Here is a 121,896-nt window from a genome sequence, read left to right on the forward strand (position 1 = left end):
CAGCTGTAGAACTTTTTGAGGATCTGGGGACCCATGCTAAATCTTTTCAGGGGGGAAATGTTTTGTCATGCCCTCTTCACGACTGTCTTGGTATGTTTGGACCATGATAGTTCGTTCGGTGATGTGGACACCAAGGAACTTGAAACTCTCGACCCGCTCCACTAAAGCCCCGTCGATGTAAATGGGCCCCGTCGATGTAAATGGGGGCCTGTTCGACCCACCTTTTCCTGTAGTCCACAATATGCTCCTTTGACTTGCTGCCTGTACTGTACTGTACTGACGACAGTAATAGCTTTCCTTATATTTCTCATGCAACAGATATGCTCTTACCATATGAGCAACCAATTAAATTGAAAAACAAACTATGGGCCAGTAATGTACCCATCCTCTGCCTGTGGTTCAATGTTGAGTAGTACTGAAGCAGGACTTTGATTCCATAATAGCAGTTTGTTACATGTCAATCGCATTTCCTTCATGCAATTTCTTGGGGATTAATGATTAACCAATGGAATCAATTGTTCTGAACTAATATTTAAACTTATATATAAGTAGCGAGGCTACATACAGACACCGTATAGTCAGGATGATTGAGGTTGCATGTACCTGTAGATATGGTTAAAGTGACTATGCATATATGATGAACAGAGAGTATCAGTAGCGTAAAAGAGGGGTTGGCGGGTGTTGGGTGGGACACAATGCAGATATCCCGGTTAGCCAATGTGTGGGAGCAGTGGTTGGTCGGCTCAATTGAGGTAGTATGAACATGAGGGTATAGTTATAGTGACTATGCATATATGAAAAACAGAGAGTAGCAGCAGCGTAAAAAAGAAGGGGGGGGGCGCCCATAATGCAAATAGTCCGGGTAGCCATTTGATTACCTGTTCAGGAGTCTTATGGCTTGGGGGCAAAAACTTTTGAGAAGCCTTTTTGTCCTAGACTTGGCACTCCGGTACCGCTTGCCATACGGTAGTAGAGAGAACAGTCTATGACTGGGGTTGCTGGGGTCTTTGACCATTTTTAGGGCCTTCCTCTCACACCTCCTGGTGTAGAGGTCCTGGATGGCAGGCAGCTTAGTCCCAGTGATGTACAGGGCCGTACGCACTACCCTTTAGTGCCTTGCGGTCAGAGGCCGAGCAATTGCCGTACCAGGCAGTGATGCAACCAGTGTTGCAGCTGTAGAACCTGTAGAACCTTTTGAGGATATATATATATATATATATATACCTTTATTTATTTATTTATTTATTTATTCTCTTTTTTTCCGGCTAAATCGGTGTCCAAAAATACCGATTTCCGATTGTTATGAAAACTTGAAATCGGCCCTAATTAAATCGGCCAATCCGATTAATCGGTCGACCTCTAATCTGCAGCTTGATGCTTCTCAAACAGTGGGCAACATCAATTTGACCATCTAACCGGCTCTATCTCTGTTCTGATTGTCTGTGCCTTTTTCACTCTCTGCTCATTCCATCCTCAATTTTCTTAACAACTCTCTCTGAGTGACTCTGGGCCTCCTTCAAAACGGCCTTCACTAGTTTCTGCACAGACTTGCTTGGGTTATTAAACGGCAGTTCAGCTTGTGCATGTTCACTGTCACAAGGAACAGTGTGAGAAGTAGTAGGGTGTTCTGTTTCTGACTCATAGAGCAGTCTAAGGCTTACACCTACCTGGTAGGTACTATAGTATAATATAATACTAGCTAGATTCTGGAAGGCTTTAGAGCAGGTCAAATTGATGGAGAGGCATAGTGTCCTAGGCCAGGTTTAGGTAGGATTAGTAAAAGCTCTGCTGAGTGAGGGAGTTGACTGGAAACCTGAACTCAGTTGATGCTCCTCTACAAGGCAGTGTTCAAAACACAGGATCTCTTTGACATGGATGGGGAACTGCCTGGTAGGAGAAAAACAAAATGGTAGGACCTTAATTCAACCTGTTCTTGCCTTAGCTCCACAGAGTTCTCTCATACTAGGCAGTCTGTCCTTCCCACAGCATGTCAAGCAGATCATATGATCCTTTTTTAAACAAGACCTCCCTGTCCTCTCCCCTCCTCTGTCTCCAGAACATCCCAGTGAGATTTCATCCCTAATTCAATCAACAGAGCCTTCCACTAATGTAGTCATGGAGACTATTTACCAAATGAGAGAGCTGACCTTCGAGGCATGTGTTTAGGGAGATGGAATCACGGCAGTTGACAAGCTGCAGCTTATTATTCAAAATAAAACTTAAGACACTGTGTGTCAGGTTAAACTAGTGGGATCTCATTTGAAAGTATGATTGTGTCAAAGATGGCGCGATATTCATGCATGATTTATCTATGTTAGTTAACTTAAATATAAGTTAATTAGATACAGGGATTCATTTAAGCATTCACCCAACTGACAAATTTAGCCTGCATTAAACAAAATCCCAACAATGAAAAACATATGAGAGACCAGTCACTGCATCAAGCTATTAGGTAAAGTGAAGAAGAAAAAATCCCTTAAACGTACTGCAATTCATATCACTTGAGAGCCCCTAAAACTACTGAGGCTGTGGTTTCACCAGGTTCCGGGGATAAACCTTACTGAACACACCAGATAGAGACCCCGCTGTACAGTAGACCTCCTAACTGTTGACCTAAACTATCTGGAATGTTTTGTTAATGGGTCTGAAATGGGAGCCATCAAGACCCATCTCTCCCCAAGCCTCTCCTATGAAACCCATCTCCTCCTAATGAACTAATGGACTGGATTTATTAGGCAATCACAGTCCTAACGACACCAAATTAACTTATGATTCATGCCCACAGACTTGCATGATCCACACACAGACAGTATCAATATCTGGGAGGGGGGGGGGGGGGGTTAAAATAAAAATATACAAAACTATAATACAAAAACAAAGAAGTTACTGCAAACAAACAGTTTTTCCCCCTGGGACATCATTGTGTGCGTGATAGAAGAGCACATGGGCATGGTTGTTCATGTGGTGGTTACAACGTATAGCTGATAATGCGTTCTCTTAAAAGGAGCAAATGAGATAGGTACAGGGATACGCATCCCTTTTACATGAAAATCTGATTGGATACAGTGTTAGATTATTGAAATATAATCCTCAATTTAGTTGATTTTTTCTCATTTTTGGGGACAACTCTGGCCGGGGACAGGCCACCAAAATCTGGGACTCTTTCCGGAAATTGGGGACGTCTGGTCACCCTAGACCATTCAGTTATTGTACTATGTGCTGCTAGGTCAGATCAAACTGGAAGTGTAAAGAACAATCTAGTAGAACCACTTAACTAACAGAACTGCAATAAAGTTACTATAGTGACTGACTTTACCCTGCACCACCAGGGTGAGGACCACCAATCTATAAAGTTACTATAGTGGCTGACTTTACCCTGCACCACCAGGGTGAGGACCACCAATCTATAAAGTTATTATAGTGGCTGACTTTACCCTGCACCACCAGGGTGAGGACCACCAATCTATAAAGTTACTATAGTGGCTGACTTTACCCTGCACCACCAGGGTGAGGACCACCAATCTATAAAGTTACTATAGTGGCTGACTTTACCCTGCACCACCAGGGTGAGGACCACCAATCTATAAAGTTATTATAGTGGCTGATTTTACCCTGCACCACCAGGGTGAGGACCACCAATCTATAAAGTTACTATAGTGGCTGACTTTACCCTGCACCACCAGGGTGAGGACCACCAATCTATAAAGTTATTATAGTGGCTGACTTTACCCTGCACCACCAGGGTGAGGACCACCAATCTATAAAGTTATTATAGTGGCTGACTTTACCCTGCACCACCAGGGTGAGGACCACCAATCTATAAAGTTATTATAGTGGCTGACTTTACCCTGCACCACCAGGGTGAGGACCACCAATCTATAAAGTTATTATAGTGGCTGACTTTACCCTGCACCACCAGGGTGAGGACCACCAATCTATAAAGTTATTATAGTGGCTGACTTTACCCTGCACCACCAGGGTGAGGACCACCAATCTATAAAGTTATTATAGTGGCTGACTCTACCCTGCACCACATCAGAGGAGTCTCATCTTATCTGCCTTGTTCATAGACTGAACTCTCCACCGCCACAACCCCACCATCTACAGTATAATGCAGCTTCTTCTATATTAGAGCTCAGGCTTTATCTGTCTTAACCCCCATGTACAGAAAAAAAATTATACAGGCCAGCCAGATACAGTATCTACACTAATCGATGACTGTGGTTCTATAGGGAAGAAATTTCTTGGATCAATCTCCCAAAAAATATTTATATTACCCTTAAACCATGCAATGCTGTTTACAAATCAGCATGCTGTATAATATAGTAACTCCTTGCCATCCGTGTCCAGTTTTCTTCCTCTAAGCAGCCTCTATATGCCACATGTGCAGACTGTAGAGGGAGAGTTGGAAGTGCAGACTGTAGAGGGAGAGTTGGAAGTGCAGTTCAAGTGGTGGGGGTGCCCTGACAAACATCCTTTCATGTGTCATGAGCAGCGTGTGCTGTTGGTAGTGTGTGACAGGTCTTAGATCCCGACTGACAGTAGAGGCCGGAGACATGTGGGCCTGAAAGTCTATCACTCAGGACCCAGCACCAGTAGCCTCAGACATGCGGGAAGAAAACAGGAAAAAATCTAAGTAGGAAATGTGTCTATTCAATCAGATAAACTATTAACCCGTGTTAGCGGACATCCACATAGCAGATGTTTTGGCGGTACAATAGGTGAGCAACTGCTCTTGCGTGTCACAAACCACTCCCTTATTATCCCTAAAGGGTTAGAAGTTCAAATGGCAACAGAAAATGTCAGCTAATGCATGTTTTATGTTAATTTGGATGGGGGAATTTATCGCAAGTCTAATCAAGGTATCATGGGATTAAATCATGGGATTTACCTGATTATAAAGTCGGGTGATTTCGCTGCATCCACTGGCAGTGTCCGTACTAAGCTAACGCAAGAAGCCACTTGTGGATTTGACAGCTCTAATGTAATTCCAACTCTGACAACCAAAACAACCACTATGCAGGTGTCAGCTAGTGCAGATCTGATAAAATCTAGCCCCTTGCTAAATGAAGGAGAAGGAAATTAAAGTAGAGAAGTGAGGCCAGAAAACGACACTATATGACCAAAACTATGTAGACACCTGCTCGTCGAACATCTCATTCCAAAATCATGGGTACTAATATGGAGTTGGTCCCCCCTTTCCCGCTACAACAGTCTCCACTCTTCTGGGAAGGCTTTCCACTAGATGTTGGAACACTGCTGCAGGGACTTGCTTCCATTCAGCCACAAGAGCATTAGTGAGGTCGGGCACTGATGTTGGGTGATTAGGCCTGTCTCGCAGTCAGCGTTCCAATCCATCCCAAAGGTGTTGGATGGGGTTGAGGTCAGGGCTCTGTGCAGGCCAGTCAAATTCTTCCACAACGATCCCACACCAACAAATAATTTCTGTATGGATCTTGCTTTGTGCACAGGGGCATTGTCATGGAGAAACAGGAAAGGGCCTTCCCGAAACTGTTGCCACAAAGTTGGAAGCACAGAATAGTCTAGAATGTCATTGTATGCTGTAGCGTTAAGATTTCCCTTCACTTGAATGAAGGAGCCTAGCCAGAACCATGAAAAAAAACAGCCCCAGACCATTATTTCTCTTCCACCAAACCTCACAGTTGGCACTATGCATTGGGGCAGGTAGCATTCTCCTTCCACCATATGGTGATGCGTGATTCATCACTCCAGAGAATGTTTTCACTGCTCCAGAGTCCAATGACGGCGAGCTTTACACCACTCCTGCCAATGCCTGGCATTGCGCATGTTGATCTTAGGCTTGTGTTGCTTGTGTGGCTGCTCGGCCATGAAAACCCAAGGACAAATTATTTTTATGCGCTACGTGCTTCAGCACTCGGTGGTCCCATTCTATGAGCTTATGTGGCCTACCACTTTGCGGCTGAGCCATTGCTGCTTCTAGACGTTTCCACTTCACAATAGCAGCACTTACAGTTGAGACGGGGCAGCTCTAGCAGGGCTAGAAATGTGAAATTTGACAAACTGACTTATTGGAATCCTATGACGGTGCTATGTTGAACGTCACTGAGCTGTTCAGTAAGGCCATTCTACTGCCAATGTCTGTCTATGGAGATTGCATGGCTGTGTGCTTGATTTTATAAACGTGCCAGCAACGGGTGTGGCTGAAATAGCTGAATCCACTAATTTGAAGGGGAGTCCACATACTTTTGGTGATGTAATGTATTAGTCAGACATGGAACAGAGCAGAGGCAGAAATTTTCTGATTGACAGATACCCCCTATAACCAGACTCCCATCTTTACCCCTGGCTCCCCTGTTCTGGTTGGCTGCCCAGAGCATGGCTGGCTGGCACTGCATGCTTTCAGGTTGTTTGTGGTAGTGTTAGTCTAGAGGAGGCAGTGGCTAATGACTCTCTAGCTCTAGGCTGCCTGTCACTAAACCCAACAGATGTGTTTAAAACCAGGATGCAGTTAGACTTTCTGTTTAATAACCTTCCCCAATGCCTTCATGCAGATGTCCATTTAACAGCCGGAACCATGCATTATTCATGGTCTCTGTCTCCAATGTCTCCCTACTCTACTCTACAGCTGTAAGAACAGACCTAGGACCAGTACTGGTATACCCAGCTGGAGAGCCTTTAACTCCCAGTGGCTGAAACAGGGATCACTGTAGCGAAGCCAACCATCAGATGCCCCCCCCCCCCCCACCCACAATAACCAGCACAGTCGCCACCAGGGCTTTGGCTGTCAGTTCTTCAAACGGTGGCTGTCCTTCAAAATGTCTTTCAACCATCTCATTAGACCATTAAATAGAGTGAGGAGGGATGGAAGAAGGGAGGGAAGGAAATAAAAACCATTGCTTTGCAGAGATTTGGATGAGAGGATGTTCTCTGGTTCTCAGCCTGCTATGAAACTGTCCATAGTGGCCTAGTTTCAGTGTTTCATATCTCTAGACTCGCTAGAGTGATATTGTATTTTTTGGGAATGCTAGTTGCACTTCCCATTAGGCCTAATACCATTTGCAATGATACCATACAATTACATGGTTGTACACAGTACAAATGACTAATTTGAATTTGGTCTTTCAGACAAGGTGGAGTGAAATGTATCTCAAACTGACAGCCAGGTTACAGTATGTTTTTTCTTCATGCTGGTCTTATTTCCCAACAGAGAGTGAGTGGTAGCCTGGGTATGTGGTGCATCTATCATAGAGTAAAGAGACCAATGCACCCAAGTGATAACTCCCTGTGGTTTTAAATTATATACATATGAAGTGGGTAAAACAGTATGTAAACATTATTGAAGTGACCAGTATTCAATGAATATGCACAGTTGAAGTCGGAAGTTTACATACAACTTAGCCAAATACATTTAAACTCAGTTTTTCACAATTCCTGACATTTAATTCTTGTAAGAATTCCCTGTCTTAGGTCAGTTAGGATCACCACCTTACATTAAGAATGTGAAATGTCAGAATAATAGTAGAGAATGATTTATTTCAGCTTTATTTCTTTCATCACATTCCCAGTGGTTCAGAAGTTTACATACACTCATATTAGTATTTGGTAGCATTGCCTTTAAATTGTTTAACTTGGGTCAAATGTTTCGAGTAGCATTCCACAAGCTTCCCACAATAAGTTGGGTGAATTGTGGCCCATTCCTCCTGACAGAGCTGGTGTAACTGAGTCAGGTTTGTAGGCCTCCTTGCTCGCACACACTTTTTCAGTCCTGCCCACAAATGTTCTATATGATTGAGGTCAGGGCTTTGTGATGGCCACTCCAATACCTTGACTTTGTTGTCCTTAAGCCATTTTGTCACATCTTTGGAAGTATGCTTGGGGTCATTATCCATTTGGAAGACCCATTCGCTACCAAGCTTTAACTTCCTGACTGATGTCTTGAGATGTTGCTTCAATACATCCACATAATTTTCCTGCCTCGTGATGCCATCTATTTTGTGAAGTGCACCAGTCCCTCCTGCAGCAAAGTTGGGATGGTGTTCTTCGGCTTGCAAGCCTCCCCCCTTTTCCTCCAAACATAACGATGGTCATTATGGCCAATCAGTTCTATTTTTGTTTCATCAGATCAGAGGACATTTCTCCAAAAAGTACAATCTTTATCCCCATGTGCAGTTGCAAACCGTAGTCTGGCTTTTTTATGGCGGTTTTGGAGCAGTGGCTTCTTCCTTGCTGAGTGGCCTTTCAGGTTATGTCGATATAGGACTCGTTTTACTGTGGATATAGTTTGAAGGTAGGCCTTGAAATACATCCACAGGTACACCTCCAATTGACTCAAATGATGTCAATTAGCCTATCAGAAGCTTCTAAAGCCATAACATAATTTTCTGGAATTTTCCAAACTATTTAAAAGGCACAGTCAACTTAGTGTATGTAAACTTCTGACCCACTGGAATTGTGATACAGTGAATTATAAGTGAAATAATCTGTCTGTAAACAATTGTTGGAAAAATGACTTGTGTCATGCACAAAGTAGATGTCCCAACCAACTTTCCAAAACTATAGTTTGTTAACAAGACATTTGTGGAGTGGTTTAAAAACGAGTTTTAATGACTCCAACCTAAGTGTACGTAAACTTCCGACTTCAACTGTACATAGGGCAGCAGTCTCTAACGTGGAGGGTAGAGTACCAGAGGTAGCTGGTAGTGGTGCATGGGTCAGCTGTTTGTTCCCCCACACCCGACCGCAATTGCTAATAAGCCATCTGCAACCACCTGACTATATGTGATAAAGTGAAAATCTGAGGCCTGCACCCAATGCTAACCTGCTAATATAGAAAATGCACTGTAAACTACAGTCAGAGATAGTGGAAAGATTTTAATACATATCTGCTTATAATTTCCAACATTTTGGTAAGCTATTTGTTAGTTAGCTTGTCTGTAATTCGGTACATTAAGCTTTTCTTCTGTCAAATGTTTCCCTAGAAGACTAAATAAACCCTTTCTCACCAGAATGATGTCATAAATGATTGAATGAATGCTTCAATCTAATTGACAAAGTTCTCTGTCATCTCTGCTTCTTTCGCGGAGCAAAGACATCCCTTTGACCGGTTCTAAGGAAATAGAAAGCTGTGATAAGGACCCAAAATGTTTCTGATAAGATTTCAGTTCAGCTTGGATGCATATTTTGTGTGTTTGAAATACTATCAGCTTTTATGATGCTGATAAAGATAGCACCTCTACAGACCGTATCTAACTGCGCATTCGCATTATCTCAAGATGAAAGAAAGAAATCCTATTTCCTGAGTAAAAATCTAGCCTACTTTTGGTGTATAATTTTACTGCAAGAAATGCTCAAATTGTGCAGAAGTTCATAATCTATTAGGCTCAGTGAGATTATAGACATAGTCAGTGTCCAGATTTCAGTTTACATTTAACCCATCTGAGCAGTTAGGTTCCCTTGATGTGCCATAGACCTATTTGAAGTCATATGTCCCGCGCTACAGTTAGAACCTAAAACTTAGGCTAAGCACTAATGCCAGAAAGCTTAAAATAATGAAAGAAAAACCTAAATGTAGCCTATATAAATATATATATAAATTGCATGAGAATGATACATTTATGAATTTTTTAAGATATTGTTTTCTCTGTATTCAACCTGCCCACCACACACCCGCCCTTCATCAACACAATATTACATGAACATAAACCGCCCGCCCTGCGGTCAACCCGCGCATCACTAGTAGCCGGCTAGTACTGGGTGGAGGTCGGCAAATAGTGACTATTTAACAGTCTGATGGCCTGGAGAAAGAAGCTGTTTTTCAGTCTCTTGGTCCCAGCTTTGATGCACCTGTACTGTCTCCACCTTCTAAATGGTAGCAGGATGAAAAGGCGATGTTCAGGTGGCTGAGGTTCTTGATGATCTTTTTGGCCTGTGACACTAGGTGGCCTTCCTGTAACCACAAGAATATATTAATGACTTTAACCGCAACTGAAAACAGCAGTGTAATCAAAGTAGCTGCTCTGAAAAGAGCTGTTTTAAATTGTCCTAGTTATTTTTCAGAACCAATTTCTTAATACTACCACCATACACTGAGTGTACAAAACATTACGAACTCTTTCCATGACAGACTGACCAGGTGAATCCAGGTAAAAGCTATGATCCCTTATTGACGTCACTTGCTAAATCCACTTCAAATCAGTGTAGATGAAGGGGAGGAGACGTGTAAAGAAGGATTTTTAAGCCTTGAGACAATTGAGACATGGATTGTGTATGTGTTCCATTCAGATGGTGAATGGGCAAGACAGAAAATGCAAGTGCCTTTGAATCGGGTATAGTAGTAGGTGCCAGGCACGCAGGTTTGAGTGTGTCAAGAACTGCAACGTTGCTGGGGTTTTCATGCTCAATAGTTTCCTGTATGTATCAAAAATGATCCACCACCCAAAGGACACCCGAACAACTTGACAACTGTGAGAAGCATTGGAGTCAACATCGGCAGTCATCCATGTGGAATGCTTTCGACACCCTTGTAGAGTCCATGCCCTGATAAATTGAGGCTGTTCCTAATGTTTTGTACACTCTGTGTGTTTGTTCGAGACCAGTACCAGCTGTTTGCCAATATGCCCAGAAATGACTGTGACCCCTCCAAATTTGAGACTATGATTAGTTGATTATTTGAGTCAGGTGTGTTAGTGCTAGGTTGGTACAAATGCCTGCACCCTTGCGGCCCTCCAGGATTCGATTGCCCATCCCCAGTAACACCTACAGGCCCTGTCTGTCTGTGAGGACAACTCTAGAGGGTACCTTTACAACTTTATTGTCCATAGTTACAGCGAACAAACAAAATGATTTGATCAACTGCCCACACAGACAAGAGGAGCACAGGGTCAAACTGCAGTGAATGGAGAGCACATTGTAGGGTTAAGGGCCTTGCTCAAGGGCCCAACAGTAGGAGATTGTTGTTAGGATATGAACATAGCAGCCCTCCAGTTGTCAAATCAATTTCCACCTTTTCCTGAAGCGCCCGGCCTGGGAAACAAACAGGCGACCTTTTGGCTACAGGTTTAACTCCTTAGCTGCTGTGCTACGTATTGTCCCTGCTAGGCTGCCTATCACCCCAAGAGAGAACATTAGTGGCATCAAAGTAGATCCTTCAAGGAAATATTTTTCATACGTGTCCAATAAAAAGTGATATTGGCATTAACATTGTATCGACCTGGCAATGGATTATGACTGGCTGTCAAGGGGATATGGATTTTTTTTGTTCTCCCGTCAGATTTGTGGTTCTTTTCCATCCACTTCAATGGAGTCACATGACTTAGTGGTAAAATTCCCTTCCTTTACACATCAGTAGCACTAGAGTATAGAGTAGAGCTGGGACAATAAACTGAAAATTATCGACACCGACCATAACAATCACTTATTGCAGGCATTTTGCTGATATCATTCATTACGATAAATAGCTTATAATAGAAAAATGTGGCATTTTTGCTAATATGGGTGATTGTTAATGAGCCAATTGATGGCTACAAACATCAAACTAGTAGTAGTAGCTTAAAGGATAGAAACTGGGGCACACATTAATGTAATTAACCTTGAGCTTGATTTTGGGGATGAACCTTTAAGCAGGTACAGCTTCCTCTGCCACTCACTCACTTGCCAGCTCCATTTCTCTGTCAGTAGCTTCTCAATGTTAATGCTCACACTTCAAGGCACTGTTGCATTCAACAGGCTCCGTCTGATAAAATCTACAAATTCAGCCTCACAGAATAAGTCTATACTGTATGTCCTGTCGACCCAACAAGGCATCTTCTCTCTCATCACACCTACCCATTGTCATAGTAAGTTAATGGCACCATTCTTAAAGATATCAGTGTTTTATGACAGTACAAGGACATGTACAGCTAACTGCCAAAATAAAGGAAACACCAACATAAAGTGTCTTAATATGGTGTTGGGGCACCACGAGCCGCAATAAAAGTGTCAATATACCTTGGAATTGATTGTACAAGTGTCTAGAACTCTATTGGAGGGATGCAACACCATTCTTTCACGTAAATGTCCATCATTTGGTGTTTTGTTGATGGTGGTGGAAAACGTTATCTCGGCTACCACTCCAGAATCTCCCATAAGTGTTCAATTGGGTTGAGATATGGTGACTGACACACACAAACACACACCCTTTAAACCCCCTATGCTCCTTTGAGACCCCTCTTACAAAGACACTGGCCGTGTCCGAATACCCATACTTGCATCCTAAATAGTAGGCCATCTGAGTATGCAAAAAAAGAAAGTTTTATAGTATGCGACATTTAAAAAAATCTAAATTCCTGGATGTCATAATCATTTTGTCTTTGACAACAGCTGATTGATTAGATATGGGGATGCGCTACAGAAATCAACGAATAGCAGTAAACAACACAATAGCACATGACGGATACTCAGTATGCAAAAATAAATAGAACGTTTCATAGCATGTGCATTTTCAAAAATCGAGTATGCTTTAAATGCCAGGATGTTAAACTCAATTCGGCTTTTCATTTAGTAGAATGAGCTTTTCAGGAATTTCACAGCCACAATGCATTGGAAGAGGGTTGCTGGGAGTTTGATAGCAAAATCTCCTCAAGTAAACAACATAACAACTTGGAAGATGGCAAACAGCAAAGTTTCTGAAGTGGTGCTCAAATGTATGTCATTTTTGTTATCATTAAAATTATCACGACCATTTTATTGTAACGTTGCATCTTTGAAAACAGATCTGCAAGCCTGCTGCTTGCCGTGCCTTTAGTAGGACTAGAAGTTAACTGTTCGAACAGTAACTTTAGCTACAGGGTTATTTGCTTGCTGAGCGACAACTTCATATTCAACATTAGCCTAGTAAGTTGTTGTAAAGTTGTTGTAAATACCAGGGCTTGTGTTCAACTGTTGTAGGGTCTGTTGGCAATACCAAGCATTTAATTCAGTGGTGAACACAGCAGGAGAAATGCCCCCCAAAAATAATTCTGAGCAAGTCATGTGGCTATAGTTAGCTCTCTTGCCACTGCAAAATGCACTGCCACTAACTATAGCTAATGTTAGTAATGTGGGAGCCTACATTCCTATTTTCCACAGCGGTGCTGGTTCCAACTCTTTTAGTTCTCCTGATTTGTCACGTCGGTTTATCTGTGTTGTTGATTTTAATCTTCATGCTATGCTAAATTTGTTTCTACCTTAACGTCTCCAGCCTGAATGAGTCTAGCAAGTTTCATGGCACATAACCTGTTATGGTGAAAGTAACGGTAAGCTGCAATCGTTACTGTTGATAAAGTATATGGCAGTCTAGCTATCTACAGAAAGTTTAGCAACTGTACTTGCTAATGTTTTAGTTAATGTTGTACTTCTTCTAATGCCTTTTCACAATCTACGTGAAGGAGTGTGAGCTGGAGGGGCAGCGGTCACCTGCATGGGTGAAAAAGAAGTGAAACCAGAAGCAAAAATACACTCTACGCTAATTTATGTTATCTTGTAATTCATTGCTGTGCTGTACTTTGCTAATAAAGTTCCCCTTTTCTCTGAGAGCAACAACACTTTTCCATTTATTTCCTACCCACTTGGCACAAACTGGTTGAATAAGTGTTGTTTCAATGCAATTTGTCAACATATTGTGACATTGAATCAATGATTGAAACACATTTGGATTTGCAAAAAGTCAACCAGTACTGTTTCCATATACATTTCAACCAGCGTTGCAAACATTGAAATGATGGTAAAACTTCAACTTAAATACAATGACTTCTATTTTTTTGTCAGGTTATGTTTGAATCAATGTCATTGTTTCATTGTCATGCCATCAACCTAAATAATGAGACACCTATAATGAAATAAAATCTTAAAACCACAGTCTAACAACTCCTGCCTGAACAGTGACTCCTACTGGTTTATGAGCAGTAATGTACTTCAGTGAGGATGAGTCTACCATCCAGATGCCTAATTCCATGTACCCTGCTTAGTTCTGCTCATTTCTGCTGAGCGATCATGTCAATACATACAGCTACTGATCAGCTTCCATACTCATTTGCGTAGCTATGCTCTGCCTTAATAACATTGAAGAGTTGAAAGTAACTCCTCTAACTTGTTTGTCACAAGCTATGTGAAAGTACATTCAGAGTGAGGTTGGGTTTTCGGAGTGAAATTGGGTATTACCATAACACAGCACTCACTCAAAGGCGGATGAGTTTTTAATGAATTATGAATTTGTCACATTGACATCTGATTTGCCCAACTGACACCATCATTTCAACATGTCGCTAGGTATGCTACCATTCATTTATGATTGATCTTTAGAAGTAGTTGCCATTAGGCCTATAAATAGGATGACAAATTCATGATAATAAAAATAATACCTTTGGATATTGTCTTTTATAAATATGTTATTCATAACATTTATGGCTAAGACAATATCCAAATGTAAATGTTTATTATATTAATATAATGAATTTGGCATTCTATTTATAGTGCTAAGTTGATATGATGTTAGGTGATTCACATTGTGTTGCCACACAAGTAAAAAAGGTGTCTCAACCGGTTTGCGACGTCATCTGACAGCTGCACCCGATTGCCTTATTAGTATGGGTAGCCTACAATAATTAACACAGAGCAAAACCAATTTCAAGCTAATCAAGCTCTGTGGAGAAATACATTTTGTAACCTATAAATGCAAACGGGATTTAGTTTGATTGTTTATTAGACTACACCGGTTGTGAAAATTCCATGCGGATGTTATAGCTCTGGCAGAGTCGAGTCGATAATGGAACAGCTGACATTTCTACTGAAACTAATGTAGATGGTAAATTCAGTGACACCTCCTCCAGTGTTAAAACAAGTGATCGCACTGAAAGGATGTTTGATAGTGATGAGATTGAGAGGTTGTCTGATATATGCTGCTTCACACACTTCTCAAACTACAACAAAGGGTGTTATTTGTGTAAAGCTGGCATCTTGGGCTAATGAAAACAACCTCACCAGGGGTGCAGTCAGTGGTTTATTGGTCATTCTCAGAGGGGCTTAATGTTCCAAAAGATTAGTACAACAATATTGAGATTTGTGAAGGTAACTATGCATATTTTTGTGTTGAGCGGGGTATAGTGAAGAATCAGGTTGACCGTCCAGATTTCATTCAGGATTCAATAGATTTGAAAATAAACGTTGGTGTTCCTCTTCAAATCCTCAAGCTGCCAACTTTGGCAAAATGGACTCTTAGGTAGGAGTAAATATAAATCCGGGACACTCTTAGTATATGTTATGTATTCATTTGTGGATGTACATCAATTTTGTATGTTACGAATTGCAATTTGTTGTGGCTAACGTTAGCTAGGCGGCTAACGTTAGCTATCCTTTCTAGGGCAGGTGTTCCGCTAGCGGAACCCCTCGACAACATTCCCCTGAAAAGGCAGTGTGCGAAATTCAAAAATATTTGTTTTAAATGTGTAACTTTCACACATTAACATGTCCAATACAGCAAATGAAAGATAAACATGTTGTTAATCTACCCATCGTGTCCGATTTAAAAAATGCTTTACAGCGAAAGCACAACATATGATTATGTTAGGTCATAGCCAAGACAAAAAAAACTGCCATTTTTCCAACCAAAGATAGGAGTCACAAAAAGCAGAAATATAGATCAAATTAATCACTAACCTTTGATGATCTTCATCAAATGACACTCATATAACATCATGTTACACAATACATGTATGTTTTGTTCGATAATGTGCATATTTATATCCAAAAATCTCAGTTTACATTGGCGCGTTACGTGCAGTAATGTTCTGATTCCAAAACATCCGGTGATTTTGCAGCAATACTCATAATAAACATTGATAAAAGATACAAGTGTTATTCACAGAATTAAAGATAGATTTCTCCTTAATGCAACCACTGTGTCAGATTACAAAACATTTTTACGGAAAAAGCATAATCTGAGAACGGCGCTCAGAGCCCAATCCAGCTAGAGAAATAACCGCCATGTTGGAGTCAACAGAAGTTAAAAATAACACTATAAATATTCACTTACCTTTCATGATCTTCATCAGAAGGCACTCCCAGGAATTCCAGTTCGACAATAAATGACTGACTTGTTCCATAAAGTTCCAAAAAGTCCATCATTTATGTCCAAATAGCCACTTGTTGTTAGCGTGTTCAGCCCAGTAATTCATCTTCACGAGGCGTGAGTACTTCGTCCAGACAAACTCAAAAAGTTCCGTTACAGGACGTAGAAACAAGTAAAACGATGTATGGAATCAATCTTTAGGATGTTTTTAACATAAATCATCAATAAGCTTCCAACCGGAGAATTCCTATGTCTGAAGAAAAGCACTGGAACGAGAGCTAACTCTGTCGGGAGGGCGCGTCACAAGCCTGAGACACTGCCAGACCACTGACTCAAACAGGTCTCATGAGCCCCTCCTTTATAGTAGAATCCTCAAACCAGTTTCTAAAAGACGGTTGACATCTAGTGGAAGCCGTAGAAAGTGCAACTTGACTCCATAGACACTGTGTATTCGGTAGGCCAAGCTTTGAAAAACTACAAACCTCAGATTTCCCACTTCCTGGTTGGATTTTTCTCAGGTTTTCGCCTGCCATATGAGTTCTGTTATACTCACAGACATCATTCAAACAGTTTTAGAAACTTCAGTGTTTTCTATCCAATACTAATAATAATATGCATATATTAGCATCTGGGACAGAGTAGGAGGCAGTTCACTCTGGGCACGCTATACATCCAAAAGTGAAAATGCTGCCCCCTATCCCAAAAAGGCTAGGCGGCTAACGTTAGCTAGGCGGCTAGGGGGTAAGGTTAGGAGTTAGGTTAAAGGGTTGGGGTTCGCTAAGTAGTTGCTAAAGTTGTCCGTGATGAGATTTCAACACGCAACCTTTGGGTTACAAGACCTTTGCCCATCCACCCTGACCAATCACCCTACTTTTGTTTTTGCCTTAAGGAACCTTCTGTCTTATGTAACCATACCAAATGTAACATACCATACTAATTTTAGCGTCTTGGATTTACACTTACTATTTTATGTCTAGTTTGAGACGAGGCTGACTTTGGCCTATTTTATGCAGCTTTTTAAAATTTTATTTCCATCTATTTGTTGTTGCCTTATTCGCTGGAGAGGTTAAGCCAGTGCCTGTGCTGGACCGCATTGCAGATGGAATTAGGGAATCCAGATATTAAAACAGAATTCAACAATATTACAAAATATATTGAATTTAGTAGAAAATCAACTAAATCTATTGAACTTCATTTGCCCAAGTGAATCATAAGACATGACCAAAATGCATCAGTGGTTCATATTTTCCTGCAACTTTCTTAAAAACTGCACAGGAATGCCTGTGTGTACAAGCGTACAGTGGAGCAAAAAAGTATTTAGTCAGCCACCAATTGTGCAAGTTCTCCCACTTAAAAAGATGAGGCCTGTAATTTTCATCATAGGTACACTTCAACTATGACAGACAAAATTAGAAGAAAAATCCAGAAAATCACATTGTAGGATTTTTTATGAATTTACTTGCAAATTATGGTGGAAAATAAGTATTTGGTCAATAACAAAAGTTTAATCTCAATACTTTGTTATATACCCTTTGTTGGCAATGACAGAGGTCAAACGTTTTCTGTAAGTCTTCACAAGGTTTTCACACACTGTTGCTGGTATTTTGGCCCATTCCTTCATGCAGATCTCCTCAGTGAGCAGTGATGTTTTGGGGCTGTTGCTGGGCAACACAGACTTTCAACTCCCTCCAAAGATTTTCTATGGGGTTGAGATCTGGAGACTGGCTAGGCCACTCCAGGACCTTGAAATGCTTCTTACGAAGCCACTCCTTCGTTGCCCGGGCGGTGTGTTTGGGATCATTGTCATGCTGAATGACACCGCCACGTTTCATCTTCAATGCCCTTGCTGAAGGAAGGAGGTTTTCACTCAAAATCTCACGATACATGGCCCCATTCATTCTTTCCTTTACACGGATCAGTCGTCCTGGTCCCTTTGCAGAAAAACAGCCCCAAAGCATGATGTTTCCACCCCCATGCTTCACAGTAGGTACGGTGTTCTTTGGATGCAACTCAGCATTCTTTGTCCTCCAAACACGACGAGTTGAGTTTTTACCAAAAAGTTGTATTTTGGTTTCATCTGACCATATGACATTCTCCCAATCTTCTTCTGGATCATTCAAATGCTCTCTAGCAAACTTCAGACAGGCCTGGACATGTACTGGCTTAACCTTCCGGTTACTAGTCCAATGCTCTAACCACTAGGCTACCCTGCCGCCCCGGCTACCCTGCCGCCCCAGTTGAACCTATGATGAAAATTACAGGCCTCATCTTTTTAAGTGGGAGAACTTGCACAATTGGTGGCTGACTAAATACTTTTTTGCCCCACTGTATGTCTACACTTTGTGTAGCCGTTAGCGATGATGCTAATGATAACCTTCTGGTAGCAATGGAAAGGCTTTCCAAAAAACCTTCTCAATTAAATGTTAACTCCAAAGTTGTCTATGCCAACTTGGCAGAATGATATCATGATTATTTGCATCACTTCAGTGGCCATTTGATTTGCATACTCTGCAATCACATGAGCGGTTATAGAAACATTGTTAAACTAAACAACTGTCTCTTCCTGTTGTGCACTTGCATTGAAGGGTATTTGTTATATTTTTCTCAAACCTCAAATGTTCTCCTGACGGGGTTAACATTTTTTGGGAAAATTGGGAAAAACAAAAACAGATTTTATAGGGCCCCTTTCCTCCAGGAAAAATATGCATTTGTCAAAGAAATAAGAGATGATGGAAACCTCGTCATTCACCATCATCAAACTGACAACTTCTTAATTCTTCCATGTGCCTCAAGGGTTCAACTTCGCTATTCTCAAATATCCGCAAATGCAAAAGAGAAAGGATTTCTCCCCGATAACCTCATCAGCAAGGCTGTCTGCCCTTTCAGAGGAAATACATAGTGATCCCTCTGTTGCACAGTTTTGCCAAGTAAGGTCAGATGTATTAGAATAGTTTGGTTTGCAATTATGGCTTATAGTCTGTCTATTTCCCCAGGTGGGCCAGAGCAGTGTGGATGGAAAATGAGAAGGAAGTAGCTGTTATTCCAGAGCACTGGATCAAACATCAAACTGTGATGGCCCCCAAATCAATATGACAAGGCAATAAAGGATTGGTCTACACCCTCTCTGAGGGATATTATTCTGAGGATAAAACTGAAATCAGGTAAATAGCAGATACATTATACTAAATGCAATAAGTAAAAACTGCTGGTTCTTAAAAATGACTTAAATTGTTTGAACCTTCACCATACAATTCAGAATCAAAACCGCAATGTGAAGTGGAGATCTCCAAGAGAAAACGAAAGAACAACATTAAAAAAATGTATCACTGGTATATTTAAAAACACATTCACAGTTTGTACATTCAATTTACTTGGCATGGTTTATTCTGTATTGTTTTAGAATCACATTAATGTAATCTCCCATCTCCAGCCACTACTGCCTCCAAGTTATGGAAGTATGGTAGCCTGCAATACAGATTAGTAATCAACCAATTGTCCCTAAACCCTAGCCACTGAACCACCTCGTCTTTTGATACTGGGAAGACATTTTACCGTATAACTGATCCTTTCAAAATCTACAAGCGTGTGTCTAAGGTAGGGGCAAGGGAGGTTAAATTTGGCATGTTGTAGATTTTTGGTTTAAAGTTTCATAATGTGTTAAGGTTGACTAAGTCATCTTCCACTTCAATAAAATTTAAACGAATGACAAATGTGTGTAGAAAAATGCTGCATGTTATTTTCACACTTTCATGTTTATTTTCAAGCACCCAAGCCCCAATGCACCAGCACCTGTGCCACTGCTACCAAAAAGTAAAAGGCTGAAACGCTGCACATGCCACCAAGTAATGACTGCTGCTGCTGCTGCCAACACACTGACACAACTCCAGCCACTTTAATAATGGGAATTGATGGGAAATGATGTAAATATATCACTAGCCACTTTAAACAATGCTACCTTATATAATGTTACTTACCCTACATTATTCATCTAATTTGCATACGTATATACTGTACTCTATATCATCGACTGTATCCTTATGTAATACATGTATCACTAGCCACTTTAACTATGCCACTTTGTTTACATACTCATCTCATATGTATATACTGTACTCTATATCATCGACTGTATCCTTATGTAATACATGTATCACTAGCCACTTTAACTATGCCACTTTGTTTACATACTCACCTCATGTATATACTGTACTCGATACCATCTACTGTATCTTGCCTATGCTGCTCTGTACCATCACTCATTCATATATCCTTATGTACATATTCTTTATCCCCTTACACTGTGTATAAGACAGTAGTTTTGGAATTGTTAGTTAGATTACTTGTTGGTTATTACTGCATTGTCGGAACTAGAAGCACAAGCATTTTGCTACACTCGCATTAACATCTGCTAACCATGTGTATGTGACAAATAAAATTTGATTTGATTTGATTTGACTGAAGTTGATCCTTCACAATGTAGGTAACTCATTTTTGATTGTATCTAAGAAAGGTATTCTAAGTGTAAAAACATTTGGCATGTTGTCAATCTTTTATCGCAGAGAATCATCTTGGGCCTAGAGCCTATGGTTCTAACTATGAACTTAGCCTTAACCCTGGAGCATGAGGGCTTGACGTCTCCTGCCTTAATTGTGATATACCCTCACCAAATCGCTGCAAAGGATCAGTCCCTTTTCCTGTGACAATCTCCATTTAGAATTTTGGTTTAAAGTTTGGTAGAAATTATAGTCTTTAGGTTGCCTTACAAATGTGTGTAGAAAAATGCTGGATGTTATTTTACACTTACATGTTATTTTAAGCCGACCCAGGCAAGCCACTAAAATCCACTCCAAAGCGCCAGAAAGTCAATGCCACTAAGCAAAAGGCTAAAATGCCCCGCATGTCACAAAGTATTGGTGGTGAGGTGAAATGGAAAAATAAAACGAGGCGCAAGCCACCAAGAGACCCTTATTTTCATTCTTGACCAATGTATTTGGGCAAAGGAATTCTAATTGCACCAAAAATTGCCATGATATTATTTGTATTAATATTTTACTGCAGAGAATCTTGAACCTTCATGTTCCAGGGATAAGTGATGAGGAAGAGAGTTCTCTTTCTGCCTCTTCAAATAAGGGAGCCAAGCCTATGGGTTCGTAGCTTCAACCCCGCAGCACACACACACACACCAATTGATGAATGGAGTGCTGAAAGTATATATTTGTTTTATCTTGCTGTGTTAGCTCTTTTCCACATTATGTCTATCTCTGATAAGTTACCCAGGAAAGGGCTGAAAATAGCCCATATTAACACATGTAGCCTTACACATAAGCTTCATGCGGTCAATAACTAGCTAAGATTTATATATTAGCCACTTCTGAGACTCACTTAGATAATTCATTTGATGATACAGAAGTAGCAATACAAGGATATAATATTTATAGAAGAGACAAATGCTTATGGGGGAGTTGTTGCTGTATATATATATATATATATATATATATATATATATATATATATTCAGAGCCATATTCCTGTAATGCTTAGAGAAGATCATATGTCAAGTGTTATTGAAGTGTTGTAATTGCAGGTTCACTTGGCACATCTAAAGCCTTTTCTTTTGGGGTGTTGCTATAGGCCACCAAGTGCTAACAGTTAGTATCTAAATAATGTGTGAAATGCTTGCTAGTGTATGTGATGTAAACAGAGGTTTACTTTCTTGGGGACCTGAATATTGACTGGTTTTCATCAAGCTGTCTGCTCAAGAGGAAGCTTCTCACCAGTGCCTGTAATCTGGTTTAGGTTATTAATCAATTTACCAGGGAGTTTACAAACACTACAGGAACAAGATCAACCACATGAGTTGACCGCATTTTTACTAATATTGTAGAACTTTGTTCTAAAGCTGTATCCGTACCAATTGGATGAAGTGATCACAATATAGAGGCTATATCTGGGAAAGCCAAAGTTCCAAAAGCTTGACCTAAAATAGTATATAAGAGATCATACAATAGATGTATAGATAAATGAGTTATGTGGATGATGTTAAAAATATTTGTTGGTTTGATGTGATTAATAAGGAGCATCCAGACACTGCACTTGATGAATTTATGAAAGTGCTTCTTCCGATTATTTAAAACGTGCACCTGTTAAGGCTCCATGGATTGATGTGGAATTGAAAAACTGTATGGTTGAAAGAGATGGGGCAAAAGGAGTGGCTAATAAGTCTAGCTGCACATCTGACTGGCTGACTTACTACAAATTCATCGAATCAGATAGCTTATTCTTACAAAACCATTTGATGTTGGCAATTATTTTAATGATTACTTCATTGGCAAAATGGGTAAACTTAGGCAGGAAATGCCAACAACAAACAGTGAGCCATCGTATTCATGCATTAAAAAAGTAATGAAAGAAAAGGGCTCCCGAGTGGGGCAGCGGTCTAAGGCACTGCATCTCATTGCAAGAGGTGTCACTACAGTCCCTGGTTCCAATCTAGGCTGTATCACATCTGGCTGTGATTGGGAGTGTCATAGGGCGGTGCACAATGGGCCCAGCATCGCCGGGGTAGGCCGTCATTGTAAATAAGAATTTGTTCTTAACCTCTAGCGACGAGCAATCCCGTATCCGGGAGCGAAATCATAGCCTCAAGTGCATTACCATAACGCAACGTTTCCTATTCATGAAAATCACAAATTAAATGAAATAAATATATTCAAACACAAGCTTAGCCTTTTGTTAACAACACTGTCATCTCAGATTTTCAAAATATGCTTTTCAACCAAAGCTACACAAGCATTTGTGTAAGAGTATTGATAGCCTAGCATAGCATTAAGCCTAGCATTCAGCAGGCAACATTTTCACAAAAACAAGAAAAGCATTCAAATAAAATAATTTACCTTTGAAGAACTTCGGATGATTTCAATGATGAGACTCTCAGTTAGATAGCAAATGTTCATTTTTTCAAAAAGATGATTTGTGTTGGCGAAATAGCTCCGTTTTGTTCATCACGTTTGGCTAAGAAAAAGACCGGAAAATGCAGTCCCTACAACGCCGAACTTTTTTCCATATTAGCTCCATAATATCGACAGAAACATGGCAAACGTTGTTTAGAATCAATCCTCAAGGTGTTTTTCACATATCTATTCGATAATATATCAGTCCTGACAGTTGGCTTCTCATCAGAAGCGAACGGAAAAATACTGCAGCTGGAGATTACGCAATAATTGCAACGGAGGACACCAAGCGACCACCTGGTAGATGTAGTCTCTTATGGTCAATCTTCCAATGATATGCCTACAAATATGTCACAATGCTGTCGACACCTTGGGGAAGCGACAGAAAGCCTAAGCTCATTCGTGGCCCATTCACAGCCATATAAGGAGTCATTGGCATGAGGCGGTTTCAAAAAATGCGGCACTTCCTGATTGGATTTTTATCTGGGTTTCGCCTGTAACATCAGTTCTGTGGCACTCACAGACAATATCTTTGCAGTTTTGGAAACAAGTGTTTTCTTTCCAAAGCTGTCAATTATATGCATAGTCAAGCATCTTTTCGTGACAAAATATCTTGTTTAAAACGGGAACGTTTTTCATCCAAAAATTAAAATAGCGCCCCCTATATCCAAGAAGTTAACTCACTAGCCTGGTTAAAAATTAAAAATAAAAAGCATTGAAAGTTCGAATTTTGTAAAGTTAGTTTGGGAGAGGTGGAAAAATTACTGTAATCGATCAATAATGACAAACCTCCTGGTATGGACAACTTAGATGGAAAGTTACTGAGGATGGTTCCCACTCCTATCGGTCATATCTTAAATCTGAGCCTAGAGGAAAGTCTTTGTCCTCAGGCATGGAGGGAAGCCAAAGTAATTACGCTACTCAAGAGTGGTAAAGCAGCCTTTACTGGTTCTAACAGCAGACCTGTCAGCTTGCTGCCAGCTATTAACAAACAGTTGGAAAAAATTGTGTTTGACCAAATACAATGCTATTTCTCCGTAAACGAATTAACAGACATTCAGCATGCTTATAGAGAAGGGTACTCAACATGACACAAATGACTGATGATTGGGTGAAACAAATTGATAAGATTGGAGCTGTACGGTTTTCTTTTCAATGGAGCTTCTCTGATGTCAAACATGTAAGTATGGTGTACCACAAGGCAGCTCTCTAGGCCCTCTACTCTTTTCAATTTTTACCAATGACCTGACTCTGGCATTAAACAAAGCATGCGTGTTCATGTATGCTGATGATTCAACCATACAGGCATCAGCAACTACAACTAATGAAGTCACTGAAACCCTTAACAAAGAGTTGCAGTCTGTTTCGGAATGGGTGGCCAGTAATAAACTGGCCTGAACATCTCTAAAACTAAGAGCATTGTATTTGGTACAGATCATTCCTTCAGTTCTAGACCCCAGCTGAATCTGGTAATGAATGGTGTGGCTGTTGAACAAGTTGAGGAGACTAAATTACTTGGCGTTACCTTAAGTTGTAAACTGTCATGGTCAAAACATTCAATGGTTGTAAAGATGAGGAGAGGTCTGTCCGTAATGAAGAGATCCTCTGCTTTTTTGACACCACACTCTAAAAAGCAAGTCCTGCAGGCTCTAGTTTTGTCTTGATTATTATCCAATCGTGTTGTCGACTGCTGCAAGGAAAGACCGAGTTAAGCCTGCAGCTGGCCCAGAACAGAGAGGCACGTCTGGCTATTCATTGTAATCAGAGGGCTGATATAAATACTAGGCATGCCAGTCTCTCTTGGCTAAGAGTTCAGAGACTGACTGCATTACTTCTTTTTACAAGAAACATTGTGTTAAATCCCAAATTGTTTGCATAGTCAACTTACACACACACTTACCCCACCAGACATGACACCTGGGGTCTTTTCACAGTCCACAAATCCAGAACAAATTCAAGAAAGCGTACAGTATTTTATATAGCTATTGTTGCATGGAACTCCATTCCATCTAATATTCCTCAAATGAACAGCAAACCTGGTTTTAAAAAAACAAAGCAACACCTCACGCCACAACGCCTATCCCCTATTTTACCGAAATAGTTTGTATGTATATATTGATATGTAGGCTACATGTGCTTTTTTAAATTTATGTAGTTCTGTCCTGGAACTTTTCTCGTCTATTAATGTTCTGTATTATGTCATGTTTTGCGTGGACCCTAGGAAGGGGAGCTGCTGCTTTTGCAACAGCTAATGGGGATCTTAATAAAATTCCAAAAAGCCCCCTCACCAAAGCGCTGCAAAAGCTCCGACCATTTTCCTATGCCCGAAGCAAGAATGACATTTCTTTTTAAACCATTTTTATTATATTGAAATTAAGCTGTTTATATTTGGAAGTAATTAAACTACTTTTGTTTCATTTTTATTATTATATATTTTTTCATAAGTTTCCCATTTAAATTAGGTCACGGTGTGTTGCTTGTAAAGTACATAGTATTCGATACAGTCAACAATTTAATATGAATGGAAAACAAAAGAAATGAGGCCTTTGAGGACTCCAACCTTTGCAGCCTCATTATAGGAACAGTGGAGTCCAAATCAAGAAATTGTACACATTTGTATACCTTCTCTAGCGAATATTTGTTTTCCCCCTTTACAGCAGCTGTGAGTATTGACGACTGAAAGGCTACAATGGCAGAAATACTACAGGCAATGTCAACCTACCTGAAATATGCACCCGTCCACAAGGGGGGTATTGCAAGGGCAAATGAGTAAGGGGATGAAAGTTCTTAAGTTAAAGCAGCAAAGCCTGTTCCAACAGTGCATTTTTTTGGTTTATTGTAAGTCTTTGTTTCCAGAAGCCTATGCCAGAAAAGCATTTGTTTTTATTGTTCCACAGAAAGACAATAGCCAACGGTAGTTTAGACCCTAAATCTGGAAGATGCAATTATACTCATGGTGCAAAATGTTTTATACATATCAGGGTCAAGAGTGTGCAGCATCAGAAAAGTTCTCGGTGATGGTTTGTTTTCCTAATCTTAGCTCAGGCGCTTATCCTTATTTTAATGTAAAGAAGCATACATCACAATGGCAACTGTGCTAACTAACCTCCAAACAAGCTTCAATGCCATACAACACTCCTTCCGTGGCCTCCAACTGCTTTTAAACGCTAGAAAAACCAAATGCATGCTTTTCAACCGTTCGCTGCCCGCACCCGCCCACCCAACTAGCATCACCACCCTGGACGGTTCCGACCTAGAATATGTGGACAACTATAAATACCTAGGCGTCTGGCTAGACTGTAAACTCTCCTTCCAGACTCATATTAAACATCTCCAATCCAAAATCAAATCTAGAATCGGCTTTCTATTTCGCAACAAAGCCTCCTTCACGCACGCCGCCAAACTTACCCTAGTAAAACTGACTATCCTACCGATCCTAGACTTCGGCGAGGTCATCTACAAAATAGCTTCAACACTCTACTCAGCAAACTGGATGCAGTCTATCACAGTGCCATCCGTGTTGTTACCAAATCACCTTATACCACACACCACTGCGACCTGTATGCTCTAGTCGGCTGGCCCTCGCTACATATTCGTCGCCAGACCCACTGGCTCCAGGTCGTCTATAAGTCTATGCTAGGTAAAGCTCCGCCTTATCTCAGTTCACTGGTCACGATAACAACACCCACCCGTAGCACACGTTCCAGCAGGTATATCTCACTGATCATCCCCAAATCCAACACCTCATTTGGCCGCCTTTCCTTCCAGTTCTCTGCTGCCAGTAACAGGAACGAATTGCAAAAATCGAAGTTGGAGACTTATTTCCCTCACCAACTTTTAACATCAACTATCTGAGCAGTTAACCGATCACTGCAGCTGTACATAGTCCATCTGTAAATAGCCCACCCAATCTACCTACCTCATCCCCATACTGTTTTTATTTTATTTACTTTTCTGCACACCAGTAACTCAACTTGCACATCATCATCTGCTCATTTATCACTCGTGTTAATCTGCTAAATTGTAATTATTCGCTCCAATGGCCTATTTATTGCCTACCTCCTCATGCCTTTTGCACACACTGTATATTGACTTTCTTTTTTCTAGTGTGTCATTGATTTGTTTATTGTGTTATTGGCTTGTTTATTGTTTACTCCATGTGTAACTGTGTTGTCTGTTCACACTGCTATGCTTTATCTTGGCCAGGTCGCAGTTGTAAATGAGAACTTGTTCTCAACTAGCCTACCTGGTTAAATAAAGGTTAAATAAAAAATAAACTACTTCTAAAACATCTAATAACACTTCATGGATTACCCATTGGGCAAAAAGTGGTTGAATCAATGTTTCCATGCAATTTGAACAATGACTTTGAATCAACGTGGAAAACTGACTGGATTTTCAAAAAGGTATCAACATAAGGGCATTTAGACTTTTTATTTTTTCTCTCCTCAATTTAACCTATATCCAATGATGTGGTGAAATGTCTTGAATTAATGTTGACAACTCCACCAAATGGAACTCAAAACTAGATGTTGAACTGATGTGTATTTTGGTAAAATAAGTCAATGTGTGTCAACCTCACTTCAATAGTTATTTAAAATCCAGTGGATTATTAGTATAGTTTTCAAACTCTATAGTACCAAAATTAAATAACTGTTGGCTGTCTTTAAGTGGGTGAAAAGGTTCATTTCATTGATCAACTTCTCAACCAAATATTACCCAAATATCCACATTGAAATGACGTGTGCCCAGTGGGTATGCTTCATGTAAGTGTGAAGATATACATGTTAGAAAGGTGCAAGTTTTCCCAGAGAAATGTACTGCAAATAGCATTTTTGATGCGAAAAGCTATCCTTTTCCAGTCAGCACAGAGGGAGGGGTGGCCACATCCACATCCTGAAAGTGGAATGCAGTGCTGTAGGCTCCTTTCCCTTCCAAATGTGGATGCTGGAAAAGGTGACTGCCAGATAGGCACGCTTTATGGCCATTTTAAAAGGCCATGATTAAGAAGTACTATTGTGCATTTTATTTATAGCATTATTTATTTTGTACTGTTTTTGGTGAGGTCCTTTTTTGAACCCAAAGTGGATTTCTGTTCTCATTGGAAAGTGTTTCTTGTTAGTAAATACAAATAAAATAAAAAATAAAACAAAATATTTCGGCATATTGGTACATCTACTGTTGGTGTGTTTTACTTTCAACATGCACATCTGAGTTATCTTGTTGCAGTTGCATGCTAACAATTAGATAACTTAAAAGAAAAGAGTATAACTTTTTATTGAAGTTTACATGTCGGTCTCTTGGCCTTTGTCAGAGCATTTTGCTCTACTAAACAAACCATATTTGGTATAATAATAATAATAATAATAATAATTGAAAATGTCATAATCTCAAAGTGCATCAAAAGCATGAGTAGCCGAGCTATAGTTGGCTAGGTCAACCAATAGAGGCCAAGTCTTTGAGTGCATGCGTCCTCCAAAGATGAGACAGTTCATTGCTTGATCAGAGGAAGATGGTCAGGGAGATGTTGATGGAGTCTGGTGATGATCTTGTAGAGAGCTAGCTACTCTGGGAACCAGCCTGAGTCGTGTAGCCACTGGACTTCTCCTTCACAATGTATGGCACCCACTTGGGTGATGCCTCAGCAGCTCTGGATGCCAGAAAGATCACCACACAAAGTTCAGAGTAGTAGAACAGTCGTCCTCATTACGAGCCCTTTGCCTGGACTCCCTCTGTGTGCAATAGTGTTTAACATGATTTTTGAATGACTACCTCATCTCTGTACCCCACACATAAATCTTTAATGTTGCTCAGTCGAGTAGTAAACTTCAAACAAAGATTCAACCACAAAGACCTGGGAGGTTTTCCAATGACTCGCAAAGGGTGCCCATTGATAAAAAAAATAAATAAAAAAGCAGATATTGAATATCCCTTTGAGCATGGTGAAGTTATGAATTACATTTTGGAAGGTGTATCAATACACCCAGTCATTATAAAGATACAGGCGTCCTTCCCAACTCAGTCACAGGAGAGGAAGGAAACCGCTCAGGAATTTCACTATGAGGCCAATTAAGACTAACTTTTTAACGAGTTTAATGGCTGTGATAGGAGAAAACTGAGGATGGATCAACAACATTGTAGTTACTCCACAATACTAACATTTTCACAGAGTGAAAAGAAGGAAGCCTAGAACATGCATCATGTTTACAATAAGGCACTAAAGTAAAACTGCAAAAAATGTGGCAAAGAAATGTACTTTATGTCCTGAATTAAAAGCATTATGTTTGGGGCAAATCCAATACATCACTGAGTACCACTTCATATTTTCAAACATGTTCATGGCTGCATCATGTTATGGGTATGCTTGTCATCTGCAAGGACTAGGGAGTTTTTTTCAGATAAAAATAAACAGAATAGAGCAAAGAACAGGCAAAAATCAGAGGAAAAACACAAGGCCAAATATACACTGGAGCTGCTTACCAAGATGACACTGAAATGTTCCAGAATGGTCTAGTTACCGTTTTGACTTAAATCATCTTGAAAGTCTATGGCAAGACTGATCAACAAGCAACTTGACAGAGCTTAACATTTTTTTGAAAGAATCATGTGCAAATATTGTACTATCCAGGTGTGCAAAGCTCTTAAGAGACTTACCCAGAAAGACTCACAGCTGTAATCACCGACAAAGGTGTATTGACTTAGGGGTGTGATTACTTATGTAAATAAGATTTCTGTATTTCAATTTCAATACATTTGCACAATTGTTTAATAACATGTTTTCACCTTGTCATTATGGGGCCTTTTGTGAAGATGGGTGAGATATTAGGCTGTAACAACAAAATGTGGAACAAGTCAAGGGGTATGAATACTTTCTGAAGGCACTATTCATGCTTACCCTACTGTTAACTCAAGTTTACTCCAAAGCTAGCTACTTAACTAACATTAACCCAAAACAACAACACTCCCGCTGTAGTGAAAGGTCACTGACTGGGGCTACAGACGATCCTTTCTGATTAATCTGCGACGCCGTAACTGATGGTGCATTCAAGACAACAAGGAGCATGATCTGACTGGGAAAAATATTTTTGAACGATCATCCAACTCGGAATTACAAGTCGTAAACTCAGGCATCATCCTAGGGCTCTGACTTTTGGTGACGTCATGATTTTTCCCCAGTCGGAGCTCATTTTGTTTCCGAGTTCCCAGTTGTCTTGAACGCACCAAAAGTAGTATGTTGGCATACTGCATACATTTAGCTAAATAGTACGTAGTACGATTAGTACACAGTATACAGTTAAGTAAGTAAGTAGTAGGCAAGCCAGATTTCGGACACTGCAACAGCAGAATTGGGAAAATTCTGTCATGTCATTCCACTTGTGGAGCCTGCCGGTCACCAAGACACAATGTTCACTTGTGTCCAATGGGATGCGGAAAAGGCTGAAATACTTCTTCCTTTATTAAACCTTTTTAGGTTAAATTCAATATAAAATGTGACTTGTCTGCAGTCACACAAAGTAGTCTTCATTAGGGCCCATCTTGTCTCTGTGGCTCAGCCCTCATCCCCAGCTTTTAAAGCATGTGGTCTAACCGTTTAGCTGTATCATTAGATCCCTGGTGAACAGGCTGGCCATCACCACTGGGCATGAGGCTATCAACAGTCACACTCACAGCATTAATGCTTACAGTATTACATGGGCACAGCACTGTGGGATTACGCTACAAGGAGAACAGATATAGCAATATAGATCAATCGAATCAAAAGTTGGTAATGCATCCAATGTTATGTCTGTCTCACAATGTCTGCATATTTGATGAGTGCATAGAGCTATGGATGTGGGGCGCATATCAATGAATGTATGAATCTGCATTGCTTTGTCTTAGTTTCAGGATCACTGCAAATCTCTTTGCATAACCTCAGAGCTGCCTCCCATTGCAATTGCTTAATTTTGCCATCATAACTGTTTTGACATCTCGTCTTTTAGGCAACAATGATAAGAATCTCTGTACCACTCATGAGTAATTTCCCTCATACAGGAAATTGGATGGCTGACTCTCCTAATATAATGCAATTTGCCATTTGTATTTATTTTATTTCACCTTTATTTAACCAGGTAGGCAAATTGAGTTCTCGTTTACAATTGCGACCTGGCCAAGATAGAGCAAAGCAGTTCGACACATACAACAGAGTTACACATGGAGTAAAACAAACATACAGTCAATAATACAGTAGAAAAATAAGTCTATATACGATGTGAGCAAATGAGGTGTGATAATGGAGGTAAAGGCAAAAAAAAGGCCATGGTGGTGAAGTAAATACAATATAGCAAGTAAAACACTGGAACCTTAATACCAAAAAGCACATTTTTGTTTTCATACATGTTTACAATATTGCCAAAGTTGACTTTGTGCCTGTGGGAACTAGTGGAAAACCCTCATAAGGATTTTTTTTTGCCTCAGGTACCCATAAAGTCCAACATTTAGAATTTTGTGAAAAACACTTCAAGTTAGTTCTCTGGCACATGACCAATCTGCACGAAACATGATATGTGGCATCTATGGACAAAGGTACTAGTCTAGAAAGTATTGCGTAGAGAGACCTAAAACAACATGACCAATATACATTCACGTGGGCATGGTTTGGCACATAAATTTGGCGAACACTTAAGACTCAACATATACAAGAACATTCATAACGACCACACGGTGGCACTATAAGAGTCACGTTTATATCTCTTGATCTGTTTGACTCGGAGTGATACAATTTGGCACATGTGCTCAGGGATATGAGTTTAGCTAACCTACACAATATCTGACACCACCGGATGATTTTGACAAAACTTGGGTGAATGACACGTCCTGCCATAGAGATCTATGGCACTGATTGGCCCAAGGGGGCACTGCATTATTCATGGCGGATGACATGTTTACTGTTGCCTTATTTCAAACCTGCTTTTCACAGCCTTGTAGGTGGTTTTGCTCAGACCACACTTCTGGATAGTGGTTTCGGTTGAATGAGGGACTATAGTATCACTTGATAGTCTAAATGATTTTATCTAATGACCTTTAATAGTGAGCTGGGCCCGGTTTCCCGATAGCGACGGAACATAGACTTACGTGTATTTTAACGATGCAACTTTCCTACAACGGCCAAAGATGCTTTTCCAAAAACACCACTCAGAGAGAACGGTCGCAAAGTGCATCATTGGATCATGTGTCAATACTGATAGTATCGAAACCGTTCTCCATCAGCTTTCTCCATCCAAATCTTAACTTAACAGTATAATTATTTAGCAATACTGACAGATCAGCTCCTAGAGAGACAGTACCACTTAAAGTTGCAAATATTGAGGCAGCTTATTTGTAATGCTTACTAGGGTTGCATATTTTCCTGGTATTTTAGAAATCTTTTACTAATTCTCCCGGGTAACCCGGCATTTCCTGCCAAAACCGTAAGGGTCATTCAAAAGCATACAAATAGGCCTGTCTAAATTTAAAAGACATTTAATGAGCCCGAGCCCAAAAGCTTGTGCCATTACCCAGTAGGCTACATATACAGTGCATTCGGAAAAGTATTCAGAACCCTTGACTTTTTCCACATTGATTTAGAATAAGGCTGTAAAGTAACAATCTACACACAATACCCCATAATAACAAAGCAGAAAAATTAAAAATAAATAAGTATTCAGACCCTTTACTCAGTACTTTGTCGAAGCAGCTTTGGCAGCAATTACAGCCTTGAGTCTTGTGTATGAAGCTATAAGCTTGGCAGACCTGTATTTGGGTCTGAATACATTCCAAATGCACTGTATGATATAGGCTACTGCACATTATGTACGACAGAAAAACATAAAATCCCATAGATGATGCTAGCTACAGTATATGTTATCTTGGGAAAATAAATGAAACTAGCTCCAGTAGGCAAATATTTGAGTGTGAACTGTATTACTGTACTGTATTATACGGACTGGATTTAAACACATCGTTCAAACAATGACAAAGCAGGGAGAGAAAATGTGATTCTGGTGCAGCACGTGGCCAAGAAAGTCTAGGTTAGCAAATTCGATTATAAATTTTGAAATCTAAATTGGTGTTATTTGTATAATTAGTAGGCTGACGTGTATATAGGCCTACCTTTCATAATATTTCCCGAAATGTTATTAGCCTACCTCTTTCTCTCTCTATTGTTCCTTCATTCCTCGATTGCTGTCAACAGTTAAATGTTATTTCATTTAACTAGGCAAGTCAGTTAAGAACAAATTCTTATTTACAATGACGGCCTACCAAAAGGCCTTCTGCAGGGACGGGGCTGGGATAAAGATTATATATATATATACACATACATACACACACACAGTTGAAGTCGGAAGTTTACATCCACTTAGGTTGGAGTCATTAAAACTTGTTTTTCAACCACTCCACAAATTTCTTGTTAACAAACCAGTTTTGGCAAGTCGGTTAGGACATCTACTTTGTGCATGACAAGTAATTTTTCCAACAATTGTTTACAGACAGATTATTTCACTTATAATTCACTGCATCACAATTCCAGTGGGTCAGAAGTTTACATAGTCAACTTAATGTGCCTTTAAACAGCTTGGAAAATTCCAGAAAATGATGTCATGGCTTTAGAATCTTCTGATAAGCTAATTGACATCATTTGAGTCAATTGGAGATGTACCTGTGGATGTATTTTGACATCATGGGAAAATCAAAAGAAATCAGCCAAGATCTCAGAAAAAAATTGTAGACCACAAGTCTGGTTCATCCTTGGGAGCAATTTCCAAATGCCTGAAGGTACCACGTTCATCTGAACAAACAATAGTACGCAAGTATAAACACCATGGGACCACACAGCCGTCATACCGCTACGGAAGGAGACGCATTCTGTCTCCTAGAGATTAACGTATTTTGGTGCGAAAAGTGCAAATCAATCCCAGAACAACAGCAAAGGACCTTGTGAAAATGCTGGAGGAAACAGGTACAAAAGTATCTATATCCACAGTAAAACGAGTCCTATATCGACATAACCTGAAAGGCCGCTCAGCAAGGAAGAAGCCACTGCTTCAAAACCGCCATAAAAAAGCCAGACTACGCTTTGCAACTGTACATGGGGACAAAGATCGTACTTTTTGGAGAAATGTCCTCTGGTCTGATGAAACAAAAATAGAACTGTTTGGTCATAATGACCATCGTTATGTTTAGAGGAAAAAGGGGGAGGCTTGCAAGCCACAGAACACCGTTCCAACCATGAAGAATGGCGGTGGCAGCATCATGTTGTGGGGGTGCTTTGCTGCAGGAGGGACTGGTGCACTTCACACAATAGATGGCATCATGAGGTAGGAAATTTATGTGGATGTATTGAACATCTAAGACATCAGTCAGGAAGTTAAAGCTTGGTCGCAAATGGGTCTTCCAAATGGACAATGACCCCAAGCATACTTCCAAAGTTGTGGCAAAATGGCTTAAGGACAACAAAGTCAAGGAATTGGAGTGGCCATCACAAAGCCCTGACCTCAAATCTATAGAACATGTGTGGGCAGGACTGAAAAAGTGTGTGCGAGCAAGGAGGCCTACAAACCTGACTCAGTAACACCATCTCTGTCAGTAGGAATGGGCCAAAATTCACCCAACTTATTGTGGGAAGCTTGTGGAAGGCTACTCGAAACATTTGACCCAAGTTAAACAATTTAAAAGGCAATGCTATCAAATACTAATTGAGTCTATTTAAACTCCTGACCCACTTGGAATGTGAAGAAAGAAATAAGCTGAAATAAATAATTCTCTACTATTATTCTGACATTTCACATTCTTAAAATAAAGTGGTGATCCTAACTGACCAAAGACAGGGAATTTTACTAGGATTAAATGTCAGGAATAGTGAAAAACTGAGTTTAAATGTATTTGGCTAAGGTGTATGTAAACTTCCGACTTCAACTGTATGTACCTTTCCAAATCATGTCCAATCAATTGGATGTACCACAGGTGGACTCCAATCAGGTTGTAGAAACATCTCAAGGATGATCAATGGAAACAGGATGCACCTGAGCTCAATTTCGAGTCTCATAGCAAAGGGTCTGAATAATCATGTAAATAAGCTATTTCAGTTTTTTTATTTTTAACAAATTTGCAAACATTTCTAAAAAACAGTTGTTGCTTTCTCATTAGTGTGTAATCCTATTTAGAATAAAGCTGTAATGTAACAAAGTGTGGAAAAAGGGAAGGGGTCTAGGGCTATATGTCAAACTAGAACCGGATAATCTCATTTCAATGGAGTTGATGTCACGCCTGCTCCCGCTCCCCCTCCCTGGAGCTCGAAGGAGACAGGCTCCCCAACATTACGCTCTCCTGCCACCATCAGTACGCACACCTGTCTTCCCCCGTCATGCGCATCAGCGATTATTGGAATAGCGGTCTGTTCCCAAGCTCTGTTCCCTGCTTCAGGATTAATGTTTGTTTGTTTTTGCATACCCGGTTCTATTGCTGTCCCTGTCCTGTTTGATGTCTGTTCCATATTAGATGTTCGACTCCCCATTCCTGCTTTCTTCTACACCGTCGGTACTTACAGTTGATGGAGAGAGAGAGAGAGAAAGACTGCTTGCGCATGCACTCGTTTAAAGCAACGATTTTCGAGTGATAGGCTGTTTTAAAACTCTCCAGCTGCAATATGTAACGATGTACGCTGAAAGTCGGGAAGCAAGTTCAGGGAGTGAATACATTTAATTAATTAACAAAACAAGAAACACAAAACAGCAACAATGACGACTGGGGAAGAAACCAAAGGGAGTGACATATAAAGGGCAGGTAATAAAGGAGGTGATGGAGTCCAGGTGTGTCATTATGCGTGTAACGCTGGTGACAGGTGTGCACCCTAACGAGCAGCCTGGTGTCCTAGAGGCCAGAAGGAGCACAAATGACACAAAATAAAAATTACAATTATAAAATGTGACCCCGAAAGCCAGATGGAGATGGGTAAATTAGACGGGCATTCTGTCTTTATATTACTGTAGCATAGACTATGCTGTAGCAAATGCAGGCCTAGCTATCACAAGAAAAAAAGTTACGATGATGAGATGACAGTATAGGTCTACATACATTGTGAACTGTGCTCAATACTGAGATGGGCTGTCTGTACCCACCCTGAGCATTGAAGATTCTTCACGCAGAGGCCATAGAGAAGTCAGATTTAAACATGCATATAATTTAACAGTTCCATTTCACACCATGCTGTTCATATAAGTAATTTATTATAATTTACCAGTTTCTCTCAGTTATTTATCCTTGGAAAATAGAGTGGTTTTGGGTGGTAAATCCCAGTAAAACTCAGTAACCAGGTTAAACTCTAATGCTTACCAAATAAAAATGTACTAAATTGCCCAGTCGGGCACATCATTGCACACAAGTTAAGCTATGAAATACACTGAGTCTACAAAACATTAAGAACACCTGCTCTTTCCATGACAGACTGACCAGGTGAATGCCATGATAGACTTGTTGATGTTACTTGTTAAATCCACTTCAATCAGTGTAGATGAAGGGGAGGGGATAGGTTAAAATATAAGCCTTGAGACAATTGAGACATGAATTGTGTATGTGTGCCATTCAGAGGGTAAATGGTTAAGACAAAATATTTAAGTGTCTTTGAACGGGGTATGGTAGTAGGTCCCAGGTGCACCGGTTTGTGTCAATAACTGCAACACTGCTGTTTTTCTTTTTTTTTTTACACCCGTGTGTATCAAGAATGGTCCACCACACAAAGACATCCAGTCAACTTGACAACTGTGGGAAGCATTGGAGTCAACATGGGCCAGCATCCCTGTGGAACGCTTTCAACACCTTGTGGAGTCCATGCCCTGACGAAGTGAGGCGGTTCTGAGGGCAAAAGGGGGTTGGGGGGTGCAACTTAATATTAGGAAGGTGTTTTTAATGTTTTGTATGCTCAGTGTATATTCAACAAATTAGAAGTAGAAAAATAGAACTCAAATGATTAAACATGAAATGACTTCAATATGATTGCAAAAGGCCTATAGCCTACTGTTTATTTTAATGCGGTCATCTCTGTTTTCATTTGAAGCATCTTTTTATATGTTGCTTGTATCAATTGCAAAGACATTGGCAACTTTGTATTTCTAGTCAACTTTGGTCTGAAGTTATCGGCAGTCACAGGGAAACAGATAGACCATGTGAATCTATGTTCAACAGAGATCTGTGTATAAAGTGACACAGGAGGGCAAAAAAGGAACTAACGATGCACTTAGCTGTTCTACGATTGGCCTGAGGCATCTTTATATTACGAGCATTTTCAAGTGCAACGTTAATAACGATGATTTTGGGAAACAGCTTGGAGATATTAATGATGCTCTTACGAAGGTTCTACTGTTGAACTTAGCCTTAAGATGCTTTTGGGAAATGGGCCCTGGACAGTATTGCCCCATAGATTATCTGTCATGAGTAAAACAATGCAATACTACACATCTTTCTGCCCAAAATCTTTCTTCACCACCCCTGAAATATTAAAAAATATAATTATACCTTCTATAAAGAACTTAAGTCTCCCTCTGTCCCAAGTATGATTTCTTCAGATTGTAAACAATCTCATAAACAGTAATCATGCTTTTCTTTCTGTCTAGACTCTGAATACCAGGTCTGGATACATGTTACAGTCCATTCCAAGCACAGCTCGGTCAATATTCTCCATGGCCCTGAGGTGAGATGGCAGTCATAACTGAAGAGAATATTAGTCCAAGGACAGATATTATGGAAGCTCCAGAACTTCCGACAGGAAACGGAGGTGACCTAATATTAGATGTCTTTCTCTCTTTACTTTGCAGCTAAAGTAGATAATTAGAGAACAAGAATCCCCAGGACTCGGTCTGAATATGGAGCAGCCTTCTGGGCTCCACCACCACCTAAAATGCATCTACAGTCAACTCCTGGTATATAGAATGGCTCGAGACTGTTGTGAATATGTGGATTAAACCAATGAATGCAAGTAGGAGAGACTAGTGAAAATAATGTATGGTAGGCCTATAATCCTTTTAACACTGCTTAGCCAATCCAATGTGTAGTATTGTGCTGGCCGTTTGTATCCACGTTAGTTGCTAGAACTATGCTGGATTGGACAATGTAAAAAGAAAATATCAGAGCCAGTATGTGTGGGTCAGCATGACAGTGGAAATAGGGTATTTTTGTATTGGACTGGTGAACTGCACTGCAGTCTGCCCTTGTCAGAAATTAACTGTAATTATGTGGTAAGAGATGCTTACAATTGGCTAATTAGGCCTATAGCTGATATAAAAAGCTTTAATGTATCTACTAGTATGGGATGTGTTGGGTAAAAAAGGGCGTACAAGCGAATACATGGACTGAAATGTGCAATGTGTTATGCCTGCTCATCATTTGAGAGATGAACCTTATAATTGTGCCCCTCACTTTATTTCCTGCAGGGTAGGTCTATTTAACTTTGTGTCCTCCCTATGCCTACTTGGTCCACGTCTACCTTAAATTAATGTATCGATTTATTTTACTCCCAGTCACAGCACCTTTAAATCATGGGCGTCTTTTTTTAAAACAGACATCAAGACATCCATATCATTAATAACATAAACTATTGATGCGCAAACGTCCAATCTAAAAGAATGAGCAAATTCATCATTTGTTTTTACATAATTTACAAATCCCTCTTTGTCTCGTCGGTTAGATTAATAACAATTCTCGAGTACCGGGTTGGGATATTTTTCACATCTACCTAAAATACGAATATTTAGACTACGGAATGAAAACTAAAGCTTGTCCAAAGTTCCGACATATTTTACACCTTTGGTAGCCTACTTTCCCTACTTTTTCGCTTTCCATTGTTCACACACGCCCTTGTCATTCTCCTTTGAGACAGAGATAAAGCTGTCCTTACCGTCGAAGTCCTTGGAACGAGGATGGCCATGACATCCGCGATTTCTTCAAACAGGGTCGGTGCCCGGTGTCCACTGCATAAGTTCGGTCCATGGTTTTAGGGCTGAGGTATTTCTCGGTGTCCGAAAATCCTCTTCTCACCCGGTTGTTCGTCCGTACTCCGAGCGCGTGGTGGAGCGGAGAGAGCACTGCTTGGTTCTGTTGCCTCCACAAATGTTTAGGCGCATTCGCGTTTCCACCAGTGCAGCTACTGCTGACGCCGAAGCTACCACTGCCAGAGACGAGGGATGCTGTCACATTCCCGCCGGTGGTATCCATCCTAGCTTGCCAAGGTTTTTATTAGACTCGCAGTCTGGATTAAAACATGCAAAGTGAAGCCTCGGGACTTTTTCGGCGCCTTGTCTCGGGGCTGTTGCTGCCAAGATGTTTTCTAAAACTTTGTTCTGCTGGAGACCTAAATTAATTCTACATTTGTTACTTTCAACACAGGTTTTCGGTTAGTTTGAAAAGTTACTTGAAATCTGCAGATCCAGGCACTTCTTTGAATTACCTTTAACAGGACAGAGCTAACTGAAGTAACGCAATTAAATAATGTGCATTGCCTCATTCTCCAAAATACAGTAGTAGACTATCCAACAAAACATCCATTTGGTGACTAGTCTACTTTGTCATCTTAATACGCCACCACACACTCCAAACACTATTGCCATCTATAGGCCTACTGTGCTAAGACTTGTTTTTTAATTAACATTTAATTTTGTGTTATTATAACGTCCCGTCCAATGTTACTCTCTCCCTGTCGCTCAAATAAGAACCTGGCTGTAGTCGAATTCCAAGTGCTCCACTGTCTATGCGTACACGCCTATTTCAGCAAGGTTCTGGTGACGATTCCTTATCCGTGCTCCCCAATAGGCTTACGTGGTACGTGGATAAACTACCTTGAGCCTAAATTAAAATCCACGAATGACCTTTAATATGTTTCCGAAATAATTTGTTCCAAAAGCCGGCTGTCATAACTTTACGCACTCAATGCATGAAAACATCCATGCAGTAGGCGGCCGAAACAACCACATTTCACTGTTCATCCCCCATATGCAGTCCTTGTTAACAATGGAATAGGAAAGCTGTCACAGCATACATAAAACATGAGACCTTAGCCACCTCCCTTTGACCACAACACAAATGCAGTCCAGAGGGATAGGTAATGTTATGGCTAAAGTGGGAATCAATCCACATTTTGCTTCTCTGATCCTTGTTAATTGAATCAAGGTATGGAAGTATCATAATATAATAAAGTAAGATTAGAATGTGAAAAAAGTGTTCACTCGTTGATCCTTGTTCATGGAATCAAAATCATGACCACAACAAGAGTGTCTAAATGTGTCTTCTATATGTATTGTTTAAAATAATATATTGCTACGTATGCATTGCAGTTTTGGGGGGAGGATACCCTAAATGCAACTAATAGAATGCTACATTCAATAGATTTCTCTAGTAATAAGATAAAATATTATTTTATTCTTCACTTATTTTAAATGCAGACAGTACAAACAAAATGTATTCAAACTTAGATGAGGATTATGTAATTTCCCACCAAAACAAGTAAACACTAATACAGATGGTTAATGCCATCTACTTTATCTTTTTAAATATGGTTGTATTTTTTAGGGCAGACAAATGAAATTTGTTTCATTCAGTTTCACATTTGAGGTGTGTCCAGTGTCATTCCTCCACACGGAGTGGATGGGACCTAGATTGTGATTCGGACTCGTCTCCAGAGAGGAGAAAGCATGACCATCCAGCTCCTTCTATCACTACAGGCCGTTCGCCACCATGAAAGTGCTTTAGGCACATTTTCAATTTTCCATTTCTTTGTTCTTTATTTCCTTTAAACCCAAGAGAGGACTTTTGGTCAAATCGCAGTGTGTTCTTCTTCCTTCTCTCCCACTGCTTGGTTCGAGCCCACTACATTGCAAACTAACTGGCCGGGGACTTCAATTTCTTCAATGCCAGGAGCATGAATGCAATCTCCTCAGAAATAGGCTCTTGACAGAGCAGTGGTTGCTTGTCTGGGGGCTGTTGCTGCCAAGATGTTTTCTAAAACATCTTGCACACATTGTTGTTGAGGAGAGGGGTATGACAGTGGGCCAAAGAGAAAAGAACACTCCCCTACTCCCCATACAGTGCCTTCAGGAAGTATTCACACATCTTTTTCCACTTTTTGTTGTGTTACAAAGTGGGATTGAAATGAATATAAATGTAATAAAACAGCGCTTTATTATGGACAGACTTCTCACCATCCTAGTTACTGTTGTGTCTACAGTTGAAGTCGGAAGTTTACATACATTTAGGTTGGAGTCATTAAAACTAGTTTTTCAACCACTCCACACATTTCTTGTTGTCCTAACCGACTTGCCAAAACTGGTTTGTTATCTACTTTGTGCATGACACAAGTCATTTTTCCAACAATTGTTTACAGATTATTTCACTTACAATTCACTGTATCACAATTCCAGTGGGTCAGAAGATTACATACACTAAATTGACTGTGCCTTTAAACAGCTTGGAAAATTCCAGAAATTATGTAATGGTTTAGAATCTTCTGATAGGCTAATTGACATAATTTGAGTCAATTGGAGGTGTACCTGTGGATGTATTTTAAGGCCTACCTTCACACTCAGTGCCTCTTTGCTTGACATGGGAAAATCAAAATAAATCAGCCAAGACCTCAGATTGTAGACCTTCACAAGTCTGGTTCATCCTTGGGAGCAATTTCCAAATGCCTGAATGTACCACGTTCATCTGTACAAACAATAGTAAGCAAGTATAAACACCATGGGACCACTCAGCTGTCATACCGCTCAGGAAGGAGACGCGTTCTGTCTCCTAGAGAATAACGTATTTTGGTGCACAAGTGCATATAAATTCCAAAACAGCAAAGGACCTTTTGAAGATGCTGGAGGAAACCGGTACAAAAGTATTTATATCCACAGTAAAACGAGTCCTATATCGACATAACCTGAAAGGCCACTCAGCAAGGAAGAAGCCACTGCTCCAAAACCACCATAAAAAAAGGCAGACTACGCTTTGCTACTGCACATGGGGACAAAGATCGTACTTTTGGAGAAATATCCTCTGGTCTGATGAAACAAAAATAGAACTGTTTGGCCATAATGACCATCGTTATGTTTGGAGGAAAAAGGGGGAAGCTTGCAAGCCGAAGAACACCATCCCAACAGTGAAGCACAGGGGTGGCAGCATCATGTTGTCAGCGTGATTTGCTGCAAAAAGGACTGGTACACTTCATAAAATAGATGGCATCATGAGGTAGAAAAATGACATCAGTCAGAAAAGTTCAAACTTGGTCGCAAATGGGTCTTCCAAATGGACAATGACCCCAAGCATACTTCCAAAGTTGTGGAAAAATGGCTTAAGGACAACAAAGTCAAGAAATTGGATTGGCCATCACAAAGCCCTGATCTCAATCCAATAGAACATTAGTGGGCAGGACCAAAAAAGCGTGTGCGAGCAAGGAGGCCTACAAGTTCGATTCCGGAGAGGGAGCCTGAGAAACGGCTACCACATCCAAGGAAGGCAGCAGCCTGACTCAGTTACACCAGCTCTGTCAGGAGGAATGGGCCAAAGTTCACCCAACTTATTGTGGGAAGCTTGTGGAAGGCTACCCAAAACGTTTGACCCAAGTAAAACAATTTAAAGGCAATGCTATCAAATACTAATTGAGAGTATGGAAACATCTGACTCACTGGGAATGTGATGAAAGAAATAAAAGCTGAAATAAATAATTCTCTCTACTATTATTCTGACATTTCACATTCTTAAAATAAATTGGTGATCCTAACTGACCTAAGACAGGGAATCTTTACTCTGATTATATGTCAGGAATTGTGAAAAACTGTAGCCTAGTGGTTAGAGCGTTGGACTAGTAACCAAAAGGTTGCAAGTTCAAATCCCTGAGCTGACAAGGTACAAATCTTTTGTTCTGCCCCTGAACAGGCACTGTTCCTAGGCTGTCATTGAAAATAAGAATTTGTTGATTAAAATATATATATATTTTTAAATGTATTTGGCTAAGGTGTATATAAACTTCTGACTTCAACTGTATGTGTTGGGTACAGAGATGGGATAGTTAAAAAATAATGTTAAACACTCTTATTGCACACAGAGGGCGTCAATGCAATTCATGTGACTTGTTAAGCACAGTTGTACTCCTGAACTTATTTAGGCTTGCCATAACAAAAGGGTTGAATACTTATTCACTCAAGACATTTTAGTTTTTCATTTTAATACATTTGTAAACATTTCGAGACACATAGTTCCACTTTAACGTTATGGGGTATTGTGTGTAGATCAGTGACAGAAAATCTCAATTTAATAAATTTTTAATTCAGGCTGTATCATAACAAAATGTGGAAAAAGTCAAGGTGTGTGAATACTTTCTGAAGGCACTATAAAAAGTGTTTGATCTGACTCCATCTGTCCCAATCTTGTCTATCCATCTCCCCTGAAGTGACCGGTTCCTTCCTCCACTTCTTTTTATTTTTCCAGTCCTGGTATGGTAGGCTAGCTGTAACCTATCCCAGTTCAGAAACTTCACTCTTTCATTGTTCAAATGACCCTTAACTTGAACTTTGAAGCAGTAAGTTGTCTGCCTTCCAGTTTTCTTCATCAACCCTGATGATCTTTATTTTATTTAACCTTTATTTAATCAGGAAGGGCTCATTGAGATTTAAAATCTATTTTTCAAGAGCGTCCTGGCCAAGATAGGCAGCACCAAGTCATTACAAAAATTACAGACAAACAACATGAAAAACAAGTAATCTAGTAAAAACCATAGAATTCACAAGAGTATTTTCTTTATTTTTTATTTCACCTTTATTTAACCAGGTAGGCTAGTTGAGAACAAGTTCTCATTTACAACTGCGACCTGGCCAAGATAAAGCATAGCAGTGTGAACGGACAACACAGAGTTACACATGGAGTAAACAATTAACAAGTCAATAACACAGTAGAAAAAAAAAGAGTCTATATACATTGTGTGCAAAAGGCATGAGGAGGTAGGCAAATAATTACAATTTTGCAGATTAACACTGCAAAAAATCAAAAACAGCAAATAAAAAACATTGACAGGCCAGGAAATCAGTCTCAAGATCATTCATCGGTGATTTAAAAATATCAAAATCGGGACAAGTTCTTCCAGTTTAAAACTATTTTGTAAGGCGTTCCAAGATGATGGCGCAGAGTACATAAAAGCCCTTTTACTATAAATGAACCAAGCCTTAAACTGAGCTAAGACGTTGTACAGTATGGTCTTTGTTTGAATTCTCAATCATTTTCTCCCATGCTGTCCATAGTGAAGTGTATAGAAGGCATAGCAATTAATAATTATATTACAAAGGGCTTGTGCCTTACTTACCTATATTAATCAATTCTTGAAAAAATGTATGATGACATCACAACATAATCCAATCTTTTAAAAAAAATATCACAGCTGTGCTAAAATCCCCATAAGACACACCCTTGGTGTCCTATTGTTTTATTATTGGATTGTAGCCAGCAGTCTTATTGATGATCAAGCCAAGGGCATTGAATCAACCAAGTGGGGTTTGAGGAAACAGCATTGATATCATTGTCATGAATAGAATCCATAGGATATTGAAATAGACTATAGGATGACATCTCTTTCCTGTATTTGTGTTCTTACAGGTCTACCCTACTTCCTTAAAAGTTACAGAATAGCTGCTTTAGAAAATAAAAATAATACTGCTGCATGCCCACATGAAAAAAATACTAAAGTATACTATGTTATAAAAGCTGTAGTATTCACTGTAGTATGCTGTAGTTTATGGTAGTATTTACAGGGTATAAACACTAGTAAAAGAAAACTGTAGTACATACTATAGTAATTAAAGTAGTGTTTTTGCACTGTAGGATACTCAGCAAGGAAGAAGCCACTATTTACTATAGTGTTTTTGCAGACATTATTGTAGTGTTTTCTATAGTGTTTTTGTTTTATTATCTCTGTCATAGAAGTGGAGGCTTTGTCCTTCAGGAAACCTACTAGAGAAATATTAAAATAATTTTCCATAATCTATCTATCTATCGGTCGGTGGGTAGGACTGAGGTCTGAACGGATAGTTCAGAGTTTCTGCACTCTTCTATAACCTGTACGGAACACAATACCCATTCTCACTTATGGGTGGAACAAATTGCGATATGGGGGAGGGGAATGAGAGGGTATATGCAAATGAAATACTGTAGTATTTACTATAGTTTAAAATGTGTTGTGTTTCTGTGGACTGTAGTGTTTTTCCAGACATTACTGTAGTATTTAGTTCTGTGTTTTTTTGTTGTTGTGGATAACAATGTTGTTTTTACTATAGTATTCTACAGTATACCACAACATTATATAGTATCTATCTGTATGAATGCATTTTGACATGCTGGAACATTGGTACAAACAACATCATTGTCTTCAGCAGAGGAAGAAAGTGACATGACAGGCGCTGGTTCGGATGGAGAACCATTGTGTCAAGCCATTGGACGGTGTAATGTATGTACGTAGCTTGTTGTTGATGAAGAAGACACTGCTCTCCAATGCAAATCTTCATGATCAGTGGAGTGAGGCGTTCTAAATCCCAGGGACACTGTCCATTCTATGAATTCTAATTACATGGTCCTACATCTTCTCTTTGTCTCATATTACAAACACATTGCCTGGCCACAGAGCACCTGCCAAACTTGATGTGTTCTCAGATGCACTGGGGATTACTTTCATCTGCAGGAGCTGGGGGGGTGTCTTCTTTGTTGATATTCTTTTGGCTGTACTTTAGGTTTGAGTTAGTTTTTTCCCCTTACTTACTCATCCTCATCACCTATGGGATATAAGGCTACAATGAGCTACTGTTTTTCCCCTTACTATTTGTGGTCCCTGAGAACTTTTCTCAGACATGGGCTACTTGTGAAAGCAAATCTCTCACCTTGTGAAGCTCTGGCAACTCTCAACTGACCTCATAGCAGATGGTACTGTAAAGTTGTGCACTGCAGAGGGCTTAGCTTCCCCAAACCTTTCTTAATACCCTGCTCTAACTTTGTTTAGACTGTTTGATAGTATGGTGGTGATGGCCGTGTGCTTTGAATCCCATACAATCCTGAGTGCGCCATCGTGCATACATTTTTTTTGTCCGCCTACACCAAACGCGATCACGACAAGCACTGAACCAATGACATTAATTTGGGGACAGGTCGAAAAGCATTAAACATGTATGGCAATTTAGCTAGTTAGCTTGCACTTGATAGCTAATTTGTTCTATTTAACTAGTTTGCTGTTGCTAGCTAATTTGTCCTGGGATATAAACATTAGGTTGTTATTTTACCTGAAATGCACAAGGTCCTCTACTCCGACAATTAATCCATACATAAAACGGCCAACCAAATCGTTTCTAGTCATCTCTCGTCCTTCCAGTCTTTTTCATCTTTGAACTTATATGGTGATCGGCATCTAAACTTTCATAGTATTACCACGACGACCAGCAAAACAGTTCGTCTTTCAATCACCCACATGGGTATAACCAATGAGGAGATGGCACGTGGGTACCTGCTTCTATAAACCAATGAGAAGATGGGAGATGCAGGACTTTCAGTGCAATCTGCATCAGAAATAGAAAGGAGTTCTATTTTAGCCCTTGGCATCGCAGACGCTCGTTGGCCGCACGAGCAGTGTGGGTGCAATAATTGAATAACATGGATTTCTAAATTTACTTTGTGACACTCGCACACGCGACGTGTCCGGTCTGGTTAGCATGTTAGCCTGTATTATGACAGTGTTCCCCAAGTGGTTTTCTTATAGGATCTAGGGAGGCTGTATATGACATACTGAACGTTTGTCATATTTTGGACTGGTGCCTCAAGGGGTTTTGGTTGAATGACTGCGCTCTACTACCTGTTGAAACCTCTGCTCCACCAAAGGGCCAAAATTAGCGTAAAAACACAATTCTGTGAAATTATGTTGATTTGCAAGATGGATACCATATGCTGCCTTGTTTGTTACTATAGAGTTGTTTTGTTTAGTTAAATCATTACTTTTCAGAAGAAATGGAGACAAGATATTTCCCAGATCTGTATGTTGAAATCAGTCAAATTACAATGCTAGAAATACACGGATGAGTCAGACTTCAGTAGACAAGTGAGTCAGGGTTCACTTCAATAAGTGCCAAATATACACAGAAAATGAAGGGCTACATTTGTATAATTGTAGCTCATCCAAAAAGAAAGCACTCTTTCCAGACTGCCTGACAGTCTAAACATCCCTTATGGTAATTTAATTTGCACAAAACTAGCAAGTCAACACACACACACACACCTCACCTGCTGGTGTCGGCTGAGGTGATGGCGATAAGTGGAGGGGTGCGTAGGGGCAGTGTGGTCGGTCGCGGTGGGACTGTGATAGTGTCTGGTTCAGGTTTGTGGTTGCAGTAGTACTGCTCAGCCTGCCTGAAGGCCAGAGGAGGCAGCTGGACAGTGCGACATGACAGCCTCCGGACCAGGAAGGGCTCCATACAGGACATTGGCCCCGACTCTGGAGAGTCTGACGAATCATCTGACACCTGGGACAGAGGAGAGCAGAGACAGACAGTCAGGGTGGAGATATACCTGAGAGGGATGAGGCAGACAGGATGGGGATATGCCTGAGAGAGAGGAGAGAAAGACAGGATGGAGATATGCCTGAGAGAGAGGAGAGAAAGACAGGATGGAGATATGCCTGAGAGAGAGGAGAGAAAGACAGGATGGAGGTATACCTGAGAGGAGAGACAGACAGGATGGAGATATACCTGAGAGAAAGGACAGACAGACAAAAGGACAGACAGACAGACAGACAGACAGACAGACAGACAGACAGACAGACAGGTGATATACCTGTGAAAGAAGAGAGGAGAGACAAACATACAGACATGTTGGAGATATACCTGAGAGAGAGAAGAGACACACATGATTGAGATATACCTGAGAGAGAGGAGACGATAGACAGATAGGATGATGATATACCTGAGAGAGAGGAGAGACAGACAGACAGGATGGTGATATACCTGAGAGAGAAGAGAGACATGATGGTGATATACCTGAGAGAGAAGAGGAGAGAGACATGATGGTGATATACTTGAGAGAGAGAAGAGAGGAGAGAGAGACAGACAGACAGACAGACAGGATGGTGATATACCTGAGAGAGAAGAGAGACAGGGTGGTGATATACCTGAGAGAGAAGAGAGGAGTTACAGATAGAATGGTGATATACCTGATACTGAGATAAATAAACAGACACCAAGAGGTACCTGAGGGGAGAAGAGGAGATATGCCATCTGAAAGATAGAGCTGGTCAGGAGGAGAGAGAGACAAGGAGAGGATAGATGCTCAGCAGATATGGATGCAGAGCAGGAGGAAATAACCCAATCCTGCATACATATGCTTGCAGACTATTACAATTATCAGCAGTTTCTTGATACACAGTGTGAAGTCGATGGAGGCTCTCAAATCATGGAGGCTCTCAATTCAAACTTTTGCACTAGTGCCATTATGTAAAGCTTTACCGATCAGGAGTGTCTTCAATTACCCAACCCTGTCCATAACAGAGAATAGAATGAATAGAATTAGACAGTGCTCTATTTGGTCCACACTAGTTCATGTCAGAGCTGACAGTACATATGGTTCTGATCCACAACATAGAATTAGGATTGAAGCCCATTCTTTGCACTAACCTGCACTGAATGTACAAAACATTAGGGACACCTTCCTAATATTGAGATACACCCCTTTTATGTTTTGTACACTCTGTGTACATGTCTAGTCATACACTAGTCATACTAGTGTGGCATATAGCCATGCAACACTAGTATGAATATAGCTTACACAACAACTTTTGATATACTTCTATGGAACCTCCTCTGGGAATGGTTTTCAAAGTGCTACTAAAGCAGCATTTTGTGTCTTTAAAGGGTATCATAGCTGATGGAAACTAAATCAGCTGCATGTTTCGTCAGTGTATCAAGTAGAATGTGTGTTTGTGCGTGAGTGAGTGAGTGAGCGAGTGAGTGAGTGAGTGAGTGAGTGAGTGAGTGAGTGAGTGAGTGAGTGAGTGAGGGAGGGAGTGTGTGTGTGTACCTATATGAGCCAGGTCCACTCACAAATATACTGTATACACACACAGTTGGAGACTGGTGAGACAGCATGATGAAAAAGTCTGTGCCATTAATCTTCTGGCTAACCATGAGTCGTTTTCATTGGTTCTGCATGATTAACAAGACTTTCCCATTAAGTAAGGGTCAACCATTAACATATTCAGCCCACATAGCTAATTTACAGGTCATTCTTCCACATTACACCGATTAACCACTGAGACCAGCTGGACCCTCCAAATTGACCAGCTTGGCCATGTGGATAATGAAAATTAAAACAACATCTTGGAAAATAAGTTTTCGTTATACATAGAGCTTGATGACCTTTCATCAACTTCAATAACTCCACCAGTGGAGGCTGCTGAGGGGAGGTTGGCGAATGGAAAGGCATCAAACACATGGAAACCATGGTTGATGTATTTGATACAATTCCAAAAATTCCGCTCCAGCCATTACCACGAGTCCGTCCTCCCCAATTAAGATGCCACTAACATCCTGTGACCTCCACGTATAACTGTTGTTTTATATAGAATAATGGGAGGGGAGTAGAAGGTGCCACCAAATAAGAGCATTACGCAGCTCGTTAACAATTAAAAACTGTTTTTATTAGCCATTTCAGGTTGAATCATCAAATATGATGTAGATATAAGGGGAAGGTTTGGAGGAGCAAGAGTGTTACCTGAATGTTTTTACCCTGGATGTTTTTCCCATCATACTTAATAAGTGTTTGACTCCAAAAAAATAACCACTTTGTCCAAGGCTTTTCAGCCTTTCAGCATTTCAGCTCAAGCAGCCTTATTGTTGGGGGTGCTAAAAATGGAGTGAGATTTCCTGCTATGTTTTCCTTCCCTCCCGGTGTGCTTTGATTTGTAATGTGTGTGTGTGTGTGCGTTTCTTTGATTTTCAGTGTGTGAAACTGTGTTGTTTAATGGTGTGAGTAGCCTTGGCCCGAGGCAGTCTGCTGCAAAAACAAGCTATTCATCCAGCCCACCCCCATGAATTATACAGGTGGTTAGCTACTGTAGGTGTACTGCCTGACTCCTAAACTGATGTTGAACACTCTATTTACAGAGATTCTCCAAACACAAACACTTTGCTGAGTTTGAACAAAGCATAGATGGTACATTGAGTTTTCCATTACCTATGACTAAAAGGGGACACAATAAATGTGCCACTCATTGGGTCATTCTTGAAAGATGGAAAGTTTTGATGCCTAACTAAAATAAGAAGATCAAATGTTTTTGGAAAAATGTATTTTAGTTAAGCTGGGGGATAGATTATGGAAATCTCTAGACTTCAATAAAACATTGTCACAGGGAAGCTCACCCTGTCATTCTCAGCCTATTAAAGTCCAACCCAACCTGCATCATCATGTCAATCCTCATTCAACAAATCCACAGCCTTCATTCCTCTATAATTGCTTGTACCTGTGGGTAGGCAGGCAGTGAAATTGACAGCACATTACAGTGGGAGAGGGAGGATAATGTCATTACAGTACATTACTGCCCTCATTCCTGGTCTCCCCAGGTCTAGGTGTCTGGGCTTGATTATAGTGCATTCAGAAAGTATTCAGATCCCTTGACATTTTGTTAAGTTACAGCCTTACTCTAAAATGGATCAAATAAAAAAAATGTCCCCATTATTACAAAGCGAAAATAGGTTTATTGACATTTTTGCAAATGTAAAACAACTAAAAAACAGAAATACCTTAATTACATAAGTATTCAGACCTCTTCCTGTAAGATTCAAAATTGAGCTCAGGTGCATACTGTTTCTATTGATCATCATTGAGATGTTTCTACAACTTGATTGGAGTCCACCTGTGGTAAATTCTAATGATTCAACATGATTTTGAAAGGCACACAACCTGTCTATATAAGGTGTCACAGTTGATGGTGCATGTCAGGGCAAAAACCAAGGCATGAGGTCAAAGGAATTGTCCATAAAGCTCTGAGACAGGATTGTGTCGAGGCACAGATCTGGGGAAGGGTAGCAAAACGTGTGCAGCATTGAAGGTCCCCAAGAACACAGTGGCCTCCATCATTCATAAAAGGCAGAAGTTTGGAACCACCAAGACTCTTCCTAGAGCTGTCCACCTGGCCAAAATGAGCAATCGGGGGAGAAGGGCCTTGGTCAGGGAGGTGACCAAGAACACGATGGTCACTCTGACAGAGCTCCAGAGTTCCTCTGAGGAGATGGGAGAACCTTCCAGAAGGAAAAGCATTTCTGCAGCACTCCACCAATCAGGCATTTAGGGTTGAGTGGCCAGACGGAAGCCACTACACAGTAAAAGGCACATGACAGTCCGCTTGGACTTTGCCAAACGGCACCTAAAGGACTCTCAGACCAGAAGAAACAAGATTCTCTGGTCTGATGAAACCAAGATTGAACTCTTTGGTCTGAATGCCAAGCGTCACGTCGGGAGGAAACTTGGCACCATCCCTACAGTGAAGCATGATGATGGTTGGAGCATCTGAGATCATGGTGGGAGGACTGAGAGACTAGTCAGGATCGTGGGAAAGAGGAATGGAAAAAGTACATAGAGATCCTTGATGAAAACCTGCTCCAGAGTGCTCAGGACCTCAGACTTGGGCGAAGGTTCACCTTCCAACAGGACAATGCCCCTAAGCACACAGCCAAAATAACACAGTAGTGGCTTCAGGACAAGTTACCTTAACAAAATAAACAAATCAGAACTACAGACCCCAAATAGTAGCATTTTCTATTTGACAGTGTTCCGGTACAATATTTGCCAACTCCGAGACAGACATGTAAATTTAAAAAAAAAGAATACAGCCTTGAAGACTGTATAGAGAACAATATATATTTTATTTTGCACAGAATTGTCATTCCCTCCTCTGCTGCCTGGATTATAGCCCTCATAGCTGGAGAGTCTTGGTTCTCACTGCTCTGAAACATATAAGGAGATATTGATCTCCCCGGGGAGGCAGAGAGGGACAGAAGGAGGGAGGAGGGGGACAAGTGTGAGAGAAACTGACTGAAAGAGGGAAAAAAGAGAGAGAGAAAGGTGCAAGATAGCAGGAGAAAGAAAGACAACGTGACAGGAGAGTGAAGGGGAGAGAGACAGGAGAGAGAGAGAGATACAAATACAAATTCCATCTAGACACCGTTGCCCACTGCACACAAAAACGAAACATACCCCGGCCTAAACATCATCGCCACAGCTAACTTCCACAAAGCTGTGAACGATCTGAGAGACAAGGCAAGAAGGGCCTTCTACGCCATCAAAAGGAACATAAAATTCGACATACCAATTAGGATCTGGCTAAAAGTACTTGAATCAGTCAAAGAACCCATTACCCTTCATGATTGTGAGGTCTGGGGTCTGCTCACCAACCATGAATTCACAAAGTGGGACAAACTCAAATTGAGAATTCTGCAAAAATAGCCACCGTGTACAACGTCAAACTCAAAATAATGCATGCAGAGCAGAATTAGGCCGATACCTGCTAATGATAAAAATCCAGAAAAGAGACGCTCAATTCTACAACCACCTAAAAAGAAGCGATTACCAAACCTTCCATAACAAAGCCATCACCTACAGAGAGATTAACCTAGAGAAGAGCCCTAAGCAAGCTGGTCCTGGGGCCCTGCTCACAAACACAAACAGACCCCACAGAGCTCCAGGACAGCAACACAATTAGATCCAACCAAATCATGAGAAAACAAAAAGATAATTACTTGACACATTGGAAAGATTAACAAAAAAACAGAGCTAACTAGAATTCTATTTGGCCCTAAACAGACAGCACACAGTGGCAGAACACCTGAGAACTGTGACTGGCCCAAAATTAAAGAAAGCTTTGATTATGTACAGACTCAGTGAACATAGCCTTGCTTTTGAGAGAGGTCACCGTAGACAGACCTGTCTCTCAAGAGAAGACAGGCTATGTGCACACTTCCCACTAAACGAGCTGGAAACTGAGCTGCACTTCCTAACCTCCTGTCAAATGTATGACCATATTAGAGACACATATTTCCCTAAGATTATACAGACCCACAAAGAATTTTAAAACAAATCCAAATCCAAATCCCATATCTACTGGGTGAAATACCGCAGTGTGCAATCACAGCAGCCAGATTTGTGACCTGTTGCCACTAGAAAAGGGCAACCAGTCAAGAACAAACACCATTGTAAATACAACCCATATTTATGTTTATTTATTTTCCCTTTTGTAGTTTAACTATTTGCACATCGTTACAACACTGTATATAGCCATAATATAACATTTGAAACATTTGTGAGTGTAAGGTTTACTGTACATGTTTTATTGTTTATTTAACTTTAGTTTATTATCTATTATTTTTATTATCTATCTCACTTGCTTTGGCAATGTTAACATGTTTCCCATGCCAATACAGCCCTTTGAATGTAATTTAATTGAGAGAGAGAAAGAAAGAAAGAGATAGTTAGAGAGACATGAGAGGGAGAGCGAGAGCAATGTAAACATGTTTCCCATGCCAATAAAGCCCCTTGAATTGATTTTAAAAAATGAGAGAGAGAGAGAGAGATCAACACAACTAAACAGCCTTAGAACAGTTGAACAATATCACCAGCTGATTTTCACAAGGACTAATCTTATTCCTTGTTACATAGGCCGGGGCAGCCCAGAGACTTGCAGACACAACACAAAGGTTACCCGAAATAACTTTTTGTATCTAAATGCCATCATTATCAAGTATGATGTTTTACTCATGTGAACGGGATTTTTGGGACCAGTTTGGCATTTATAATAAATCAGAGTTATTAAAGATAATTTCCTGAGTTGCTATTTGCAATATTTACTAAACCCGTGGGTCATTTATTACAGTGTGGATGGTTAATTCCTCAATCCAAATTTGACATGGACAACTCTTAGAGTTTAGTTACCTTAACAAAATAAACAAATCAGAACTACAGACCCCAAATAGTAGCATTTTCTATTTGACAGTGTTCCGGTACAATATTTGCCAACTCCGAGACAGACATGTACATTTAAAAAAAAAAGAATACAGCCTTGAAGACTGTATAGAGAACAATATATATTTTATTTTGCACAGGATTGTCATTCCCTCCTCTGCTGCCTGGATTATAGCCCTCATAGCTGGAGAGTCTTGGTTCTCACTGCTCTGAAACATATAAGGAGATATGTCTTTTCGATTGAAAGAACATTGAAGCATAGCAGAGCCCTGATGAATGCTTATTGCTAAACTGTTTTAAGACATAACAAAGCATTACCATTCAACTTCAATTATCCTCCAAGAGTGGCTGAATACAGTACTTCTCACACATGTAGTTTGTTCCTCAATTCATGGCCCGTGGTTGGACTGCCAGGTATAGTGACAGTAGGCCAATATGTTTTCCTTGACTCTTCATTCCCACTATTCCCTCTTCTCTAGTAGATGTTTCCCCTCAACCTGAAGGGACTAAACTCTTTGCACTTTCAGACCCCATGCACTTCTTTCTTTCACTGTCAAAACGTTGACATTTTCTGCATTTGTCCCCGTTTTTCCCTTTTGGTGTTGACTCGTTCTCAAGGGATCCTTGTTCAGCACTTAAAAGTCATCCTCTCATACATTATTCATAGAGTAATTCATTTTAATTAGATTATTCTATCTGCCAAACAGGATGCCCTCTTTAACAAACAGAATATTTCATGAGTGTTTTTTCCCCTTGACCTTTAGCCAGATCACATTGTTAAGCTATCTATGGGGAAGCCTCTGTATTGACTAAAAATAATTAAAACTTGCATTTGAAAAGAGAGGTGCAACTCTCCTTCTTTTACCTTTATTGACTTAATACATACAGTGCCTCAATAACGTTTTCATACTCCTTGACTTATTCCACATTTTGTTGTGTTACAATCTAAATTCAAAATTATTTATTTTTTCACCCATCTTGTCACACCCTGACCATAGTTTGCTTTGTATGTTTCTATGTTTTGTTTGGTCAGGGTGTGACCTGAGTGGGCATTCTATGTTGGATGTCTTGTTTGTCTGTTTCTGTGTTTGGGCCTGATATGGTTCTCAATCAGAGGCAGGTGTTAGTCATTGTCTCTGATTGGGAGCCATATTTAGGTAGCCTGTTTGGTGTTGGGGTTTGTGGGTTTCTCACGTTTTCTTGTTTTTTGTATATTGTTCTATTTTCATCTTTATTAAAGATGTATCACAATAACCACGCTGCGTTTTGGTCCGCCTCTCCTTCAACAGAAGAATCCCGTTACACATCTACACACAATGCCTGTCACGACTTCCGCCAAAATTGGTGCCTCTCTGTCACGTTCTGACCTCTATTTCTGTTTTGTATTTATTTAGTATGGTCAGGGCGTGAGTTGGGTGGGCAGTCTGTTTGTTTTTCTATGTTTTGGGGCATTTCTATGTTTTCGGCCTAGTATGGTTCTCAATCAGAGGCAGGTGTCATTAGTTGTCTCTGATTGAGAATCATACTTAGGTAGCCTGGGTTTCACTGTGTGTTTGTGGGTGATTGTTCCTGTCTTTGTGTAGTATTCACCAGATAGGCTGTATTAGGTTTTGAGTTCTCACGTTTCTTGTTTTTTCGTTAGTTTGTTCATGTATAGTGTCGTGAATAAAATACAATGAACAACCACCACGCTGCGCTTTGGTCCGCTTCTCCTCCTCCTACAGACGAACGCAGTTACAGAATCACCCACCACAACAGGACCAAGCGGTGTGGTAATGGGCAAAGAAAAAAGCAGCAGCAGGAGCAGCGCGAGGAGGTATGGACATGGGAGGACGAATTAGACGGAAGAGGACCCTGGGCTCAGCCAGGAGAATATCGCCGTCCCAAAGAAGAACTGGAGGCGGCGAAAGCGGAGAGGCGCTGGTATGAGGAGGCAGCGCGGCGTCGTGGATGGAAGCCCGGGAGTCAGCCCCAAAAATTTCTTGGGGGGGGGCTAACAGGGAGTATGGCTACGCCAGGTAGGAGACCTGAGCCAACTTCCTGTGGTTACCGGGGGGCTAGAGAGACCGGGCAGGCACCGTGTTATGCTGTGGAGCGCACGGTGTCCCCAGTGCGGGTGCACAGCCCGGTGCGGTACATTCCAGCTCCGCGTATCGGCCGGGCTAGAGTGGGCATCGAGCCAAGTGCCATGAAGCCGGCTCTACGCATCTGGTCTCCAGTGCGTCTCCTTGGGCCGGCTTACATGGCACCAGCCTTGCGCACGGTGTCCCCGGTTCGCCTGCATAGCCCAGTGCGGGCTATTCCACCTCGCCGCACTGGCAGGGCGACCGGGACCATTCAACCGGGTAAGGTTGGGCAGGCTCGGTGCTCAAGAGCTCCAGTGCGCCTGCACGGCCCGGTCTATCCGTCACCACCTCCACGCACCAGCCCTCCGGTGGCAGCTCCCCGTACCAGGCTGTCTCTCCGGCCCATCCTTGCAGGGGCTCTCTCCTCTCCAGCGCTGCCGGAGTCTCCCGCCTCTCCGGCGCTACCAGAGCCTTCCTCCTCTCCAGCGCTGCCGGAGTCTCCCGCCTGTTCGGCGCTACGAGAGCTACTAAGTCCGGCGCTTCCAGAGCCTTCCTCCTCTCCAGCGCCGCCAGTGCCGCTCGTCAGCCCAGCGCCGCCAGTGCCGCCCGTCTGCCCAGCGCCGCCAGTGCCGCCCGTCTGCCCAGCGCCGCCAGTGCCGCCCGTCTGCCCAGCGCCGCCAGTGCCGCCCGTCTGCCCAGCGCCGCCAGTGCTGCCCGTCTGCCCAGCGCCGCCAGTGCTGCCCGTCTGCCCAGCGCCGCCCGTCTGCCAGGAGCCGCCAGTGCCGCCCGTCTGCCAGGAGCCGCCAGTGCCGCCCGTCTGCCAGGAGCCGCCAGTGCCGCCGGTCTGCCAGGAGCCGCCAGTGCCGCCCGTCTGCCAGGAGCCGCCAGTGCCGCCCGTCTGCCAGGAGCCGCCAGTGCCGCCCGTCTGCCAGGGGCCGCCAGTGCCGCCAGTCAGCCAGGGGCCGCCAGTGCCGCCAGTCAGCCAGGGGCCGCCAGTGCCGCCAGTCAGCCAGGGGCCGCCAGTGCCGCCAGTCAGCCAGGGGCCGCCAGTGCCGCCAGTCAGCCAGGGGCCGCCAGTGCCGCCAGTCAGCCAGGGGCCGCCAGTGCCGCCAGTCAGCCAGGGGCCGCCAGTGCCGCCAGTAAGCCAGGGGCCGCCAGTAAGCCAGGGGCCGCCAGTGCCGCCAGTCAGCCAGGGGCCGCCAGTAAGCCAGGGGCCGTCAGTGCCGCCAGTCAGCCAGGGGCCGCCAGTGCCGCCAGTCAGCCAGGGGCCGCCAGTGCCGCCAGTAAGCCAGGGGCCGCCAGTAAGCCAGGGGCCGCCAGTGCCGCCAGTCAGCCAGGGGCCGTCAGTAAGCCAGGGGCCGCCAGTGCCGTCAGTCAGCCAGGGGCCGCCCGAGCAGCTGCCCCTCTGTCCAGAGCAGCTGTCGCCCCTCTGTCCCAAGCTGCTGCCGCCCCTCTGTCCCGAGCAGCTGTCCCTCTGTCCCGAGCAGCTGTCCCTCTGTCCCGAGCAGCTGTCCCTCTGTCCCGAGCAGCTGCCCCTCTGTCCCGAGCAGCTGCCGCCCCTCTGTCCCGAGCTGCTATCGCCCCTCTGTCCCGAGCTGCTATCGCCCCTCTGTCCCGAGCTGCTATCGCCCCTCTGTCCCGAGCTGCTATCGCCCCTCTGTCCCGAGCTGCTATCGCCCCTCTGTCCCGAGCAGCTGCCCCTCTGTCTCGAGCAGTTGTCCCTCTGTCCCGAGCAGCTGCTTCACCTCTGTCCCGAGCTGCCCCTCTGTCCCGAGCAGCCCCTCTGTCCAGTGGGGTCATTGAGAGGGGTGGCCATGGTGAGTAAGCCAGGGAGGCGGACAATAAGGCGGACTAAGACAATGGTGAAGTGGGGTCTGCGTCCCGCGCCAGAGCCGCCACCGCGGACAGACGCCCACCCAGACCCTCCCCTATAGGTCAAGGTTTTGCGGCCGGAGTCCGCACCTTTGGGGGGGGGGTACTGTCACGTTCTGACCTCTATTTCTGTTTTGTATTTATTTAGTATGGTCAGGGCGTGAGTTGGGTGGGCAGTCTGTTTGTTTTTCTATGTTTTGGGGCATTTCTATGTTTTCGGCCTAGTATGGTTCTCAATCAGAGGCAGGTGTCATTAGTTGTCTCTGATTGAGAATCATACTTAGGTAGCCTGGGTTTCACTGTGTGTTTGTGGGTGATTGTTCCTGTCTTTGTGTAGTATTCACCAGATAGGCTGTATTAGGTTTTGAGTTCTCACGTTTCTTGTTTTTTCGTTAGTTTGTTCATGTATAGTGTCGTGAATAAAATACAATGAACAACCACCACGCTGCGCTTTGGTCCGCTTCTCCTCCTCCTACAGACGAACGCCGTTACACTCTCCTTGTTCGGTGCGGCGTTCGGCGCTCATCGTCACAGGCTTTCTAGCTTCCACCGATCCATGTTTCTGTTTTCCATTTGTTACGTCTTGAGTGTACACACCTGGTTTCCATTAAGTTATTTCCCTATTTAACCCTCTGGTTCCCATTATGTTTTGTGCGTGATTGTTCCTGGTTTATGTTAGTCTTTTGTGTTAGGGATTGTGATCCCTGCGTGGATTTATTTCTCCTGATTATTTTCCCGAGTAAAGTTTGTTATTTTTACTCAGTTCAGTGTCCTGCACCTGACTCCGTTCTCACCTATGCACAACTAACACTTGACAATGCCCCATAATGACGAAGTGAAAACATAATTTTAGAAGGGTTTGCACATTTATTGACGGTGAGGAGCGGGCCGGTCCGAGGAGCACCGCCGGGACCCAACAGTGCTCCTCGGGACCGTACCCCTCCCAGTCCATCAGGTACTGGAGCCGACCCCCACAACGTTGGCAGTCCAGGAGGGACCTGTCGGCATAGGCAGAGGTCCCAACGATGTCCAGGGAGGCAGAGGGGTGTTGTGAGGAACGACACCAGCCAGGAGACCAGGAACCACTGGCCTGAGGGAAACATGAAATGAGGGTGCAATCCGGTAATTGATGGGGAGTTGTACTCAGTATGTTATCTCACTGACCCTCCGGAGGACTTTGAAATGACACACAGCTTCCAGCAGGGCAGGTAGAGCGGGAGGTTCTTGGTGGAGAGCCAGACACGATCACCAGGATGGAACACGGGAGCCTCACTGCGGTAGCGGTCCAAACCTCCTCTGTGTGCCGGAACCCCTCATCCACCGCAGGGTGCCTCGGTCTGTCTCCACGGGGCCAGTGCCGGCTGACACCCCAGGATGCACTGGAAGGGAGTCAACCCGGTGGAGGAGTGACGAAGTGAGTTCTGGGAGAACTCCAACCAGGGAAGGAAATGGGCCCACTCCCCCTGCCGGTCCTGACAGTGACTTCTAAGGAACCTACCCAGCTCCTGGTTGGTCCTCTCCACCTGCCTGTTGGACTTAGACCGGTACCCGGATGTGAGGCTGGCCATTGCCCCCAGCTTCTCCATGAAGGCTCTCCATACCCTCGACATGAATTGGGAGCCACAGTCGGAAATGATGTCCTTCAGAAGGCCATAGTGTCAGAAGACCTGCTGAAACAGTGCCTCAGCAATCTGAGGTGCAGTAGGGAGACCAGAGAGAGGGATAAGACGGCAAGATATTGAGAATCTGTCCACAACAACCATAACAGATTCTGTGACACTGTATGTGATTTATTTCGAATTCAAGGCATACTTAACCAGCATGGCTACAGTACCACAGCATTTTGCAGTGATACGCCATCCCATCTGGTTTGCGCTTAGTGGAACTATCATTTGTTTTTCAACAGGACCATGATCCCAACACATCTCCAGGCTGTGTAAGGGCTATTTTACCAAGAAGGAGAGTGATGGAGTGCTGCATCAGATGACCTGGCCTCCACAATCACCTGACCTCAACCCAATTGAGATGGTTTGGGATGAGTTGGACCGCAGAGTGAAGGAAAAGCAACCAACAAGTGCTCAGCATGTGTGGCAACTCCTTCAAGACTGTTGGAAAAGCATTCCAGGTGAAGCTGGTTGAGAGAATGCCAAGCGTGCAAAGCTGTCATCAAGACAAAGGGTGGCTACTTTGAAAAATCTAAAATCTAAAATACATTTTGTTTTGTTTAACTCTTTTTTGGTTGCTACATGATTCCATATGTGTTATTTCATTGTTTTGATGTCTTCACTGTTATTCTACAATGTAGAAAATATTAAAAATAATAAATAGTATGAGTAGGTGTGTCCACACTTTTGACTGGTACTGTATATTACACAGGCTCTGTAACCAGGGGCTACAGACCGTAACGATTACAGAAGACGACCAAGCCATGATCTGCCCAACGATACCAAACGAACTCAATTTTATGCATGCTCAAAAATTACAACACCATACCATGCGTGAGTGACCACATCGAACCAGAGGACTGGGTGATCTCGCTCTCCGAGGCCAACGTGAGTAAGGTCGTTAATTAGCTCAACACTCTCACGGCCGCAGGGCCGGATGGTATGCCAGGGCGCATTCTGATAGTATGTGCAGATCGACTGCAGGCATATTCCCTGTCATTTTCTACCTCTCCTTGTCCCAGTCTGTAAACCCCACGTTTTAAGATGACTACCATTATTCCTGTTCCAAAGAACTCTAAGGGTTCATGCCACAATGACTACCACCCCGTAGCGCTCACATCTGTAATCATGAAGTGCTTTGAAAGGCTGGTTATGACACACATCAACTCCATCATCCCAGACACCCTAGACCCAGTCCAATTTGCATAACACCCCAACAGATCCATAGACAACGCAATCTTAAATGACTGACCGTACACACCTAGATAAGAGGAATCCCTATGTGCGAATGCTGTTCATTTGACTACAGCTCAGCGTTCAACACCATTGTCCACCTCAAGCTCACCACCAAGCTTAGGACCCTGGGAAAACCTCCCTCTGCAACTGAATCCTAGACTTCCTGATGGACCGACCCCAGGTAGTGAGTGTGGGCAACATCACCTCCGCCATGCTGACCCTCAACACGGGTGCCCCACCGGGGTGTGTGCTTATTCCCCTCTTGTACTCCCTGTTAACCCACGACTGCATGACCACGCACGACTCCAACACCATCATCAAGTTTGCTGATGACACAACGGTGGTAGGCTCATCACCGGTGACGATGAGACAGCCTACAGGGAGGAATTAATGACCTGGCAGTGTGATCCCGGGACAATAACATCAGTAACACTATGTGTTGTAATAATTACTCTATAACCTGTTAGTTCATATGCCTTGACACCGTGATATATAGGCCCACTATTCCAGCACCAACATCATCTAATCACCTCTGCTTAGTCTATTACAGTGCCAACTAAAAAAATCCAAAAACTGTTTAGTCCAATGAAAGTAAGCTAAATATAATTTGGCTCTCCATGGAACTGATTTCTCGTGTGTGTGTGTGTGTTTGTGCGTGCAAGTAGAAAGAACATGTTGAATGCCAATGCCATCCTCCTCTCATGTTGCTTAAATGGTCTATGACTCTGTCATACAGTACAAACTTTTAGTTTTTGTTGTCCTAGGCTACCTGGCTAAAATACTTGTTCAATAGCCTAACTTCCTTTCATGGGTAACAATACGCAAGGCCAGCTATTTCACATTGGCATATTACATCTAGTTAGATGTTGAACTTCTATCCTCTCAGGCCAGGGGCACAATGTATGAATTTATGATTGGATCAGAATCGCCGTTATAATCATTGGCCAGTACGGTGAATTAAATAAAACCACAAGTCCAAATCCCTATCTACTTCCATGGCTAATTTAGGAAGGGGACAATTTAAGCTGTTGTAGAATATAACACATTAGATCTGGTAAAAGATAATACAAAGAAAAAATCGATTGTTTAAAAACAGAAATGTTGTTCCATCATCTTTGAAATGCAAGAGAAAGACCATAATGTATTATTCCAGCCCAGGTACAATTTAGATTTTGTCCACTAGATGGCAGCAGTGTATGTGCAAAGTTTTAGACTGATACAATGAACCATTGCATTTCTGTTCAAAATGTTGCATCAAGACTGCCCAAATGTGCCTAATTTGTTTATTATGACTTTTCATGTTCAAAACTGTGCACTCTCCTCAAACAATAGCATGGTATTATTTCACTGTAGTAGCTACTGTAAATTGGACAGTGCAGTTAGATTAACAATAATTTAAGCTTTCTGCCAATATCAGATATGTCTATGTCCTGGGAAATGTTCTTGCTAATCGCATTAGCCTACATTAGCTCAACTGTCCTGCAGGGGACCCACCAATCCTGAAGAAGTTAAAGACTCCAGCCATTCAAGCCATAGACTGGCTGGTTATACTCTGTATCGGCAGGACAGAACAGCATCAGCTGGTAAGACAAGGGGTGGCGGTCTATGCATTTTTGTAAATAACAGCTGGTGCACGATATCTAAGGAAGTCTTGAGGTTTTGCTCGCATGAGGTAGAGTATCTCATGATAAGCTGTAGACCACAATTTATACCTAGAGAGTTTACATCTGTATTTTTCGTAGCTGTCTACATACCACCACAGACTGACGCTGGCACCAAGACCGCACTGAATGAGCTGTATTCCCCCATAAGCAAACAGAAAAATACTAACCTAGAGACGGCGCTCCTAGTGGCCAGGGACTTTAATGCAGGGAAACTTAAATCAGTGTTACCAAATTTCTGTCAGCATGTTAAATGTGCATCCAGAGGGAATAACAACTCTCGACCACCTTTACTCCACACACAGAGACATATACAAGCTCTCCCTCGCCCTCCATTTGGTAAATCTGACCATAATTCTATCCTCCTGATTCCTGCATACAAGCCTAATTAAAGCAGGAAGCATCAGTGAATTGATCAATAAAAAAGTGGTCAGATGAAGCAGATGCTTAGCTACAGGACCGTTTTGCTAGCACAGATTGGAATTTGTTCCGGGATTCCTCCGATGGCATTGAGGAGTACACCACATCAGTCATTGGCTTCATCAATAAGTGCATCAATGATGTCGTCCCCACAGTGACGTACATACCCCAAGCAGAAGCCATGGATTACAGGCAACATCCGCACTCGTTGGCTGTGTCAGGGCTTGCAAACCCATACAGACCACAAAGGGGAGCACAGCCGAGAGCTGCTCAGTGAGACGAGCCTACCTGACGAGCTAAACTACTTCTATGCTCGCTTCAAGGCAAATAACACTGAAACGTGCATGAGCGCTCCAGCTGTTCTGGAAGACTGTGTGATCACACTCTCTGCAGCCGATGTGAGTAAGACCTTTAAACAGGTCAAAATTCACAAGGCCACAGGGCCAGACGGATTACCAGGACGTGTACTGCGAGTATGTGCTGACCAACTGGCAAGTGTCTTGACTGACATTTTCAACCTCTCCCTGTCCGAGTCTGTAATACCAACATATTTTAAGCAGACCACCATGGTCCCTGTACCCAAGAACACTAAGGTAACCTGCCTAAATGACTACTGACCCATAGCACTCACGTCTGTAGCCATGAAGTGCTTTGAAAGGCTGGTCATGACTCACATCAACACCATTATCCCAGAAACCCTAGACCCACTCCAATTTGCATACCGCACCAACAGAGCCCCAGATGATGCAATCTGTATTGCACTCCACACTGCCCTTTCTAACCTGGACAAATGGAACACCTATGTGAAAATGCTCAGTGTTCAACACCCTAGTGTCCTCAAAGCTCATCAATAAGCTAAGGACCCTGGGACTAAACACCTCCCTTTGCAACTAATCCTGGACTTCCTGATGGGCCACCCCTAGGTGGTAAGAGTAGGTAACAACACATCCGCCATGCTGATCCTCAACACGGGGGCCCCTCAGGGGTGTGTCCCCTCCTGTACTCCCTGTACACTCATGACTGCACGACCAGGCACGATTCCAACACCATCATTAAGTTTGACGACAACGATGAGACAGCCTATAGGGAGGAGGTCAGAGACCTGGCAATGTGGTGCCAGGACAAGAACCTCTCCCTCAATGTGATCAAGACAAAGGAGATGATTGTGGACTACAGGAAAAAGAGGACCGCACACACCCCCGTTCTCATCGACAGGGCTGAAGTGGAGAAGGTTGAGAGCTTCAAGTTCCTTAGTGTCCACATCACCAACAAACTAACATGGTCCAAGCACACCAAGACAGTCATGAAGAGGGCACAACAAAACCTATCCCCCAGCAGGAGACTGAAAAGATTTGGCATGGGTCCTCAGATCCTCAAAAGGTTTTACAGTTGCACCATCGAGAGCATGGTTGCATCACTGCCTGGTATGGCAACTGCTCGGCCTCCGGTCGCAAGGCATTACAGATGGTAGTGCGTACGGTCTAGTACATCACTGGGGCCAAGCTTCCTGCCATCCAGGACCTCTGTACCAGGTGGTGTCAGAGGAAGGCCCTAAAAATTATCAAACACTCCAGCCACCCAAGTCATAGACTGTTCTCTCTGGTACCACACGGCAAGTGGTACCGGAGTGCCAATTCTAGGTCCAAGAGGCTTCTACAGCTTCTACCCCCAAGCCATAAGACTCCTGAACATCTAATCAAATGGCTACCCAGACTATTTGCATTGCCCCCCCCCCCCCTCTCTTTTACACCGCTGCTACTCTCTGTTGTTATCATCTATGCATGGTCACTTAATAACTCTACCTACATGTACATATTACCTCAACTAACCGGAGCCCCTGCACATTGACTGTACTGGTACCCCCCTGTATATTGTCTCGCTATTGTTATTTTACTGCTGCTCTTTAATTACTTGTTACTTTTATTTCTTATTCTTATTTTTATTTTATATTATTAAACTGCATTCTTGGTTAGGGGCTCTACAGTAAGCATTTCACTGTAAGGTGTATTCGGCGCGTGTGACTAATAAAATTTGATTTGATTATCTCGGCTTCCGCATCGCAAGCAGCACCGGAGCATCAAGTCTGACACCAACAGGCTCCTGAACATCTTCTATCCACAAGCAATAAGACTGCTAAATAGCTAATAAAATGTCTACACAGACTTTCTGAGTTGACCCTTGTATTATTTATATTTTTGAAGTCTCTATGCACACTGACAAGACTCTACATACTCACGCACGCTGACAGTCCAACACAAATATAACATGCTCACACATTTATAGTGACTATGCACACGCACACACACTCAAAATACAAGCTTCATCTACGCTGCTGCTACACTGTTTATCATACATCCTGATGCCTTGTCACCTTACCCCTATGCATATCTAGCTCTACCACTCCAGTATCCCTGCACATTGTAAATATGGTATTGGAACTGATCCTCTATATAGCTTCTTACTTTCTCGTGTTCTTCTTATTTCTTATTTTTATTTCTTGTGTGTTCTACCTTATGTTATTTTTAGAACTACATTGATATTGATTACTGCATTGTTGGGTTTAAAGCTTGCAAGAAGGGAATTTTACTGTACTTGTCCACGTGACATGAAAACTTGCAACTTGATACCTGAAACTTCAAACTTGAAATAGAGTATTGAAAACAGGGTTGCCATTCACTTTGACACATACGTTGTTCTTATTATTACTTGCTAAACAAAATCTCTTTCTCTGAGAAATTGTATTAGTATAAATAATTTAATTGTCAAAACATTTTGAGCATTCAATGTAGCTCAGTATTTGTATTATCTATTTTTGCTCATCTTTGTCGAGGGTGCCAGTAATTTTTCACCTGACTGTACATGAAAATAGACCTTTTTTTCATTGGGGTCTTTATCAGAATGTTGCCTCTAATTTGCACTTCAAACTAAATGGAGAGATGCCAGCTGCTATTCAATTAATGACATGGCATCCCTTCATGAACGATGCACATAATTCATTTTAACCTGGAAATTAAAATGAAGTGTTCCTGTAATATAATTAACTGGCTGACATGACATTATGAGAGGAGGGGCATGGTGGTTTATCTTGCTTCTGGAATATACACTGAGTGTATAAAACATTAAGAACACCTGCTCTTTCCAGGACATAGACTGATTAGGTGGATCCAGGTGAAAGCTATGATCCCTTCTTGATGTCACTTTTTAAATCCACTTCAATCAGCGGTTGTCCTTTGGGTGGTGGACCATTCTTGATATACACGGGAAACTGTTTAGCGTGGAAAAACTCAGTTCTTGAGACAAACCGGTGCGCCTGGCACCTACTACCATACCCTGTTCAAAGGCACTTATATCTTTTGTCACCCTCTGAATGGCACATGTACACAATCCATGTCTCAATAAATGTTTAAGCTGTCTAATCCCCTTCATCTACAATGATTGAAGTGGATTTAACAAGACACTGGCACCTGTGGTTTAGCCGTACTAGCCAGCTGTCTCTATGATTACCCTTACCTACTCAATGAAGAGAGGTAAAAACTTGCATTATGGTGCATAGACCTGAAATGTTTGTGTTCTCAATTACTTTCCTGGTTGCAAAAAAACGAAATTAATGTAATGAGTGAAGGTCAGTAAATCTAAAATTAAGGTGAATAACCTTTTTTTAAATTCCATTTTAGACATGGACAAGTGGTTTGCCCATCTGGGGTTCAGTGTCCCTCCCCTATCTACTCCACACAGAATGTACTGTACCACGTTCATTTAAACCATTACCATGAGAAGCATCCCACTGGGCACACACTGGTTGAATCAATGTTATTTCCACATAATTTCAATGAAATGACATTGAATCATTGTGGAATAAATGTTGAATTGACGTTTGTGCCCAGTGGTATGATCCATGTCAAGTTGATAAGCATTGGCTGAATTATGCATTGGATATAGCGTGTACTGCTGAGGGATTCATAACTGCATAGAACAGGAGGGCATCCACTATCCATCCCTTTGTAGATATTTTCGCTATGGTGTACGAAATGCACTTTATGAGATATGCTGAAAGTTTATTGGCTGTACCTACAGGTGTCACACCCTGATCTGTTTCACCTGTCTTTGTGATTGTCTCCACCCCCCATCTAGGTGTCACCCATTTTCCCCATTATCCCCTGTGTATTTATAGCTATGTTTTCTGTTTGTCTGTTGGCAGTTCGTCTTGTTTGTCAAGACAACCAGCATTTTTGTTCTCAGCTCCAGATTTTCCCAGTCTCTCTTTTTCTCGCCCTCCTGGTTTTGACCCTTGCCTGTCCAGACTCTGAGCCCGCCTGCCTGACCACTCTGCCTGCCCCTGACCCTGAGCCTGCCTGCCATCCGGTACCATTGCCCCACCTCTGGTTTACTGACCCCTGCCTGCCGTGACCTGTCTATTGCCTGCCCCTGTTGGATAATTAAACCATTGTTAATTCGACGTTGTCTGCTTCCGGGTCTTACCTTCATACCTGATAATGGGACAGTATTTTAGGGTTTTGAGAGTCTAGCGTTAAAGAGTGAAAGGCAGGAGCGAGCAGTAAAAACCAGACTGCAGCTGTAAATACAAACATTATTCGCCAAGGAAGGACTCATCATAAATGTGTTTTATTACACTGTAGCACATTTCAGTTAAACCGCCACTGTTGAGCAGTTCTGTGCTACAGCTAGGAGATCTCTCTCTCTGTCTGTCTCCCTCTCTACTCCCAGCCAGCCTGAAACTCTGTTTAGATGAGGTCTTCAGTTCCATAGACTTGGAAACTTTAGTGTGTTCTGGGTGTTTGCAAACGATGACACAACTTACCCTATGAACACATAAGATGCAATGTACTCTGGATTAAATTAACATAATCATCAGCATTTGGTGTGTCTACCGTCCTAACAACTAAATATTGATTGTGTATTCAAAACTCTGGCCAGCTTACAGCAATACAAAAAAGTAATCAGACAGCCGGTTCAAATGCAGGGAACTTACATCCACATATCAATATAGATCTTTCACATATTTCACATTCAGGTCGTATCCTCATGCGTCCTATACACATAATATTGCAGGGTAAAAATAATAGCCGTTTCTAATTGAGGTTAGGACAAAATCTGCTCGGTAGCTAATTGTTTGTTCCCCTGATTGCTTGCTCCTCATTCTGGTGGGACCACAACATACAGTATCTGTTGACTTCGGTTTTCAAGTATTCAATCATGTTCTTCACCTCTCAGTCCTCTGACTGATCCAGATGGGTAATCGCTTCATGCCGACACTACGGTTGAACAGGAAAGAAGCCCAGCAACCTCAGAGCCTCTGTACGTGTGTAGTTCTGCGTACATGAGGGTAAAGTCAACAACAGCATGGCCAGTGAGGTTGACCTGAATCTGGTCACTGTGTTGACAGTATTCTACAGCCACATGCGTCATTGGGATGCTATATTTGAGCGTCATTTATGCAGCTTGTTCTCCCATTCAACCACCATTGATCAGTTTGGATCAAAGAATGTGGGTATTGATTAGAAGCCCATTGATTTCCATGCATAGGAACACCAGTCTATACCAGTCCTTTGAAGGAAGCAGAGGAGCAGATGCATTGTGATCACTAAGAGGGTCTGTGGACACTTTATTGTAAAGTGCATGGAGTGATTACCCTGTACAAAGGCCAACAGGGCCTTCAACCACCTTCTGACAGTGTAGTCAGTATTTTTGTAGTTGTAGTTGCAATTAGGATGCTTTGTTTAATTGATTGAACACACTGTTTTGTACATACCTATTGTATATGTGTTCGTTTTTGGGTGTGGTTTTCATATAAGCCCTCTTGTGTTGCCAACCTCCCCTGCACACCTGTTTTTTAACCTTGTTTTTACAGCACTGTTTTGTCTTCTTTTGTGTGAATAAATAAAACTAAAACAAGTCATTGTTCTTTATTTGCAAAAGCCCATCTTGGAACCCTCTGAGTCATCCCAGACTATGGTCAGCCTGTGCTTCCAGTAATCCAGTACAATGTGTTTATCCAGTTATGACTTTCTGGTAAAATATAACAAGCATTTCATTTATTGAACTGCAAGTGTTTTGGTTCACATTCACTTTCCCATCAGCACAACCTGGTTAACTATTATATGCAAATTGTCACTTTATGTTCCCAGATATTTGCACCACTTTACACCACAATACTTTTTCCCCAGGTAAGATGAAATGTGTCTTAGATATTAGTCATGTTTACAATACTCCTGACTCAATTTGAATACACCTCGGTCTGAGAGTTTTAAAGTAAAGTAAAAAATACTTTAAAGGTAAGTCGGTTTTTTTGTATCTATACTTTACTATTAACATTGTTATTTTATTTTACTTCACTACATTCCTAAAGACAGGAATGTACTTTCTACTCCATACATTTTCCCTGACACCCAAAAGTTCTTGTGACATTTTGAATGCTTAGCAGGACAGGAACGTGCTCCAATTAACACACTTATCAAGAGAACATCCCTACTGGCTCTGATCTGGCGGACTCACTAAATGCATATACTTTATTTGTACGTTTTGTCTGAGTGTTGGTGTTTAGCCCTTGCTATACATACATTTTAACAAACAAGAAAATGTTGATGTCTGGTTTGCTTAATATAAGGAATTAAAAATGATTTATACTTTTGATACTTAAGTATATTTTAGAGATTACATTTACATTTGATACTTAAGTAAATTTGAAACCAAATACTTTCAGACTTTTACTCAAGCAATAATTTACTGGGTGACTTTCACTTTTACTTGAGTCATTTTCTATTAGGGTATCTTTCCTTTTACTTTACTGTTTGTTTGCTCAAGTATGACAATTGGGTACTTTTCCACCACTCCCCACAATAGAATATATGCAAGATAATTATATCCTGGCAACAATTGTCTGAGGGCATTGAAAAAGCACCATGCTCCATAGCTTTAGAATATTGATTTGGGTTTATTTGGTCGTGTTATGTTTCCAAAAACAGATTGTCAAGTTAGAGACAGACAGTAGGGAGTAAAACAGTGAGCATACAAAAAGAAAAGAAGCATGGTGATTCCCCATAACAGGAGCATGGAGAGAAGACAGAGGAAGCTTAATGTGTCCAGAACACACTGCTGATGTAGCCTGCTGCAGCCTCGCAGGATTAGAATATGTGGCCCTCTTTTAGCCAGCTCTTTAAACCCCCAAACCCTTCAATCAGCCTCTCTCATGACTCATACAAAACATAAACTGGAAAAGGCTCCTTCTATCAACAACAACAAATCCAAGAGTAGCATGCAGGGAGGAGAGAGGGACAGAGCGAGAGAAAGAGTGAGAGAGACAGCGAGAGCGAGAGAGAGAGAGAGCGGGCTTATTCTGCCCCAAAATGTGTTGAAAAGGATGCCTCTGGGCTTCAATGCAGTCGCCAGTGGTGTAGTCCACTCTTAGAAGAAAAGGGTTCCAAAAGGGGTCTTTGGCTGTCCCCATAGGAGAACCCTTTTGGATTCCATGTAGAACTCTCTGTAGAAGGGTTCTACATAGTACGTGAAATGCTTCTGGATATCAGAACAGCGATTACACACCTCAAACTGGACAAAGCATTTTTCTTTAATGAGTCTGATGAGAAGTATATACTGTTTCTCACGGACCAGGCCCAAATCCCCGCCATTCGCATGAAAAAAAGACGGAGCTACAGGGGACGGAGATTCGGGTGCCTTGTGAGAATTCGTCAGCGAGTGGGTTACCCGCCTCTACCATCCGTTCTATTAGCCAAGGAGCAATCACTGGAGAATAAACTGGATGAGCTCTGTTCGAGACTATCCTACCAACGGGACATTAAAAACTGTAATATCTTATGTTTCACCGAGTGTTAGCTGAACAACAACACGGATAATATACAGTTGGTTGGGTTTTCCGTGCATCCCCTGACAGAACAGCTATGTATGGTAAGACGAGGGGTGGTGGTGTGTGTCTATTTGTCATTAACACCTGGTGTGTGAGGTCTAATATTAAGGAAGTCTCAAGGTATTGCTTGCCCGAGGTAGAGTACCTTATTATAATCTGTAGACCCCACTATTTACCAGTAGAGTTTTCATCTATATTTGTCGTAGCCATCTATTTACCACCACAAACCGATGCTGCCACTAACACCACACTCAACGAGCCAGTCATAACCAAACAAGTGAATGCTCATCCAGAAGCGGTGCTCCTAGTGGCCGGGGACCTTAACGCAGGCAAACTTAAATCCATTTGACCAGATTTCTTCCAGCATGTCACATGTGTAACCAGAGGGACAAAAACTCTAGACCACCTTTACTCCACACACAGAGACGCATATAAAGCTGCCCCTCACCATCCATTTGGCAAATCTTACCATAATTAAATCCTCCTGATTCTTGCTGACAAGTAAAAACTAAAGCAGGAAGTACCATTGACTCAATCAATACAATACAGTAGTGTTCAGATGATGTGAATGCTACGCTACAGGACTGTTTTACTAGCACAGACGGTAATATGATCCGGTATTCATCCAATGGCATTGAGGAGTATACCAATAAGTGCATTGACGACGTTGTCCCCAAAGTGACCGTACGTACAAATCCCAACCAGAAGACACGGATTGCAGGCAACATCCGCACTGATTTAAAGGCTAGAGCTGCCAATTTTAAGGAGCGGGACACTAATCTGGACGCTTATAAGAAATCATGCTATGCCCTCAGATTAACCATCAAACAGGCAAAGGGTCAATACAGGACTAAGATTGAATCCTATTACACCTGCTCTGACACTCGTCGGATGTGTCAGGACTTGCAAACTGTGAGGGACTACAAAGGGGAACCCAGCCATGAGCTGCCCAGTGACGCGAGCCTACCAGATGGTCTAAATGCCATTTATGCTCGCTTCGAGGCAAGCAACACGGAAGCATGCATGAGAGCCCTGGCAGTTCCGGACGACTGTGTGATCACGCTCTCTCTAGCATATGTGAGCAAGACCTTTAAACAGGTCAACATTTACAAGGCCGCGGGGCCAGACGGATTACCAAGACGTGTACTCAGAGCATGTGCCCATGAAAGCGAAGGTTACCGGTCCAAATGACTATCTCCCCGTAGCACTCACGTTGGTAGCCATGAAGTGCTTTGAAAGGCTGGTCATGGCTCACATCAACGCCATCATCCTGGAAACCATAGACCCACTCCAAATCGCATACTATCCCAACAGATCCACAGATGATGCAATCTCAATCGCATTCCACACGGACCTTTCCCACCTGGCCAAAAGGAACACCTATGTGAGAATGCTGTTCATTGACTACAGCTCAGTGTTCAACACATAGTGCCCACAAAGCTCATCAATAAGCTAAGGACCCTGGGACTAAAGACCTCACTCTGCAACTGGATCCGGGACTTCATGATGGGCCGCCTCAAAGTGATAACAACACATCTGCCAAGCTGATCCACAACACTGGGGACCCCTCGAGGGTGTGCGCTAAGCCATGCTGATTAAGTGTGCCTTGAATTCCAAATAAATCACAGACAGTGTCACTAACAAAGCACCCCACACCATCACACCTCCTCTTCCATGATTCACGGTGGGAACCACACATGCGGAGATCATCAGTTCACCTAGTCTGCGTCTCACAAAGACACGGCGGTTGGAACCAAAAATGTCACATTTGGACTCATCAGACCAAAGGACAGATTTCCACCGGTCTAATGTCCATTGCTCGTGTCTCTTGGCCCAAACTTGCAGCAATTTGACCACGAGGCCTGGTTCACGAAGTCTCCTCTGAACAGTTGATGTTGAGATGTGTCTGTTACTTGATCTCTCTGAAGCATTTATTTGTGCTGCAATCTGAGGTGCAGTGAACTCTAATGAACTTATCCTCTGCAGAAGAGGTAACTCTGGGTCTTCCTTTCCTGTGGCGGTACTCATGAGAGCCTTTATCATCATAGCGCTTGATGGTTTTTGCGACTGCGCTTGAAGAAACTTTAAAAGTTCTTCAAAATTTGCGGATTGACTGACCTTTATGTCTTAAATTAATAATGGACTGTCGTTTCTCTTTGCTTATTTCAGCTGGTCTTGACATAAAATTTACTTTAACCAAATAGAGCTGTCTTCTGTATACTACCCTTACCTTGTCACAACACAACTGATTGGCTCAAACACATTAAGAAGGAAATAAATTCCACAACTTAACTTTTGACAAGGCACACATGTTAAGTGAAATGCATTCCAAGTGACTACCTCATGAAGCTGGTTGAGAGAATGCCAAGAGTGTTTAAAGCTGTCATTAAGGCAAAGGGTGGCTTCTTTGAAGAATCTCAAATATATAATATATTTGTATTTGTTTAACACTTGTTTGTTTACTACATTATTCCATATGTGTTATTTAATAGTACAATGTAGAATAATAGTACAAAATAAAGAAAAACCCTTGAATGAGTAGGCGTGTCCAAACTGTATATACAGTACCAGTGTCAGAGGAAGGCCCAAAAAAATCTTAAAGATTGCAGTCATCCAAGTCATAGACTGTTCTCTCTGCTACCACACGGCAAGCGGTACTGGAGCACCAAGTCTCGGTCCAAAAGCATCCTTAACAGCTTCTGCCCCCAAGCCATAAGACTGCTGAACAATTCATCAAATGGCCACCCGGACTATTTGCATTAACACCCCCCCCCCCCCTAGTTTTAACACTGCTGCTACTCATTACTCGTGCTATTTATTATATATGCATTGTCACTTTACCCCTACATACATGTACAAATTACCTCGACTAACCTGTACCCACACACATTGACTCCTTACCGGTACCCCCTGGATACCCCCTGATAGCAGGGCTTTCTCCTATAGAGCTCAATTTTTATGGAACAGTCTGCCTACCCATGTCAGAGACGCAAACTCGGTCTCAACCTTTCAGTCTTTACTGAAGACTCATCTCTTCAGTGGGTCATATAATTGAGTGTAGTCTGGCCCAGGAGTGGGAAGGTGAATGGAAAGGCTCTGGAGCAACGAACCGCCCTTGCTGTCTCTGTCTGGCCGGTTCCCCTCTTTCCACTTGGATTCTCTGCCTCTAACCCTATTACAGGGCCTGAGTCACTGGCTTATTGGGGCTCTTTCATACTGTCCCTGGGAGGGGTGCGTCACCTGAGTGGGTTGAGTCACTGATGTGATCATCCTGTCTGGGTTGGCGCCCCCCCCTTGGGTTGTGCCGTGGCGGAGATCTTTGTGGGCTATACTCAGCCTTGTCTCAGGATGGTAAGTTGGTGGTTGAAGATATCCCTCTAGTGGTGTGGGGACTGTGCTTTGGCAAAGTGGGTGGGGTTATATCCTTCCTGTTTGGCCCTGTCCGGGGGTGTTCTCGGATGGGGCCACAGTGTCTCCTGACCCCTCCTGTCTCAGCCTCCAGTATTTATGCTGCAGTAGTTTGTGTCGGGGGGCTGGGGTCAGTTTGTTACATCTGGAGTACTTCTCCTGTCCTATTCGGTGTCCTGTGTGAATTTAAGTGTGCTCTTTCTAATTCACTGACCAAGGCAATTCTTCCCCGATTGCTCAGTTTTGACGTGCGGCTGACTCTAGGAAGAGTCTTGGTGATTCCAAACTTCTTCAATTTGAGAATTATGGAGGCCACTGTGTTCTTGGACCTTCAATGCTGCAGAAATGTTTTGGTACCCTTCCCCAGATCTGTGTCTCAACACAATCCTGTCTCAGAGCTCTAAGAACAATTCCTTTGACTTCATGGCTTGGTTTTTGCTCTGACATGCACTGTCAACCATGGGATCTTATATAGACAGGTATGGGCCTTTCCAAATTATGTCCAATCAATTGAATTTACCACAGGTGGAATTAAATTAAGTTGTAGAAACATCTCAAGGATAATCAATGGAAACAGGATGCAACTGAGTTCAATTTTGAGTCTCATTTCAAAGGGATACTTATGTAAATAAGGTATTTCCTTAAAAAATATTACCTGTTTTTGTTTGTCATTGTGGGGTATTATATGTAGATTGGTGAGGGAAATGTGTACTTTGTCTATTTTAGAATAAGGGTGTAACATTACAAAATGTGGAAAAAGTCAAGGGGTCTGAACACTTTCCAAACGCACTGTAAACATATCTACTTCAAGTACCTCGTACCCCCTGCACATCAACTCTGCACTGGTACCCTGTTTATGTAACCAAGTTATCCTTACTCATTGTGGATTCATTCCTTGTGTTGTCATTTTTCTTTTATTTTTCAGATTTTATCTCTGCATTGTTGGTAAGTAAACATTTCACTCTTAGTCTATACTTGTTGTTTATGAAGCGTGTGACATATACAATTTGATTTGAATTAAAGGGTAACTATACTCAAACATCTACCTTTTAAAACATTTCAAATACTGTAAAAGTGGTCTCCTGATGTGGTTGAATTATTGTTGTGGACTTAGAACCTGCAATTTGGTTATTTTTCTATTAAAAAAGTATGACTTTGAGAGCAAAAACCTGATAATAAATGTTTTTATCTGTGAATTTCTGACTCAGTTGACAGCCTTATTTATCTATTTCAATAGTACTATTAGTTTACTTGCACAGTACGGCTTGGGTTGGCCTGACCTAGAAAGACCAATATGGGGTTTATCATTTTAGGTCATTTAGAATATGTCACTGTTTCTCATAATTTTTCAGACATGGTGCTTTTCCTTCGCCTGGCAGGCTGTTTAGAATTTTTTTTTTTTTAATGTGAGTATACCAACTTCTCCAGGCATCACTACACTGGTAGTCACCTCAACATTTACTAGCAAACTGGCAAAACGCTGTTAATAACTTTCCTATTGAGTTGACAGAAACTTTCTGAATCAAGGTGAGATTGCCATCTTATTTTTCACCTCATACAAATAACTGTTTTGCCTCAGCCTCTCCATCATGGGAAAGACAAATCTGACATAGCAACACTATCCACTGGGAATTCCCAGGTTAAGCAGAGGTTAAATATAACTTATTAAAAAAAACTGTGGACTCTGGTGGCCTTTCCATGTTTTTCGTAGAACTAACTGTGAGCTACAGTGTTGGTTCACACTCCTCTACATATGTCACTTCTACTGTACAGCTCTGCTACCACTGCCAAACAAATGTTAATTGCACTGTAATCATAGTCAACAGGCTATGAAATGAGAGCTGGGATCAGAAGATAATGTTTCTTTACACAAGGTGTACAACCGATCAGAGAGATGAGACACCTACGTTCCCAGACAGACAGACAGACGGACAGACAGACAGAGCAAACAGATGGACAGACAGACAGACAGACAGACACAACAGCAACAATCCCAGTCATGCTACACTGAGCTCTGGTTAAAAAACGAATTAAGTTCGCAGGGTGCCGGGCCATTTATTCAGATGCCTGCTAATCTAATTACCTGTGTGAAAAAATGCAGTTGATCGCATCGCTTGCTTATAAATACATAAGGAGGTCAATGAGCAGAATCAAATAAACAATTAAGCTTGTTTATATTCTGCCGGTGTGTCAGTGATACAAACACAGCAATTATCACATCTGCCGTCACAGAGCCTACCGTTGTTTGTCATTGAGATTGAAACGTGGACATACAGAGGTGGATGAAAAAGAAAACGATATTTGAGGATCAGATCCAATTTAACCTGTTGATCCTACTTGAGACGCAGACGTCTCAACTAGGCACCTGGAAATGCAAATGCGCTACGCTAAATGCTAAATGTACTCGTTAAAACTCAAACGTTCATTAAAACACACATGCAGGGTATTGAATTAAAGCTACACTCGTTGTGAATCTAGCGAACAAGTCAGATTTTTAAAATGCTTTTCGGCGAAAGCATGAGAAGCTATTATCTGATAGCATACAACACCCCAATATACCTGAATGGGACGTAAACAAAATAATTAGCGTAGCCGGCGCTACACAAAACGCAGAAATAAAATATAAAACATTAATTACCTTTGATGATATTCTTTGTTGGCACTCCTATATGTTCCATAAACATCACAATTGGGTCTTATTCCCGATTAAATCCGTCCATGTATGCCCAAAATATCCATTTGTATAGCCTGTCTGGTTCAGGAAAAAAGCTCTCTCCCAACACGCAACGTCATTTTTAAAAATTATATAAGTTGCCTATATTCTTTGACAAAACACTTCAACCTACTTTTGTAACCCAACTTTAGGTATTTGTAAACGTTAATAAGCGATCAAATTGATCACTGGGCGATCTGTATTCAATAGCAGCCACTCAAGAAAACAATGTCCCTTTTTCTCTCTTCCAAAATCGATTGCTGTAGGCTGGATGGAATGAAGGATCTATTTGTCATGACACAAAGGATTTTTGTCAATGAAAATGACGTTTTTGGCTACATCGTGTGGAAGCTGTAGGAATTGCAATCTCCGCCCTATTTAATTTGGTGCCCCTTAAACAATACATGCAAGTGGCGCATGGATATTTTTTTTTGTTTTCAGTGACCAGTTTTTCTTGCGCTTTTCGATGAAACACACGCTCTGTTATAGTCACAGCCGTGATGTAACCAGTTTTAGAAACTTCAGAGTGTTTTCTATCCACACATACTAATCATATGCATATACTATATTCCTGGCATGAGTAGCAGGATGCTGAAATGTTGCGCGATTTTTAACATAATGTTCGAAAAAGGAGGGGGTAGACTTAACAGGTTTGATGTACTAGCTCCACTTAGCCCTCTATTAAACTAGACGGAGTCGCCATTATATTGTTAATTCCCATCCAGTTCTTTCAGATCTATAGGGACCATAAACTTTTGTTTTTAGTCGGGGATCAAGAACCATAGGTGGCCATGGGAAATCGGAAATTGTTATCACAAATAGCATTCAAAAGTGGCTTAAACTATGATGCATTGTATTGAATAACTGTTTCAACTGTTATTTTGTATCTGCCCTAATCTATTCAAGTAAATTCATTTAAAAATGAAAGTAGGGAAAATATTCAAGTTAGATACATCATGTTCAGTGGTAACTCCCCCTCCATGCAATTTTTTCCCCCTCCAAGAATTATTTTGAAAGCGGATTTAGGCCTACTGTACTTCTACACAATTTAAAAGCTCTAAAATTCTATTATCACCTTGGCTGCTGTAGCTTCATTCACCTCAGTCGATAAGGGACATACTGTACATAACATTCTAGGACAAACACATGCCATAGAGCAATGAGCTGCAAGCACCAGAATTAAAAACTCTAGTTTAGTTTCCTATCAAGTCAAACAATAGTTTACTAGTCATCTTCCACCGCTTTCGTCAACTCAACTGAGAGAGAAATCACGCTGTTCAGTGTCACTTACTGCAGCTGCGCTCTGCATAGTCCTAAAGCCAGCTAGCCAATCACAGCCTTTGCCTGCTCAATGGCGTTCACATGGTCCTAAAGTCAGCCACTGAACTGCCAGAACAAACCCACCTCCTTTTATTTCCAATCTGAGCCAGATTGACTGCGCTCTGATCCAATGAGAATGGGGAGGCACCAATTTAGCCAGTGCTCCCCCCCACCCATACGGAGTAAAGCCCTCAGCTCCTATACAACACTCAACACTTCTCCCTGTTCCTCTCATCCCTTCTCTCCTCCCTTCCTAGCCCTCAGAGTTCCAAACAAACAGTGTGCTTGATCCCCTGATGTGGCCCTAATAGGAGATCGGGATCCATCCAGGGGGAGTTGGAGCTGTGTCTGGTCCATCTCTATTCTCTCATTACATTCAGTCTGGCCACATGTCTGCGTAGCCATGGCAATGTACATAAGGAGACTCATGACTTTTCATCAACACAAGGCCCTGATTGTCCGGCCCGTTAGTTCCTATGTTAGGTATTCATTAGTCTGAAATGTGTCCCCACTCTACCCCACTGCTGCCTCCCTCCTGGTGCAGGAAGGACACGTCTATTTCTTCCTTTCCTTCCTCTCACCCCCTCTCTTGCTCTAATGCTATTGCCTTCCCTCTCCTATCTGTCTCTCTTTCTTATTCATCCCCATCTTTCACTAATCTGCAATGCCTTCTGGGGTAGAACACTGCAACGCTTAGCACTCATCTTCTAGACCCTCTCTCTTCTGCTCTCCTTTCGCAGCCAATCGTCTCTGTCTTCCTCCCTCTAAGACGGTAGATAGCTCACAGATGCATCACACCACCAGGTCATAAGCATCATCACAGACAGTGCATGATTTCCTCATGGTTAGAATCATAATCAGGACTTTTCCAGATGTGAAAATTGCCCAGGCCGGTAGCTGTGCTTAATATACATACAGCCGGGAAGAACTATTGGATATAGAGTGACGTCAACTTACCAATATTATGACCAGGAATACGACTTTCCAAAGCGGGTCCTCGGTTTGGACGACCACCCAGGACAATGGATCTAATCCCAGAAGCCGACCCAAGACAACGGCGCCGCAGAAGGGGCAGATGGAGCGGCCTCCTGGTCAGACTCCGTAGACGTGCACATCGCCCGTTGCTCCCAAATATACTGCTCGCCAATGTTCACTCTCTTGACAACAAGGTAGACTAAATTTGAATCTGTTCAGCCACCGGGCTACTCCATGCATCGCGCCGACAGAGATAAACACCTCTCTGGGAAGAGGAAGGGCGGGGGTGTATGCTTCATGATTAACAACTCATGGTGTTATCATAACAACATACAGGAACTCAAGTCCTTCTGCTCACCCGACCTAGAATTCCTCACAATCAAATGCAGGCCATATTACCTACGAAGAGAATTCTCGTCAGTTATCATCACAGCTGTGTACATTCCCCCTCAAGAAGACACCAAGATGGCCCTCAAGGAACTCCATGGACTGGAAACTGGAAACCATATATCCTGTAGCTGTAGCTGGGGATTTTAACAAAGCAAAGTTGAGAACAAGGCTACCTAAATTTTATCAGCATATTGAATGCACTACGCATGGGGTAATACACTCGACCACTGCTACTCTAACTAAACCGTGGATGGATGGCGGCTTTCACTCAAAACTGAAAGTGCAAACCACGCATTAAACCATGGAAAGAGGTCTGGGAAAATGGCTGAATAGTAGTTATTCCCTCTGCAAGGCAAGTGAAATTCCGGTTCAGGGACAAAGTGTAGTCGCAATTCAATGGCTCAGACATGAGACGTATGTGGCAGGGTCTACAGGAAATCACGAACTACAGAAAGAAATCCAGCCACGTCATGGACATCGACGTCACACTTCCAGACAACCTAAACACTTTCTTTGCCCGCTTTGAGGATGATACACCGTTGCAGCCCGCTAACAATAACTGCACCCCCTCTCCGTGACTGACGTGATTAAAACGTTTAAATGTGTTAACTCTCGCAAGGCTGCTGGCCCAGACGACATCCCTAGCTGCGTTCTCTGAGCATGCGCAGACCAGCTGGCTGGTGTATTTATGGACATATTCAATCACTCGCTATCCCAGTTTGCTGTCCTCACATGCTTCAAGATGGCCACCATTGTTCCTGTACCCAAGAAGGCAAAGATAACTGAGCTAAATTACTACCGCCCCGTAGCACTCACTTCTGTCATCATAAAGTGCTTTGAGAGACTAGTCAAGGATCATATCACTTCCACCTTGCAGGTCACCCTAGACCCACTTCAGTTTGCATACCGCCCCAACAGGTCCACAGACGATGCAATCGCCATCACACTGCACACTGCCCTATCCCATTTGGATAAGAAGAATACCTATGTAAAAATGCTGTTCATTGACTACAGCTCGGCATTCAACACCATAGTACCTTTCAAGCTCATCATCAAGCTGGAGGCCCTGGGCCTCAACTCCGCCATATGTAATTGGGTCCTGGACTTTCTGACGGTCCGCCCCCAAGGTGGTGAAGGTAGGAAACAACATGTCCACCTTGCTGACCCTCAACACTGGGGTCCTACAAGGTTGCGTGCTCACCCCCCTCCTGTACTCCCTGTTCAACCACGACTGCGTGGCCATGCACGCCTCCAACTCAATCATCAAGTTTGCAGACTACACCACAGTAGTGGGCTTGATAACCAACAATGACGAGACAGCCTAGAGGGAGGTGAGGGCACTCGGAGTGTGGTGTCAGGAAAACAACCTCTCACTCAACATCAACAAAACAAAGGGGATGATCGTGGACATCAGGAAACCGCAGAGGGAGTACCCCCCTATCCACATCGAAGGGACAGCAGTGGAGAAAGGGGAAAGTTTAAGTTCCTCGGCATACATATCAACGACAAACTGAAATGGTCCACCTACACAGACAGTGTGGTGAAGAAGGCACAACAGCGCCTCTTCAACCTCAGAAGGCTGGAGAAATTTGGCTTGTCACCCAAAACCCTGACTAACTTTTACAGATCCACAATCGAGATCATCCTGTCTGGCTGTATCACATCGTGGTACAGCTACTGCTACTCCCTCAACAGCAAGGATCTCCAGAGGGTGGTGCGGTCTGCACAACACATCACCGGGGGCAAACTACCTGCCCTGCATGACACCTACAGGCCCAATGTCACAGGAAGGCAAAAAAGATGATCAAATACAACCACCAGTCACTGCCTGTTCACACCGCTACCATCCAGAAGGCGAAGTCAGTACAGGTGCATCAAAGCTTTGACAGAGAGACTGAAGAACAGCTTTTACCTCAAGGCCCTCAGACTGCTAAACAGCATCATTAGCTCAGAGAGGTTGCAGCCTACATGGAGACCCAATCACTGGCCACTTTAACAAATGGATCACTAGTCACTTTAAATAATGCCACTTTAAATAGTACCACTTGAATAATGTTTACATGTCTTACATTACTCATATTATATGTATATACTGTATTTTATACCATCTATTGCACCTTGCCTATGCCGCTCGGCCATTGCTCATCCATATATTTATATGTACATATTCTAATTCACTCTTTTTAGATTTGTGTGTATTGGGTAGTTGTTGGGGAATTGTTAGATCACTTGTTAGATATTACTGCACTGTCAGAACCAGAAGTACAAGCACTTCGCTACACTCGCATTAACATCTGCTAACCATGTGTATGTGACCAATAACTTTTGATTTGATTTGATATAGTAATACCTTTGCATTCCAATACCTTACACCAAGGAAACTTAGCTCTGAGGTGCAGTATGCAACTTCAGTGGGGGAAGAATGAGTCCATACCAATTGCAAAGCCACAAACACATACCAGCTAACAGAATGATGACACAAATGAGTATGAAAATGTATAGAGCTGGTTCACATGAGTATTGTGTGTATTCCACACTCATTCAGAAGCTGGTCTTGTTTACCAACTATGGTGGGGAAATCTAAGATCTGGATTACTTCCTGCTCCTCTGTTTCATTGGGAGGGGACTTGAATGGCCTTCTATAACTTCCTGTCCCTGTGATTACCAATCTTGTGTATATTTGCACTTCATTGTACCTGGGGAAATAGGTATTGTGAAAACACCTGCATGAATCCTTCTGGGATAGTTGGACATGGATACTGTACGTCCATACTTGAACGCAAGGTCTTATCCATACAGCGAAAGCAATGACATTTTCCCCCAATTTCATATAGCTTTGTATCTCGGACTGTGTCAATGTTTATTTTTACGTGGCATTTATATGCAGCCAGCCACCTATTAAATTGAAAGACAGACACAAACCGATGAAGGACAAAATGAACAACATGTGACCTTGAAAACAACCTGACAGCGAATCCAATCATTCCAGGGGGAAAATCTACAACAACAACAACAACAAGAGGCTATGTGATAGATATGAAGACGGCAACACTTGACAAGTAATCTCATTTCAGACGTCTGTACTATGACGCGGGCCAGATAGAGCTGTCCCATTTACTGCTGCGGGGGATGGGCATCAAAGCAGAGATTGAAACAGATAGTACAGTACAGTAGTGTATACACAGACTTACTGCGTTATAGGATTTCAGCTTAACTTCAGTAAGTATTAAGATTATTTTAGACAGTCATGCATTCAGTCATCTCATGGTACTACAAACACCTGAACTTCCCACAACCTAGTCCATTTAAAAACAAACTAACTGTGACAAAATTAATTTGATCATTTAGGCAAAATGTTGCACTTGGGATTTGAATTCTTCATACAGTATACAGTACCAGTCAAACGTTTGGACACACCTACGCATTCAAGGGTTTTTCTTTATTTTTACTATTTTCAAAGTTGTAGAATAACAGTGAAGACATCAAAACTATGAGATAACATTGAATCATTTCGTAACCAAAAAAGGGTTAAATAAATCAAAATATATTTTACATTTGAGATTCTTCAAAGTAGCCACCCTTTGCCTTGATGACAATTTTGCACGCTCTTGGTATTCTCTCAACCAGCTTCACCTGGAATGCTTTTCCAACAGTCTTGAAGGAGTTCCCACATACAGTGCCTTGCGAAAGTATTCGGCCCCCTTGAACTTTGCGACCTTTTGCCACATTTCAGGCTTCAAACATAAAGATATAAAACTGTATTTTTTTGTGAAGAATCAACAAGTGGGACACAATCATGAAGTGGAACGACATTTATTGGATATTTCAAACTTTTTTAACAAATCAAAAACTGAAAAATTGGGCGTGCAAAATTATTCAGCCCCCTTAAGTTAATACTTTTTAGCGCCACCTTTTGCTGCGATTACAGCTGTAAGTCGCTTGGGGTATATCTCTATCAGTTTTGCACATCGAGAGACTGACATTTTTTCCCATTCCTCCTTGCAAAACAGCTCGAGCTCAGTGAGGTTGGATGGAGAGCATTTGTGAACAGCAGTTTTCAGTTCTTTCCACAGATTCTCGATTGGATTCAGGTCTGGACTTTGACTTGGCCATTCTAACACCTGGATATGTTTATTTTTGAACCATTCCATTGTAGAATGGAAACGTTGCTTTATGTTTTGGATCATTGTCTTGTTGGAAGACAAATCTCCGTCCCAGTCTCAGGTCTTTTGCAGACTCCATCAGGTTTTCTTCCAGAATGGTCCTGTATTTGGCTCCATCCATCTTCCCATCAATTTTAACCATCTTCCCTGTCCCTGCTGAAGAAAAGCAGGCCCAAACCATGATGCTGCCACCACCATGTTTGACAGTGGGGATGGTGTGTTCAGCTGTGTTGCTTATACACCAAACATAACGTTTTGCATTGTTGCCAAAAAGTTCAATTTTGGTTTCATCTGACCAGAGCACCTTCTTCCACATGTTTGGTGTGTCTCCCAGGTGGCTTGTGGCAAACTTTAAACAACACTTTTTATGGATATCTTTAAGAAATGGCTTTCTTCTTGCCACTCTTCCATTAAGGCCAGATTTGTGCAATATACGACTGATTGTTGTCCTATGGACAGAGTCTCCCACCTCAGCTGTAGATCTCTGCAGTTCATCCAGAGTGATCATGGGCCTCTTGGCTGCATCTCTGATCAGTCTTCTCCTTGTATGAGCTGAAAGTTTAGAGGGACGGCCAGGTCTTGGTAGATTTGCAGTGGTCTGATACTCCTTCCATTTCAATATTATCGCTTGCACAGTGCTCCTTGGGATGTTTAAAGCTTGGGAAATCTTTTTGTATCCAAATCCGGCTTTAAACTTCTTTACAACAGTATCTCGGACCTGCCTGGTGTGTTCCTTGTTCTTCATGATGCTCTCTGCGCTTTTAACAGACCTCTGAGACTATCACAGTGCAGGTGCATTTATACGGAGACTTGATTACACACAGGTGGATTGTATTTATCATCATTAGTCATTTAGGTCAACATTGGATCATTCAGAGAACCTCACTGAACTTCTGGAGAGAGTTTGCTGCACTGAAAGTAAAGGGGCTGAATAATTTTGCACGCCCAATTTTTCAGTTTTTGATTTGTTAAAAAAGTTTGAAATATCCAATAAATGTCGTTCCACTTCATGATTGTGTCCCACTTGTTATTGATTATTCACAAAAAAATACAGTTTTATATCTTTATGTTTGAAGCCTGAAATGTGGCAAAAGGTCGCAAAGTTCAAGGGGGCCGAATACTTTCACAAGGCACTGTATATACTATGTATAATTGTGTGTTTAAGTCTGTAAATATCTTTTCTTAAGTGGCAGAATATACTGTATACTGTGTTATTACTCACAAATGGTACCTCAGTAAAATATATCCTTCTTCACTACTTATCCACCTTCCAAACAACTATCAAAAGTATTTACTATAATGATTAATCAATGTGAGCTCAAAAACCTTCACTACATCTAAGATGGAGAGTTCCATACGGGAAATTAAGGTGTCCTGTGACTTCCTGTTTCGTGTTTACTTGCCCATTATTTATTTGGGACTTGATTGAAGACTCGAAGGTTAAGACTTGAGACTTTATCCCATCTCTGGGATGTACACAATCAACTACACTCTTATGTGTCATGTGTATAAACGTGTGTGTGTGTGTGCTTGTGTGTGTGTGTGTGTGTGTGTGTGTGTGTGTGTGTGTGTGTGTGTGTGTGTGTGTGTGTGTGTGTGTGTGTGTGTGTGTGTGTGTGTGTGAGAGTGTGTGTGTGCGCTCATGCATGCATGTGTGTGCACTTACGTTGTCCCTCTGGCTGTCCCCGACCCGGGCATTCTTTTGCATTGTGTGTTCCGCCTCTCAGACTTGGGGCCTTCGATCACACTGAGCAATACAGACAGGGGACTGTTGAGAAAAGGAAAGGCCCATAGAGATGCTTTATTCATTTCTATAATTATATACATCTCACCATATAAGCTTGAGTTCCAATGCTTCTGCTTCAGGTAATGTTTGGCCAGGAATAAATAATACAGCATTGTTATTCACAGAAAAGGTATAATATTAAGTCTAACCTTACTACTGTCTGGTACAAGACTTTGAAAAGAAAGTAGACTTTAAGCTGCTGATCATTTTCAGGAACTGTTTCTGTAGCAGAGTAGGTAGTCTGTTTTTCACAACTGTTTTGGGGACTATACTGCACGGTGGTATACAAAACCTTGGTGAAATCTGTCAATAATAAAAGCAAAATTTGTCAGGATCTTTTAGGTTTTGACACTCACTGTAAGCAAGTAGTTTACACCAAAGTTTCAGCCATGGGCAAATCTCAAACGACACTTTTCCTCATCTAATCTCTTCCTAATCCAGTCATTGTAGATGCAGACCAAGTAATCAACTGAGACAAATCAGTTGATTCAGTTCGCATGGGGGTTATGTGACCTGAGTACATTTGTCTCCACGGCAACCAAACTGGGTTTGTGTGTGTGTGTGTGTGTGTGTGTGTGTGTGTGTGTGTGTGTGTGTGTGTGTGTGTGTGTGTGTGTGTGTGTGTGTGTGTGTGTGTGTGTGTGTGTGTGTGTGTGTGTAAACCAGCATATTACCTGTGAGTAAGGAGCTGTGCTATACTCCACTGACCCATTAGCCTACATTAGAGCCCAGGTGGTAAAAGTCTATAAATTACCAGCCAGTATTCAATCCTACTCTATTTCTAAAGCCTACTGTAATAACCCCCATTTCCACCAGCCATGCACACAATTACAGGGCAAGGGACCAAGGTGAGCAAATACTAGTTTGTTTTGCTGTCCCTATTACGCTAAGTGGACTTGGAGAAAATAATAATCCATGTTTGTTTTACTGGGCACTAATAGGTTCAATCTAGATATAAAACCACAACAAACAACAGATTAGGATTAACCTCAGGTGGCACGGAGGTTAACAACAGCAGAGTACTGGCCAACTACTGTGGTCAAGACAAGCACTGGTACTACTAGCAACAACAATGTGACGTCATCTTATAAGTATGGGTGGATCTCTATTGTTCTCCAAACGCTGATGAAGGCTGCAGCTGAAACTTGTCCACTTGTTTTTACCTCTGCTGCTAAAAAAGAAGACATTAAAACTTTAAGTATATTTCAGTGTGTGAGGGTTTTTCCTTTCTTCCAGTATATGCCTTTTGAACCCGGCACCCAAATATATTTGTTGACTACAAACATTTGAGCTGAGCATGCCAATTTCCCTTTCTACTAACAACAGGTTATATGTAAAAAATACATACCAGGCCAGTGCTTATATGTATATTACACACAGTGTATATTGTCTTTTTTAGGAGGTTACACACAAAAGAGATACACCTCTTGTTATAATCAGTGCAAAGTGGATCTTCCTGTTGTTGATATTTACACCTACACTCTTAGAAAAAAGGGTTCTAAAGGGGTTATTCGGCTCTCCCCGTAGAATAACTATTTTTGGTTCCATGTAGAACCCTCTGTGGAAATGGTTCTACATTTAACCCAACAGGGTTATGCCTAGAACCAAAGGGGTTCTACCTGTAATAAAAAAATATCCTTCAAAGGGTTCTCCTATGTGGACAGCCGTAGAACCCTTTTAGGTTCTAGATAGCAACTTGTTTTTCTATGTGGAATGGAAAGTTCAATCAAAAACATGTTCTTCCTTATTAGAACCAAACACATTTCAATCTTGTGCTTCTTGCTGTTATCTACCTGAGAATAGTTTAATGACGGTCCACAGAAGGCACAGTTAATCTCTGTGCTCTACTCTGCTCCTTGGTCTCCACACTGTGACAATAGATTTAAATCCTCTGTAGTTTTTACTCTGCAAAATGTATATATTTCTTCAAACTGGGCTTAATTGTACCACAATGGCTACAACAATGGATTTAGGACCATTTAAGGATATTACGCTACCTGTCTACACCGTCAATGTCAACAACAATACTGAATCAAGGCCATTCCAATGTGTTAGCTGTCACGGATCCCTCCGGAACTATCCTTACACACACCTGGCCCCTATTCCCACAGATTGTATTTGTATATATGTGCCATTTGGTTTCCATTGGGCTGTTGATTATTGTTACTAAGTCTGTTGGTGCGTGTGAGTACCTGTGCTGTGTGTTTTGGCTTTCGTGCCGTTGTGGATTGAGCAGATGATTACTTACGGTCCCGTCCCGTGTGTTAATCATTGTGCGCATGTGTTATTTATTCGAGGTACCCCTCGCTCTTTTGTTTTAGGTTTCTACCCTGATTTGTTACATGTTTGTTTGGTCTTCATCTCTGTGCCTTTACACGGTACGCCATAATTTGTGCTTAATAAAAAAAACGTATTATGCATTCCTGCGCCTGTCTCCCGAATAATTTATACCAGCGTGACATTAGCTCTCATCAGCAGAGAGAATGTACTTTAAATGAGAGCCACGACACAAAGTATATCTTCCACTCCAGTCCTCTCCTCTGGACAATCTACACTAAATACAGCCGTAGCAACAGGACGCCCACACAATTATCACAGAGTCTTTGGTCAGTGGCTGCCTGCTCATCGATTTGACTGTGGAGAGCGCAGCATAATTGGTCATGGTGCCAGAGCCCCTGTGGGACATTACTGAAGAGCCACAAACACACAGTGAGTTCAGCCTTGTTGCTATTGTCAGGCAAGGAGTGCAAAGGTAAACACTTTTTTTTATTTTAAATAATTAAACCTCACAGTTTGAAGCTGTGATACCCAAGAAGGGGGAAGGGAAATGTTGCTGTGTGTTGCATTGATTGTATTGATTGAATTGAGGCTCCATGAGAACTGTATTTGTGTTACTTTGAAACAGTGTCTTGTGCCATGAGTGCACATGCAGGGTTGAGGCAATGTTGCTGTTGTACTAAAGTCACAAAAACCAACAGAGCTTAGCTTGACAATATTAGCTTGATAATATTGGTGTAGTAGTGATTGCTCAAACCCCAAGGATTCCCATGAGAACTGTTTGTGAACAAGGTTATACCAGGCAGAATAGGACTTCTGCTGTGAGCCAGATGAGGCAGTAGGCTTCTACTACAGACCAACTTCATTAATTACTGATTGACTGACTACTAGTCTTTCGTCATTGACTGACATTTTGAACAATTACAGCACAGTAAAGTATTTTTCAGGCAGGATTTAAAAGTGCACTGGTATTGTAGCTAAAGCAAGGATTCAATTAACCTTGGAACTTTTGGGGGGTTATTCAGAAGCTACATACAAACCGTTATGAATTCATTACAAACACCACTCTCTATACAATGCCACATTAAACAGGCTGATGTAGAAATTGAAAAGGCAATACAGAAGATGAATCTATGAAGTGAAAAGAAAGTAGGACAGTGAGTCTGGAGCAGGAGAGAGAGTTCTGGGATACATAGAGGGAGAGCGAGAGAGTGGGGGGGAGAAAGAGCATTATTCATGCAATATATTATTCAACCTGTTATTCATGCTCAGACAGAGGACAAAAGCCTTTTTACATGCAAATATTAAATTAAAAATCCATGGGTGTTAATGTATGTTAATCACGAGTCAGCTGTCACAGGTGTTGGGTTTGTTTATTTCGTTATAGAAGTGATCTTGTCTAAGCTAAAACTCTGTGCCTGTTTGTGCAAATTAAAGTGACCAAACTTAATATGGGAATGAACATGCACGGTAAAATTTGTACAAAAATGTTGTCAATAATTCTTTCTGTTTGCAACAGATCCTTGTATTCTGTTTGACCTTAGCAGTTCAAGCTGACATCGTACAAGACTAAACACACATGCGCGTGCGCACGTACACACACACATAGTACAATAAACAGGTGAGCTGTCACCTATGCTCCAGTTATCATATGGCACACTCACGTCTCAGTCCTTGTGACATCACAACAACGCCTGCCTCGTCAACTCAGCTGGCCTCGCTGTGAAGAGCTACCATTCTGTAATGAGCTGTCTTCACTAGAGCTGAGACTCAGGGTCTCTGCAGGGTGGACACACTGCAGGGTGGACACACATCACACGCCTATCCCACTCATGCAAAACCACTGGCAGTGTGTGTGGTTGTGTGCATGTGTGTGCGTGTGTGTGTAGGGGTGGGGATTGGGGTCTGGGGGCGGCAGACTTTATGTGGGAGACGATGGGGGGTTGATTCGTCAGGTCTAGCATCAGTTCTGAATGACTCACCAATTGTATCCTACTGTGTCTGAAACAGAGTGACGAGATTGTAGATTGCAATCTACAGGCCATTGACTAAGGACAGAAGGGAAGGGAACTTAAATTATGCCCACAGTCCACCATTTCTCTGGCTGTCCTTTTGATACATTCTCTGTTACGTTTTTCAATTAACTTTCTGCCATCTTTTGGAGAGGGATGAGAGAGGGATGAATGTTTCCATAGAATCACATTAGATGTGTGGACATTAATGAGCTGAGATATGGCTCTCCACTGCTAAAGGTCACGGAGTATGTGTAATACGCGTCACATCAAACAGCTACTAGAATACTTTATGAGACATCTACGACTCCTCTCCAATTGTTGAACTCCCTCTGCCCCGTTATTGAATCATTCCTCAGGACCATCACATCCTCTTACTCTAGTCATTGTATTAGGCCAAATTAGTTGAAGCTGAGCACACAGTACAATGAAGAGGGTGCTAGGCTTCGTACTGTATCATTTATATACTGTGTAAACTATCTGACAGAGCTTACAGTAACACATTGCTGATTCTACAGCATTTATTGACCAATCAAAACAGAAGCTGCACTGTGGGGTGCCCGCAGCCTGTGATGCTGTCATGTTACTGTAATGGGAGATGACATCAACAGATTATATCAGCGTCTCATGGATGTTACAACAGCACTGGCCTGTTAACAGTAAGGCATCTGCTTTTAATATACTGTACTTTCTATCCCTCATTTACTTAAGTGTTTCCTTTATTTTGGCAGTAACCTGTAAATGTCTTTAAACACATATAAGATCACTGAACCTTTATGGGTGGGAAAGAGTTTCAGAAGATTTATAGTCCATGGACGCAATACAAAACCGGAGAAAATAATAATAGGCTGACCACTTTCCTCAGAACAAAATTGGTATTATCAACAGATAGGTATGCTTCTTTCCAACACTTTTATTTTGAACAAAATTACAACCCATGCCAAATTACACTGCTTTGAAATCGATTGGCTGTGCTCTCTTTGTGCTGTCCTCTTAGATTTCTACCTGTCCTCTCCAATGTATGTCATTTCTATGGGCAGAAATTAGGCTCATCTACTCTGCGTCCTTTAATTTACCTAGACGTCAGAATAAATCATCATACTGTTTTTAGCAATTTATGTTACTCTTCAATATCACAAACCCCAAAGCAAGTCAAGGGGAGGAAAATAGGATTATTCGAAGAGGACAAATCATACAGGGAGGTAGATGGTCATTATCCCCTGTCCTCAGTGATGCTCTTTCAGGGATTCTCTCCTGTGGTTCTCTCCCCAGAACAAAGGGACAGCATGTCGTTTTATAACCCAGCCCTAGCCTGTTGTTGACCAATTAGAATTTGTTACAATAAAACTAGCCAATGGTCAAATAACAAGTATCCTATTTCAGAAGACATATTCCCCCCCATGTCTCTGAACCATTGATCAATATTTCCCTATTACAGAAAAAACACTATTTCCATTGATCGTTAGTTCTAGTCCTCTTGACCTCTCGTACTCTGTCTCTGCGTTGTGTATTTATCTTCGACATATTCTTACACTATTGACTCAATAATTGTGTTTTGTCCATTAAGTGCCTTGCCAAGATAACTGGTGATCCATTCTTGAAACTAAATGGATTCTGGGGAGAGGACAGGAGACTAGCCTAAAGGTAAAGCCAAGCTGAGAGTAGTGTTGGGAATAGGAATGGGCTTTGCTACTTTTCCAGCTACTCCACTGACTGAAATGACAACAAAGAAAGTGATTAAACTGCAGCTCCTCCAAGTGGCAGCAGCAGAAAACAGACTATCAGAAAATAGGACAAAGAAAACACAAACTTCAAAAAGTGAAATCTAAGAAATCCTAAATATCTTATATTGAGTGATAGGCTAATTCACTTATCGGTGCGACATGGAGAAATGCTCTGCCATTTCCTGGTTGCTAAAATTTTAATAGTTCTCCTCATTTCAGTTTATGTAACAAAACAAGCAAGTGTAGAGAATCATTGTACCATCTAAATGGCCGGGAGCGTACCCGGAGTTGAAGCCCGTTCACCTACTCACCAACAACATATACAGCGCATTCGGAAAATATTCAGACCCCTTGACTTTTTCCGCATTCTGTTGGGTTACAACCTTATTCTAAGATTGTCCCATAATAACAAAGCAAAAACCAGTTTATTAAAAATGCAGAAATATCACATTTACATAAGTATTCAGACCCTTTAGTAAGTACTCTGGCAGCGATTAATGCCTGAATAGGAGTTTCTCCCATTCTTCTCTGCAGATCCTCTCAAGCTCTGTCAGGTTGACAGGCACACACCTTTCTATATAAGGTCCCAGAGTTGACAGTGCATGTCAGTGCAGAAATGAGATCCCTGGTGAAAACCTGCTCCAGAGCGCTCAGGACCTCAGACTGGGGCGAAGGTTCACCTTCCAACAGGACAACAACCCTAAGCACACAGCCAAGACAACGCAGGAGTGGCCCAGCCAGAGCCCGGACATGAACCCGATCAAACATCTCTGGAGAGACCTGAAAATAGCTGTGCAGCGACACTCCCCATCCAACAGAGCTTGAGAGGATCTGCAAAGAAGAATGGGTGAAACTCCCCAAATACAAGTGTGCCAAGCTTGTAGCGTCATACCCAAGAAGACGTGAGGCTGTAATCGCTGCCAAAGGTGCTTCAACAAAGGTGTTTCAAGTACTGAGTAAAGGGTCTGAATACTTCTATAAAGGTGATATTTCAGTTCTACTATTTTAATACATTTGCAAAAATGTCAAAAATGTATATACAGTACCAGTCAAAAGTTTGGACACACCTACTCATTCAAGGGTTTTTCTTTATTTTTACTATTTTCTACATTGTAGAATAATAATGAAGACATCAACATTATGGAATAACTTACACCACCGTTAAAAAGTTTGGGGCTCACGTTAAAATAACATCAAATTGATCAGAAATACAGTGTAGACATTGTTAATGCTGTAACAGACTATTGTAGCTGGAAATGGCTTTTTCTTTGAAACTCTGCCTAGAAGGCCAGCATTTCGGAGTCGCCTTTTCACTGTTGACATTGAGACGGGTGTTTTGCGGGTACTATTTAACGAAGCTGCTAGTTGAGGACTTGCAAGGCGGCTGTTTCTCAAACTAGACACTCAAATGTACTTGTCCTCTTGCTCAGTTGTGCACCGGGGCCTCCCACTCCTCTCTCTATTCTGGTTAGGGCCAGTTTGCGCTATTCTGTGAAGGGAGTAACACAGCGTTGTATGAGATCTTCAGTCTCTTGGCAATTTCTCGCATGGAATAGCCTTCATTTCTCAGAACAAGAATAGACTGATGAGTTTCAGAAGAAAGGGCTTTGTTTCTGGCCATTTTGAGCCTGTAATCAAACCCACAAATGTTGATGCTCTAGATACTCAACTAGTTTAAAGGTCAGTTTTATTGCTTCTTTAATCAGAACAACAGTTTTCAGCTGAGTGCAAAAGGGTTTTCTAATGCTCCATTAGCCTTTTAAAATGAAACTTTAAAAAATGATTTCAACTTTATTTAACCAGGTAAGCTAGTTGAGAACAAGTTCTCATTTACAACTGCAACCGGGCCAAGATAAAGCAAAGCAGTGCGACACAAACAGCAACACAGAGTTACACATGGAATAAGCAAGCTTACAGTCAATAACACAATAGAAAAAAAAAGAAAGTCTACATAAAGTGTGTGCAAATGGCATGAGGAGGTAAGGCAATAAATAGGCCATAGTAGCGAAGTAATTACAATTTAGCAAATTAACACTGGAGTGACAAATGATCAGATGGTCATGTGCAGGTAGAGATACTGGTGTGCAAAAGAGCAGAAAAGTAAATCAATAAAAACAGTATTGGGATGAGATAGGTAAATTGGGTGGGCTATTTACCGATGGACTATGTACAGCTGCAGCGATCGGTTAGCTGCTCAGATAGCAGATGTTTAAAGTTAGTGAGGGAGATAAAAGTCTCCAACTTCAGTGATTTTTGCAATTCATTCCAGTCACAGGCAGCAGAGAACTGGAAGGAAAGACGGCCAAATGAGATGTTGGCTTTAGGGATGGTCAGTGAGATACACCTGCTGGAGTGCGTGCTACGGGTGGGTGTTGCCACCGTGACCAGTGAACTGAGATAAGGCGGCGCTTTACCTAGCGTGGACTTGTAGATGACCTGGAGCCAGTGGGTCTGGCGACGAATATGTAGCGAGGGCCAGCCGACTAGAGCATACAGGTCGCAGTGGTGGGTGGTATAAGGTGCTTTAGTAACAAAACGGATGGCACTGTGATAAACTGCATCCAGTTTGCTGAGTAGAGTATTGGAAGCTATTTTGTAGATGACATCACCTCTAACCAGGCCTGTCAGCTCTGAACACATTATAACCCTCAATATTAATATCAGCGACCAGAATGTCCCCAGAGATCCAAGTTTCAGTCAATACCAGAATGTCCGGATTCGTCTGCATAGCCCAGATCTTGATTTAATCCAGTTAAGGAAGTAAGCACCTAATGTTCTGATGCATCATCCCAAGTTCTGGAGTCTCCATCAGGCCTTGTCTGATGGTTGATGTTGATATAGTTGGTATGGCTATAAGATTGTATAGAACTGCACCATTTGGTCTATCCCTATTATTAATAGAGGAAGGAGTAGAAATGTGAATTACTTTTCCAAGGTTAGCACCATAGGGCCTGAGGCCGCAGCCAATGTCAATATGAGGAACTCTCCGAGTAACCAATGATGGAATGTTATAAACTGACTTACATGGGCTTTGGTTGCTATCGTGCAACAGCCCAAGCCCTCTACGTGATTTGAAAGTTCAAGTTTATGGAATTCATATTTGAACTAAAAGCAATGGTCTTCTCTTTTGAGTTATCTAATAGCAGATCTAAGAGTGGAGTTCAAATGAATGGGTACACGATAACAACTGACAACGCTCCTGGCAGTATACTGTAGACAACAGTACAACGATAACGCTTAGAAAGGATGGGAGTTATTACCTGAGCCGGGCTTGGTCCGTCTCTGAGTCAATATCATAACACTGCCTTGAAAATTGCCTCCTAATATATTGTTTCCTAATATTGTACATATCTATGTGTTGCTTCGTTGGCCTGGGCTATTGTTTGTTTGAATTAAGCCCAGATTGATTTTAGTTTGTCAGAATAGCCACTCATTTAGGCAATTTGTGTGGTATTAAAAAATATTCAGCTAATGTCTTCTGTCATGTAAATGACATCGAATTGCATAAAAAGCTTTTTTAAAAGGCCAAATTGTGTAAATCCTAAAAACACCTCTGCTCATAAAAAAAAACAAAGCCCCAGGGCCTATGATTTATTAATCCAGCCCTAGCTGTGAAATGTACTTTCATTAACCTAAAATATTGTATTTTCAGCTGGTGTACAAAACTGAAAGTAAAAGATGGGAAGCATAGGCACATAAACAAATCTAACTCTTCTTAAACTTGCTTTCAGTGAGAATGACAGACATATAACTCACATTTCTATGTGCATTTGGTCAGGTCGCCCAAAAAGTTACATAGTGCAGCTTCAAAATGTGTTTTTTTCCCTGTTTTTCTTACCAAGCTAAATTATTTAATGACATTGGCAGATACTTTTGTTTACTTTAATCTAAAAAAGGCTTAATACAAGTAATTTATCTTATTTCAATGTATTTTTCAATATATTTGACCTTAACCATCTTGTTAAGGTAAAACACACTGAGTGTACAAAACATTAGGAACATATTGAGTTTCATCCCTTTTGCCCTCAGAACAGCCTCAATTCGTTGGGCATGGACTCCACAGGGATGCTGGCCCATGTTGACTCCAATGCTTCCCACAGTTGTCAAGTTGGCTGGATGTCCTTTCGGTGGTGGACCATTCTTGATACACACGGGAAACTGTTGAGCGTGAAAAACCCAGATGCATTGCAGTTCTTGACACACTCAAACCAGTGTGCCTGGCACCAACTACCATATCCGGTTCAAAGTCACTTAAATATATTGTCTTGCCCATTCAGCCTCTAAATGGCACACATACAAAATCTATGTCTCAATAATGATTGTTTCAAGGCTTAAAAATCTTTCTTTAACTGTCTCCTCTCCTTCATCTACTGATTGAAGTGGATTTAACAGGTGACATCCAGAAGGGATCATAGCTTTCACCTGGATTCACCTGGTCAGTCTATGTCATGGAAAGAGCAAGTTTTGTACACTCATTGTATATGGTAAAATATATTAGCTTAAAAAAACATATATGACTCAGTATAAGATATTTAGGCTTGTTTAGATTTCACTTTTTGCAGTGTAGGCAATAAGGCAGGCAAGCAATAAGGCAGTTCCTGACATCCACTCTAGAACATGTGGGATCCCAAATGTTCATTATGCTCAAGATAAAATAAATGTATAAAAATTCCATACCTGCAGATGTAATTACCAAAGGTATAGTGTCTTCGGGAAGTATTCAGACCCCTTGAGTTTTTCCACATGTTGTTACATTACAGCCTTGTTCTAAAATTGATCAAATACTTACAAAAGTATTCAGGCCCTTAGCTATGAGACTCGAAATTGAGCTCAGGTGCATCCTGTTTCCATTGGTAATCCTTGAGATGTTTCTACAACTTGATTGGAGTCCACCTGTGGTCAATTCAATTGATTGGACATGATTTGGAAAGGCACACACCTGTCTATATAAGGTGTCACAGTTGACAGTGCATGTCAGAGCAAAAACCAAGCCATGAGGTGGAAGGAATTGTCCTTAGAGCTCCAAGACAGGATTGTGTCGAGGCACAGATCTGGGGAAGGGTACCAAAACTTTTCTGCAACATTGAAGGTCCCCAAGAACACAGTGGCCTCCATCATTCTCAAATGGAAGAAGTTTGGAACCACCAAGACTCTTCCTAGAGCTGGCCGCCCGGCCAAACTGAGCAATCGTGGGAGAAGGTCCTTGGTTAGGGAGGTGACCAAGAACCCGATTGTCACTCTGACAGAGCTCCAGAGCTCCTCTGTGGAGATGGGAGAACCTTCCCGAAGGACAACTATCTCTGCAGTACTCCACCAATCAGGCCTTTATGATAGAGTGGCCAGACTGAAGACACTCCTCAGTAAAAGGTGCATGACAGACCGCTTAGAGTTTGCCAAAAGGTACCTAAAGACTCTCAGACTGTGAGAAACAAGATTCTCTGGTCTGATGAAACCAAGATTGAACTCTTTGGCCTGAATGCCAAGCGTCACGTCTGAAGAATACCTGGCACCATCCCTATGGTGAAGCATTGTGGTGGCAGCATCCTGCTGTGGTGTTGTTTCTCAGAGGCAGGGACTGTAGGAGACTAGTCAGGATAAAGGCAAAGATGAACGGAGCAAATACAGAGAGATCCTTGATGAAAACCTGCTCCAGAGCGCTCAGGACCTCAGACTGGGGTGAAGGTTAATCTGAATATAGCTGTGCAGAAATGCTCCACATCCAACTTGGCAGAGCTTGAGAGAATCTGCAGAGAAGAATGCGAGAAACTCCCCAATACAGGTTTGCCAAGCTTGAGCGTTATACCCAAGAAGACTAGAGACTGTAATCGATGCCAATGGTGCTTCAACAAAGTACTGAGTAAAGGGTCTGAATACTTTAACTGTGATATTTCCGTTTTTTATTTTTAGAAATTAGCAAACATTTTTTATTTTTAAAAATGTATTTTATTTGTCATTATGGGATATTGTGTGTAGATTGATGAGAAGGGAAAACAATGTAATCAATTTTAGCATAAGGCTGTAACCTAACAAAACTCAAGGGGTCTGAATACTTTCCGAAGGCATTGTATATACTGTATCTTATATTAGTTCCAAGGTGTTAACCAATACAGTGCCTTCTAGTTTAGGGGCTCCCAGACTTTTTCACTCAGGCCCCCCTTTCAGCATTAGAGGAACATCAAATGTTAGCTGACATGTGCTAATTGATCTGTACATTTCTGAAAAGTTATGAACAGCTATCTAAGGTATGCAATGACTGACATGACAAGAGGAACTGATGATGCACTACCCAATTTCGAAATCGCACCTTGTGCATTCTACTTTTACAAAGTTCAAGAGCAAGTTTAAAACCAGACCAGCAAGTTTAAAACCAGAGTTCCTTAAAAAATAAATATATACACTACCGGTCCAAACTTTTAGAACACCTACTCATTCAAGGGATTTTCTTTAGTTGTATTATTTTCTACATTGTAGAATAATAGTGAAGACATCAGAACTATGAAATAACACATATGGAATCACATAGTAACCAAAAAAGTGTTAAACGAATCAAAATATATTTTCCATTTGAGATTCTTGAAATAGCCACCCTTTGTCTTGATGACAGCTTTGCACGCTCTTGGTATTCTCTCAACCAGCTTCACCTGGAATGCTTTTCCAACAGTCTTGAAGGAGTTCCCACATCTGCTAAGGACTTGTTGGCTGCTTCACTCTGCGGTCCGACTCATCCAAAACCATCTCAATTTGGTTGAGGTTGGGTGATTGTGAAGGTCAGGTCATCTGATGCAGCACTCCACCACTCTCCTTCTTGGTCAAATAGCTCTTACACAGCCTGGAAGTGTGTTTGGTCATTGTCCTGTTGAAAAACAAATGATAGTCCCACTAAGCCCAAACCAGATGGGATGGCGTATCGCTGCAGAATGCTGTGGTAGCCATGCTGGGTAAGAGTGCCTTGAATTAAAAATAAATCACAGACAGTGTCACCAGCAAAGCACCCCCACACCATAACACCTCTTCCTCCATGCTTTACAGTGAGAACCACACATGCAGAGATCATCCGTTCACCCACACCGCATCTCACAAAGACACTGCAGATGGCACCAAAAATCACAATTTTGGACTTATCAGACCAAAGGACAAATTTCCACCTGTCTAATGTCCATTGCTCGTGTTTATTGGCCCAAGCAAGTCTCTTCTTATTATTGGTGTCCTTTAGTAGGTGCTTCTTTGCAGCAATTTGACCATGAAGGCCTGATTCACACAGTCTCCTCTGAACAGTTGATGTTGAGATGTGTCTGTTACTTGAACTCTGTGAAGCATTTATTTGCCATTTCTGAGGCTGGTGACTCTGATGGCGGTCCTCGATAGAGCCAGTTTCATCATAGCGCTTGATGGCTTTTGTGACTGCACTTGAAGAAACTATAAAAGTTCTTGACATTTTGCGGCTTGACTGACCTTCATGTTTTAAAGTAATGATGGACTGCCGTTACTCTTTGCCTATTTGAGCTGGTCTAGCCATAATATGGACATGGTCTTTTACCAAATAGAGCTATTTTTTGTATACCCCCCTACCTTGTCATGACACAACTGATTTGCTCAAACAAATACATTTTAAAGAAGGCACACCTGTTAATTGAAATGCATTCCAGGTGACTACCTCATGAAGCTGGTTGAGAGAATGCCAAGAGTGTGCAAAGCTGTCATCAAGGCAAAGGTAAAGATAAAGGTAAAGATAAAATATATTTTGATTTGTTGAACCCTTTTTTGGTTACTACATGATTCCATATGTGTTATTTCATAGTTTTGATGTCTTCACTATTATTCTACAATGTAGAAAATAGTAAATATAAAGAAAAACCCTTGAATGAGTAGGTGTTCTAAAACCTTTGACTGGTAGGGTATATTATTTTATTTTAAATTTTTCTGGGGGGACTCAGTATAGGAACCACTGTTCTAGTGTACAAATTAACAAGGGCAAAATAGCTCTTACAGTTGCAATTGTTGTTATTAAATGCAAATGTTTTATTGTTTTATTTAAGAAAGAGATCAATTGCCAGCAAACATTTATTTCGTGGACCATCCTCCTTAGGCTTCAATATTAAAGAAAGGTATTCCTGAATAGGTTCTCTATTCTGCACTGTTTCTGCCTAATGTAACAGTCTGCGCTGTGTCTCTCCCTGCAGCCACACCAACAGTGGGGTGTCCATCTATGGCCTTTGTTCATTTGTCATATAAACCAGGTCAGATCACAGCAGACCAGAGGTGATACTCAGTGTAATGGGATAAGCCAGAACAGGGGTCTCTAGACACACACATACACGGGTGTGTGCTCAGCCTCCTCCTGTACTTCCTGTTCACCCATGGCTGCATGGCCACGCACGTCTCCAACTCAATCATCAAGTTTATTGATGACACATCAGTGGTAGTCCTGATTACCAACAATGATGAGAGGGCCCTGGTGGAGTGGTGCCAGGAAAGTATCCGCTCCCTCAACATCAACACAACGAAGGAGCTGATTGTGGACTTCTGGAGACAGCAGAGAGGGCAAGCCCCCATCCACATTGATGGGGCCGCAGTGGAGAGGGTGGAAATCTTCAAGTTCCTCAGCATGCACATCACTGACAACCTGAAATGGTCCATTCATACAGACAGTGTGGTGAAAAAGGTGCAACAACGCCTCTTCAATCTCAGGAGGCTGACGAAATGTGTCTTGTTTTCTAAGACCCTCATGAACTTCTACAGATGCACCATTGAGAGTATCTTGTCGGGCTGTATCACCGCCTGGTAAGGCAATTTTACCGTCTGCAACAACAGGCGGGGTGTTGCGGTCAAGCCCAACGCATCACCGGGGGCACACTTCCACCCTCCAGGACATCTACAGCACTTGGTTTCACACGAAGGACAAGAATATCAGAGAGAGAGAGAGAGAGAGAGAGAGAGAGAGAGAGAGAGAGAGAGAGAGAGAGAGAGAGAGAGAGAGAGAGAGAGAGAGAGAGAGAGAGAGAGAGAGAGAGAGAGAGAGAGAGAGAGAGAGAGAGAGAGAGAGAGAGAGAGAGAGAGAGAGAGAGAGAGAGAGAGAGAGAGAGAGAGAGAGAGAGAGAGAGAGAGAGAGAGAGAGAGAGATCAATGTAGACACACACTTTTACTGTTCATCCAACTCACCAACACTGTCTCCTGTGTAATTGACAAGGACGATTCAAGCGTTGTCTGGCCATGCAGGTTATTTGTTTTTTTCTTCGTGATGTTATCACACATCAGTCAACGATGGGCTATTTGAAGCTTCTTGAAACAGTTCCACAGCTAACTAAGACATACATACAGAAATATTACTTGATATGGAAATTAGCTGGCACCGTCAACTGCAGTAATTTCTTCTCAAATTGAGCAGCAGGTCGACTAACAGACATGAGTCACAAATGTAATGTTTGCGTTTCATGCTGGAAAAGTGGATACATTAAAAGTTACTGCAGCTTTAATTGGGAGTTGACCAGCAATGCAGGTATTATATACCCATTCAAACTGAGCCCAGGTCTGGGAACAATATAACATTTACACTATTATATTATATCTAAAAAAAAAGAAATTGCAGACAGTTACTAACCCTAATCATTCAAAGGCTATCAAATTCACCATTCCAACAATACCTACCCCCCTGTTCTTTCTTCCAGGGACATAGAATTAAGTACAGTAGAGAGACAAAATGCCCTGACATCCATCTAAACCCTCCATGAGCAGAATAACCAATAGCTCAGGGTGAATATGATGGTCATTTGATGCAGTGAAACGTGTGGGGCCAGTCTGAGCTGCACTACTTTAGATTTACAGTAGATGTCATCACTAAGCTGCAGTATCACTAATCAATGGCTTTCACTGCTACTCCTCTGATGCCATACTACCATCCAATCACAACGGAGCCCTAGCCCCTATGCACTTGTACCCATATCATCCTATAGGGTCATCACAATGGAAAATCATAGACAAGTGAAGATGGTGAAATTAGCACACACGGCATACCTACAATCAATGCAAACGGTGCATCCCAATCCCAAATGATATCCTACAGTATTCCCTACATAGTGCACTACTTTTGACCCATTGGGAATAGGCTGTAATTTGGGACGTAGACATTAGAGCACAATGTCTACTTCCCCCTTCCCCTCCACAGACACATGATGCCACACGACTGAGCCCAGGCTAGGCACTAGGCTAGGCCTGCAGATCTCTCTAGTCTAGACAAATCAAAATGCATTCCTGTACTCCATACGGTCTCTATTAGCCTGCCAACTCCTCTGCTGAAGTTGTCCAGTTGGTTGTTCACTTCACCTTCTGTACTGTACACACACACACACACACACACACTAATGACAGCACTGACCCCATAGTTCCTGCAGAGAGGCAGAAAGGTAGTGAGTCATCGGGAACAGCCACTGTACGGCAGGCAGAACAAGCTGCATCTCTCTGACATCATGATGATCAACCAAGATTGAACATTGAGTCTAATGACTGGAGCTACCACCCCAGCATCACAGCTTAATGTCATGAACCCCCTTCTAGTGTAATACTCTTCTCTAATGTCAATGATATAGCATTTAACAATGGGCAATTTGCATATACAGTACAGTTGGCCAACAGAGAAATATAATAAGAGGAACGTTACATAGGAGCACAGTTACACATAATTATTTTCTACTGGACTGTTATTTATTGTACTTGAGACATTTATATCATTGTTAATATACAGGTAACTAACAAAATACAGGAAACACTTGAGGAAATCAAATCAAATCAAAATAAAATAAAATTGTATTGGTCACATACACATGGTTAGCAGATGTTATTGCGAGTGTAGCGAAATGCTTATGCTTCTAGATCTGACAGTGCAGCAGTATCTAACAGGTAATATCTTACAATTCCACAACAAAACCTAATACACACAATCTAGTAAAGGAATGGGATGAGAATATATAAGTATAAAATATATGGATGAGCAGCAACAGAGCGACTAAGATGCAGTAGATAGTAAAGAATAGATAGTGAAGGATACAGTATATACGTATGAGATGAGTAATGCGAGTTTTGTAAACATTCTTAAAGTGGCATTATTAAAGTGACTAGTGTTCCATTTATTAAAAAGTAAATGAGGGACACAAAGTATAATAAAAGCAGAGGTGTGGTTCCTGAGTTAATTAAGCTATTAACATCCCATCATGCTTAGGGTCATGTATAAAAATGCCCAGTTGCCCATTACCCTGGCTACCATGACTAGAAGAAGAGATCTCGGTGACTTTGAAAGAGGGGTCTCAAAGGAGCATAGGGGTATGTGTGTGTGTGTGTGTGTGTGTGTGTGTGTGTGTGTGTGTGTGTGTGTGTGTGTGTGTGTGCGTGCTTGTGTGCTCAGTTAAGGACAGGTTAGGTCAGTCACAGAAGCTATTTCTTTGGCTGTTGCCAGTGTGTGTTGTACATTTTCAGTGACTATTTGCTTAATATTTTGTAATTAATCACTTTTGAGTCACCAAGACTTAAATAAATCTATACTTTCAGCACCTGCCTTGCCTGAGTTGCCTCCTGCTGAATCTCTGTCCTTATGACTGCTACATGATTCCTATTTTACATGCACCGTTTAATGGATCAAACTATATAGTTTATATATGTTAATAACCTGACCTTCAAACAAATCGTTAGCTACTTAAAACATTAGTGTTTACTCTGTGTTTTACTGTTGCCATAAAACAGTAGGATCCCACTGACACAAACTAAAAACGCTCACCACCCACTCACTCACTCACTCACTCACTCACTCACACACACACACAGAGATAGACGCACAGACACACTCACACTAACCTCGTTCCAAGTCTCAATTGCTACCATGTATAGAAAGAGCCGGCTGGTTGACGAGATTACACACAAACACATACACACACACATAGAAACACACACACACCACATAGCCACACTAACATCACAGATACACACACCTCTTGGCATCCTGCGTAAGTACATGAGGAGGTTTTTACACCACATTAGGTATCACATTGTGTTTCTCAGGGTTGAAAAGCTTTGGCTCCAATGAGTGTCTCTACCTGGTGACCTGTAGTGCTGTGATGCTGGCAGTTCAACAACCTATATCCTCTCAATACCCAACACAAACAATGTGCAAGTAATGATATAACATGATCATTTAGCATTGTAGCTTTAATTTACACTTAGTAATGTGGCCCACTTGGGAAAAGAACCCACAACCTTGCTTGGCAGACATATAATCAATTAAACCACATGGACAAAATATAGCAAAACCAAAGAGAGATTTCTAGGGTGAACATGTTAGATACATGCTCACATACTATGTGACTTCTCTGGTTAAATAAAGGACGCATAAAATAAAATTGTCACATAGATCTGAGCCTAGAGGAAAGTCTTTGTCCGCAGGGCTGTTGTAAAAATTGTGTTTACCAAATACAATGGTATTTCTCTGTAAACAAATAAACAACAGACTTTCAGCATGCTTATAGAGAAGGGCACTCAACATGTACTGCACTGACACAAATGTCTGATGATTGGTTGAAAGAAATTGATAATAAGAATATTGTGGGAGCTGTACTGTTACAGTTCAGTGCAGCCTTTGATATTATTGACCATAACCTGTTGTTGAAAAAAACTGATGTGTTATGGCTTTTCAACCTCTGCCATATTTTGGATTCAGAGCTATCTATCTAATAGAACTCAAATGGTTTAATTTAATGGAAGCTTCTCTAATGTCAAACATGTAAAGTGTGGTGTACCGCAAGGCAGCTCTCTAGGCCCTCAAGTATTTTCTATTTTTACCAATGACCTGCCATTGGCATTAAACAAAGCATATGTGTCCATGTATGCTGATGTTTCAACCATATACGCATCAGCAACCACAGCTAATGAAGTCACTGAAACCATTAACAAAGAGTTGCAGTCTGTTTTGTGATGGGTGGCCAGTAATAAACTGGCCCTGAATATCTCTAAAACTAAGGGCATTGTATTTGGTACAAATCATTCCTTAACTCTACTGATTCTGGTAATGAATGGTATGGCTGTTGAACAAGTTGAGGATACTAAATTACTTGCCGTTACTTTAGATTGTAAACTGTCATGGTCAAAACATATAGATTCAATGGTTGTAAAGATGAGGAGAGGTCTGGCCATAATAAAGACAAACTCTGCTTTTATAACACCACACTCCAAAAAGCAAGTTCTGCAGGCTCTAGTTTTGTCTAATCTTGATTATTGTCCAGTCATGTGGTCCAGTGCTGCAAGGATAGACCTAGTTAAGCTGCAGCTGGCCCAAAACAGAGCGGCACGTTTTGCTCTTAATTGTAATCAGAGGGCTAATATAAATACTACGCATGCCAGTCTCTTTTGGCTTAGAGTTGAGGAGAGACTGACTGCATCACTTGTTATTTTTATAAGACACAATGTGTTGAAAATTCCAAATTGTTTGCACAGTCAACTCACACAGCTCTGACACACATACTTATCCCGCCAGACATGCCACCAGGGGTCTTTTCACAGTCCCCAAATCCAGAACAAATTCAAGAAAGCGTACAGTATTATATAGAGCCCTGATTGCATGGAACTTCCTTCCATCTCATATTGCTAAAATAAACAGCAAACCTGGTTTCAAAAAACAGATAAAGCAAGACCTCGCGTCACAATGCCTCTCCCCTATTTGACCTAGATAGTTTGTGTGTATGCATTGATATGTAGGCTATGTGTACCTTTAAAAAAAATGATGTTGCTCTGTCTTTGAGCTGTTCTTGTCTATTGGTGTTCTGTATCATGTCATTCTGTATTGTTTCATGTTTTGTAAAAATCCAAATACCAAATAGATGCCCTGAAACATATTGTATGCTAAAATGACTGTGGAGTATTTGTCCTGCAGCTATTCCTACCTCAGAAGAACTCCCCACAGAGCCCCTTCCATGGGCAGTCCGTGTGTGAGGTAACAAGCAGAGACAAACTATATCAACCAAGGGAAGTAAACAAACAAAACTCTGCTCTGAGGTTACGCCCCATTGTTTTCCTATTGTCATGTTATATAATAATGCCCCAACGGAGGGTCTGCTTGACCTCAACTCACCTGAACAGAACAGAGAGGAACACATACTCTGAAGAGAGAAGAGACTATGCACACTGCTGGCTCAGGTGGAACCATGGTGGAGCATAGTGAAGGGAACAGCAAAGTGGTTTGACTGACTGAAATGGAATGGAACATTGATCAACTACCACAAGAGCAAAACAAAGTTCTAGAACCGGCCAGGTATTCAAATACCCGGGCCTCAAGATCTGCACTGCAGTACCAATGGTTTCTATCCTTCCCTTCTAATCAGTGATCACCTGTATGATGGACAGGGAAAAGCATATCCACATGATAGAGGCCATGTGGGTTCAGTTGTAGACTCCCTAACCAGCATGGTTCCCATTCACAGCATAATAACACAGTGTGTACCCTTACTGAGCAGTCAGCTCAGAGGAGGACAGAACAGCCAATCTATATCAAACATGACTCACCATGCTAGGGCTAGGACAGGCCGGAACAGATCTGATCAAGCCACATTTACATTTCTAGATTATGCAATAGAGGGGAATGTACACTTCATGGACATGCACATTTCCTAATGTTAACTGTCAACATTGTGACCGCAGTGTGTTTCAAATACTGTAACTTACTTAGGATTCACCCCAAATGGTAATCTATTCACTAAATATTGAACTACTTTGACAGGGGCACATAGGGCTCTGGTCAAAAGCAATGCACTATATAGGGAATAGGCACTGGTCAAAAGTAGTACACTATATAGCAGTGTTTCCCAATTAGTACACATTTTTATTGTAACCCTGGACAAGCACACCTGAATCAACTTGTAAATTAATCATCAAGCCCTCAATGAGTTGAATGAGGTGTGTTTGTCCAGGGTTACAATGAAAATGTGTACTGTTGGGGGTACTCAAGGACCAGGTTGGGAAACACTGCTATATATGAATAGGGTGTTATTTGGAATGCAGACTTAATCACATGGAACTATTCTGCCTACTACACAGTGTGGATAATAGATCCAAATGTGTGCCTCCTACAGCATTATAATCCCATCTTTATTCCTGTCTTTATTCAACACAAAGGGACTGTATTATCCTTCAATAAACAGAGGCCCAGAAACAACTATCACAAACATCTGCAAGACTGATTCATGATCTCCAACCAAGTGCAAACAGATCTCTGTGTTGAGCATCAAAATGTTATGAAATATTAAATTAATTGTATCCTGCCGGAGGTCATTCAGTGCACTTCCCTACAAGGTCATATGGAATAAGGCTAAGAGGTCTCAGTGGCTACCCCTACCACCAGTCAATAGAGAGAGAGAGAGAGAGAGAGAGAGAGAGGGAGAGAGAGAGAGAGAGAGAGAGAGAGAGAGAGAGAGAGACGGAGTTGGGGGTTGCAATAAAGACAGAAATAAAGAGATGTAGAGATGGTTATGAACACACAGACTGAATTGAGGGGAAGGGAAAGGGGAAAGGGGATACCTTGTCTGTTGCACAGCTGAATGCATTCAACTGAAGTGTGTCTGCAACATCTAACCCAACCCCTCTGAATTAGGCAGTGAATTCAAGAAGTTAACTAAAATTACAATTCAATAATAGAAAAAAGGGTTTTGATTATTAATGGCTTCTCAATAAACTGAAAGGTAGAAGCTAATTATTTTAAAAGTTTTTACATTTCTGAATTTGAAGTTCAAATCACTTCCTGAATTGACTGCCTTCAATTCGAATTAAGCCAACTGGCAAGTGGTGTGTGTCTTTTTGTGTGTCACTAGTTACCACAGCCACAAAGTGGCTAATCCTAACCTTAACCTTAACCACACTGTTAACCTTAGGACCAAAAAGCATTTTTTTGTTTTCATGAATTTTTTAATGAGATAGCCAATTGACTTTGTAGCTGTGGTAACTAGTGACAACTGAGAGAGTGAGAGTGAGTGAGAGAAAGAGAGAGAGACAAACTGAAGAAAGATGACGGCAAACCCTATAGTGGCCTATTGGCACAGTCAGAGGGTCAAGAAGCCAAATCATTACAAGGGAACATTAGTCTCTGTGAATACAGTCGTGCACCGTATGCTTCTATAAACAGTCCAGCTACACCGTATACTGTACTGAGTTTAGGTAGTAGATGAGCCAGGGACAGTGATGAGTGATGACTAACTAGTTTTAGGGAGATTTGTTTGAAGTAGTCTAAAGGCAATGAGTGAGGTTTTGTGAAATATCATATTTCATCTCACAATAGTTTTCCATCAAACTGTGACTAATAGATGCTTCATCTAAATAAAGAAACACATATGTATGAGTTAGGGTTAGGTTAGGGTTAGGTTAGGGTTAGGTTAGGGTTAGGTTAGGGTTAGGTTAGGGTTAGGTTAGGGTTAGGTTAGGGTTAGGATAGGATAGGCTAGTTTAAAAATATATATATTTCACCTTTATTTAACCAGGTAGGTCAGTTGAGAACAAGTTCTCATCAACAACTGGGGCCAGGCCAAGATAAATCAAAGCAGTGCGACAAAAACAACAACACAGAGTTACACATAAACAAATGTACAGTCAATAACACAACAGAAAAATATATATACAGTGTGTGTAAATGTAGAAGAATAGGGAGGTAAGGCAAGAAATAGACCATAGAGGCGAAATAATTACAAGTTAGCATTAACACTGTAGTGATAGATGTGCAGATGTTGATGTGCAAGTAGAGATACTGGGGTGTGTTCATCAATGTGTGTCAATCAATGTGTTCATCAATGAGGCAGTCTGTGGTTTGATGTTTAGTCTTGTGTTTTCTCTATTGCAGTAGCTCTGTTGTGGGGCACAGAGGATTTGTTTTGGGCAATTCAGGACAGTCAGAGCGAGAGAGCATCATGTTACCAGGAAAACATTCCCAATATGAAGAGTGAATAATTTTGTCCCAGAGCTAGCAAATGTTTTTCAGAGCAAGGTGTTGCAACCCTATCTAAACATAGAACATGTCAACAGTTAATATGCAAAGTTTTCTAAAGTTTAAGAAAACAATGAGTTTTGTATTTGTTATAGAGAGAGAACAGGGAGTGAAAGAGGGGATGCCCAAACCAGAGAATACCATACAGCACACTCAAGACAACAACGAGAAAGACAACACTCGGATCCTTTGTAGTGAAGCTACAGGAGAAAATGACAAGAGTTCCAGTTCAGAGGAAAGGGAAGTGGAGCCCCAGCTTGGTTTCTCCTGTCCCTTAGAGGGTTTCCACAGAAATCCAATTAAAACATTACCTTTTTGTCTATCAAATCAAATTTGATTTGTCACATGCGCTGAATTTGTCACATGCGCTTACAAGCCTTTAACCAACAATGCAGTTCAGTAAATAGAGTTCAGCAAATATTTACTAAATAAACTAAAGTGAAAAAATAAAAAATAAAAATGTAATTAAAAAAGTAACACAAGAAAATTACATAACAATAACTAGGCTTTATATGGGGGGTCAACGTAAATAGTCTGGGTGGCCATTTGATTAATTGTTCAGCAGTCTTATGGCTAGAAGCAGTTAAGGAGCCTTTTGGTCCTAGACTTGGCACTCCGGTACCGCTTGCCTTGCGGTAGCAGAGAGAACAGTCCATGACTTGGGTGACTGGAGTCTTTGAACATTCTGACACTGCCTAGTATATAGGTCCTGGATGGCAGGAAGCTTGGCCCCAGTGATGTACAGGACCATATGCACTACCCTCTGTAGCGCTTTACGGTCGGATGCCGAGCAGTTGCTATACCAGGCGGTGATGCAACCGGTCAGGATGCTCTTGATGGTGCAGCTGTAGAACTTTTTGAGGATCTGGGGACCCATGCCAAGTATTTTCAGTCTCCTGAAGGGGAAAAGGTGTTGTGGTACCCTCTTCACAACTGCCTTGGTGTATATGGACCATGATCGTTTGTTGGTGATGTGGACACCAACGAACTTGAAACTCTTGACCCGCTCAACTTCAGCCCCGTCAATGTTAATGGGGGCCTGTTCAGCCTTCCTTTTCCTATAGTCCATGATCAGATCCTTTGTCTTGCTCACGTTGAGGGAAAGTTTGTTGTCCTGGCACCACACTGCCAGGGCTCTGACCTCCTCCCTATAGGCTGTCTCATCGATGTCGGTGATCAGGCCTACCAATGTTGTGTCATCGGCAAACTTAATGATGTGTTGAAGTGTGTTGAAGTCGTGCTTGGCCACACAGTCGTGGGTGAACAGGGAGTACAGGAGTTCAGGAGGGGACTAAGCATGCACCCCTGAGGGGTCCCTGTGTTGAGGATCAGCATGGCAGGTGTGTTGTTGCCTGCCCTCACCACCTGTGGGTGGAACTCCAGGATCCAATTGCAGAGGGAGGTGTTTAGTCCACTTCTGTATGTGGATTGGAGTGGGTCTAGGGTTTCCGGCATAATGGGGATGATGTGAGCCGTGACCAGCCTTTCAAATCACTTCATAGTTACCAACATGAGTGCTACGGGCGGTAATCATTTAGGCAGGTTAGCTTTGCTTTCTTGGGCACAGGGACTATGGTGGTCTGTTTGAAACATGTAGGTATTACAGACTCGGTCAGGGGGAGGTTGAAAATGTCAGTGAAGACACTTGCCAGTTGGTCGGTGCATGATTTGAGTACACGTCCTGGTAATCCGTCTAGCCCCGCGGCCTTGTGAATGTTGACCTGTTTAAAGGTCTTGCTCACATCGACTACGGAGAGCTTGATCACACAGTTGTCTGGAACAGCTGGTGCTCTCATTAATGTTTCAGTGTTGCTTGCCTTGAAGCGAGCATAAAAGGCCTTTAGCTTGTCTGGTAGGCTCACGTCACTGGGAAGCTCGCTGCTGGGTTTCCCTTTGTAATCCGTAATATTTTTCAAACCCAGACACATCCGACGAGTGTCAGAGCCGGTGTAGTAGGATTCAATCTTAGTCCTGTATTGATGCTTTCCCTGTTTGATGGTTCATCAGAGGGCGTAGCAAGATTTCTTATAAGCTTCCAGATTAGTGTTCCGCTCCTTGAAAGCGGCAGCTCTAGCCTTTAGCGCGGTGCGAATGTTGCTTGTAATCCATGGCTTCTGGTTGGGATATGTGCGTACGGTCACTGTGGGGGGGACGCCATCGATGCACTTATTGATGAAGCCGGTGACTGAGGTGGTATACTCCTCAATGCCATTGGATGAAGGTTAAGGTTAGGTTAAAGTTAGGCATAAATTTAGCAGTGTGATTAAGGTTAGAGTTAAATTTAAGATTAGGGTGAGATTTAAAATCACATTTTAGGAAAAGAAAATGAAGAAATGGGCAGGGTTTATGACTTTGAGGCTGTAGTAACTAGAGACAACCCCCTCAGAGATCATTCTTCCTGTATGACATCACTGCGGCCCCTCATACACTGTCATCTCTCACAGCTGCTGAACCACAGACCAGTATCAAACACGGTTTAATACTACATCTGTCATACATTAGGAGTGTAATCAATATACTATTCCTGTTCATCTCTAGCCTGGTCCCAGATCAGTTTGTGCTCCTTTAACCAACTGACTATTTTCCCATATATCAATTACAACTGGAATCAGCAAAGCATATCATCCCAGTTTATTTCTACATATGTAAACAATTAGCGGTGAAATGAATAGCATCCCTGTTGCTTTATTGTAATACTCTGTAAGAAGTTGCTGTCCCCATGATAGTGTCCATCTGTGCTGAAGTTCACAATGTGTTTAGGAGTGTTTCCTCTGTACATAATAGGTATTTGAAGTTGTGTGCATTTCCCCTGCAGCTGGCCTGCTGTGTGCTGGATGCGTGTGTCTGTGGATCTCGTTATGTGTCTTCATGGGATAGTTTCAACTTTAGGGGGAGGGCTTGTCAACAACAGCCTTTAACGGATGACAAAGATGTCCCCATGAAGCATCAGAAGTTACATCTGTATGCTAATCTCCAACAGGGAAGCTATATCCTTCAGGATGGGACTCAACCTTTAATGGATTAGATAATCCTCAGAAACAACTACCTTTAGCGTCAACCAGTGCTGGCGATAGTAACATAACAGGAAGTCAAGAACCAATGATTAGTGATTAGTTCCTTCCGTCATAGCTGTAGCTAAGTACACCCTCTGCCCTTTACCTCTGAGCTCCAGTGTTGTTAATCCTCCTAGTGGGTCTGTTTAAAGTAACATAGTCCAGTTAACAGACTAATAAAACATCTGCTGAAAAAGGCTACACTGAGAGAGGTTAATACTATGTAAAAAAATATATATATCATTTAATGCCTTAAATGTATTTCTTAAATCACAGTATTGATTTTGTGGTCTCAAACGAGTGAGTTTCTTAATCAATATTAAGGGCGAAATTGAAGTTGCTATTGACAATGAAATAGGTGGGCATGTTGTTCCCTTGTCAATTAATTGATACATTTACTATCTATATAGCATTAAAAATAGTTTTCCAGGTTGTATTTTGGCAATTATTTTTCACATTGTGAATATTGGGTCGCAACTGAGACAACCTGGTTCAATTTGGGTCCCGAGGCAAAATCAGTTGAGAACTACTGTCTTACAGTATACACACTTCCTACAGTAAACATACTTCCTACAGTACACACACTTCCTCCAGTAAACTGACTTCCTACAGTATACACACTTCCTACTGTATACACACTTTCTACATTATACACACTTCCTACATTATACACACTTCCTATAGTATACGCACTCCTATTCCACTTTGGTTCAACAGAATTTCATTGAAATGGCATGGAACAACGTTGATTCAACCAGTGTGTATGTGCCCAGTGGGAAGTCTTTGAGTCAATACAGACATTCATTCATGTAGGCTATCTGGCTTGCTCTGCTGTGAGGGCATTATGTTTTATCATGTATTATAGATACTGCCTGTGCGTCATAGCCTGTGATAGCCAGTGTAAAACAGGGGAGAAAGGACATCCCTATTCAGGGGAAATAGGTGATATGTGAAGTAGTGGATAAGCCTTGATTCTCTGTCGGCCCTGTGAGTTGGTCGTCTCCGGTGAGACAATAGACTCTGTGTACTCTCACCTGCCTGTGTGTGTAATCTGAGTGGGTTCTAGAAGGCTGGGGGACATTTGCATGCTAGAGGTCAGTACCATACAAGGCTGCCTGTGTTCCACACAACAATGGGGCGGCAGGTAGCCTAGCGGTTAGAGCGTTGAGCCAGTAAACGAATCCCCAAGCCAACTAGATGAAAGATCTGAGCATGGCACTTCACCCTAATTGCTCCAAGGTCACCATCAATAATAGCTGATCCCTGGCCATGACCCCACTCTCCGAGGGTGTCTAAGAGGAAGTGGGATACGCAAAAAACACATTTCCATTGAATACAACACACTGCAGGTTACACGTGTGAAACATGACAAATATAAGCACCCCATTTTTGACCTTGAGAGGGTACGACAGGTGAATATTACAAATTATACCTAGCAGGATTGATTCATTCCATGGTCAATGCCATTAAACCTGGACTCGGTAGACCCAAGGACAACAGGGCATGAACAATGATAAAAACAATATACAGTACATTCAATCGTACCTTCTCCGCAGTGCAATCCGATTTCTGAGCCGGTCACGGGTGCAGCTCAGCCACGCTAAAGGTACTAAACGATATCGTAACCTCCATCGATAAAAGACAGTACTGTGCAGCCGTCTCCATCGACCTGGCCAAGGCTTTCGACTCTGTCAATCACCGTATTCTTATCGGCAGACTCAATAGCCTTGGTTTCTCGAATGACTTCCTCGCCTGGTTCACCAACTACTTTGCAAACAGAGTTCAGTGTGTCAAATCGGAGAGCCTGTTGTCCGGACCTCTGGCAGTCACTGTGGGGGTACCACAGGGTTCAATTCTCGGGCCAACTCTTTTCTCTGTATATAGCAATGATGTCGCTCTTGCAGCGGGTGATTCCCTGAACCACCTCTACGTAGACGACACCATTCTGTATACTTCTGGCCCCTCCTTGGACATTGTGCTAACTAACCTCCAAACGAGCTTCAATGCCATACAACACTCCTTCCGTGGCCTCCAACTGCTCTTAAATGCTAGTAAAACCAAATGCATGCTTTTCAACCGTTCGCTGCCCGCACCTGCCCGCCCGACTAGCATCACCACCCTGGACGGTTCTGACCTAGAATATGTGGACAACTATAAATACCTAGGTGTCTGGTTAGACTGTTATCTCTCCTTCCAGACTCATATTAAACATCTCCAATCCAAAATTAATTCTAGAATCGGCTTTCTATTTTGCAACAAAGCCTCCTTCACTCACGCCGCCAAACTTACCCTTGTAAAACTGACTATCCTACCGATCCTCGACTTTGGCGATGTAATTTACAAAATAGCCTCCAACACTCTACTCAGCAAACTGGATGCAGTCTATCACAGTGCCATCCGTTTTATTACCAAATCACCTTATACCACCCACGACTGCGACCTGTATGCTGTAGTCGGCCGGCCCTCACTACATATTTGTCGCCAGACCCACTGGCTCTAGGTCATCTATAAGTTTGTGCTAGGTAAAGCTCCACCTTATCTCAGCTCTCTGGTCACGATAACAACACCCACCCGTAGCAAACGTTCCAGCAGGTATATCTCACTGATCATCCCCAAAGCCAACACCTCCTTTGGCCGCCTTTCCTTCCAGTTCTCTGCTGCCAGTGACAGGAACGAATTGCAAAAATTACTGAAGCTGGAAACTTATATTTTCCTCACCAAATTGAAACATCAGCTATCTGAGCAGCTAACTGATCGCTGCAGATGTACACAGAAGTCAGAGAGGGATGGAGGGGACAGAGAGGGATTGAGGGGACAGAAAGAAACAAAGAGGGGAGAGAACCAGAGATTTTCAGACCTTCATATGGGTTGTGTAGTCATATTTTCACAGCTATGGGTCTTTGACAGTTGATATATTATTTCATCTGCTGGATGTGGCACCTAACCCTGTCTCTGTGACAATGACAGATCTATATTCTATATTTTTTTTAACACAAAAATAGAGAAGTATAGAAAGAAAGGGACAGGATTACGGCTGAATGAAACATGGAATCATTCCATCACTGAAGTGACTAGACACTAGGAAACGACTCCACGGCTTCTACATCTACAGTATAGATTGACTTTTAATATTGCCAATTCATACAAAGTCTCTTTCTACTTGTTGTGGAGAATATGACCTGTTAAGCACACAATGTTTTTCCATGTTAATACACTGTCCTCACCAACACTAAAAGCAATGCAAGGCAAGCAAGACAATCAAGGCAATAATTTACTATGTAAGCATACTTATTCAACAAGCACCCATGGAATTCCAGGGAGTAATTCCAGAATATAGCTGCTGAGCTGTTTCTCCATGCGATGAAAGTAGGGTCAATACTGGGCATTGCTCTGCTCCACATGTATGGAGCGATTTCAGTGCCAATAGAAATTGTGTTAGATAATACTTTTGATGATGCAGTGAGTGCAATACATGGTTATAACATCAACAGAAAATACAGAAATGTCAATGGTGGAGGTGTTGCTGTTTATATTCAGAAACACATTCCTGTAAAGCTTAGAGAGGATCTCATGTTAAATACTGTTGAAGTAATACAGATTCATCTGCCTCACCTAAAGCCCATTCTTGTAGGAAGCTGCAATAGACCACCAAGTGCTGAGAGTCATTATCTAGATAACATGCTTGATAATATATGTGATATCAACAGAGAGGTATATTTTCTGGGTGATTTAAATATTTACTGGTTTTCATCAAGCTGCCCACTCAAGAAAAAGCTTCAAATTGTAACCAGTGCCTGCAAACAGGTTCAGGTTATCAGTCAACCTACCAGGGTAGTTACAAACAGCACATAAATGGAATCATCAACATGTATTGATCACATCTTTACTAATGCTGCAGACATTATCTTTAAAGCGGTATCCAAATCCATCGGCTGTAGTGATCACAATATAGCAGCCTAATATAGTGTTTAAGAGGCCATACAACACGTTTTGTAGTGATTCCTATGTTGTTGATGTAAAGAATATTTGTTGGTCTGTGGTGTGTAATGAGGAACAACCAGATGCTGCACTTGAAACATTTATTAAATTGATTATTCCAGTTACTAATAAGCATGGACACATTAAGAAAATGACTGTCAAAATTGTATGGTTGAGTGGGATGAGGCAAAAGGAATTGCAAATAAGTCTGACTGCACAATATATTGGCAAATGTACTGAAAATTGAGAAATCACATGACTAAACTGAATAAAAAGAAAAAGATACTATACTATGAAGAAAAGTAAAAATTATATAAAGAATAACAGTAAAAGCTTCGGAGCACCTTAAATGACATTTTGGGCAAATAGGCAAACTCATCTCCATAATTTATTGAATCAGATGGCATTGAACAAGCATGGCACTTATACAAATGACTGACGATTGGCTGAGAGAAATTGATGATAAAAAGATTGTAAGAGCTGTTTTGTTAGACTTCAGTGCGGCTTTTGACATTATCGATCACAGCCTGCTTCTGAAAAAAACTGATGTGTTACCCCCACTGCTGTACTGTCGATAAATAGTTACCTGTCTAACAGAACACAGAGGGTGTTCTTTAACTTCTCTAGGGTTGTGGGCAGTATTTGGAATTTTGAATGAAAAGCGTGCCCAAATTAAACTGCCTTCTACTCAGGCCCAGAAGATAGCAGATGCATAATTGGTAGATTTGGATAGAAAACACTCTAAAGTTTCCAAAACAGTTAAAATTGTGTCTGTGAGCATGACAGAATTGATTTGGAAGGCGAAAACCTGAGAAAAATCCATTCAGGAAGGAGGATTTTTTGTTGTTGTTGTAGTTTTCTATTCAATGCCATTACAGTATCCATTGACTTAGAACTCAAATTGCAGTTCCTATGCCTTCCACTAGATGTCAACAGTCAGTTTCAGGCTTGTATTCTTAAAAATGAGGGAGTAAGAGCAGTCTGAATGAGTGGACCCTGCCGTGTCACAGAGCTTTTTAATGCTTGAGACCTGTTTACCTTTCATATTGACGACGTTATTGTCCGGTTGTTATTAATTTTATCTCTATTTCTGACTTGTGTAACTCTTCTACTTGGCTGGTTACTGTTTGTAATGATTTGTCTGCTGGGCTATGTTCTCAAATAATCGTAGGGTATGCTTTCACCGTAAAGCATTTTTGAAATCTGACACAGTGGTTGGATTCACAAGAAGTTCATCTTTAAACCTATGTAAAATAGTTGTATTTTTTCTGAATTATTATAATGAGTATTTCTGTATTTGAGTTTGGCGCTCAATCTCACTGGATGTTGGCCAGGTGGGACGCTAGTGTCGCACATACCCTAGAGAGGTTAATGGAAGCCTCTCTAACATAATCTAGGCAGAATCAGGAATTCACCTGGGTAGCTGTCTAGGCCCCTTACTTTTTTCAATCTTTACTAGTGACATGCCACTGGCTTTGCGTAAAGCCAGTGGCAGAATGGGTGGCAAGAAATAAGTTAGTCTTAAATATTTCAAACACTGAAAGCATTGTATTTGGGATAAATCATTCATTAAACCCTAAACCTCAACTAAATCTTCATACAAATAATGTGGAAATTGAGCAAGTTGAGGTGACTAAACTGTCATGGTCAAAATATGTTGATACAACAGTAGCTAAGATGGGAAGAAGGCTGTCCATAATAAAGCACAGTGTTCTAGTAGTTTAAACAGACACCTCGGTGCATTCAGCATGTCAACACTTCTTACGAAAACAAGTAGTGATGAATTCAATCTACCCTTCACTTTGAGCCATGAGTGATTTACATGCATATTATTAATGTTAGCTCTCCATGTACGTTTAAGAGCCAGCCGTGCTGCCCTGTTCTGAGCCAATTGTAATTTTCCGAGGTCCCTCTTTGTGGCACCTGACAGCACGACTGAACAGTAGTCCAGGTGTGACAAAACTAGGGCCTGTAGGACCTGCCTTGTTGATAGTACTTTTAAAAATAGTTAACGAGGCAGGTCCTACGCTAAAACTCAGGCCGTGTTAGAAGGGAGTGTCACAAAAACACAATTTTGCCCACATAAGAATACAGTTCAAAGAATATAGCACCCAATTTGATGAGAGTGCAACAGAAGTGGTTTGGTGATCCTTTCATGTGATGAGCAACCTTGCCTGAGACCTGAAGACGTGCTAGTTTGAGTGATGGGGGTTCTAACATAGGTCTTCTGTGCACCAGACAATGCAACTTTTCAGGTCTCAGACAAGTTACTCATCACATGAGCATGGTCACCCTTTTGGCCTCCTTGAAGAGATCAATCCAAGTCACAGGACCAATGACTAGGCTTTAGCTCAACAGGCTAACATAGCCTTAACCCAGTCAGACACATATAATGACTAACCTTGCCAGAGACTTGAAACGAACACGTCTATGTGCACGTGCGTATGTCCTTGTGGAAAGGACATATAGAATGTAGGTACTCTAGGGAAGGAAGAAGTGCAGTGCGACTTCACATTGACCAAGCTCATCAGCAAACTAATCACTGCATCGAATTGCATTGACAAAGTAGCTGAAGGTCTCCCTCCCAAAATATCCTGATGTGACGTTCAGGCTGCAGGATGGCAAACACTATTAAAAAGTGTGTTGCAGTTATACTTTTATCCAGACGAACAGAAACGGACAGAGTTCTGTTTTGAATCAAAACACTTTCCTCTTTTCCCGAGCTGGAATTTCTTTAACGCAGACATTGCCACCATGTTGTGGATAATACATGAATAATATGCAGACTTATATGCACTTCTGCCTCCAAAACACACGTGATCACCCTCCTGAAGCATTCCAACCCATCGTCCTTTTAAAAAAGGCCTTCTTTAATTGCGAAAGGGGCGACCTTCAGGCTGAGGAGTGAGTTTCACAGATCCCCATCTGCTACACTAATACAAGTCTTCAAGATCCAGGAAGGTTATTTATCAAAAGAGTGTGGTTTGGTGATCCATGCTTATGTGATGAGAACCTTGCCTGAGACCTGAAGACGTGTTAGTTTGACATGTTTTAGTTTGTGTTAGACGTGTTAGTTTCAAGACTCTGGCAAGGGTAGTCATTATAAGGTTTACATGACTGGGTTAATCAGGGGGAACCTGTACTCGTTAAGCAAGCAACGTGTCATCCCTTACATGAACTTCCTGAACTTATCTACATAGGTTGGTTTTTAGCTAAGTGGGCTAACACAAAGAGCAGGGTGATATGGACAAAAATCCATATTGCGATAAATTGCCGGAATTGATGCGATAACGATAAATAGAACGATAAGTTTATAACATTAATGTGCACCACAGTTTTTGGTATTATCCTTTAAATTACCATTACTAGTTTGATGGTTGCAGCCATCAATTGTCCCATTAACAGTCAGCCATATTAGCAAAATTATTTAATTTCAAACTTTTCTCTTGTATAGGCTACTTATTGTATATGAACGATATTAGCAGAATGCCTGCTATAAGTATGGTCGGTATCGATCGTTTTCGGTCTATCGTCCCAGCTCTACTACCACAGTCTTGTGACATGCGGGAGACCTGGTTCGAACCCAGTCAGTCACAAGAGCAAGATTAAACAGGAAGTGGAACGGCTATCCTTAGAAGGGCTATGACAGGGCTATTCAACTATATTTTTATGTGGGCCAAATTGGCATGCTTCCCAGCCGAAACAGTTTGGTAGAGTTTGTGCATATATTATGATGACATTTTGTGATGTTTTTGTTCGTTTTGGACGTCGGTGAGGGTTTTTCTGGGTGTTCGGGCACATACATTTTTTTCTGGAAGCAAGCCAAAGTTCGGAACCGAAGTCTACGCCCCTTCGTCGGTGATTGGTCAACAGTAGGAATTTGTCAATAAAGTATTTTTTGTCATTCAATGAAAGACGACTCGTTTCCATGCAATTTCGTTTATTAAAAAATATTGCACCAAACATCTTAGTTAGATGTAAAATTACGCAAATTCCTGAAAGCTAAGACTCCATGCAAGCACACTCGTTTGGTTTGGCTAGCCAAGTTTGGCTAGGTGCCAGCTGGACTGAAGCATGCGGATGCCTTAACGCAGCCTCTGATCATCATAGAGGGAAACAGAATCTGAAAGCATCTGAGAGTTTGAATTTATGAAACTTTGATTAACTCTAAATTACAGTTTGTAAACTTGACAAACAGAAAATGAATGGAATATCTCCAATATTGAAACTGAATATATAAATATTCAATTGGAATATTAAATTAAATAGAAATATAACTTTGAAGCTGAATGCAATATTCAATCAATTCAATTTCAAATCATGAAATACAAGTTCAATTTATGAATTAAATTATTACATTTGTACATAAAAAAATCTAAAATATTACATTCAAATTCAAAATCCTAATACAAATTCAAAATTACGTCATTCAAATACAATTTATGTCTGCACTGAAATCACTCCATACACATGGCTCAGTTTAATAACGGTAACTCTCTCTCTCTCACTCACACACACAGACACACACACAGACACACACACACACACACACACACACACACACACACACACACACACACACGCACACACACATTTATATATACACACACACACACACACACTGAGGAAAAATGATAACACACTAGCTCTTTCCTAAAACCCTGCTGTATAAGTGACCTGAAGTTAACACAGGAATAAACACCAAAGTCATTATTAGACCGTAAGCTGTATTCATGTATTACTAACAACATGGTGGCGATGTCTGCGTTAAAGAAATTCCAGCTCTAGGAAATATCAAAGTGTTTTGATTCAAAACAGAACTCTGTCCATTTCTGTTCGTCTGGATAAAAGTATAACTGCAACACACTTTTTAATAGTGTTTGCCATCCTGCAGCCTGAACGTCACATCAGGAGATTTTGGGAGGGAGACCTTCAGCTACTTTGTCAAAGCAATTCGATGCAGTGATTAGTTTGCTGATGAGCTTGGTCAATGTGAAGTCGCACTGCACCTCTTCCTTCCCTAGAGTACCTACATTCTATATGTCCTTTCCACACGGACGAACGCACGTGCACACACACACACAAACATACACACAACCTCACACACAAGAACACAATCACAGATGACACATCAATATTGATAGGAATTGCACATGATTGCGTAGTTTCCAAATCACTAGTTGTCCCTCTCACAGCATGGGCAGCATGCATCTATACATCACTTTGGGAACGAGGAAGAGGAAAGAGAAAAGGCAAAACAGCAACGTACTTTTTTTCCTTTGGAGAGGAAGAGAGAGGGAGTGATAGAGCAAGTCACTCTGCAGCTGGCTGCATCACGATGTATTTTCCTCACTGTGAAATTGGCAATCTAAAAAACCCAAAACAAACAGAAAAGTGTCCACTCTGTGCTTCTGTTCTCCTGAGCAGTTGGTCGTTAACCAGAGCAGTCCCACACTGCTTATGCTGCCTGGAACAAGGATGGAACTCAACTCAGAGAGTTCTCAGACTCTCAGCCAATGAGCTGAGAAAGTAACCGCCTCTCAGCCAATCCCACGGCTCCTCCACTTCACTACGCTCCAGTCCCTAACCCCTCCTCCCCTTTGAAGTTCCCAGCAGGGAAGGAACAGAGAATGAGTGAAGACAGGGAAGGAACAGAGAATGAGAGAATGAGAGAAGAGGAGGATGTCACAGTGAAAGAGAGTAGTGTCGGACAGGGGAGGGAAGAGAGTGGGATAGAAGTGTAAAATGAGAAGAGAATTAAAAGTATTTATGAAAATGAGAGGATGCAGGAGTGGAGAGAGGAGAGGAGAGGAGAGGAGAGGAGAGGAGAGGAGAGGAGAGGAGAGGAGAGGAGAGGAGAGGAGAGGAGAGGAGAGGAGAGGAGAGGAGAGGAGAGGAGAGGAGAGGAGAAGGAGAAGGAGAAAGGGAGGAGAGGGGAGGGGAGGGGAGGAAAGGGGGATGAGAGTAGAGGAGAGAGAGGGGTAGAAGAGGGGAGGAGAGGGGGAGGAGAGGAGAGGAGAAGGAGAGAGGGGAGGGGAGGAGAGGAGAGAAGAGGGGGAGGAGAGTAGAAGCGAGATGACGGAGAAGGGAGGAGAGAGGGAGGTGAGAGGAGAAGAGAAGAGGGGGAGAGGGGAGGGGAGGAAAGGCGAGAGGAGAGAAGAAGGAGAGGAGAGGGGAGGGGAGGAAAGGGGGATGAGAGTAGAGGAGAGAGAGGGGTAGAAGAGGGGAGGAGAGGGGGAGGAGAGGAGAGGAGAGGAGAGGAGAGGA

The 121,896-nt window shown here is 41.9% G+C and overlaps 1 protein-coding gene and 1 long non-coding RNA gene across 2 annotated transcripts; both read right to left on the reverse strand.

The window, feature by feature from the left end:
- Positions 1 to 35,711: 35,711 nt before the first annotated feature.
- LOC149982786 (uncharacterized) lies at positions 35,712 to 40,031 on the reverse strand. Its single transcript, XR_016496545.1, has 2 exons — positions 38,921 to 40,031; positions 35,712 to 36,882 (listed from the first exon to the last, which is right to left on the reverse strand). It is a non-coding gene; the product is annotated as an uncharacterized LOC149982786 (long non-coding RNA).
- Positions 40,032 to 45,161: 5,130 nt separating this feature from the next.
- LOC149982787 (3',5'-cyclic-AMP phosphodiesterase 4D-like) lies at positions 45,162 to 121,121 on the reverse strand. The gene is made up of 3 exons (XM_090237177.1): positions 120,899 to 121,121; positions 85,464 to 85,565; positions 45,162 to 47,543 (listed from the first exon to the last, which is right to left on the reverse strand). Exons 2-3 carry the CDS (start codon positions 85,503 to 85,505, stop codon positions 47,301 to 47,303), a joined length of 285 nt encoding a protein of 94 aa, XP_090093303.1. The 5' UTR covers positions 85,506 to 85,565; positions 120,899 to 121,121; the 3' UTR covers positions 45,162 to 47,300.
- Between the last annotated feature and the right edge of the window lie 775 nt (positions 121,122 to 121,896).

Source organism: Oncorhynchus mykiss, chromosome 6 (genome assembly GCF_057628025.1).
Source record: "Oncorhynchus mykiss isolate SJ-2025 chromosome 6, ASM5762802v1, whole genome shotgun sequence".
In the NCBI taxonomy this organism is placed as follows: Eukaryota; Metazoa; Chordata; class Actinopteri; order Salmoniformes; family Salmonidae; genus Oncorhynchus; species Oncorhynchus mykiss.

Excerpts from the sequence above, each read along its gene's own strand:
- LOC149982787 (XM_090237177.1), bottom strand. The coding sequence starts at position 85,505 with ATGCAAAAGAATGCCCGGGTCGGGGACAGCCAGAGGGACAAC. Across the intron at positions 47,544-85,463 it reads GGGACAGCCAGAGGGACAAC|GTGTCAGATGATTCGTCAGA; the intron begins GTAAGTGCACAC and ends CCTCTGTCCCAG.